The 144,179-nt window shown below is 36.4% G+C and overlaps 7 protein-coding genes and 1 long non-coding RNA gene across 10 annotated transcripts; 5 read left to right on the top strand and 3 right to left on the bottom strand.

The window, feature by feature from the left end:
* Positions 1-45,977: 45,977 nt before the first annotated feature.
* Positions 45,978-73,660, bottom strand: LOC127502835 (uncharacterized). Of its 2 annotated transcripts, none has more exons than XR_007926942.1 (4): positions 72,897-73,660; positions 70,768-70,816; positions 47,554-47,640; positions 45,978-46,514 (listed from the first exon to the last, which is right to left on the bottom strand). It is a non-coding gene; the product is annotated as an uncharacterized LOC127502835 (long non-coding RNA). The 2 variants fall into 2 exon arrangements; XR_007926943.1 differs by having other exon boundaries at positions 47,563-47,640.
* Positions 73,661-73,853: 193 nt separating this feature from the next.
* On the top strand, positions 73,854-84,289 carry hsf2 (heat shock transcription factor 2). Its single transcript, XM_051876231.1, has 12 exons — positions 73,854-74,092; positions 74,504-74,612; positions 74,716-74,843; positions 77,149-77,273; positions 77,529-77,604; positions 79,037-79,098; positions 80,171-80,249; positions 80,566-80,690; positions 80,784-81,032; positions 83,042-83,144; positions 83,323-83,386; positions 83,482-84,289. Exons 1-12 carry the CDS (start codon positions 74,000-74,002, stop codon positions 83,772-83,774), a joined length of 1,506 nt encoding a protein of 501 aa, XP_051732191.1. The 5' UTR covers positions 73,854-73,999; the 3' UTR covers positions 83,775-84,289.
* A 499-nt stretch (positions 84,290-84,788) lies between these two features.
* On the top strand, positions 84,789-88,975 carry LOC127502824 (uncharacterized). Its single transcript, XM_051876230.1, has 11 exons — positions 84,789-85,203; positions 85,323-85,437; positions 86,186-86,429; positions 86,523-86,790; positions 86,870-87,047; positions 87,187-87,263; positions 87,438-87,618; positions 87,734-87,879; positions 88,226-88,397; positions 88,484-88,632; positions 88,734-88,975. The coding sequence occupies exons 1-9, from the start codon at positions 84,916-84,918 to the stop codon at positions 88,274-88,276; spliced, it is 1,548 nt and encodes a 515-aa protein (XP_051732190.1). The 5' UTR covers positions 84,789-84,915; the 3' UTR covers positions 88,277-88,397; positions 88,484-88,632; positions 88,734-88,975.
* LOC127502632 (P2X purinoceptor 7) lies at positions 88,631-90,325 on the bottom strand. The gene is made up of 3 exons (XM_051875687.1): positions 90,312-90,325; positions 89,484-89,684; positions 88,631-89,091 (listed from the first exon to the last, which is right to left on the bottom strand). Exons 1-3 carry the CDS (start codon positions 90,323-90,325, stop codon positions 88,893-88,895), a joined length of 414 nt encoding a protein of 137 aa, XP_051731647.1. The 3' UTR covers positions 88,631-88,892.
* A 48-nt stretch (positions 90,326-90,373) lies between these two features.
* serinc1 (serine incorporator 1) lies at positions 90,374-98,020 on the bottom strand. Its single transcript, XM_051876232.1, has 10 exons — positions 97,877-98,020; positions 95,510-95,671; positions 95,188-95,381; positions 94,982-95,061; positions 94,541-94,678; positions 93,452-93,621; positions 92,840-92,930; positions 92,613-92,754; positions 92,296-92,520; positions 90,374-91,336 (listed from the first exon to the last, which is right to left on the bottom strand). The coding sequence occupies exons 1-10, from the start codon at positions 97,913-97,915 to the stop codon at positions 91,198-91,200; spliced, it is 1,380 nt and encodes a 459-aa protein (XP_051732192.1). The 5' UTR covers positions 97,916-98,020; the 3' UTR covers positions 90,374-91,197.
* Positions 98,021-102,823: 4,803 nt separating this feature from the next.
* pkib (protein kinase (cAMP-dependent, catalytic) inhibitor beta) lies at positions 102,824-134,241 on the top strand. Its single transcript, XM_051876238.1, has 3 exons — positions 102,824-102,989; positions 129,382-129,550; positions 133,180-134,241. Exons 2-3 carry the CDS (start codon positions 129,406-129,408, stop codon positions 133,263-133,265), a joined length of 231 nt encoding a protein of 76 aa, XP_051732198.1. The 5' UTR covers positions 102,824-102,989; positions 129,382-129,405; the 3' UTR covers positions 133,266-134,241.
* Positions 134,242-134,664: 423 nt separating this feature from the next.
* On the top strand, positions 134,665-135,910 carry fabp7b (fatty acid binding protein 7, brain, b). Its single transcript, XM_051876237.1, has 4 exons — positions 134,665-134,858; positions 135,269-135,441; positions 135,596-135,697; positions 135,817-135,910. Exons 1-4 carry the CDS (start codon positions 134,786-134,788, stop codon positions 135,865-135,867), a joined length of 399 nt encoding a protein of 132 aa, XP_051732197.1. The 5' UTR covers positions 134,665-134,785; the 3' UTR covers positions 135,868-135,910.
* Positions 135,911-136,126: 216 nt separating this feature from the next.
* On the top strand, positions 136,127-143,890 carry smpdl3a (sphingomyelin phosphodiesterase acid like 3A). 2 transcript variants are annotated; one of them, XM_051876233.1, is made up of 8 exons: positions 136,127-136,349; positions 138,130-138,343; positions 138,528-138,672; positions 140,204-140,300; positions 140,681-140,844; positions 141,030-141,210; positions 141,434-141,558; positions 142,762-143,890. In XM_051876233.1, the coding sequence occupies exons 1-8, from the start codon at positions 136,226-136,228 to the stop codon at positions 143,074-143,076; spliced, it is 1,365 nt and encodes a 454-aa protein (XP_051732193.1). In that variant the 5' UTR covers positions 136,127-136,225; the 3' UTR covers positions 143,077-143,890. The 2 variants fall into 2 exon arrangements, with proteins under 2 accessions (XP_051732193.1, XP_051732194.1); XM_051876234.1 differs by lacking the exon at positions 138,130-138,343 and having other exon boundaries at positions 136,128-136,349.
* Positions 143,891-144,179: the final 289 nt, after the last annotated feature.

Here is a 144,179-nt window from a genome sequence, read left to right as displayed (position 1 = left end):
AATCTTACATATTGTGCCTTTAAAAATGTCTAAATTTTACTGCATTAGATACATTTTTTAAATAAATACAATAGCTACCGTTCAAAAGTTTGGGGTCAGTAGTGTTTTTGAAAGTCAGTGTCACATGATCCTTCAGAAATCAACATTTCTTATTATTATCAATGTTGAAAACAGTTGTGTTGCTAAATATTTTTGCGGAAACCATGATTTATTTATTTTTTGATCATTTAATGCATCTAATTTTTGTCATTTTTGATCAATTTAATACATTCTTGCTGAATAAAAGTATTAATTTCTTTAAAAAAAAAAAAAATGTACTGACCTCTATACTGAATGGAATAATATAATATAACATGATATAATCTAATAATAACATTCCTACAGTATATTTTTAAGCATGAATTAAGTTTCCAAATACCTTTTGAGGCCAATGTAATCTCAATGTTAACAGGTTTCCTCTACCACTCATCAGATCTTAATTTAGACACAGTAGCGAGCCATGAAGTTGCACCGTCACTCTCGCCTGTAGAGTCCTATAATTATCACAGCATTATATTCCACATCCTATGCATATCTCACAGCTTATTTTGTGCTCAACACATGGGAATGGGACAGTGGCCAATGTGTTTTCAGTTCTTGGATCTGTAAATGGAGGTTTTATTTGACATGGAGCCCGGTTCACATATCAAAGGGTCTTAATACGTCCCGTCCCTGTTGTGTATTTGTTTATGTGTTGTTTACAATGAGTCATGAACTGGTTGTGTATGTTACAATGCTTCCCAGCAGTGGTACGAGTCAGACATTATATTCTAACTATAGCTGCTATGTAATATGTGGTCAGACAGTGCTGAATTCAGTGGTCTGTGTTAATAGCATGAGTAAATGTTTACAGAGCTGGCAGCCGTCGGATGGGTGGGCTATCAAACACAGGCCCGAATGTAGAGCAGAATGTCTCATCACGTGTCATGATTCAAACTTTTCAGTTATAAAACCACATTTTCTGTATGCTTGAATAATATGGTCATACAAGAAGTCTAGGTTATTTGGACATGTTTTAAAGGAATAGTTCAATTCTGCAATAATTTACCCACATGTTATAATTTACCTACCTTATAATGTATTATAAATACGGTAACAAATGTCTTGCTCAAATGCCTTGATGCTTGCCTTGCCTTTTTCACTGAAATATGCCTTTATTATTTAAAGCATATTACAAAGGCAGGATAAAATTAAACCACCACTATTAATATTAGAAAGAGGACTTAAAATATATAATATATACTTTTTGCTTACTCATAGATGAACTGTTGAGAAGTGCATTTCCCACAGATGTATCACGGGACTTTCCTGAAAAACATAAATTACTTGAATATGAAATATATGTGCAACCTGGACAATAATATTTTAATAATATCTCACATTGCCCCAGATTCTCAGTTCTCTCAGCATATGTTTTATATCATGCAGTGACACTAGACGTAAGAACAAACGCTTTGGGTGAGAAGAGGTGAGGAAAGGTGACGCAGAGGAAGGAACATAATAAATCTTTTTAATATTCTCAACTAATAGACTTTAAAAGCAGAGAGAGGCAGAGACGTTTGCACCATTTTTACTACATTAACAGGGAAATTACAATAAGGGAATTATTAAGTCTTTGCTATTTTGTATATTTTAAGAGATTAATTTCCCTATAGTTGATTTTAGGGACATTTACTGGTTGATTTGATGTAATATATCTTAAGAATCTGGAACAATCCACTCAGCACTGATGATTTAAAAAAATGACCACAGTTATATTTAAATTCACAAACTATTTAGTTTGTGAATATAAGGCTAAAGTACACTATACAAGGCTGAAGTACACTTGCAGGTCAGAGGGTACAGCCAGGTTTTTTTAATTATTATTATTAATATAATTTATTAATTTGCAAGTCAGACATGCATGCAAAATATACATACTACTGTACATACTGGAGGAATAGTATAGTAAGAGTAGTACAATAATACACTATTCCAAATGTAACCTCGCATAAGAGTAAGGATTCATTAATGTGGTTTAGAAGGAGATATACAGTAGTTTGTTCTCCCACTGTGCCTAGAAATTGCCTTGACTCTAAGGAGGATTAAATCTGCTAACAAGTCCTTGCTGTCACGATCACCTGCAGCACTACATCACCCAGAATCCACCCTGGTCTACCACCTGCACTCGTTCGTCAATCACCACCAGCTGTCTTCTATCACCTCATCACCCCAGCACCAGATATATGTTTCTCTGTTTCATTCTCTGTTTGTCGGGTATTGCCTATGTATATCGGTTGTGTTCCTACCAGTTCCTATCTGGATTCCCTGTGGATTATTAAAGACTGCTTTGAACTTTCATCTTCTTCGTCATTCGTATGTTTATCACAACCAAGTTGTGACAGAATACCCGACCAAAACAAGTGAGTTACTGTGGTGAATATTTTTTCTTTTCGTGTTTTTTGATCTTTTTTTTTTGGTTTTTGTCACCTTCACCATGGACATTCCTGCAGTCCGTTTGTTGTGCCTCAAGCAGGGAGATCGCTCCCTTGAGCAACATCTAAGTGAGTTTTTAGAGCTTGCCCATCTAACACACTTCCCGGACGAGGCCCAGTGTTCCTTCCTCTACCCAGGACTTAACACCATGACAAGGGCTAAATTGTCTGGGAAAGGACCTCGTGGGAGCTTCGCCGCATACGTAGAGTGGGTGCTGGATTCCTGCGGATCTGCCTTCTGCGGATATGACGACCCCAGCCCCACTCCTACCCCAGCGCCCAGCCAGAAACCATCCAGCAGCACGGAACGGTTGCCTGCACCCACCGCAGACAGAGGGCCGACTCTGCCGCGATGAGAGAGCCAGCGTCTACGTGAGTCTTGCGCGTCAGACCAGGTGTGTGAACCGTCAACACCATCTGTCGTTGTGGGAGTCCGAGTGGAGTACGAGGGTATGGAAGAGAGCCCCGCCCACACTCCTGCCACTGAGAGTGAGTTTCTGTTGACTTTAATGGACAGTTGTTTTGTATTTGGAGAGATTCCTTATATCCTTTGATTAATTCGAATCTTCGTCTTCAGCATCAGACCTGCTAACCCCTCCCAACCTCCCTCTCCCACCTCCTCTCCAATCGCCTAACCAAAACTTATTGTCCCTTGTCAGTCCCACTGTCCCTCCTCAGTCTATTTCCCAACCCTCAACCATTCTGGCTACCCAATCTCTGCTGTCTTCCATCAGCCCCTCTGTTTCTCCTCTGCCTACTCTCAGTGGCACGGATCCACCTTGGGCCTTCAGTGTGCCAGCTCCACCTGGAAGTGGGAACACCAAGGCTCCGATTCGGCCTCTGATCTCGTCACTCCACTTTGGCCCATCGCCCTGATTCCTTCGCTCCTTCCTCCCTCAGCTCCAGCAAGGACCGTCGAGCATTCGGCTCCACCGGGCTCCTTCAGTACATCAGCTGCACCTGGGTCAGACGCCGCCAGCACATCGCCACGGACTTGTGGGTTGTTCACTATGCTCCGACCTTCCACCCCTACGGCTCAGTTTGCTCCGCCTTCCCTCAGACTCCGCCGCTGCCCTCAGTCGCTCCAGTTCCTCCTCAGCCCTCCAGTACCCTGCTTCCACCTCGGGGGGTCAACGCTGCTGCTCAGTCACGGCTGCCTAAGCCTCTAGTGTCGTTCCGCTCCATCGGCTCTCTGTCTGCACGGTGGGTCCCACATCCATCGGCTTCCTTGCCTCCGCTTGTCTCCAGGTTGGCATTGAGACCCTCACCACCTTAGCTCCTCCCTCCATCAACGCCGCCGTGGGACGCCATCCTGGCTGTGGCCTGGGTAGTCATCTGGCTCTTCTCGCTCGTTGCCACTAACTGGATCATTCCTCCACCTAAACCACCCTGGACCTATTTGTTTGTGGTTTTTTTTTTTTTTTTTTTTTTTTTTTTCTCCTCTCCTGAACTCTCGTCCTTCACCAGAGCCGCTTGCCTCCTTCTGCCGGCGCGAGGGCGCGCCTTTCCAGGAGGGGGCGTAATGTCACGATCACCTGCAGCACTACATCACCCAGAATCCACCCTGGTCTACCACCTGCACAGTCGTTTATCAATCACCACCAGCTGTCTTCTATCACCTCATCACCCTGGCACCAGATATGTTTGTTTCATTCTGTTTGTCGGGTATTGTCTGTATATCGTGTTCCTATCTGGATTCCCTGTGGATTATTAAAGACTGCTTTGAACTTTCATCTTCGTCATTCGTATGTTTATCACAACCAAGTTGTGACACTTGCTAACTTCAGCTAGCAAAGTAAACTTTCTCAAGCAGGAGATAAATGCAGTAAAGCCATTTAAATCAATGTTTAATGATAATATAAACTTTCATGTCAAGTGTTACCCGTTTATATCAGATGTAGGTGATTCTTCAGTTAGGGGAATGTTGTCTACTTCTAATCTGGAGAAAGGAATTCATTTTTTTTTTTTTTACAATCAGAAAAGTTCCCTCAATTGAAGAATAAGCCAAGTATGTGTTTAAGCCATTTCAACATGTTACACAAAGGGGTTGGTTGTAGATGTGAAACTGATGCTAGATGATAATTAGTGCTAAGATCACAAAGAAACTGCTCTAATTTAAAAACACTTACATCTATACATCTGTTCTCCCTTTCAGTCTTTGTTTTACAGCACAAATGTTTGGCTTTTATTTTCTGTTTTTTAATAGTCTTGATCACAAATCCATCTGGCAATTACTTCAAACATACTTTAAATAGGCCCATGGAATTTACACTGCAGACTCAAGACATGCACTACATGCACAGTAGTCCATAAAATGCATATAATACAATATTCCCAATCCCAATATTTACGGTATTCTTGGTATTTCAAGGTGACATTTTTGCCTTTCTTGAAACTATCGTCCAGTGATAATGGTGTCTAGTTGCTGTAGCTGATTAATGTGATACTTTCTCATAATTTTCCTTCCATACTGATTCACATAAACACAGATTAAGACCACCCTAGCCTTGTTTCATGTCAGTGCAGTCACCCAGAACTCCACATGAGACTCTACATTGTGGTTTCAGTATAACGTAATTACCCAGAATTCAATGCTGCTTACTTTCTATAACTTTCAATTAAAGTATCTCTCTACTTTACTGTAGTTGATTCATTTGATTTTAATGCAAGATTTTACACAGCCAGACAGATAGATCATCTAACAGAAGCAGGGTTTCCATTACAGATTTGCGCAAAACTTTTGCGATATTTTCTAAATGTCGATTAAAAAAAAATAAAGTTTTCATTAACTGATGTTATCCGACTAAAACGTAATTTTTTTCCTCTCGCGATAAGTCATTTCCAAAATCAGTGCAACGGATTTTAGTAGGTTTAAGTATAATCACAGCCACTGCACAAGCCATTATTTTTTAATTTAGACATTTAGGCGTGTTATCCAAGAATTAATGGCAAAAAAAAAAAAAGCCCCTTATACTTGTATGAGGTGTTTCTGGGAGTTTCTCTCTCCTATCTGCTTCGAGGTCTTCATAAATTGTGGCATTTCATTAGAATCTAGTATTCCAGTAATTCCTTTCTCTTTTAAGAGTTTCATAAAGAAATCTGTCTTACAGAGTTCTGAACATTCCACGCCATCTTTAAAGAGTGATCAACTTTTACGTATGCCAGGTGACCTGTAAATGCGAAAAAACTGTTTCCATTGCAGTTTTGTGAAATATTCCTTTTTCAAATTGCCTGAAAAACCACCACATGCGAGCGTAAAAACTTTTTTCGATATATGGGAGTTTTTGCGAAATTGACTTGTTTCCAATGGCCGTATTTTGAATTCGCAATTTCAATTTGGGCAATTTGAAGGGTAATGGAAACGCAGCTAGAGAGAGAGAAAGGGAGACAGACAGAATGATAGATAGAACGATAGAAAAATAGAATGACAGATAGAATGATAGAACAATAGAACGATAGATACATAGATAGATGAAAATGAAAATGTTTAAATTTGAGATTTATACAAAATGTCACTTTTTTTACTAAAATTCTTAATTCATAATATGTAAAGGATTATTCAATTCAATTTGATGGAATTTTCCTATTAATTGAAATGCGTAAATCTTAAAAAAAGGCTTAAAAAAAATTGAGTGCAGACATAGACAGAGAGAGACATTGCAGCATTTCTTCTGCTCTCCATCTGTTAGCGATAAAAGTCTTCGTGCAGTCATGCAGGAGTCCGTTTCAACAGTGACAATCCAAAAGCTGACCGATATTCCGCAGTGTTATGGCTTTCGGCCACAGCTTTTCCACTGACATCATTAGTATGCCGTTTGCCGGCTTGATAACACGTAATTGTTTGTTGGTTGGAAATTTAAATAGCGGCCCAACTAGGAATATGATCAAATAATAACGCTAGACTGCCAAATTCTTTAAGCTTTTGGTCCAAACCTAAGAGACAATTGCATTAATGAGCATTTATATCATTCTGTTTGTTGGTTTATCAGTCAACAAACCTATTCTCGACAGCCTGAGATCCTATTTTGCCACTATAATTAAGAAATAATAAAGATAATCATGTACTGAAAATCTTTGTGAACAATTTGTAAAGTAGAGGAAGATGCAACTTGGAAGGAAGTAAATGTTTTGGTAAACTGCGTCCTGCAAGCTTCCGGAGAGGAGGTCTTTGTCTAATTGAGACAGCTCTGCTTGCAGGGTTGCCCTGGCTGTTTTCCTGGGATAGGGGAAGAGCCCTCCTCTGAGTCCCAGTTACAGATCATTAGTCTGGAGTGGCACCCAGCTCCATACCATGAGAGACTGACAGCTTAATCCTGTCCGAGCCTTTTGTTTTGTGCACCATGTTACTCTTTCATAGATGACTGAGTCACCCCTGCCTGGAGATTAAGTAATTTCTTTAACAACTTGAACAAGTGTCAGATTTACTACTGTCCTCAGCTTAGATATTGCTGGGCAGAGCATGAGAGGCCTAATGACTCTGTTTTAAGTTGACCTGCGAGGTGGCCTAATGATCACGTCAATGCAAATGAGTTCCAGTAAGAGATAAATTATCATTCGAGCTAACCTATAATCTTTCTCGACAAAACAGTAATTTACAAAAAACGGGAATGGTAGGACAGTGATGCAAAAGAAAGGTCATGCACTTCTAGTCACTTTTAAAAAAAAGTTCTCCCTTGTTTTCACTTGGTCACAAAAGCCATTTCTAAGCACAAAATACACACTGCTGAATTATGGATGAGCAAATTCATTTTTACCTCGATCAGGGACTTACTCAAGCTTACTTCCAAATCTGTGTCTGTTCATTGCCAGCCATTTTGAAGGACCAGAACATCTGCATGCTTAGAATGAGGTTTAAGAGATGCTGAATAAACTGGTCAAGATCACAATATATATTTTTTTTTTAAAGTCACAATAAAACAGAAGCAGTGACTGATCTTTATAGTAGGGGTGTGCAATACTGACAAAAAAAAGATATCTCGATATTTTCTGGGATTTTGTCGATAACAATGATCAGAAGATATTTTGATGAGTGTGTTATTGTGCTGCTGTTGACAGCTGACTCCTAAAGTTTTTGTTATTCACATTTTGTGCGGTGGTTAGTTCGCAGCAGTGACAGAAATTAAAATTTCCAATCATTTTAATAGATTTTTACCTTTTATCTGCATTTTTACCTTTATAAGGGCAATTTCTTCTTACCAATTGAATGTAGCCTATGTATAATTTATTATGTCAAATTATTACATTTAATCAGTAAATCAAATTACAATAATGAGACACTATTGGGCTGTTACCAATCAAATTAAATCATTATCAACAAAATCCTACACAGACTGTTTAATGCAGCTCAGAGGTGCATAAATAATGTTTTGATGTTTAAAAAAACCCCGCTGATGATACAGTCAAACCAAAAATTATTCAGACATGTTTTATATTTTTGATATACAGGTGCTGGTCATATAATTAGAATATCATCAAAAAGTTGATTTATTTCACTAATTCCATTCAAAAAGTGAAACTTGTATATTATATTCATTCATTACACACAGACTGATATATTTCAAATGTTCATTTCTTTTAATTTTGATGATTATAACTGACAACTAAGGAAAATCCCAAATTCAGTATCTCAGAAAATTAGAATATTACTAATGACCAATACAAAGAAAGTATTTTTAGAAATCTTGGCCAACTGAAAAGTATGAACATGAAAAGTATGAGCATGTACAGCACTCATTACTTAGTTGGGGCTCCTTTTGCCTGAATTACTGCAGCAATGCGGCGTGGCGTGGAGTCGATCAGTCTGTGGCACTGCTCAGGTGTTATAAGAGCCCAGGTTGCTCTGATAGTGGCTTTCAGCTCTTCTGCATTGTTGGGTCTGGCATATCGCATCTTCCTCTTCACAATACCCCATAGATTTTCTATGGAGTTAAGGTCAGGTGAGTTTGCTGGCCAATTAAGAACAGGGATACCATGGTCCTTAAACCAGGTACTGGTAGCTTTGGCACTGTGTGCAGGTGCCAAGTCCTGTTGGAAAATGAAATCTGCATCTCCATAAAGTTGGTCAGCAGCAGGAAGCATGAAGTGCTCTAAAACTTCCTGGTATACGGCTGCGTTGACCTTGGACCTCAGAAAACACAGTGGACCAACACCAGCAGATGACATGGCACCCCAAACCATCACTGACCGTGGAAACTTTACACTGGACCTCAAGCAATGTGGATTGTGTGCCTCTCCTCTCTTCCTCCAGACTCTGGGACCTTGATTTCCAAAGGAAATGCAAAATTTACTTTCATCAGAGAACATAACTTTGGACCACTCAGCAGCAGTCCAGTCCTTTTTGTCTTTAGCCCAGGCGAGACGCTTCTGACGCTGTCTGTTGTTCAAGAGTGGCTTGACACGACAGCTGAAACCCATGTCTTGCATACGTCTGTGCGTAGTGGTTCTTGAAGCACTGACTCCAGCTGCAGTCCACTCTTTGTGAATCTCCCCCACATTTTTGAATGGGTTTTGTTTCACAATCCTCTCCAGGGTGCGGTTATCCCTATTGCTTGTACACTTTTTTCTACCACATCTTTTCCTTCCCTTCGCCTCTCTATTAATGTGCTTGGACACAGAGCTCTGTGAACAGCCAGCCTCTTTTGCAATGACCTTTTGTGTCTTGCCCTCCTTGTGCAAGGTGTCAATGGTCGTCTTTTGGACAACTGTCAAGTCAGCAGTCTTCCCCATGATTGTGTAGCCTACAGAACTAGACTGAGAGACCATTTAAAGGCCTTTGCAGGTGTTTTGAGTTAATTAGCTGATTAGAGTGTGGCACCAGGTGTCTTCAAAGTTGAACCTTTTCACAATATTCTAATTTTCTGAGATACTGAATTTGGGATTTTCCTTAGTTGTCAGTTATAATCATCAAAATTAAAAGAAATAAACATTTGAAATATATCAGTCTGTGTGTAATGAATGAATATAATATACAAGTTTCACTTTTTGAATGGAATTAGTGATATAAATCAACTTTTTGATGATATTCTAATTATATGACCAGCACCTGTATTTTTACTAGTGGGTGCAGGACACTATAGTTCATTTATGTAAGTAAGAATAGCAAAATAAAGTAAACTGTGACATATTATACCCAAAATGTCTTCATACAGTGGACTACCAGCAAAACTGATAAAAATTTGGAAACAAAAATTATTCAGACACTTTGACCATCCCATGTTTTGCTTAAATGTTATCTGACATAATTAAGATTAATTTTTTCTGACACAGTTTAACTCTAAGATCTTGTCATATTTTATTACTATTTTTTTTTTAAACTATAGTGAATAAACTGTATTAATGAATGCAATGTTCAAGGTGTCTGAATAAATTTGGTTTGACTGTATATGAAGATACTTTAAATAGGAAACTAAAACCACCAGTAGTTGGCGGCAAGTAACTGTTAATGAGCGAATCACTGAGTCATAATTCAACCGGTTTGTTCAAATCGCTGACAGTTTCAGGAACGAAGCATTTGACTTTCTTAATGAGTAAGTCATTGAATCATTCATTCAATCGATTTGTTAAAATGGACTGATTCATTCGTTTGCAAAATAGAGCAAAACAGGCAACTTTCCGTCTAACGTATAAGTCACTTAATTGTTTATTAAACTATAAGATCAATATCACATTTGCAATCGTGCTGATATTTGGAAGAAAAAAAAACCTGCACTGATTGCTTAACTAAACTAAATCATATGATATAAATATAGCCTAAAAGACAAAATGCGCAGGCGCAGTAGTATGCACTTTCTAGGCATGTTTTTTTTTTTTTTTGCAAAGTGAGGGACATACTCGATAATTTAATTTAAATTATGATCAATAATGCATGACCTCTTAGGGCTTGCATAAAGCTACCTGCGTCCATTAGATTTTTGTTGGACTTTTAATCAGCTGCTTTCTATAATCTCCTTAAATGTGCATATGACAAACATCATAATTTTTCATGAGCTTACTTAGTTCTTTGCAAAAATAACTTGCATATAGTTGTATACGTATCACTGTTGAAGGTCAGTACACTATAGAAGTACAGAAGTGTCCAGTAAACAGGCTAACTCCCCTTAAGCCTGAAATTTTACCATCAAATTATTCATAATCTGATTTCTAGATTAATATATTCAGCATTAGCCTGACAAGCAAGATATTCAATATCACCGATGGTTTATTTTTTGCTGTTTGCAGTTGACAACAGATTACCGACATACATTATATAAACAGTCTCTGGCTACACAAGTTCACTACTCGGGTGAGATAAGACACATTAGCATCAAAAATAAACTCGGACAAAGGTTTTCAGGCCACTGTTAGAGTTTTCACTGATGAAAACAACTAACTAGTTTGTTGCCAGGGTTAATGACCTATAACATGAACATGAAAGAAGCACTGTTTGATTAAGCAATTTCCAAGTGATTTGGCCACGTTTCAGTTGCTTCAAATAATCTGGATCATTATGGTCAATCATGTGTGTTCTGTCATCAGCAATGAACACTGTATCCAGAGAGAACTTCGCTCTTCCTACCCGGGTTGTGCAAACGAATGGAACAAAAGTAGCACAGCATTTTTCGCCTGGGAAAATGTGAAGAGCTCACTGAGCACTTGGGCTTCTATATGAACTCTTTTGAGGGCCTCTATTGCTGTCTGTGCTGCCAAAAAAACTGGAATAAAAAGCTCATTCTGCCTCTCACAAACAACCATGGAAGGCCTCCTCTTTCCTCAGAGCTCCTTTAAAGCCTTGCAAATCAAAGTATTTTGCTTTATGAAAAGGCATCAGACTCCAAAGCGTGTTTGGCTCCGGGGATGATGGTTAAAGTTATTAACCAGGCTAATGTGCTGGTAAGTAAATTCTCTCAGAGAAGTGGTTGGGCATGAAAAAATGTGAGCAATTTAGCATGTATAATGCATCTGACACCATGCCATATCTTTTCTATCTTCTAAATTAAAATAAATAAATAGGCTTTTCAGTACTTCACAAAATTGTTCAGAAAGAATTGAATGACATTACAACAAACTATATTTCATTAAGTTGTAAAAGCTTATGGCAACTGATTCCACAGTAAATCAGCTCTGTTAAAGTGTCATTTATCTCCATGCTCAAATTTTTATATAATTTATCACAGTTGGACGCTGACCTTCTCTGGCTGTTTTCAATTCAGTTTATTTGCTCATTGTTCAGCGGAACTCAATCTATAGAATAAATAATCTGGATTTTAAAGGGGTATAATAAAGTGGTCTAATTGGTAATGAACTGTATGACCTGCATTATTTGTTCCTGGAATTCACTTCAGCAGAAGCGAGACGTCTGGCTTCGTAGAAGAGCTACAAAAACAAGACATATATTAGTCCAACATGGGTCTGTCAATTAACAAAAGCACACTCTAAACTCCCCCGAAAAAGCCTTGTTGTTTCTGCATACTGAGAAGGTCATATCTGTTTTTATATGTCCTAAATACATTCAATCAATCAATCAATCAATCTATCAATCTATCTATCTGATTGGATCATTAATGCAGTGATTATTATGTTTCTGGCATGTTATATGTTTGGCAACAGTTCTTCTAGCCCTAATTGATGGAGTGTGTAGCTTTTTATTTCTTAAACAGCCATGTAGGAAGACACATCATGACCATATTCCAGGATGACAATGTCAAGATTCATCAGGCTCAAAATGTGAAAGAATGGTTGGGAGGGAGCATGAAGAATCATTTTCACACATGAATTGGCACCTCTTTACAGAGTGCTTGACTCTTGCATTGTCAATACAAGATCTTGACCAAAAATGTATGCACCTCTTGGAAATAATGTCACAACATTTATTTCCATCAAGAGGTGCATCAATTTTGGTTGTTTAAGAAATGAAAAGCTACACACTCCATCAATTAGAAGAACTGTTGCCAAACATATAACATGCTAGAAACATAATAATCACTGTAATAATGATCCAGTCATAGACTCTTAAGCATTTGTCCATTTAAATCCAAACACCGACTTTTTTGGGGGCAGTGTATATTGTATAAGTGAACTTAACTTCTATGGAGTATGTAGGGAGCAGTGAACACTAATTAGGGACCTTGCGAATCTGAGCACAGCTACTGTCTCTTTTTCAGAACAGGTTGCAGGGGTACTGATAGAGGCCAGCACGCACGACTCCCATAGGCCCCTGTGTTTAGCCGCTTGTAAAGCCCTGTCAGCCGGACATGCCATTCAGACTGGCATGCTAATTGAAAACAGCACCATTCTCCAGTTCCTAGATTCTAGCCCCCTCCAGAAGTCCCACAGCACATGCTGTAATACGCTAACAGCCTGAGAATAGCATTCTTAGGTACTGTATGCAGTAAACTTGTTCTTTATACCCAATTTAGAATTAATATATAGAACCTTGGTGAATTCCCCCACCTCTCAGTATTCCATTAAAGTCTATTGCATGTGACAGGGAGAGGGAATGAATTCAGAATGTATTTGCCAGAATCCCATTTCTTTTAACAGTCTGATTATTTGGTGCTCTTACTTAAATGCCGTTGAGGTCTGCCAGCACATTGCACCTTTTTGCCTATCCAAACTGAAAAGTGACACTAGAATTCCATTTCCAAAAATAGCGATTACTCTTCATTCCAGCAATGCAGCACATATTACAAATGCAATTAAGACAACCTCCTCGGTGCCTGTGAAATTATGATGCTATATAAAAATCTTTGTAATTGCCCGAAGGGACTTTTCTGTGAACTTTAGCATTGTATTGTCATATGGCATCCACCCATTTCAGCAAATCCTCTCTGGTTTTTCATTTCATTTTTATGGCATGTTTTGTAACCACTTTGAGTTATGGACAATGGCATACACGTAGTTTAGACAATTGATATACATTTGTGAGCAAATGAATGAATTTTAAAGAGAAGACAGAGATATATCTTAAAGGGATAGTTCGTCCAAAAATGGTTTTATCACCATCATGTCATTATGACATTCTTTCTTCTGTGGAAGACAAAAAGAAGAGATTTTTTAATAATGTTTTGACCACAATGACTTTCATTGTGGAGTGGAGTCCAATGTTGTTTGACCTCAGTGTTCTTCAAATATCTTCTTTTGTGTTTTGCAGAAGAAAGAAAAGTCATAAAGGTTTGGAACACTTTTAAAAATAAATGACCTGAATCCATTCCATAGATTCTCTACTTTCTATATTTACAGTTGGATTGTGATGTTTTTGAGTGATGATTTTAACCAGTGGGATTCAAACTTCTCAAGTTTGTTTAATCCAAAAAGAGCGACTAATGTTTTTATCACTCTCAAACTGCACATGCACCGACAGTGGCAGGCCACATGATTCTACCAATTTTAAATACTTAACATATTTAACAATGTGTATTATTTACATGTCTAATTTCTGTTAATTTTTTTGCATCTCATAATTAAAGCCTAATGCAGCCCACTGCATCAGACATTGTACAAAATATTTGAGAACTACTGATCTAAACAACTCTGAGATTATCCAAAAGCATAAACAGGTAAACACTGAGCCACACGTGATTATTCAAATGTTCCGTTGCGCCGGTCCAAGTCTAATTCGGTTTTGTTTGCCTCTTTCAATGAACAAACTAATCCAATTTTCACTGGTTTATATAGGTAGCATTTTCACATTTACAATAAACATTTTTTCCTTTTGTCTGAGCACTGTAGTTTAAATCTCATCTCATCACACACAAACACATGCTGTCGTTCATCTGTTCAGTGTTTAAAACCATTGCATTCCTCAAACATCCCTCAGTGCATCCACACTGATGGTGCTGGGGAGTTGTAATGCTTTTCTTTACCCATTAATTCTATCATGTGACACATGGGAACCGGTTTTATAGGTGTGGAATAAATGTATTTCCTGTTAAAGGTTGTTGGGTTCAAAAATGTTCAAATCAGCACTCTTAGTTCAGGTGGAGAAAATTCTGTTGATGCTGGTGTTCACTAAGTGTTGATGACATAGTCATCCAAAAATGGGCTGTTGTTATTCAAATTATGTCACCCATGCTGGATCTACGCGAAAGATCCATATAGGGTTAAAAAACACAACCTTTATCAGGACCTTTGCAGAACTAAATGAGTCACATGCAAGCAAACATGTAGGAAAAAAATGCATTCTTTTGATTTGTCTGGTTAATGTTAAGACATTTTAGTCCACTTTTTTATTATTCAATCTAATGATTGAGCGGTTTAAACAGTACAATTATAAAAGTACAAGTCAAAGACAACACCAATAACTAATGCAATATCCATAGTTGTTCAACTACTTAACAAAATATCCCTTCAGACTGCCACATTCTCTTTTGCAACTACCCCAAAAATTGACATAAAACTGTAGCAATCTATCAAAAGAGGATTCACAGAGATAATTGTAGATAATGGTTCGTAGCACAGTCAAGTCCATCCTGTTCCCAGTATGGGGATTTATGCCACAAAAGATTATTGTGAGGTTTCTGAAAGTAGATTATTCTGACAGTCTGCACTAGAAAAAGACTGTTAGTCACATAAGCCAAAATCTTGACTGTATAAGCATTCATTCAGTTCATACTGTTGCTTAATCTGTCCAAGAACCTAAACACTATATATATATATATATATATATATATATATATATATATATATATATACACACACACACACACACACACACAGTATCTCACAGAAGTGAGTACACCCCTCACATTTTTGTAAATATTTTATTATATCTTTTCATGTGACATCACTGAAGAAATGACACTTTGCTACAATGTAAAGTAGTGAGTGTACAGCTTGTATAACAGTGTAAATTTGCTGTCCCCTCAAAATAACTCAACACACAGCCATTAATGTCTAAACCGCTGGCCACAAAAGTGAGTACACCCCTAAGTAAAAATGTCCAAATTGGGCCCAATTAGCCATTTTCTCTGCCCGGTGTCATGTGACTCGTTAGTGTTACAAGGTCTCAGGTGTGAATGGGGAGCAGGTGTGTTAAATTTGGTGTTATCGCTCTCACTCTCTCATACTGGTCACTGGAGGTGGAAGTTCAACATGGCACCTCATGGCAAAGAACTCTCTGAGGATCTGAAAAAAAGAATTGTTGCTCTACATAAAGATGGCGTAGGCTATAAAAAGATTGCCAAGACCCTGAAACTGAGCTGCAGCACTGTGGCCAAGACCATACAGCGGTTTAACAGGACAGGTTCCACTCAGAACAGGCCTCGCCATGGTCGACCAAAGAAGTTGAGTGCACGTTCTCAGCGTCATATCCAGAGGTTGTGTTTGGGAAATAGATGTATGAGTGCTGCCAGCATTGCTGCAGAGGTGAAAGGGGTGCTGGGTCATCCTGTCAGTGCTCAGACCATACGCCGCACACTACATCAAATTGGTCTGCATGGCTGTCATCCCAGAAGGAACCCTCTTCTAAAGATGATGCACAAGAAATGTGTGTGTATATATATATATATATATATATATATATATATATATATATATATATATATGTATAGGGTGTAACGGTACATGTATTCATCCTGAACCTTACGGTACAGATGTCACGGTTCGGTACATGCAATCAGACGACGAATACAGTCAATCACGGGCGATTCACACTCCAATCCAGAAGGGGGTGCGTGCGGTAATACAACATTGTTTGCTAACTACCACAACAGCAAAAAAGAGCAGAAGAGGAACAGTACATACGCGAATGACTTGAGCGCTTGAAAACAAAGTCCACTAGATAGTGGGCACGCGTCGAATCCATCTTTCTGCGCTCATGTACAAAGGAGAATACTTTGAAAGGCTTGCGCACTCAACTGCGCGAAACGAAGCGGAATGCAGAAAATTAAGTATAGGGTTGGGCTTAAGCTTAAATGTTTAAATTTAGTTTAAGTGGAGCAAATTATAACAATGCACAATGCAACCACAATGCAAAGTTATTTTTCATTATTCTATTTATTTTGTACTTTTATAACACAAGATGCTTTTCAGTTTTGTAGCTGATTGTGACCAAATACCTTTTGTTTTTTTATCAGCCCTGCAAAAAAAAAAAAAAAAAAAGTCCTATGCAAGAGTGCATTCTGTTTACTGCTTAGTGCTTAATAGGAGGCTGTACTGTACCAACTAGTGAGGACTAAATGCCGCTAGGTGGAACAAACTGTGATTTGCACTACTGTCTGTTCAAAATAAAATAAAAGAAACCTAGCATTGTGGATTTGTTCCTTTGTCCAGTAACACTTCAGTTTAGGGTCCATGCATGCATATTACTAAGATATTGGCTGTTTATTAGTACTTACAAAGCAGATATTAATGCCTTATTCTGCATGACCTTATTCTACATCCCTTAATCCTACTTGATACCTAAACTTAACTACCTTACTAACTATTAATAAGCAGTAATTAGGGGTTTATTGAGGCAAAAGTCATAGTTAATGGTTTGTAATAGTAAGAATTAGACCCTAATACTGATTTTTTCAAGCGCTGGTTCTTGCATATGCATTGAACAGTAACACAACATTGTTTTCTTCAAACTGACTGAACCGAGAGATCATCTTGGTCAACATAAGACAACTAAAGAGCTGACATAAAACATTTCAATGCAAACTGCAACCCTGCATTTAATGAAGGGTATCATTTTAGGTCAGGGTTTCCAACAAATCTGGTTAAAAGACATGCATGTAACCCAGATGATGCCGATTTACTTCGTGATTTGTGGTTGTTTGTGATTTGTAAATCAATGTTGTGGTTAGCGTTACAGGAAATGCTAGAAGCTCAAAACCTCCATTGGCTCATTTCTCAGGGGAAGTTTGAGCCCTCAGCCTTTTATTAAGGCATAAGCAATACCATCGAACCACAATACAAAAGACGCAACCATCTAAGACCACATACAATGTTAGATACTTCCATTTAATATTCCGTCCTTCAGCAAAAATCTACATGACTTCTTGAGTTTAACCAACCTTTGAGATACTGTTTCTCAAATTTCTTACATTTGTTCTGTATAGAGCACTCATTTGTTCTATTGTGTCAATGTACAACCTCTTTAAGTTGAGGACATGTTAGTACTGAGGGCTTGGAGCACACTCAAGTGTTATTCGCTCTCTGGCCCGAGTCGGACTTCCATTGTCATTGCAAACCCTCCACACCACTCGGGCCGTTGTGGCATGCTGACAAAGCACTTGTCGAAAGAAAAAAAAGCCCTCAGTCAAGCAGCTGCAACCCCGCACAGAGGAAGCACTCAGCTCAGTTCGCCTTTCATTCCTCTCCTGGGAGAACGTTCTCCAGGAGGCAAGAGCATGGCAGGAAATCCGCGCACACTGCCATTCTCTCCCACGCTAGCCATTTCCAGCCGCCTGGGCCTCGGAGTTGCCGAGCTGAAGTCAAATTAATCTGTCATCGGTTCCCTGAGCTGGAAGGCAGCAGCCAGGCTACAATCTCTAAAGAACATCTCCTAATTGCCTGCAGACCCTAGAAGGGCTTACGTACCAAGGCATCCCCGGGCAGTTAACGTTTAGCATACGTCTCACTAACTTTCAGAAAGTTCACAATTGCCCAATGCCTCTGAAAATACTGGTCGACTATAGTGGGAAGTGATTCATTCTGTTATGACGATCTTGGTTTTCAATCACCACGTAGATGGAGTTTTTCAGAGGGCAGTTGGCAGAGAATTTGTTCTTCCAACTACTGAATCACTAAGCTATTACAACAAGTGCGGCCAGTTTCACCATGATGAACAGGATGAGGTAGAATAAGTGGGAGTTTAAACAGGAAGGGCTTCCACAAACAATCATCTGAAGTGGGCATACTTTTAAAACCTTTCTTCTGGTCTATACAAATGCTTACAATCCAAAAAAAAAAAAAAAGATAAAAAAAGATATTCTCCCTCAGTAGTTTTGTCTTGTTTTTCAGTACAAATATGTAAAAATTCTTAAATACAAAATATATTTACTTGAGAAGCAAAATGGCTACAGTCTTGTTTTCTGAAAAATTGATCAAAATTGAGTTTAAGCTTAAAGCAAGAAAAAATATTTGCCAATGGGGTCAGAAAATAAACCTATTTCAAAGAGAAAACAAAAGTATTGTGTATAAGAGTTAAGAATTTTTAGATATTTGAACTAGAAAACAAGACAAAAATACTAAAAAAAAGAACATCATTTTGTGCAGTGTACACACACAATAGAGACTTACTCTGACACATTTCTGTTTTCTGGGCAGATAATTATGGATATCCTGTTAGCACGTTTTCCTGTTAGCCTAAAAATACATGGTCAGCAATTTTGAGAAAGGGTCTTTCAAACTGTTCAAACTTACTCTTTGCTTGGGGTGATGTGACATGTGGAAGCCATGGGGTCCCTTCACATTAACCTCAGTCAAAACTGGACCGGCCTCAGTTATCACACCTTTTATTTGGGCCAAAGGTCAGATGAGCTAGAAGAAAGCATTAGTTTAGTCTCACAGTTTTAACCCCCCGTCCTTTCTCATCCTCCCTTTCTTTAGACAGGAAGAAAAACGAGTGACTAAGGCACCATCAGACAGCAGAGGGACGGGAGGGGGTGTCTTCCTTTTTGTAAAGGCACGCGGCCGCTCCTCCCTTTCCTCTGCTCTATCAGGCGCAAGTTGCCAGGGAGTAGTCCGCATATTCTTACTCGGGTTATGCACACTCACTCCATCATCAAAATGTGGTTACAAAATAAGAGGAAATTATTCATTTCCCATGTTTAGAAGCTGGAATCACATAATAACTCAAAGGCTTTGTGCGTATCAATATTCATAATAAAATATTCTATAATAAATTAAATATAAATACATTCAAACAAATATAAAATTAAATAAAATTCTATAATTAAATACATTCAAATAAAAAAATTCTATAATAAAAAGAAAAGAAAAAATATATAAAATAATACAATCTAAAATTTTATAATAAATTACAAAATAAAATGATGAAAATATAATGACCAGTCTGACTTAATGAAAACTTATCATATTTCAAAATACAAGGTGGATATATTATTGGAGACTGGGTGTTTTAACTCAGCTGTCTGGAATGCAAAATCCCTTTAAATGCTCCATGAAATAACTAAATTACTTGTGTACATAACTGTTTGATTACAGTGGAGCCAGTGCAGTGTTTATTTTCTGATTCTGGTAAGTAAACAAAGAATGGGCAAATGTGTGGAGGGCCGGTTGCAATGGTTTACATGGGTACGCAGTGTTCAAAAGGTCAAGAAAAAAAAATCCCTTGAGACACTTGATTTTCATAGCTTTTCCTCCGTGCCCCTGGGGAACTGCACAACTGCCAGTACGAGGCATTAAAAAATGAGTTGGTTGTAAAATAGTGTTCCTAAAAAATAGCTGTAAATAGACTTAAGATTCTTACAAAGTAATGAAAGAAATATCCTATGAAAGTTTCTCTACTCCTAGGATGAACTGTGCAGATACTCCAGATTTTTCAGGGACTCAATCAAGAGCCAAGACTGAATTTGAAGGTGTCACGTCACACTGCCCTCTACTGGCCGTCAAAGGAATTGTAAGATGCAACTATAGCAAAAATCTGAGGCAATCACAAGGATACATTGCATACATGTGCTCTTATACTTAAAGAGGCCGACAGTGACTACAATTAGGTCAAAATGAAGCGCACAAAACATCTCATTAATGTCAACACTGCAGTTATACAAAAACAAGCATCAGATAATCCTCGAAATGTCAAGTCTAGTCTTTTTTGCAGCATCCCATACTTATTACAGTGAGCATGTGGTGTCTGAAATTGAATCTTGGCCAATGCTGTAAATTTTGGCCAGTGCATGTTATTGTGATAACTGAGTTGGGATGACTGCAATCAATGTTTAGATGCACGCAGGCCCAATAACACCCAGAATTCCTTCCATTATGTTCTAAATCACACATTTCAGATCAGGGTGTCCGTGAGGATAAGACAAACCCAATGTGACCTATAAATCTTGCACAGTTATTACCAGTTAAATTAGCACCCAAGTGATGTAACCAGATATAAGCAATTGTCTACTTTGTTTATGAACCTTGGTAGCCATTTTCTGACAAAGCACTTTATCTACAAAAACATCTTTCATTTGTTTTTCTAAAAAAATATCCTTGTTGTATGACATAATAAACTGTGAAATGATTAAATGTAATAATTTCATCTTTTACTAATAAAATAAGTGCACTGAGTTCTTGTGCACAGCAAACTTCAGAGGTAAACGCATTAAACGCTTGCCACTGACAATATCATCAGGGTAATGGCATCTAATCAGTGTCATGCTTTTGTTATTTGCTTAAAAAGGTCAGACGCAAAGCTGTCCCACCCTTGCAACGCTAATCATCAAACTGGCAAGGATTTCCAGGAACTGAGCTAAAGACTCTTTTTGTAAGACTACATCTAAGGCTAAATCTAACGTCTGTTGGCAGTTTACTCCGATTGTGTACCCTGATAGCAATTTTTTTTTTTGTGGGTTGCTAAGCATTTCAAACATATACAGTTACATCACACACAAGAAAAAAAACTTTTTTTACAACCTTGAAGTTGCATAAAGAATTGAACCTTAATTAATATAAAACCATATTTCTGTTTCAAAACGAAATATATCAAAACAGCAAAGAAAACCACACTCGTCAACAATTTCATAGGGAATTTTAAAGTATCCAAGTTAAATACAAGTGACACCGAGATGATTTTTATGTTAGGGAATGTAGGGATATAAAAATTCTTAAAATTTCTCTAAAAGAAACACTGTGGTTGACCACATTAAGCTGAATTATTAAAGAGCAATTTAAATGCTTGTTATGGAATCTTTTCCCATTTGCTTCATAATGTCAAATACTTTCACTAAACCAATGCTGGACTTGACAAATAGCAATCACAGGGTAACTCTAGTCATGAGGTACTTTTACAAAACAACACTGAATTTTAGTTGAGGTCAACTGGATACTGAAGTCACACTTCACAACCTCAAAAAGAGAGTTAAAGAGTTTGTTTGCTGTTACCACTTAAGGTGCGGTCACACTGCACTTTTCGTTCCATTGACTTCCATTCAAACGCATGCGAATGCGTCAGACCGGAAACGCAAGCTCGTGCAAAAAATGTCGCATTTCGCTGCGTTCCAAAGTTCAAGTTTGGTGAACTCTGACCTGCGAATTTGCATCACGTGAAGACGTGCGAACAGTAGAAGATCGATTCATCACGGCATGACCTCTTGGCTGAATTAAAAGAATTATATTTTTGCAGTAAAGTCGAGTAGGTTATATATTTTTACATTTTGAATGTATTACTTTAAGTTATTTGTTGAATTCATGTTTATAAAAAAGACGCTGTAGACCGTGACGTCATATCACAACCATTACAGCATCCGAAGAAATTTCGCTCGTTCAAAGTCTAGTGTGACCGCGGCTTTAGATAGATAGTTACTTTATTTATCCCAGTGGGGAAACTGGCTTGAAATTGGTCCAAACTTTGTACGATTTTTTAATGCAATGACATTCATACACTTAAATGATACTATAGTGTCCAAATACTTTTTTCAGCCACCATATGTGACCCTGGACCACAAAACCAATCATAAGGGTCAATTTTTTGAAATTGAGATTTATACATCATCTGAAAGCTGAATAACTTTTCCATTGATGTATGGTTTGTTAGGATAGGACAATATTTGGCTGAGATACAACTATACTGGAATCTGAGGCTGCAAAAAAAAAAAAAAAAAAAATCAAAATATTGAGAAAATCACCTTTAAACGTGTCCAAATGAAGTCCTTAGCAACGAATGTCCACTCACAAAAATACATTTTTTATATATTTACGGTAGGAAATTTACAAAATATCTTCATGGAACATGATCTTAACTTCATATCCTAATGATTTTTGACATAAAAGAAAAATCGATCATTTTGACCCATACAATGTATTGTTGGCAATTGCTACAAATATACCCGTGCGACTTATGACTGGTTTTGTGGTCCAGGGTCACATATGCATTCTGTCGACAACTAAATCAAGCAAAATAGTAAAAACTAATTTATTTTGCACAATAAAGTGATGTAAGAGTACACCTATTCTAAATCAGTCATATTACATTGACAGAAATAACAGTCATGGCTGATTTAGCCTATTTGGTCCATGTCTACCTCAGCCTAGATGTATTTCCAGTCAAGTCGAATTGCATGACAGTTCTCCGCCACATTAGTCTCCTAATGAGTTCCGTTTCATGTTGGGGTACACAACATGATGCAAATCAAACAAACACAGTGCATTCCTGACCCCCAATAACCAGACTGGGACGTCAGAGAGGCAAAGTGTGGTGTAGCTCTATCGGTGAGCAGCCAGACAAACCTCTTCAACCCAGATACAGCAGGCAAAAACATGAGAGTTATGTTTGTTTTCACTCAACATGAGAGGAAGAGAGAGAGTTCAGCGCCGCAGTTCACTGCCACGCCATAAGCCAGCTGCCCAGATGTTAACACTTCCTGTTCTACACTCTATGACTTTGTTGGGACCCACCACTAATAGACCCCTATTAGCCAAATTGTTTGGGGGGGAACTTGCTGCCCACATAACTAGTTGCATTTGCATGCGATATCAATGCAGCATGTGTGAACCTGATAACACTGAGGGGGCACTATGCAATAGAATAAAAATGATATCCATACAGATAAATAAAACAAATATTCAGGAGGGGGAACTGTTAAGAATGAATTGCTCCAACTTGAAGTGCTGTTTTTTCACTTTACTCTTGTCCATTTGATCATTATTTAATGAACCGTGACCAATGAAATAAGAGTAATAGAGTGATGTTAATTGCAGCAGCCAAAGAGCATTTACAAACACAGTGGGAAAAAAAAAAAAAAAAATCAATAAATACACAGAAAATTACTGTGCAAAATGCACTTTTGCAAAAAAAAGCGAAATCTAACTTACATAGAAAATCAGCCTAATTTACATACTGTAGAATGGAAGCATGTTTGCACTTTTTTCCACCAAATTTAAATACAGTGCATCTGTAGTGTAACGGTTAACTGTGGCAGCCAAATGCTGCATTCACGAACAAAAAGAAATCAGATTTACATAGAAAATTGGCCTGTTTTACATACTCTAAACCAGAAGTGTTTGCACTTTTTTCCCAAAATTTAAATACAGTGCAACTGTAGTGTAACTGTTACATTTCAACACCCACCCCACCACACACTTAACCTTGCTGCTGTTGTCCCTCAAGGACTGTTCATTTAAAAAAATGTTTACAATTCTTATGTGCAATTCGAATGTGCAATGCTATGTGAGCGAATAGGCTACTCATAGGTGAGTGAGTGGGCCTTACAAACAATCCACCTTCGGTAATAATCTTGTCTCGCCCTGTTGTGCACTGGACACTATAATTATTTTTCTCTCTTCTTGCACTGTCCCTGTTTGCAAGATTTTTTGCCCTTGATGTCTCTTTTTGTCTTCTGTACCACTGCACTACGTGTTGTTTCATGTGTAAATTCAAGTATATGTATAGTCAGATTTCTCTTTAAATAGGTTAAATATGTGTAGGTTATATGTTTACATAGGTTAAACAGGTATATGTAGGTTATATGTTTATATATTTCTTTATTATTTATATGTTTTTATGTCTATGCCTATATGTAGCACCGTGGTCCTGTAAGGCATGGCATTTCGTTCCCTTGTATGTCTCTACATGTAGCGGAATAACAATAAATCTCACTTGAACTTGAACTTAAAGGATTAGTTCACTTTGAAATGAAAATTAGCTTAAGCTTTATTCACCCTCAAGCCATCCTATGTGTATATGACTTTCTTCTTTCTGATGAACATAATCGCAGAAATATTAATAAATATCCTGACACATCCGAGCTTTATAATGGCAGTGATAGGGTTCAGTGAGTATGAGCTGAAGATATTGCTTCCATCCACATCCATCAATCATAAATATGTGCTCCACATGGCTCCGGAGGGTTAATAAAGGCCTTCTGAAGTGAAACGATGTGTTTGTGTAAAAAAAATATCCATATATAACAAGTTATGAAGTAAAATAGTTCGCTTCCGCGTGAGCCGCCTTCCGTATTCAGCATACGCAGAAAGTGTAAAACTCTTGCAGTTCGCAAAGCTTATGCTACGTCATGCGCCTTCCCTATTCAACATACGGAAAAGGTGTAAATGACGTGACGCCAGTTTACACTTTCTTCGTAACTTCAATACGGAAGGCGGCTCGTGCAGAAGTGAGATATTTTACTTTATAACTTGTTATATTGTTATATATAACTTGTACTGTAAGCGTCTAATTTAAATAGTGCATCTTTTGTGTAATCTTTAAAGGGACAGTTCACCCAAAAATTAAAATTCAGTCATCATTTACCCTCAAGTTGTTCCAAACCTGTATGAATTGATTTCTTCTGCTGAACACAAAAGAAGATATTTTGAAGAATGTCAGTAACCAAACAGTTGATGGGCCCCATTGACTTCCAATTATTTTTTCTATACAATGGAAGTCAATGGGGATGACAATGAAGCTCACTTGAACTTAATTGTGGCAGCCAAATACTGCTTTCGCGAACAAATTAAAAAAACTAATTTACTTAACTAAATAACATAAACACTGTTTAACGGAAGCGTGTTTGCACTTTTTTCACCAGATTCTTTTCACCTGTTTGGTTACCCATTCTATATATATATTATATTATATTTTTTGGGTGAACTATCCCTTTAATTGTGGTGGCCAAAATTTTGCTTTTGTGAACAAAGTGGAATCTAATTGATATAGGAAATTTGCCTAATGTACATACCGTAGAACATAAGTGTTTGCACTTTTTTTTAACCAAGTTTAAATACAGCAAATTTAATTTAAAAATCATGTTTCTCTCCTCGCGTCTGTTTGGATGTAACCGATTCCCCTCACACATGATCTGAATCGTGCTGCCGTGCAATGCGATCCCTGACCACCCCAAAAGCAGTTAGTCATCTGGAGAATGCAGATATTAAAAAACATGTTGTGAACAGGACAGCGCAGCAGCCAACAATCTGTCATTTCCACTCCAACTCACGTCACGCAGTTCCGACCTGTGCTCTTAACAAACAACACATCACTCGATCAATCTATCAGTGGAATAATTATCGCCTGAGAAGGACGGCCGGGCATTTGAGCTGAGTGTTTACATCCAGCCGTGCTAGATTCCGCTCCCCTCCTTCCTCGACCTCCAGTATCGAATAATTCGTCTCACAGACATGCGTTTTAAAGGGACAGATGTTTAATCATACACTCTAGCACATTGCCAGAAGCAGAGTTTTCATTGAAAAGTCTGTAGCCGGGAGGAAAACACCAGCGAACGATCCGTAAACATTAACGCTGGGAGCACAGAGTTGTTTGAAAAAGACTGATGCACGACATCGCTATTCAAATAGCCTGTCGTCGCCAGGCCAAAACCCATTATTTGCCCCATTGGTAATCTTGTGAGCGTTCAGGCATGCGGAATATGCAACACCTCTAGTCTGGAGCTCTGCAAAAGAGGCCGTCTTGCTTGTCACCACATTCGGGATTGGGCCGCAGCCTCTGTTTGTGTGTGTTCCATGGTGATGCTTCCTCAGGGACGAAATCTATGGGCGTAACAATGATTAAGAAAATGACAAATGGACCTGATCTATCGCTCTCAGGCGACGTCTCAGGAACATCTGTGCTTGAAACCAGGCAGAAAGGGCCCTGAGTTCATACAGTACCATCCAAATAGGAGGTGACCAACCCGAGGTCAGAGTTGAGGGGCTCGGCTCACTCGCCTCCCCAACCCCTACAGTCTTCTGCAAGTGTAAACATTTACATATCTGTCTGTGCAAAACACGGGCTAGGAAATAAACAAGACGATTGGCCTTTACAGAACATTGCACCTCGGCTCTGGTGTTGATTTGTCCCTGTTGGCTTCATGGTGAACTGCATCTTGTACTGGCTGCGCCCAGTCGACCATAGCGAAGCGTTCTATTTTCAGTGCTCTCTGCGCAAGTCCATGTCAGCACTATGTCCTAGCGGAAAGCATCTTATCCTCATTGTTTTGAACTTTTTCAGGTTTTATGGCTCAGAACCTACCCACATCATTGAAAACACACAGAAAAAAAATGGAACAAAGCAAAGGTGCGTGTGAGAAATTGTAAACTGTGCTAACACAAACTAATTCGGCCCACATCATCAATGAAAGCAGATAATATGCCGTTGAAAGTGATTACAGATGGACATCAATTCAGACTAAAAACTCTTACGGATATCTGTGTTATTATTCGAATGCTTGTCTCAACGGGGGGAAAAAGGTAGATGGGATAAATACATGTCAGCTTCAATTCCTTCTCTAGGCTGTGAGTTCTGTCTGCTTCACCCAACATCTGTACAACACATGACAATGCGAGGTATTTCAACACCTCCAAGACCACTTCTTTTAAAAGGCGAGAGAAAACACACTCCGAAAATTTATTCTGAGTCGAGTTTTGCCCCACATCCCAGAATATTTAGCAGTCTAGAGGGGTTGCAAAGTGCATTCCCTTCCCATTTTCTTTAACTTTTACCAGGATTTTCCTCTCACTAGAAGCCAAGCTTTGTAGGTGAGACCACAAAAAAGGTGGATTTTCATTCAGGCTTGATTTACAAAGACTGGATCTAAACTTAGCCCAGCTATGCTTAGCACGAGGGTGAGAGATGCTTGGCTCTTGGTGTAATGTGCAGTTATGTGCCATGGAGAAGTGAACAGCGGAGGAATGCACTCATTTGTGCATCAAGGGCTGAGAGATGTCTTGAAACAAACAGAATACAAAAGAGGTTCCAAACCTGTAAGATTTTCATTCAACCCAAAGGGAGAACTTCTGAAGAATACTTAGGGCTTTTCAAGCTGTGCTTAACCCCGGGTTATCGTTGTTCTAAACATAGCTTTTAACCCCGGGTAAAGGAACGTTTCACACATGTAATTTAGAGGCGGGGTTAGCAGTGCTTTTTACCCAGGGTTATGGAACCCTGCTCCAAAGCATTACAGTGCCAAACTTGTACAGTGTGAAACAATGTAGTGTTAAAATGTTACAGCTAGACGCTTAGCAACAGACAACCAATCGCGTACTCATATTTGCCTGCTTTAGACAGTCACGGAAATACTGCGCATTGTATATAAACAGTAAATTCCCCTCAAAAAAGTGTTTGAGGGGAAAAATGTCAAATGATGACAGAAAACGCAACAATTTGAGTAAAGAAGAGACCATTTCATTCTTACCTTTATAGTCTGAAATGTCCATTCAGTAACAACTCAATAGTACAGTTAGCAATACAAGAATGCACAATGCCAAAGCTATGTAAACAGGTCGCATGCTGCGTTTATCCAATCAATGACACTGACACCACAAATATGCAAATAAGAACGTTAACCCAGGGTTTAGGAATGTACAATGTAAAACGTCAGCTTTGAATACTCAGGATTAAAGCCCAAAGTATACTTCGGCCATCCACATGTTGTAATTTTCGTCATCCGGAGGGCTCGCAGATGTACGCGCACCCGTTCGTGTGCGGCCCAAATTTCGAGACCGCGCTGACGGTGCGCGTGCAACGTCGCATGCGCAAGCAAGACAGAAGAGTCCACTACGTGGCAATACGCACAGTACTCGAAGAAGAGTGTGGAAAGAGCGATTCAAAAACAAGACGAGTAAACTTAGAAGCCTTCTCCATCCTTCTCCATCGTTTTTGATTTTTGTTCTCTCGGTGTATCTTCTGAACTATGTTGCAATGGTGGATGCACTATTTTTCTTCTCCGATCCTGCCCAGCAAATGTCCCGTTGATGACACGATGTCTGGTGAGTATAGAAAAAAAAATTGTACTTCGCATGTGTCGAACTTGGTCATCTGCGATTGAGAATACTTTGAAAGATGCGCGGACCCGAAGGTGCGCGGAAAGTGAAGTATACCCGGGCCTTAATTGTTAACCCTGGGTAAATTATGAGCAAAGTGAAATGTGAAGCAAGATAACCCAGGATTCCGTTTACCCAGGGTTTAGAATGACCCAGGGTTAACTCTTTCAAGTGTGATAAGCCCTCTTATAGCTTATTTCCATGCAGTTACAAAGAATGGGGACAGAGGCTTTCAAGCTTCAAAAAGGACAGTAAAATTATGATTAAAATGCCATATTTTCTGTCTTCTAAAGTCATAAGATAGCTTTGTTTAAGACATTTATTCATTTATTCAACAACATTCAGTAATATTATCACTGCACTGACACTATCCGTTGAGAACAAATCTTGAACTGAATTGACTTCGATGATGACACTATTGTCTTCTGTAGAGCTGCTGTATAGCTGAATCGACTTAGTAGTCGATTCTATCTGAATTTCACTAATCTCATAATCCATAACTTTATACAGTTATTGAACTGAACTGAATCAACACTAAACTGACTTGAGCTGAATGATGCTATTGTCCTTTTTTAAAACTGTTTTATAGCAGAATTTGAATTTGTCTCATATTTGAAGTTTGCATAGATTCTGTTATTTTCCCATTACTGTGAAGCAGCTTTGAAACAATCTGTATTGTATAAAGCGCTATATAAATAAAGGAGACTTGACTTTGTGTGAGGAACAAATAAAAATGTGAGTCGTTCAATGTTAATCTTTCTTTCTAGTGAGCTGACTCAATGTTCCCAATTCAAGAACCAGATCACTTGCAAACGAATCATTAATTTGTGAACTGAATCAACATTTTCATTAAAATGATCTTACTCAATATAAGGATTTGTTCACAAATCAGACATCGCTAGTTTTCACATGAGCACACCTATTGTGCTACAACTTAAATTTTGGTCTGTTTTTCACACAAAACTGTTGTATGAGTTAAGAAGATTTATGATATAGTGCATAAGTTATATGCACTATTTTTATTTTACTTTTATTATGCTTCTGCATCTTTTTTTGAAGTTTGAAAGTCTCTGAGCCCACTCATTGTAACTGCATGGAAAATAGCAAACGTTCCTCAGAATTTCTCTTATTATGCTTCATGGAAAAAGGAAAGTAATGTGGGTTTGGAACGACATGGAGGTTAGTAAATAAAGTCAGAATTTTCATTTTCGGGTGAACGATTCTTTTAACGAACTAATCCACAAGAACTGATAAATAGTTTAAACAAAACACAAAATGTAAACTTGTTTTACCCAACTTATTTCAAGTTTGGAATATAATCTGCCAATGCATTTGAATGTGTTTGAATTTGCACCACTGAGAATATATACAATCAGAGCACTGATGCATATCACAATTTTTATGTTGATTCAGATTTTACTTAACTCACCCCTTAATTTGGGGGGGAAAAGAAATCTGTTCCCAATACAATTAACAACAGTACATTTTTCCTCAATACTTCAGTAACTTTATAGTAATGTACATCATTTAAATTATTTGCATTCAAGATCTCAGTGAGATTTGACGAAGCATGTTGATAGCAATATCCCAATTATAGTTCATGTAATGAAAAGCAGACCCCCCAAAAAACCCAAACCATGATTTCTAAAAATGCGGAAAGCTTTTGCACATGCACATCTGCAGAAGTCAGAGAAGTCTGAGAAAAGACAAGGCATTAAAGACCGGTTCATTATCTACTTATCCACTTACTAAACCTCATGTAATGAGCAAAGGGATGTGCTCTAAAATTAATGAGTGGCGTCTTGGGTTGCATCCCTCTACTAAGAATAAACCATCGTGCAAGGCGGCGTGGTGTGCAAAACCACGACGCGGGATACAGCAAAGGCCTGTGTTTGTGCACACAGACTGCATATTAAAAAGGAAGGACATGCCACACAGTCCAAATTATCTGATTAAAGGAGAGGTGGAACAAGGACAGATGGTCCACAGGCTCAGCTGTCTGGGAGAAATTACCATCAGAGTTCAGAACCACAGAGAACTTGAAAACAAGACTGTCCTCAGATACTTGTGTGGGGGACAAATATTAGCCTTGATGTCAGAACATTGAGGAATTCACAAACTGTCCCTGAACTTGTCCGAAAAGAAGCACTACGGTCATTTGTATGCGTGGAGCCTACGTCGACTCCAGCTCTCCTGCTGTTGCTAAGGCTCTTTCGGCTGGATGGGACAGGGACATTTATTGAAATGGATGTGAGAAGGAAACAAAACATGCCTGGACTGACAATAATGACTTTCTTCTCTCTTTCTACAATGCTGATGAAGTCCGTTTGAAAAGCAGAGGCTGAAATGCCAGCAAACTCCTAGCAAACAAGCTTTCTCTCTCTCCCTCTCGCTTTGCTGTGCTAGTATCAAAGTTATACCAACCCTGCTTGTCTGAAACTTTTTTCTATGGACTGCCACATTGGATCTAATCTGAATCATACTGGCTTACACAACATTTAAAAGCTACAACTGTAATGTTTAGAAACAGATGCATGACTTTCGAAGGCCTGTCAGTGTCCATGCAGTACTTATAGGTGAAGTGTCTATTTTTCAATGTTAAAATAATTCTCCAATTGCAGCTTAATATGGAATGACAACTACAAGTAAGCCATTCATAGGATGACTGCTAACAAAGTGTAAACACTTTCAACATTACTCTGTTTGTTTGAGGAATCCAACAATGGCGTGAGTTTGAGGCAGGACTACCTGTTTGACCTGACAGTAGAAGATGGGGCATGAAAGGGGCAGTACGATTGTTTGGGAAGCATACTATGCTAATCTTGCTATGGCTTATAATTGCTCATATTCTGTATCTTTTTATATATGCTCAAATCATGCAGCTTATCTGTGGAATCATTATTCTGACATGCAATACAACCAACAAACAAAATCCATAACCATATATCTTAGTGGTTAAACGGATTGTTGTTGATCCATATGGACCAGGCCCCTCGGTTCGGCACGCATGTGATTCGTGGATTAATTGCAAGTTTAACCACCATAGAGTGAAAGGTTATCATTTGCACATGTTTTGTCTTGCTAGTTTACACATTCAACATAGTGTTATTTTACATTTAATTACATTTCTGTACCTGAAATGAGTTAGACCTTACTTTATTTGTAACTTTGTTATCTTGCATTTATCTTTGATTGTAAGTAGTGTATTGGTTCTTTTTACTGACGGTTCACTTGCCTTTAATAATGTTTGAACTTTATTAGTTAGGCTAGTAGGATTGCTGTGGTATCAGAGTTCTTAAAGTGTGCTTTAAGTAGGGTTGCAAAGGGGCGGAAAGTTTCCGGTAAATTTCCGGAAACTTTCCACGGGAACTTAACCTGGGGAATTTTGGAAATATTCCAATTTGGAAACTTAACAGGAATTTACGGGAATTTATGGGAATTTACGGGAATTTATGAGAATTTATGGAATTAGAAATTTTGGGAAATTTATATAAATGTATAATATTTATTTAAAATGTATCATATACAAAACATAAATATAAACATTTTGTTTGGTCATAACATGAAATTTCTTTTTCACATTCAATTAATTCTAATTTAGTAAATATGTAAAAAAAATATTTTTATTGCAGCAATTGTTATGTGTTATTTATTTCAGTGTCACATGATCCTTCAGAAATCATTCTAATATGCTGAGTTGATACTCAGTTATTGTCAATTTTGGAAACAGTTGTGCTGCTTAATATATATATATATATATATATATATATATTTTTTTTTTTTTTTTTTTTTTTTTTTTTAACCTGTAATACTTTTTTCAGGATTCATTGATGAATAAAAAGTTAAAAAGAACAGCATTTATTCAAAATATAATTTTTTTCTAACAATATCACTTTAATATCACTTTTTATCAATTTCACACATCCTTGCTGAATAAAAGTATTAATTTCTTTCAAAAAAAAAAAAAATTACTGACCCCAACATTTTGACCGGTAGTGTATATTGTTACAAAAGATTTCTATTTTAAATAAATGCTGTTCTTTAAATTTTTATTCATCAAAGAATCCTGAAAAAAGTATCACAGGTTATAAAAAATATTAAGCAGCACAACTGTTTCCAACATTGATAATTGAGTATCAAATTAGCATATTAGAATGATTTCCGAAGGATCATGTGACAATGAAGACTTTGCATCACAGAAATAAATTATATTTTAATGTTTATTAAAATAGAAAACCATTATTTTAAATTGTGGTTATATTTCACAATATTACTGTTTTTTTCTGTATTTTTGATCAAATGTGTATGTTATGGACTGGGGGAATGCACAGTGCATGCAGGGGATGTGGCCTCAATATCCCTGCAGTAAGTAGTGTGCTGTGTGAATGTCAGGGTAAAAATAACTAAATATTGCATTAAATCTGGTTGTTTTAACCAAAATTATGCTGCAAGATGTTTTTTTTAACTACATTTAAGTACCCTGTTATAGGCTAACCTGCAATTTTGCAAATTCCCTGTTTATTCCCGTTAATTCCCATATATTCCCATTAATTCCCATGGAAAGTTTCCAGCTTTGAAAATTCCCGGAATTTTGCAACCCTAGCTTTAAGTAATTTAAGTTACCTCCCAGTTTTATTTTTTCTTTCTGATCCGAAAAATGATCCGATCTGTAACTCAAAAAGCGTAATATGATCCGAACCGTGAGTTTTGTGATCCGTTGAACCACTAATATGTCTGTGGATCAAAACATCTTTAAGACTTGAGGATTAGTTCTTTTGAATTGGGGTAGTAAGCAACAGCCTAACAATGGCCAATTGCAAGCGCCTAGAAATCACCTCGCAACCACTCAGAACACTTTATCAAATATTGGGAACGCTGTCAGGCTTTCCAGTAACTCACATCAGAAGATGAGTCAATGTTGTGGTGTAAGGGTGGTTGAGATGCTTAAGCAAACAAAGTTTTGATACTGCCACAGTGTGGACTAAACTACAAAAGCCTTACTTAAGTGTTGCCTCTGCATATTAAATGGATAGTTCACCCAAAAGTGAACATTCTGTCATCATTACTTGTTGTTCCAAACCTAAATGAACTTTTATATTATAGTGTACTTTCTCCACCCAAAAAATGAAAATTCTGTCATCATTTTTATAAGAAATTAATACTTCCATTCAGCAAGAATGCATTAAATTGGTCAGTGACAGTAAAGAGCACCAAAACATATTAGAATGATTTCTGAAGGATCACGTGACACTGAAGACTGGAGTAATGATGCTGAAAATTCAGCTTTGCCATCACTGCAATGAATTATATTTTAAAATATATTAAATTAAAAAAAAACATTTTTAAATTGTAACTGTACTTTTACTGTTTTTTGACCAAATAAATGCAGTCTCGGTGAGCATAAGAGACTTCTTTCAAAAACACTGGAAATTCGTACTGATCCCAAACTTTTGAACAGCAACGTATGTTAAAAAAAAATAAAAAATTACACATGCTTTAAGCACCAGAAGGTCTAGACGAAAAGAAATTAAGCGAGAGTGCTGCCATGCCACCTAACTGGCAGTTAAGACAAAATACTAATTTATCCCAGTTCACACTTTCCAGAGACCTTCATGCCCTTCATTTATCTTCTGAAACATGTGAGACTGCTTAACATTTTTCAAACCACAGACACATACCTCTGGAAATCCACCACATGATTAGTCACAAGAGGTAATGCGTGTTTTGTCGAACATTACTTTGATTAAATATATCCTATAAAAATAGCAATCTTGTTCCTAGTGATCCCATTTATTGGTCCCAAACCAGATTTATGTAAATCTTGTAACAGTACACAGGTGTGAGAAGAATTCATACCTAAACCACTCAATCCTATTATGGTCCAAAGCAGTGGTTCTCAACTGGTTTGACCTTGGGATCCACATTTCCCCATGGTCATTAGGCCATGACCCAATTTTTTGTTCCTAAAAAACAAAAAAAATTAATATAAAAACCAAGCAAATTTATTTAACAAAAATGGTTGACATACACACAAGTACTGTCCCACTTTACTTAACATACACATATTTTGTAAGAATATGACTAATACTGAAACAGCATAAGGTAAGGCCATTAAATAGCAGTCCCAGACTAGTTTTTGTTAATAAAGTTAGTAAGTTGGTGCCACCACAGTTATTTAAAATATACAAAATAACACAAAGTGAGAATTAAGTGGTATTATGGGGTTATGGAAATAATAAATACACAATACTAACACGAACTGTCAATGAAACACACTGATCCTGATGAACAGGAGCATCATACCTTCAGGCAAATCCTTCCCATCGAACACACGAAGTTACGAAGTTTATTGGTACTTTTTGGTAATTTCTGGACTTACTAATTGACGTAATTCATTTTGCTCTTTATAATGAATTGATATAGGCTACACTGCGTGCCTCCGCATTTGCGCGTGCAGTTGAAGAGCGCGCTAAGAGCACAGTAAAACGTCTGACAGGGCAGGAAAATTCGAGAAAAGTCTCGAGGTGAGACTCGAGACTTTTATTTTCGTAACTTGTTACGATATAAACGTTAGAGTAATGACACTAGCACATTATATATAGCCTGAAAACATCTCACCTGACAGCAAATATTGAATCAGTATAACGCGTTTTTCTCAAGCACTCTTTACTTCAACTGACCTGACAGAAAAGAGTCAACAGCGTTCACGTATGTTTTTTTCAAAATAAAAGTCTCGATTCAGAAAAGGAAAAAAACGCGTTGTTGTTCCATTAATTGCACTGCACACTCTGCGACCCAGCCATTTGAGAAACACAGGATCGTCCATATTATAGGCCCATCATGGTCTGCAAAAAAAGCCTAAAAATAGCTTTAGAACAAACAGATTTTTCTTTTTAAAATTAGCATAACTGTGTGCATGTGTGGCTTAAAATGTTTTATCCTCTGTTATGGAAAAACTTGGGGCTTATTTTATCCCTGTGTTTCAGGTTTTTGTTGTTATTTGAATGGAATTCATATGGCTGAAAAGGAGCATTTTTTTATTGCGTCTCTCAAAGCTATTTCTAGGAAAGGGTTAGGTTCACAAGTGGAACGCAGCAACCCCACCGAGTCGTTATAAAACGAGTAAGTGTCACCATAACAGTTTTTAGAGTCCCTTAGGCCTTTTCTGGATGATCCACAACACATAAACACACTGCCAAGGCTTGTAAACCATGGTCTCTATTCTCAAGGGATGGCATAAATGAACTCTATCACTGGCACACAAAAAAATAAAATAAAATAAAATAATAATAATAATAATAATAATAATAATTTTCTTAAAATATAAAACATCCATAAAAGAAGATGCATTTACTGTGTATCAGAAGCAAAATTAAAGGATCAGTTCAATTCTGAATGCAGTTGTGGTTAAAAACTATATAATTTATTTTTTTTTTTTTTAGAAAATGATCTATCATTTCGCTAGATAAGACCCTTATTCCTCCTCTGGGATCATGTAGAGCACTTTGAAGCTTTCCACCCACTGAAGTCCACTATATGGAGAAAAATTCTGGAATGTTTTCCTCAAAAATTTCTTTTCGACTGAAGAAAGAAAGACATGAACATCTTGGATGACATGGGGGTGAGTAAATTTTTAATTCTGAAGTGAACTAATCCTTCAAGATATTAAGAGAAATCTTACTATTTTAGTGCTTTTTCTTCTTTCAAGCACAAGCAAACAAACATAACTTAAGCAAAATTTGAATGAAAAATGAACCACATTAAAAATAAATAAATAAATGTGGATGGGGTACCAAAAAAATACCTTAACACAATATACATTTTTTGAAAATATTTCACAGAAATTTTGATTCATAAGTAAACTGGCCATGTTTGAAAGATATTTTGATATTTTTACTGGAAACAAGACAAAAACGGACTACAATTTTTCTTGCAGTGTAACAGGACGTTACCTGTTCTAACGAACTCTTTGATATATGAGCTTCCCTCTCCCACGAATGGCCGAGAGCAAGAGACCACCCGCTAAATAGCCTCCGGCTGCAACGTTTTCTCACCATGTGCTGAGGTCAAATGTGAGTGGTACACGGAGTAGAGTTTTACAGAGGTCACCAGGTTGACACATAGCTTTACATGGTGAATGTGCCACAATGAATCACTCAGTAATTTTTTTTTTTAAAGCCTGCCTCTTTGCAAAGAGCACAAACCCTCAGCTCTCTGCCGCACAGCTTCACCGGTGACCACATCAATTTTATAGTATTTCTTGGCTGACTCCAGAACACCAGTCATTTGGTGATGCAGTGCACTAAAGCTTCTCTCATGCTTTATCATCGGAAAGCATCTCCACTACGCTGCACAAACAGCAGCAGGCGGCCAAACCACAGAGGGCCTCTCAAATTAAACGCTTATTTAAATCAAAGTGAAAAGTGAGTGCTGAGCTTTGTTGTCTTAAAAATGAAAGAAGGGAACTTCAGAAATATGTGATGCTAAAGCATAAGATGATAAAGCACTGTGCAAACTTCAACATGTAATATAGTGCACCAATACACAAGTGACTCTTAAAGAGATAGTTCACCCAAAATTGAAAATTCTGTCATCATTTACTCACCCTCAAGTTGTTCCAAACCTGTATGAATTTGTTCTGCTAAATACAAAGAAAGATATTTGGAAGAATGTCAGTAACCAAACAGATCTTGCCCCCCATTTACTACCATAGTAGGAAAAATACTATATATATATACTATATAGTACTATATGGCATATACTATATATACTATAAATACTATGGCCAATGGGGGGCGAGATCTGTTTGGTTAATATGCTCAGACATTATTACTGGAAAAAACTGGAAAAGATACTAGGTAAGAAAAAATTATATATATAGTATGTATGTATGTATGTATTGCAGCGTAAAAAAAACCTGACAAAAAAAAAAAAAAAACTCAATAAATAAAAAACTCAATAAATAACTTTTTTAAACACAACATACAGAGCTTGCCATTACCTTCACATTATGTTTTGTTGTTTTTTGCTAGCCTGAAAAAATTGAACAGATGGTCTTTAATTGTCTCACTATTACTGTTAATCTGTTGTTGTATAATGCCTACAAGGTACCAAGGCATTTCTTTGAAACAACCGGAACAGTATCTCGGCTTTGCAATAAAACTTTGATTCGAGTAACTGCAAATACATCCAGACTCTGAGCTGTAAAAAGCAGTGGGCATAATAAAATTGATTCAATGATTAATTATTGAGCTATTCACAATTTTACAAGAGAACACCGGGTTCTTTTATTGAGCCCTTGCTTATTTCATGTAAGGCCAAAAAAAAAAAAAAAAAACACACATTTGCACTCTAAACAATACATAATTTCATATAAGTATTTTGTGCACATGATGGGAACTCGTAAAACTGTGCTATTCTTAGACTTACATTAAAATCAGTTTTGACAACTACCAACAACAACATTACAAGAAGAAAATCAAAAGAAAATGTGATGGGTACTACAATGTAAATGTTTAAATGAAGCAATATTGCCATGGATAGACAGAGAAACGGTAAAATGTAAAAAGGCTAATTACTCATTCTATATTCAAATGCCCCAAATACACTGTTGGCAGGGTTTTAAATTGGGTCTAAAAAAAAAAAAAATGCATTCGTTGGCAGTTTATATATCAATCCATTCCCTTTCCTTTATGCTCCAGTCCAGTTTGTGTTAATTCTACATTTAGCACATGCTCACAAAATCTTTAGTTCATTACAATTAGCATAAAGGCCCATTCATACCAAGAACGATAACTATAAAGATAACTATTTGCGTCCACACCATGCGGACAATTGTTCTGTTTATTCTAACCACGTGTTTGTCTGTCACTTTAAATGCTCGAGCTCGTTACAGCAGGATGGATTCTGATTGGCTGCAGTGTTGCCAGAATTGGGCTACTTTAACACTGTTGCTGTGGGTTGTTTATCATATCCGCGGGTTGAAGCGATCCCAAATAATGGATTTTACCCCCTCTGAAACATGATTGGGCTAGTTTTGAGAAGCAATTGGGCGGGTTTTGTTGTGAAAACCTGGCAACCCTGATTTGCTGTCAATGTTTTTATCGTTCATCAGCTGGATAAAATCATTCTGAAAGTGATTCCAACGATATCGTTTCTCGGTGCCGTTATCGTTATAGCTGTGGTGTGAACTCTGCTATTCTTTAATATTGAGAACGTTTTTTTAGAACTATATATTTATCGTTATCTTTATAGTTATCGTCCTTGGTGTAAACTGCCCTTAATACTTCCCTCTAGTCAGCGCCAGAAACTTGTCAAGGACACCAGAATTACCATCACCTGATTCCAAAGCGCCAAGTTAACCCCAAGATGTGGAAAAGAGTAAAATGATAAGACAGGAAAAAAACAGTACAACACTTTTATTTTATTTAAGCGCTGTCATAAACAGAGCAAGATTCCATGTCTGTTATAAAACAGTATTGGGATTTATCACCCATAAGCCCTTTCATTCCAACTCTCACCTGACGTACATGGTGTCATGAGGTTCAGTCAAGGATGGAATCATGTTGGAAACTTTGCTTTGTGTTCCCAGGATGAATTTTCCATTTCATACTGAATTTGTGTTGTTATTATTATTATTCAATTATATGCTGTATAAAATGTGAACCACCTGCCACAGAGCCTTCGGGGGGAGAAGGGAAACGTCTGTTCTCAGGGAGCGGACTGATTCCAGTTCCCTCCTCCAGCTCCCAACTAAACCCAGACCTCCTTCTTCAGTACTGCCCTGTTAATCATTTGGAATCCATATTAATAAATGCCTTATGTTTGCTTGGGTCTGTCCAAAGGCATTAAGCGCTCTGTTTGTGTGGCCTGATACAATTCCAATGATAGCCTAAATAAAAGGAGATAAACCTTCCTTTTCCCAAGAGTCGACGGCATCACTCTGCGGGAGGCACTTTGCTGCCGTTTCTTGCTGCATTTAAGTGGAATTTCCTAATCATAAACTTCCATTACTGAATAACTCAAGACCACTAAAATGAAAGCGCTGATAGACCACCTGAGTATTCAGACATATATTAGCCATCTTAAACAACTCTACCAGGTCTTAACCACATCCATTGTTTTCTCTTCCAGTTTTACTGGGATAAATGTGGGTCTTTGCTGAATATTGCTCTGGAAGCAATTTGCTGAACTCACACATGACTAATGCTATTATGCACCATCATTGTCCATCATCTCAGTAGGCTAAAAAAACAATTTTATAAGCAGATGAAAGAATCGGTTATACGCACTTACACATTATGTTACAGATTATGAATCAAAGCCGCAATATCTGATCATTGAGGTTTAGCTCATTGATTGAAACGAAAGCGGAAAACATTCAGATGCATTTAGGATTACGAAGACAGCTTTCCAAAAACACCTTGTCTACACCAAATAAACCAACTTTTAAAACAAACTTTCCTAATCTATGCTGGACTGGGAATCAGAATGTTAAAGCTGCAGTTTGTAAATTTTGCCTCTTTGTCGCCATCTCTGTTCGAAACCTGCAATTGCAGTTATTTGCGAAATTATCATCTTTACGTGGGTTGTGAATCGGCACAGTTCCTCAGCGCGGATGAATCTAATGTTTTGAGGAGAATGTGTGGCTGTCAGTCACCGCACCGGTGGATACTGTACAGGTACTTCAGAATCACAGATTGTAGTCTTGGAAGTATGACCAAAATAAGATTTTCACCAGAAAACATCATCTGAACATGTAAGTAACAAATCTGCTACTTAGGTTCTGACCAACTGAGAAAAAAAAAACATTACAAACCAAAGGTGATTAAATCTAGCAATCTCTTAGCTCAGAGATCACATCAAACCGTGCAAATTATTATTATTGTAATATTTTGTTCTCAAATTGTTAATGTTAACAACATCAGCATTGTGTGACTATGTGTATTTAGTGTGTTTTAGCGTTACCTGTCTATTTCAATTTCTGTACAGTCTAATCTCTATTTGTCCATTTGTCATACCATACAATCCGCCATCAAAATGATAAGTTTAATTATTCCAGCTGCTGTGAGAAAAGGCTATCCTATATCATCCTCACATGATATAGCCTACTAGCTGGGCCTCGTTCTTTATGTAAACAGACGTGACATAATGACACAAAGACGATCGGCTGCATGCTTGAATTTCCCGCGGAAACCTACCAGTACCAGTCGAATTATAAATCATGATTACAAGCTTACCGTTGTGAATCAGGCTAAGGTAAGGAGATAGTTTTGAACACTGGCTGGTTATGTACTTGCTCAAAAATTGATTTTGGATCATTTTTAACCAATATTATTTTTAAATAATTTTTAATTACGGACAGCAGCTTTAAATCTCAGATCTGATTTCTATGAAAGCAAAAAAAATTAAAAGCAGCAACTGCAAGAAAAAGTCACTATTGTGAAATATTAAGTTGCAATTAAGAGAAATAAAGTCAGGATTACAAGAAATATTCACAATTGTGTGATATAAAGTCACAATGTAAACTTTAAAGTCACGTTGTGAGTTATAAAGTCCCATTTGTGAGAAAAAGTTGCAATTGCGAGATATAAAATCGCAATCACAAGAAATGAGATATAAAATTACTTGTACTCTAAGGTCGAAATGGGCTTCAAATTCTCAACTGAACAAGCCAGGTTTTTTTTGTTTTGTTTTTTTGTTTATTAAGAAATTAGTACTTTTATTCAGAAAGTATGCATTAAATAGATCAAAAATGACAGTAAATACTTTAACATTGTTACAAAAATTCTATTTCAAATAAATGCTGTTCTTTTGATCAAAGAATCCTTTTTTTCAAAGGTTTCCAAAAAATATTAAGCAGCACAACTGTCAACATTAATAATAATAAAAAATGTCTCTTGAGCAGCAAATCAGCATATTAGAATGATTTCTAAAGGATCATGTGGAGTAATGATGTTGAAAATTCAGCTTTCCCATCATCAAATAAATTACATTTTAAAATATTTTAAATTGTATTAATAATTCACAAAATGACTGCTTTTATTGTAATTGTATCATATAAATTCAGCCTCGGAGAGCATAAGAGACTTCTTTCAAAAACATTTTTTAAAAATCTTATCGACCCCAAACTCTTGAACGGTAGTGTACATATACCTATTCATATCAAGTAATCATCTTTATCCCTATGGCAATACATTCCACCCGCCACTGCCAAAGTAAGCTAAGGTGTTATTGCCAACTATTGGGAAATTCAGAGACCCTTGGCCTGACTTCACAGGGATTGTTGTTGTCAGATTTTCACCAAAGTAACTGGATATCTTGCTTCACAAATGCACAAGACAAGAACAAATAACTTCAAAAAGCTCCTTAAAGACCTCTTCTGTTGTCAGACCAAGGGTGTGAAGCTGTTCCTGTACCTTTTACTCCTACAAGTTCACTACGTTCTGTTGTTAAAGATCTTTTCACATGACAAAACATAATAAACACAATGTTATCTGATCTTATTGTATCTGAACAAAGCAAAAAACAGGTCACCAAAGAGGTCACTGTCTTTAAACTGATGTAAAACAGCCCAACAATAACTTAATGTCTACATGATTTAGTAAGATTACTGATTATTAGAGGAGCAGTAATCAGTTTAGCAATGTTTACTTTAAATTAAAGTTTGATATTGTGTTGGTTTAGACTTGTTTATCATGCGCATTCTATCCTAATCAAGATTATTTTATGAAGTAACCAACTGTCTTCTTCAAGTAACATCATTACTTGATTTGTGTCCTGTGTGCTGCAGAGGTTTACACTTGATTACAGAACAAATACACACGTGTCTGATATTATCATCATTTAGTTCATTTAGACATTTGTATATGCCTCAAAGCACAATGAAGTCCTTAATTAGACATGCATCACCCACATTACTTTAACTAATGGTCAGATTTAATGCCCTGGGAGATGTTTAACACTATTCCTGTGGTTTTGCCTCAGTTCTCAGTAATCTCAATTCATCAGGTAAGATATTTCCACATGGCTCATGATGATCCACATTAGGTTCAGCAGATGAAGCCGAGGTGATGATGATTTGGGGAATTTTAAGTAGAATTTGTTTGAGAAAAGGCCTTTTGCTTCTGGCTTTATTTACACCTGAAATTAACATCCGTCTCAGGGTCTGTTTACATGACACAGTTTTAAACTAAAAACAAAACTTTTCATGCGTTTTGGCCGTTCATCTTCAAGACAACAGCTATTGGGGGCCTGAAAATGCAAAGTTTTTGAAAATTATATCGTCTCTGTGTAAACTACAAAAACGCGAATTTGTGAAAATGGTGATGTACACCTAATAGTAACCAAGGGGTCAAGGTTGGGCTGGTTATCCAGTTATCCCTTGCTATAAAATAAAAAGCATATACACTACTGTTCAAAAGTTTGCTGGTTGATACGATTATTTTTTAATGTTTTTATGAAATCTCTTACACTTATCCAAGGCTGCATTTATATCAAAACCACAGCAAAAAACGTAATATAGTGAAATATTATTATTATTTAATTTTTAAAAGAACTGTTTTCTATTTTAATATATTTTAAAATGGAATTTATTCCTGTGATTCAAAGCTGAATTTTCAGCATCATTACTCCAGTCTTCAGTGTCACATGATCCTTCAGATATGCTGATTTGGTGCTCAGAAACATTTCTTATTATTATTATTATCATCAATTATTATAATCAAACAGTTGTTTTGCTCAATATATTTTTGTGGAAACTGTGATGCATTTTTCATGGATGAATAGAAAGTTCAAAAGAACAGCATTTTTTGTAATATTATAAATGTCTTTACTGTCAGTTTTGATTGGTTTAATGCATCCTTGCTGAATAAAAGTATTAATTTCATACTGACCCCAAACTTTTGAACAATATCTATTTCATTATATTATAGTTTGGACTGATTCATATGAGACAAATGTTATACTTTTAATGTGATTTTGGTCGGAATAAATAGACGCAGGTAAAATGAACAGGTGTGTATTTGATTGCTTGCTTGCTTGTTTTACCATTCTTATGCCACCACAGAGAATTATGGGAAGTGTAGTTGTGTCATGCAAGCCTGTTAGCTTAAGCCAGCTTAATGGGTAATATTTCACTTATTTATCAATAAAATGCATGCAAATTGTGCCATCAGAATTCACGTGGTCAATACCTCTTAGGTTTTGTAATGAATCTTGAATTGGCACACCCCCAAATCAGGTGTAAGCTAGCATCATATGCTCACGGCTGCTTGAGAATGCTAACATTAAACACCATATGGCACTGTGCAAAACACGTGTGCTTGCCTGGGATAGAAGAGGGATCCTGTGAATGCTCCACTTTGATCCATTTGTGCCAACTCGGACCACCTTGATTGAAAAGAAGGGTCAAAACATGGTCACATGCTTGCTCCTCACAGAGTTTGGATCCAGCTCCCCTTTTCGGCTTCTTTATCCATGGTCTACGGAGGCTTTAGTCTTCACAACACATAATGATGGTTTTCTAGCAACAGGCCAAAACAGTGTTATAAAGCTGGGCATACTAGAGGTACGCTCTTGCATGTTGAGAGAGTCTCCAGTGGAGGGCTGGAGAACAGTTAGCGCATTTCTGTGTGGATGAAGGCCTGAGCTTAGCAACAGCTTTGTCCTCTGCAAAAAAAATCTACCAGTTAGAAACTTTTTCATGAATTAAACATGTGGAACACAAGGTGCTAGAAATGTCCAAACATTATTTACTAATGCTGTGTTATATAACCTGAGACAAAAAGGCACTCTAATGAAGTTGAAATCCTGCCAGGGGCTCTGGAAAACAATGACAGAAAGTAAAGATCTGTTTACCTATGTAATATCACATTGGCTGGATAAACAGGACACCACAGACACTAATATATTAGGTTACATACTGGTCAAAAGTTTGGAATAATTATTTTTTTTTATCAACATATGATTTCTGAAGGATCATGTGACTCAAAAGACTGGAGTAGTGGCTGCTGAAAAATCAGCTTTGTTATCACAGGAATAAATTATATTTTAAAATATATTAAAAGTTGTTGTAATATTTCACAATATTACTGTTTTTACTGTATATCACATAATTGCAGCCTTGGTTGGACCATATTTTTTGCCTTCAGAACTGCCTTAATTAATCGTGGTATAGATTCATCAAGGTGCTGGAAACAGTCCTCAGAGATTTTGGACCATATATTGATAGTATCACGCAGTTCCTGCAGATTTGTCGGCTGCACATCCATGATGCGAATCTCCCGTTTCACCACATCCCAAAGCTACTGGATTGAGATCTGGTGACTGTGGAGGTCATTAAGTATAGTGAACTCATTGTCATGTTCAAGAAACCAGTTTGAAATGATTTGAGCTTTGAGACATGGCACGTTATCCTGCTGGAAATAGATGGATACAATGTGGTCATAAAGAGATGGACATGGTCAGCAACAATACTCAGGTAGGCTGTGGCATTTAAACAATGCTCAATCTGTACTAAGGGGCCTCAAAGTGTGCCAAGAAAATATCCCTCACACCATTATACCACCACCAACCTGAACCATTGATACAAAGCAGGATCCATGCTTTCATTTTTTATACCAAATTCTGACCCGACCATCTGAATGTCGCAGCAGAAATCGAGACTCGTCAGACCAGGCAATCTTCTATTGTCCAATTTTGGAGAGACCAGTGCGAATTATAGCCTCAGTTTCCTGTGCTTAGCTGACAGGAGTGGCGCCAGTGTGGTCTTCTACTCCTGTATCCCATCTGCTTCAAGGTTGGATGTGTTGTGCGATCAAGAAATGCTCTTCTGCAGACCTCGGCTGTAACGAGTGATTATTTACTGTTGCCTTTCTATCAGCTCGAACCAGTCTGGCCATTCTCCTCTGACCTCTGGCATCAACACGGCATTTTCACCCACAGAACTGCCGCTCACTGGATATTTTCTCTTTTTCAGACCATTCTCTGCAAACCTTAGAGATTGTTGTGTGTGAAAATCCCAGTAGATCAGCAGTTTCTGAAATACTCAGACCAGCCCATATGGCACCAACAACCATGCCACGTTTAAAATCACTTAAATCACCTTTCTTCCTCATTCTGATGCTCTTCAGCAGATCATTCTGAACTTCAGCAGATCACCTTGACTGTGTCTACATGCCTAAACGCACTGAGTTGCTGCTATGTGATTGGTCTATTAGATATTTGCGTGAATGAGCTGTTGAAAAGGTGTAACTAATAGTGCTGTCAACGTTAACGTGTTAACACATGCGATTATTTTTTTCCAGTTTAACGCATTAAAAATATTAATGCAGCATCCGTTTTTTTTCTGTCATCCTTTGGCTAGCATTACAATATAATAATGATTCATCTATATTTAATTTAGGCTATAAATCATGCAGTGCAGACTGTTTGGTAACTTTATTCAGTTTCTGTATCTGTTAGACAGGTAGGAAGGGCACAGGTAAATATGACATTTATTATGGGTTTATGTGAGGATTCACTTAAATTAAAAGTTGTTATATTTTTGAAGCCTAATAAATGTAAAAAAAAATAAATAAATAAATATTACATTATAAAATATATTAAAAACATAAAAACGTAAGTGTTTTTAATTGCAATTAATCGCGATTAATCACAGAAAAAATGTGTGATTAATCTGTTTTTTTTTCTTTTTTTTAATCGATTGACAGCTCTAGTAACTAATAAAGTGGCCGGTGAGTATGTGTGTGTGTGTGTGTGTGTGTGTGTATATATATATATATATGAGAGAAAAACATCAATTGCAATTGCAGGTCATCTGTGCAACATTACTCAGTAGTGGAAGTTAATAATACTTACTACTATCTACTTCATATAATCAAACTGCACAACAAAAATGCTCTTTTCATTGTTGTTGAGGCATGCAAACCTACCCTGTGCTTTCATCATATGGTCCTTCCTTTTTAAATGTGGCAGCTTTGATGTTTATCACACAGGGTTATTTTGCTCTTATTGAATTTGTGAGGAATCCCAGCATGGTCCTTGACAGGAAATTAAAAAACAGGTACCCATCGGCTCAAAATCTTTGTAAAACATGGAAACTTGGAAGACCTGGAAGACATAGAAGAACATTAGAATGGATCATCCATTGATGAGTTTTTCTGTCATGGTTAAAGACAATAATACTGTTGTTTTGTCATGCAACAAGAAAAGACATAGAAGAACATTAGAATGGATCATCCATTGATGAGTTTTTCTGTCATGGTTAAAGACAATAATACTGTTGTTTTGTCATGCAACATAACTGACTTATTATGTTTGACTTGTTCAGGAAATCATTTATAAGTGAAAGAGGATTTAGAGGGGCCGCTAGCGAAAATGCCTTTTTTATTGCAAATATAATACAATAGACTTGTTATATTGCACTTGAAATGTAAGTTACACAATATAATATCTTGTTTGTAAATGTTTTGTATAAAAGCAGTATTATTCTCGCAATTGTGCTTTTGTGCTGAATAAAATATGCATTCCAGACAACATAAAACTAATTCCCTCACCTACTACTTAAAAATAATGACTGGAACAGAGCTTGAGGTCAGACATAAGAAAGCCAGGGCAGATCGATCTTCGGTGAGAAGTGTTTTCTGACGTCATTTGCAAGTCGGTGGCAACCAATGTGACCGGCATTGACACAATAATAAAGAAAAATAAAAAAAATAGTGTTAGAAAAAGCATTTGTTAAATAATAAAATAAAAATGATAAACTAAAAGACGTTAAACATGTTTACAGAAGAAAAATGTCTACTGAAAAGCACCACAAAGAAACAAAAAAAAGAGATTTACAATGGTAAATCATTATGTTACCTCAATTTTTCACCTTTCAGTGGTTGTTTTTAGACCAAATGTACTCATTTTGTGTTCCTAGTTTCTAAATAAGTTCAATTTCTGCTGTATTTGGTCTTGTTTTGCTGTCTTTTTCTGAAATGTGGCATAAAATACTGTATTGGCAAGTTTGCTGTTTTTGGCTACTGCATTATTTGTGTTATATTAGGACAGTTACTGATTTGTTAAATATTTGGCATAGCGCACTTGGTGGACACTGTTGAAACATACTTTACATTCATTATAAATAGCCATAAAGTCTCCAGACCTCACAAACCTCGTCTCCAAGCATACACCATTGGTCCTTTATGGTCAAAATGTGTCAGTGTCTTCTGTTAGTGTCATCTCTCATCTCCTGCAAGAAAAGCACACATTCATATAACACACAAAGATCTTATGAAGGGCAGATGTGTAGAATATGCGTTTGTGCCCTCTTATGTGATATAAAAGCGATGTGCCGAAGTCCACAATAAAGCACTGGAGCAGTTTGTCCCAACACATGGTAACCTGTCACAATAAAACTGATAAAAGAAGGACCTCTGCTGGAAGCTTCTCATTTTTGTCTGCATCTCGATGGACCTTTAAAACAAGGAAACAGGGAGTTGCTTCAGGACATTCTTGACTTGGACATCACAAACTAACGAGAGGACACCAAATAACGTGTGACAAATGGAAAACACGTGACAATGTCCACTGTGATGTTTGTGAGATCTGTACATTTTGCTTTGTACCAGATCTCACTTAACTGTTCTCATATGAGATCAGAAAGTTAGCCCACACGACAAGTTTTGGAAATCAAATCAGTGACTTTTCAGTAACAGCTTATTTTAATTTGAGAGCAGATGATATTTACCATATTGACGTTTATCATAGGAATATTAACACAAACTGTCCTCAACCCAAATGCTGTTTTAGGCCCCATTTGTCCCTCTGGCTATCACAGGGTGATGTTTTACTGTTGAAATTGTTCAAGACCTCCAAACTCTACAGAGGAGCCAGATGTTGGTGTCTCTGAGTGACAATCTTCTAACAGCACTGTTTTATTTTTCATTAATTTGTAGAGCTGTTTTGTTTTCTGCGCACAAGATATTTCGCTTTTGTCAGCAGTTCGGTTTATACAAGCGATGTGCGAGAGTGGTAGGAACGACTTTTAGAGACAAATATGGTCAAAGCTGTGACTGTATTTAAGCAAAATTACCTTGATTATAATCTCAAAGGATCTAAATTGCATAAGGAGACAATCCACTTTCTGAAAGCACTCTCTAAATTACACCTTTGTCAACAGGCACAACAGTGAGGAGGGCCAGCATCTTATGCCATTGTCCAAAACATCACTTTACAGTGTAGACATGTCATTGGATGCAATGAAAACGTGGAATTTAGTGTGGTCCCACACAACCATGTGTGGGGTTCCTCCGCCGTTCAAAATTGCGAGTTAAATATGTTTTGTCCTCTAAGGATGCAGCCAGTGCATAATTAACATTCCCTGGCTGTTTACAGTTGATTATTTAACTCAGTGGTTTTCCCTGGGAGCTGGTGATTATGCTGCTGCTTGACTACTAATAAAGAAATCCCTTTGAAAGTCAAGGCTCATATCAGGGAGATTTGGCGAAGAGGAACCAGTTATTAAGACGGAGACCAAAAGATCAGCACCATCCTCACAATCAGCTTAGTGAAGCAAAGCTAAACTAATAATTGGCGCAGTAAGACGACATAAAAAAGACTGCATCTCAAGATGTTTTTTGTGAGCTCTTCATAAGTTTAATATCAGTTTAATATCAATGTGAAAGAGGACAAACATGAAGCTATAAGATGATTTGACAGACAGAACCATAGAAAGAACGATAGATAGAATGACAGACAGATGACAGACAGAACGATAGAGCAATAGAAAGAACGTTAGATAGAACGATAGAATGATAGAGCAATAGATAGATAGAATGACAGACAGACAGACAGAAAGAAGGATATATAGATAGATATATTGACAGATAGCTAGCTAGACAGACATAACTAAAGGACGACAGACAGACAGATAGCTAGAACTAAAGAATGACAGATAGACAGTAAGAACAACAGACAGACAAAGAACTACAGATAGAACGAAAGAAAGACAGACAGAAAGAATGACAGACAGAACAAAAGAACGACAGACAGACAGAAAGAACGACAGACAGAACGAAAGAATGACAAAAAGAACAACAGAAAGAATGACAAACAGACAGAAAGAACGACAGATGGATAGAAAGAACAAAAAAACGAATGAAAGAACGCCAGACAGACAGAAAGAATGCCAGACAGAATGAAAGAACGACAGACAGAATGACAGACATACAGACAGAAAGAATGACAGACAGAACGAAAGAACCACAGACAGAACGAAAGCATGACAGACAGAAAGAACAACAAACAGACAGAATGAACGACAGACAAAGAACGTCAGACAGAACGAAAGAACGACAGACAGACAGACAGAATGACAGGCATACAGACAGACAGAAAGAACAACAGACCGAACGAAAGAACGACAGAAAGAATGACAAACAGACAGAAAGAATGACAGAAAGAAGATAGAAAGAACAAAAAACGAATGAAAGAACGCCAGACAGACAGAAAGAACTCCAGACAGAATGAAAGAACGACAGACAGACAGACAGAATGACAGACATACAGACAGACAGAAAGAACGACAGACAGACAGACAGAATGACAGACAGAACGAAAAAACCACAGACAGAACGAAAGAACAACAGACAGACAGAATGACAGACATACAGACAGACAGAAAGAACGACAGACAGACAGACAGAATGACAGACATACAGACAGACAGAAAGAACGACAGACAGACAGAAAGAATGACAGACAGAACGAAAGAACCACAGACAGAACGAAAGAACAACAGACAGACAGAATGAACGACAGACAGACAGAAATAACGACAGACAGAAAGAACGACAAACAGATAGAAAGAACGACAGACAAAGAACGTCAGACAGAACGAAAGAACGACAGACAGACAGAATGACAGGCATACAGACAGACAGAAAGAACAACAGACCGAACGAAAGAACGACAGACAGAAAGAACGACAGACAGAACGAAAGAACAACAGACAGACAGAATGAACGACAGACAGACAGAAATAACGACAGACAGAAAGAACGACAAACAGACAGAAAGAACGACAGACAGACAAAGAACGTCAGACAGAACGAAAGAACGACAGACAGACAGACAGAATGACAGGCATACAGACAGACAGAAAGAACAACAGACCGAACGAAAGAACGACAGACATACAGACAGACAGAAAGAATGACAGACAGAGCGAAGGAATGACAGACAGACAGAAAGAATAGACAGACAGACAGACAGAAAGAACGACAGACATACAGACAGAAGGAATGACAGACAGAGCGAAGGAATAACAGACAGACAGAAAGAACGACAGACAGAAAGAATGACAGAGACAGAAAGAACGACAGACAGAAAGACAGAAAGAACGACAGACAGACAGAAAGAACGACAGACAGAGTGAAGAAATGACAGACAGACAGAAAGAACGACAGACAGACACAGAAAGAAAGAACGACAAACAAACAGACACACAGAAAGAAAGACATACAGACAGAAAGAATGACAGACATATATAGCTAGAGAGATAGCAAGCTGACAGACAGACAGACAGACAGAAAGAACGACAGAAAGACAAACAAATAAAAAAAGCGGTATTTTGCACAGATAATATCCACAAATAGAGGTTGGATAGTACTGTGTGGACCACTGAGTTTATTAAAACAGACAAACAGAAGTGCTAATAATCAGCATTTTACTACTGTTTCACTATGGTTGAGCCATATTGGATTCTGAAGTAGGGGTTGTTGCGCTTCCCCAGAGTTTCCCAGTCGCAAATCCTACTTGAGGTTATTGCAGTTAAAAGTTCCTACTGGGGCCTAGGAATTTCTCAAGCTGGAGGAAAAATGGAATGCACCAATAGACAGAGAGACAGACAGACAGACAAAGCCCCATAACACTATCTGGCCTCACATAAACACTGTTTACAGTTTGGTCGAAGTGTCTATATGTCAAAACATTATCACATCCAGATACAGAAATCTGGAGCTGGACAGCTTGTAGTCTCATGTTTGCTCTCCCCACAGTCTTGCCACATGAATATACAGGCTTGCTTGCCAGTGTTTACAATTCGATAAGTGCATACAAGTTAAAGGCTTGTGTGCATATCTGCTCGTAGGTATAAAACAAGCAAACCACACACAAAACTAAACAGGCACATAGTGCTACTTTTTGCCAGGAACATGCAATTACTTGTAGTTTCAGATCCAAGCACTTCCTTTTTTTACACGTTTTCTTTTCCTCTTTGAGAATCCCATTCGGAGAAATAACCACATGTTGGACTGGAAGTGTCTCAAATGTGGTGATGGGAACACAGTGGATGAACCATTAAAATTCCTTTGGGATCATATGGTTGTTATACACGAAAGCCATAAGGATCAGTGTCAGTTTTCTTTAAGAGATACATGTTGTGTGGACTTCTGAACCCTGAGTGTTGAACACTTTAGGCAACATATATTACAGCAACCAGTGTAACAAAAAGCAATCCATCACTTTCTATTATTCCGACTCCTGTTATTTTAATTAGTCACTATTCCTATTATCACGGTATCTATTGCTCATACCTACCTTAAAAAGTTTTTATTTTTTGAAAGAAATTAATACTTTTATTCACCAAGGATACATTAAATTGATCAAAAGTGACAGTAAAGACTTTTTTACATTAATAAAATATATATTTAAAACAAATGCTGTTATTTTCAACTTTCTATTCATCAAAGTATCCTGGGCGGGGATCAGTTTCCACAAAATTATTAAGCAGCATAAATTACGTGTTTTTAACACTGATAATAATATTAAATGTTTCTTGAGCAGCAAATAAGCATATCAGAATGATTTCTGAAGGATCATGTGGGTCAATGATGCTGAAAATCTCAACCTAGCCATCACAGAAATAAAATTATATTAAAAAATAATATTTGTAATATTTGTAATAATATTTCATAATATTGCATTTTTTTTTACTGTATGTTTGATCAAATAAATGCAGCCTTGCTGAGACGTCTTTCATTTAAAAAACAAAATCTTACAGACCCAAAACTTTTGAACAGTATAATTTTAAACAAACTCATAGAACAGTAGGCAAGAACCCAATACACCCTAGCAACCCTATAGCAACGTGCTAAAACCTCTTAGAACACACCAACAACCCAGGCCTGGTTCCAGGATCAAAAAACTCCGCCGTTATGAGTGATGAGTGGATTCTGACTTAAAGGGTTAGTTCACCTCAAAATGAAAATGATGCCATAATTTACTCACCCTCAAGCCATAGGTGTATATGACCGTCTTCTTTCAGTCAAACACAATTGATGTTATATTTAAAAATATTCTGGCTCTTTCCAGCTTTATACAGTTGAGCTCAAAAGTTTACATACCCCTTGCAGAATCTAGAAAAATGTGAATCATTTTAACAAAATAAGAAGGATCATGAAAATTGCATGTTATTTTTTATTTAGTACTGTCCTGAATAAACTATTTCACATGACAGTTGTTTACATAAAGTCGACAAAACAAAAAAATAGCAGAATTTATAAAAATGACCCTGTTCAAAATACCCTTGATTCTTCATACTGTGTGGTTACCTGGATGATCCACGACTGTTTTTTTGTTTTGTGATGGTTGTTCATGAGTCCCTTGTTTGTTCTGAGCAGTTAAACTGAGCTCTGTTCTTCAGAAAAATCCTCCAGGTCCTGCAGATTCCTTGGTTTTCCAGCATCCTTTGCATATTTGAACCCTTTACAGCAGTGACTGTATGATTCTGAGATCCATCTTTTCACACTGAGGACAACTGAGGGACTCAAACACAACTATTACAAAAGCTGCAAACATTCACTGATGCTCCAGAAGGAAACACAATGCATTCAGAGTCAGGGGTGAAAACTTTTTGAATTGGATGAACAGAATAAATTGTACTTTTTTTGTCTTCTGGGAAACATGTAAGTATCTTTTGCAGCTTCCAAAGGGCAGAACTAAATGAAAAAATATGTTCTTTAAACAAAATAAAAAAAACTTGCACATCAACTTCTTGTTCAAAAGTTTTCACCCCTGACTCTTAACGCATTGTGTTTCCTTCTGGAGCATCAGTGAATGTTTGCAGCTTTTGTAATAGTTGTGTTTGAGTCCCTCAGTGTGAAAAGACGGATCTCAAAATCATAGAGTCACTACTGGAAAGGGTTCAAATATGCAAAAGATGCTGGAAAACTGAAGAATCTGCAGGACCTGAAGGATTTTTCTGAAGAACAGAGCTCAGTTTAACTGCTCAGAACAAACAAGAGACTCATGAACAACCATCACACAACAAAAAAACAGTCGTGGATCATCCAGGTAACCACACACAGTATTAAGAATCAAGGGTATGTAAACTTTTGAATGGGGTCATTTTTACAAATTCTGCTATTTTTTTGTCTTGTGGACTTTATGTAAACAACTGTTACGTGAAATAGTTTATTAAGGACAGTATTAAATAAAAAACAACATGCAATTTTCATGATTCTTCTTATTTTGTTAAAATGATTAATATTTTTGCAGATTGTGCAAGGGGTATGTAAACTTTTGAGCTTAACTGTAATGAGAGTGAATAGTAACCGAGATTTTGAAGCCCAAAAAATGCATCCATCCATCATAAAAGTAATCCATACAGCTCCAGGGAGTTAATAAAGGCCTTCTGAAGCGAGGTGATGCGTTTTTTGTAAGAAAAATATGCATTTTTATAACTTTATAAACTTGAATCACTGGCTTCTGTACATGCGCCATTCTGGCAGAAGATTGAACTTTGACCTGACGCATGACGTATTGACGAATACGAAAGCACAGAGGATAGAGCAAAACAAAACACCGGTCACAAATTAGAAGTCTAAAATAAGAATTTTTAAAGAGAAATGTCAGAGGAGCTTGAGTTTGTTGCCCAGCCGTATTACTTTGAACCGCGAGTGGCGTAAACTCTCACCTTACGCTACTCCTAAATCCATATGGCGAAACTCGACTCTCTCATGAACGCGCGGATGGACGTTACCGGAAGATGGTGATCATAGTCTGTAAAGTTATAAATATGGATATTTTTCTTACAAAAACACATCACTTTGCTTCAGAAGGCCTTTATTAACTCCCTGAAGCTGTATGGATTACTTTTATGATGGATGGATGTGCTTTTTTGGGATTCAAAATCGCGGTTACTATTCACTCCCATTATAAAGCTTGGAAGAGCCAGAATATTTTTTAATATAACTCTGATTGTGTTCGGCTGAAAGAAGAAAGTCATATACATCTAGGATAGCTTGAGGTTGAGTGAATTATGGGATCATTTTCATTTTTGGGTGAACTAATGCTGCCTTCACGTGCTCTCGGAATTATCGTAAATACGAGTTTCCTAGGTAAAAATTGCACATGAACGCCCTCCCATTTCTAAACCTGAATGCAATGAGCTCGTAATCACGACTTCAGAAGTGGGAATTATCAAATTTCCGATAGCACATGAAGGCAGCATAACCCTTTAAACACCTCTGATTGGTCACTGTGTTCAAGAGATCAACAGACATCAGTGATTGGCGTTTGCCACATCTGTTTCACCAAAATACTTTTATTACAGTTTCAAATGAGGGTGCTCTTGCTTACATTTGATGATGCTTTCTAGCACCCCCTGGAACTGGGCCTGCAGAAACCCCAGTGCAATGTGCTATAAGCTTTTCATGCTGGGTAAGCAAAAAGCAACAAGCGAACAAGCAATCCTGCAAGTTGATTCTCACCAAAAAAAGCTCAAAATAAACTACATCACACCAACGACTCTCACTTCCAATATCTACAAAAGATTTTGATTAGCCTTGACCCATTTTAATGATGTTTATAGAGCAAATCACAATTATTTGACGTGCATCAATGACATTTTAAAGCATCAACAAGTTCACAGAAGGTGGTTGTTATTAAAACAAGCTTGAGTTCTGATGCCATGGAATCAAAGCCATTTATGAGAAATCACACTTGACATGGTTTATTTTTGCCATCTGGCAAACACTGCACTTTTGATACAACCAACTAAGTTAAAAAAAAGCAGTGGGACTGATGGAAGCCATTATTCACATTGAGTTCATTATAAATTTCATTGAACCATTTCCCAACTTATGGTAGATAAAAGACTTGAGTGTGAATTAAAAAGCCTATTGTGCATGTGACAAATGTATAGGGCTTACTTCCTGTTTCTTAGATGCATTAATCTAACCTCTCCATCCATTTAATTAGATTCAGTTGTTCTTTAGTCTCTCATCTCTTGCCTGATCATGCATAAATTAATATTATCTTAAAGCTAGTAAAATACAATACAAAAAAATATTTAGGCCTAAATCTATGAATTTAAACTGCTTATAAAATTTCCATCCATGTGGATTACACAGTTTTAACATAAATTAATATTTGTCAGTCATACATAAACGGAACAGATAAAAAACATGTAATTTCTGTAAGAGTATTAATACACTAAATGTGTTTTAATTACACAACATCCAGGTTTATATATTTATCATAATTAATTCCAATTTGTTTTAATATGATACAAATGATAGAATATTGCTTATTCCACAACTAGCCATATTTTTTACCATCTTCATACATTTTAACTGAATAAATTATGCATTAAGTTTATTAGATTATGTGTAATCCAAATGAATGGAAAATTTATATGCAATTCAAATACATAAATCTTAAATTTAGGCCTAAAATGTTTGTATCTGCCCACTGGATGCCGAGATTAACCACTCAGAATCACTGAAGGGGACCATCAAAATAAAGTGTAACCTAACATTTTTATGGGATAACCAGTCAAACATATCACACCATGGTCACCTCACACTAATAAAGATAATAATGCAAGACAGTAAAGAAGAGGAATGAATGAGACTATTTCAGTTTCAGTACAATTGTGGCAGTAAACACTCACTACCTAAGACCACATGCTTTGAAATACTTGACACCCTGTGATTTGTATAAGTGGTTGGCTCCAAAGCACATATTTTTGAATTTGGGACCAATTTTCTTTTTGTTTTAAAAGAGCATTGTTTGACAATAGCAGGCTTTTCTGACAAATACCAGATAATCGTCAAGCATTTTTTAAATTTCTCCAAAAGGACAAAAACAAGTATCAAGTCAGGGTGAATCATGGCTATTGACTCATAACCTCCACTTCAGCATGATGTGAGCTTGAGGTTAAGTGTGTTGAATGATTAAATATCTCCACAGAAGGGGAACAAGGGAAAGAACATTGAGCGATTAGAGCACACAGTGCGTTCACTTCGTAAACCTAAGTGCACCTGGGATCGAGGTCATGGTCCCCAGAGAGACGTTCAGGATAAGCTGATAACACAGGGAGCAGCTATGTGGATAAGACCACCTGTGAGTTTATAGAGGATATCAGAAGGACAGGCTAATGTGCCGCTATGAGCAAACTTGTATAGACAATTGTTCATTTGCAATGAGGCAGATGAGGTGCTAAATTACTTTTATTACACAGATCTCTGTAATACTTGATTCTGATTGGTCAAAGGCATCATTCCTTTGCATTCCTTGGTCAGATATTTTTGCTAAACTGTATAATCATTATAGTTTCCTACTAGATTCATGTCTCTTGTATCACTCTGTGGCCTCTTTGTACTTAGATAATAAAATTATTTCAGCTAAAATCAGTATTTCATGTCCATTTCTTTTTTTTTTCTTTTTTCTTTTTTTTGCAAGTAGTAATGAAATAAGCAACTTATAGGAATAGTTTCATTTACTATTACTATTCATTGTTTTCATTTACTTCACCCTCATGCCATTCCAAAATGTTACTTTCTTGAAATACAAAAGGAGAAGTTTAGCAGAATGCTGACACCGCCCTTTTCCATGCCATGAAGGTGAAGGGTCATCATGGGCTTTCAAGCTGCAAAAAAGATAAAAAAAGCAGCATAAAAGTAGTCCATACATTATATTTCCAATACAAGTCTTCTGAAATGGAAGCTTGTTTCTGCCACTGAATAAAAAATAAAAAAGGTAATTTTAAAATTAAGAATTAAAATCAGAATTGTGAGATATAGGCTTAAGTCTTTTTTCCTCAGAATTGGACTTTATAACGAGTTTATATCTCACAATTCTGAGAAAAGAAATCAGAATTATGAGATATAAACTCGCAATTGCGAGAAAAAATGTCAGAATTGCAGGGTCTATATCTTGCAATTCTGACTTTATTTCTTGCGATTGTGAGTTTATATCCCACAATTGTGAGTTTATAACTCACAATTCTGACATTATAACTTGCAATTGCAAATTTTTATCTCGCAATTCTGAGAAAAGAAGTCAGAATTGGGAGATAAAGAGTTGCAATTACCTTTTTTTATTTTTTATTTAGTGGCGGAAACAAGCTTCCATATATAACAGCTTTAAGAGAGGAAAAAAAATAAATTTAAGTCATTGTTTACTGATAATCTTATATGAAAAGAGACACATTAACATTCTATTAAACTTTCTTTCTGTTTTATTCCATTAAGGGTGAGAAATGTTTAATTTTGGCAATAAGAGGATGTACTGAATTAAAAGGTGTCTTTAGGCCTCTAAACTGTAGTCCACTATTTCAAACAAACAAAGGGTTTCAGCAGTAATTTATCGCATTTGAAGAAAAACTGATGAGCTCAAGGCTAGTGTATGAAAAAGGCCTCTGTCAGTGTATCTGTAATCACACAAAGAAGCCATACAGAACGTCTTCAGCTGTATCCGTCTGTCACACTTTTTCAGAGATAATAGCAAGTAGCTACAAAGCAGATAACGGATGGACAAAGAACACTGTTATCGAAATATCCAAATCCAATATTCTTGCATGCTCACCTGCTCAGAACCAAAACAACTGAACAAATGTGAGAAAATAAAGGTAAACTGACAATGCCAACATCATTTGAAACATCATCTTTAAAAAAATATAATTCATTTGTTTTGGGCTTTTGTCTAATTTGTATCCAACTGTACAACATTGAAACACTTCTGATGACATTCATTCAAAAGTTCTATTGTGGCTGCAAGAAATCAGCACAGAACAAAAGCATGACTCAGATACTCAAAGCAGATGTACACCAAGCTGATTTGCAAGCTGATTTGTGTAAGAAATGTAACTCTATAATATGATACTATGAAGCAATGTCACTAAACATGACCTACAGTAATATCTTTTTTTTTTTTTTTTTTACCTACAGTAATATCTGAAAATCAGTTAAAGGGATAATTCACCCAAAAATGAAATTTTGAAAACTATCCTATTCTTCTCAGTGAAAATCTGTCATTATTGTTTATGGACACTCAGTTCTGTAGCTAGAAATACCATGAGAAGACCATGCTGAAAATGATATCATGAAAACACTGACTGTCTAATTGCACCATAAAACATGCACATCCCTAAACACTTCACTAGTGATAAACCTGAGCCCTATAAAAAAAAAAAAATCTACTAAAATATAATGAAACAACTTGTGATATTGCTTGCAACAAACAAAAATTGTCAGAATGCAATGTAGCTTTTGAATAGCTGTCCATGTTGAAATATGCATTTTGCTCCCAATGTTACTGCATTTACAATAATACACAGCAGGCCATGCAAACTAGCCTAACAATTGTTTAGACAAGATATACACTACCACTCAAAAGTTTGGGGTCAGAGAGAATTTTTTTTTTTTTTTAAAGAAATACATTTATAATTTTATTTCGCAATGACACATGAAATTGAAGATAGAATGTTAAAAGATTTCTATTTAAAGCAAAAAGTTGAAAATGATGTTCACTGGAATAGATCCTGTGTCTGAATGGGTTAACAAACCCAAAGGCCTGATGGTAAAAACTGGCTGGTTTTATACCTTCATGTTCAGCAGTGGCTGTATTTCTTCTAAACCTAGAGGACACCCAAGTCGATGCCTCTAAAATGGTCACACTCCGTATCATATGCCAAAACAAGTCGTGGACTACGGGGGATAGAGTTGGATATCAAATAGCCTGTATTAAAAACAGCTTTGCTTAGAAAGTAAATCCAGACAGTGGGTGGAGGACCAGACTTGCCCAGATCAAGTGGCTGGAGCTTAACAACTCATTCCTGAACGAAAAGCATAAAACCTTCAAAAACTTAAAAAACGCGTGTGGTTCTTTATGCTGGATATAGCAAGGTATGGTTAAGATGTTAGCGATGTGATTGTACACATTTGCACAACAATGTATAGTTCCAGCACCTGCGAGTTGAAATTATATCTAGTATCCAAAAATGCAATGTGAAGATCAAACAGGCAGCTGTTTAGTTTATTTCCATTTTTGCCACAGATTGTTTAATTCCATTCTCAGTGGAACTGTTGTTAGTTCATTTTAGCTATAACAAATATCATACAATGTAATTGTTAGATTAACAAAAGCCAAGCGATTCGTTTTAGTCTCCAAGGCAATTAAAAGTGAGGCAACATGGATGTGATCATTTGAGCAGTTTTGCAGTAACTTGCAAGAGCAATCACATTTTTTTTTTTTTTTAATGTTATCAATGTTTGGCACTACTTTCATACACTTGCAATATAGTCTGAATACTGTAACATATTGAGTCAAACTATAAGTCTGTCCTTACTTTTATTTTGCAGTAAGATGCAACCAAATGGTCAGGGTTTGGCTGTTTAGCACAGCCCATTTGGCCCCTTCTGGCAGATGCTGTAATTACACACTCTGCCAAGGAAAAACCATCTTTCTCCAATAATCATTCAGCTGTAATTTACTATATGCACGGAGTGTTCTTTAGTACTTCCGCAATAATATAAGCCAGCTGGAAAACTTCCGGTGAAATGTCACTTGCTTGTGTGTTGAACATCAATAGTGTAATACTTAGTTTGTAATCAGAATATAGTCACTTAAATAATCAGGCATAGCATTAATTTAGTTATTCAAACGTAAAACGACATAAAAATAAATAAATAAATAAACAAATAAAGACGTATCTCAGTGTTCCTCCTCAGTTAAATTCAATTCGACCATCTGTTTCACACTTTCGTGTGAAAAAAGCGTCAAAAATTAAGTATTTATTGTGCACTTTAGTTAGATTCATTGCATTCAGTTTTCACAAGTGTGCCAAAATCGTTGAGCTTGCGCTGCACTGACTGACAGCTTCTGTGGTTACAAAGGGAAAACGCGGTGCTTGCTTTCTATGTAGGCCTACTTCATTCACAAGAAAAGTTATTGTTTTTCATAAGATTTTGTGAGTACATACTTCACATTGACAAAATCTATTTTTAAACCTAGTCATTTTATAATGTTTAATATTTATTCAAAAGCGAAACTAAGTGAAAAACTATTACAGAAAATGGATAACATATACGCAAATAAATGCTACTCTGCTGCCACCTGCTGGTTATAGTGGTAATTCATGTCTTTTTTTATTTTTAAATAAGTGTTTTCTATCAAATGTTGGATTTCCTACATTTTGAATCGTTCAGTTTTACAAATAGGGACAATCTCAGAAGGATGAAGAAATAATGTTTGTGGTCATCACATTAAAAATAACATTTGAAGTGCTGGAAAAAAAAAATGCCTGTGCGTAATTACAGACACGGCATTTCTTAAATGGTCCCAATAGCTTGCAATCAATAAAACTGGTTTATTGGCAAATTAGGTAAATGTGATAACTGCATTAAAATATCAATACAACATTAAAAAGTCAACCACTGACGGTTTTGTGTCGATGTACGAGTACAGAATGATCAGCTAACAGTTCACCGGAAATGCCCAAGCTGGCTTAACGAAAACCAGGAAGTAACTGTGCATATAGTCAATTGCACTATTTAAAAATTATTTCTTATTATTTCATATTGTATTTTTAATGTTTACTGTTATAATGCCCCATGCACACAGAAAAAACTAAAATTTTTCTTAAAAATTTTTGCCTTGTTTTCCAGTACAAATGTCTAAACATTCTTAAATCAAGACATTTACTTGAGAAGCAAAATTATATCTTGTTTTCAAGAAAACTGTATAAAAATTATGTGAGTTCTTGCTTAAAACAAGAAAACTGCCAATGGGATGAAAAAAATATCTTAATTTATTAATTTAATTTGACTTTTTTTCCAGAAACAAGACTTAATATTTTAAGTAATTTTGCTTCTCAATTAAATGTACTTGATTTAAGAAGATTCAGATATTTGTACTGGAAAACAAGTCAAAAATACTAAATAAGAATATAACATTTTGCAGTGCAGGGGATTGATGAAGTACTATATCTTACAATACATATTATTATTAAACAGATTTTTTTAAAGACATGAGAACTTTGAACCCTCAGAAATCACACACTCTCAGGCAGATCATTTTAAATTGTAATTCCCATGTAAAGTCATTCTCAGCTCACACACCTCCTGGTTTGTGGTCTGCCAGGGATATTTTAGTGGTTACAACTTGTACACAGTTGGCTGTTCCTCTGTATTTACAGCCTCTGTGTTTATGGGGAAGTGCTGAATATGCATATGAGACACAACAGGAGTCTTAAACCTGGCATCATCAAATACCTCCCTCTGAATCCACTCTTTGTACCAGGTCTTTCAATGAAGAGGGATTCACATTTCTCCACTATAACCAAAATGAGAAACACCTGGCAAGGTAAAGCCTCACAACTTGCTCTCTTGAGGGTAGTTAGCACTCCATCTGTCCAACATTTAAGCCTAGGTGAGCTGATTCGCTGCCTATGTAGACAGCTGCTTTCTGGCAGCATCCAAAACACTGTGGAACCTCCTAAGTCATAAGAGACCTTTTTCAAAGACTGTGTGTATAGTATACATCTAGAAATTTTTCTTTTCTTTTTTTTAAATAATTATAATTTATAGCACTATACTTTGTGTTTTACTACCTTGGCATTAAATGAATGAAACTGGTTAACACTACGGATGGGTGTTTCTAATACATTTTTTTTTTTTTTTCCTCTTTTGGGAAGACAGAGAAATGGTATCATGGATTTTTTTTTTCTTTTCCAAATGGAAATGCAAAAAATTGACCCCCACCTGGGCCATGTGAAACTGCAGAATACGACCAATCACATCCCCGTGGCCTAATGACACAGCGCTAAGTGTTTTCTGAGCAATAAAGCACAAAAAATGTTAATACTGAAGCATATAAATGTACATGCCAGGTGGTTCTGAGAGCTTGGCTGCATTATTTATCTCTTTACTTTTATGACACTTGGCATGCTATGATGCAAACCCCCGATGGAGTGAAAACAGAATACATGCTGACTAAATTGCTTCATTGCTTCATTATCATGGAGGTGAATCAGGAAAGAAATTTCGAGAAAAGTCATTTAAATGGAAACCAGGATTGTCAGGCATACAAATTGTAAAAGCTTTGGGATTTCAAACAAAAGCCTGAAAGGCTTCAGGTTATGTAATAGGCCTACAAAAGTGAAGAAACAAAGGCCAGATGTGAACGTTTCCCCATCTTTGATAGTGACTAATGCGTTAATGAGGTGGCAGAAGAGCTGGGTGCATTGGAAAAAGGCTAACATCATATTTATCATGAGATATCAATCCTTTTGGTGATCATAGGCTATATATTGCTATACATTTTGCAGTGATTATTATGTTTCTAGCATGTTGTATGTTGGCAATGGTTCTTCTAACCTTAATTGATGGAGTGTGTAGCTTTTCGTTTCTTAAACAACCATGTAGGAAGATGTATCATGGCCATATTCCAGAATGACAAAGCCAAGATAAATGTTACATCAAAAGGTGCATCAATTGTTGGTCAAGATCTTGTATTGACAATACAAGAGTCAAACACTCTGTAAAGTCTCCTCTAGCACATCCCAAAGACTTTCAATGAATTTAAGGTCTGGACTCAGAGGTGCCAATTCATGTGTGAAAATGATTCTTCATGCTCCCTCCCAACCATTATTTCACATTTTAAGCCTGATGAATCTTGACATTGTCATCCTGGAATATGGCCATGATACATCTTCCTACATGGCTGTTTAAGAAATGAAAAGCTGCACACTTCATCACTTAGGGTTAAAAAAAATGTTGCCAAACATATAACATGCCAGAAACATAATAATCACTGCAATAATGATCCAATACAGACTTTTAAGCATTTCCCTATTTAAATCCAAACAGCGACTTTTTTTTTGTCTGGGTAGTGTGTGTATATATACAAGTATCTCACAGAAGTGAGTACACCCCTCACATTTTTGTAAATATTTTATTATATCTTTTCATGTGACAACACTGAAGAAATGACACTTTGCTACAATGTAAAGTAGTGAGTGTACAGCTTGTATAACGGTGTAAATTTGCTGTCCCCTCAAAATAGCTCAACACACAGCCATTAATGTCTAAACCGCTGGCCACAAAAGTGAGTACACCCCTAAGTAAAAATGTCCAAATTGGGCCCAATTAGCCATTTTCTCTCCCCGGTGTCACGTGACTCGTTAGTGTTACAAGATCTCAGGTGTGAATGGGGAGCAGGTGTGTTAAATTTGGTGTTATTGCTCTCACTCTCTCATACTGGTCACTGGAAGTTCAACATGGCACCTCATGGCAAAGAACTCTCTGAGGATCTGAAAAAAAGAATTGTTGCTCTACATAAAGATGGCGTAGGCTATAAGAAGATTGCCAAGACCCTGAAACTGAGCTGCAGCACGATGGCCAAGACCATACAGTGGTTTAACAGGACAGGTTCCATTCAGAACAGGCCTCGCCATGGTCGACCAAAGAAGTTGAGTGCACGTGCTCAGCGTCATATCCAGAGGTTGCGTTTGGGAAATAGACGTATGAGTGCTGCCAGCATTGCTGCAGAGGTTGAAGGGGTGGGGGATCAGCCTGTCAGTGCTCAGACCATAAGCCGCACACTACATCAAATTGGTCTGCATGCCTGTCGTCCCAGAAGGAACCCTCTTCTAAAGATGATGCACAAGTAAGCTTGCAAACAGTTTGCTGAAGACAAGCAGACTAAGGACATGGATTACTGGAACCATGTCCTGTGGTCTGATGAGACCAAGATTAACTTCTTTGGTTCAGATGGTGTCAAGCGTGTGTGGCAGCAACCAGGTGAGGAGTACAAAGACAAGTGTGTCTTGCCTACAGTCAAGCACGGTGGTGGGAGTGTCATGGTCTGGGGCTGCATGAGTGCTGTCGGCACTGGGGAGCTACAGTTCAGTGAGGGAACCATGAATGCCAACATGTACTGTGACATACTGAAGCAGAGCATGATCCCCTCCCTTCGGTGACTGGGCCGCAGGGCAGTATTCCAACATGATAACGACCCCAAACACACCTCCAAGACGACCACTGCCTTGCTAAAGAAGCTGAGGGTACCTAAACCCTATTGAGCATCTGTGGGGCATCCTCAAATGGAAGGTGGAAGAGCACAAGGTCTCTAACATCCACCAGCTCCGTGATGTCGTCATGGAGGAGTAGAAGAGGACTCCAGTGGGAACCTGTGAAGCTCTGGTGAACTCCATGCCCAAGAGGGTTAAGGCAGTGCTGGAAAATAATGGTGGCCACACAAAATATTGACACTTTGGGCCCAATTTGGACATTTTCACTTAGGGGTGTACTCGCTTTTGTGGCCAGCGGTTTAGACATTAATGGCTGTGTGTTAAGTTATTTTGAGAGGACAGCAAATTTACACTGTTATAGAAGCTGTACACTCACTATTTTACATTGTAGCAAAGTGTCATTTTGTTGTCACATGAAAAGATATAATAAAATATTTACAAAAATGTGAGGGGTGTACTCACTTCTGTACTACACTAACAAAATATCATAAATAAAGAAAAAGACATAATTATTTAAATTGACATTACAAAAAGTACCATTCAAGGTCAATATATTTCACTTCCATATTCCATTTTTACACCATTAAAAAGGTACATAGTCCTAGTTTTATCATTGTTTTTTTATCATTGTTCTTAATTATTGAGTTATTTGTAATGAAAATACTTGTGTCGTTGAAACAATAAAACCTCCCTTATTAGAAAAATAGAGAAAAATAATTTCTTCACCTAATTTAACCTTCGATTCTGAGCTTTGTGAGGTCATACGTGGCGACTCCTTGATGCTGAGGCTAAATGTGAAAACATACATTTTATTACCCCTGGCTAGCATATCGTCTATAACCATTTCCAAGTCTCACCGGGCTGAAAGAAACGAAATGGTTTTTATGTTCTCTTTAAAAAGAACTTCCTCAAAGTAAAGAAAAAAGTTTTTCTCCCTGACATCCAACTGGTAAGGTGTGTTTTATTGTTGCAGTTTAAAACATTGGCTCTAAAACAGGAACTAGTTGTATGATGAGATCATTTGATTTCAATTTGTGTGGTGGAATATGGAAATACTGCACCAATTAATACAGAGAGGCAAAACCATTCAGCTTCACTTAATCAAAGATGTTTCGAACAGCAATAAAAATGGTCTCCTTGGCAGCTCTGCGTGGCATAATCCAAACTTATCTATTCATTAGGTAAAAAATAAATCTGTTGAGCTCAGCACTAATATATTTTTCTCTGTTTCATTTTGGTTCTCTTAGACTTCAGGATTAATCAAATAATGAGAGGGAACAACAACTATAAAACAGAGGTCCAAGTTCTACATCCAATGGAAAATATCAATTCCTTCCAGGCTTTTTGGTCCAACTCTGTTGGAAAAAAAAAGAGGGAAAAAAAAGAAAAGAAAATGAAAGACAAAAAGAGAGGGCAAGGGAAAGTGAGTGTACCTACCTGAAAATGTCAAACCTGTCCAAGCAACTGGGTTCAATGATACAGTGTGTCAGTCCACCTCGTATGACTAGTAAGACGTAAGACGACATCTGTTTTTTGTTTATGATTGTTTGTTTGTTTACATTATGAGCATACCATCAACCTTGCGTTCGAGCAATTCGGCATAATTTTGCAATTGTGCATGGCATGTGTTTGCACCACTGACAAAATATCTAACATAAGTGTAAACAGTGTAGGGCACTGTTTTTTAAAGTGCCCCTATTATGCTTTTTTGAAAATTACCTTTCATGCACTGTGTAGTTTAGTTGTTTGTGAGTGTAAAAGGTCTGCAAAGTTTTGAAGATCAAAATGCACAACAAATTATATTACGGTCTCCTAAAAGAAAGAATCGATTCTGAACTGCTGAAACAAGTCATCAGCAATTCTGGTCTTACTTCCGGTTACACAACTACAAAACAACGTAACACATTTGCATAATGCCAGCCTATGGTCTTCATTGGCTGCCTGCAAATGACATCTACTTCAAACACTAGTTGTAGCTGAGGCCTATTTTCTGTGCTGTAGAAGCAAATTTACTTCACATGCACTTCCAAAGGGTGAGGACTCATGCTCGAATTGATATGATAAAACCAACGCCATTGTTACTGTTCGTATCACTGTGTATAAAGTGCTGAGGAAGCCTCCGCAGCTGAAATTCAGATCGTTTAGTTTCCAACATTTGCCACGATTGGTCAAATAATTTGTTAATTTCATTCATCATTACTGCAAATAGGTAATTCTGATACATGCAATGACTATCCATTATGACATTTAGGCATTATTATCTTTATGTACACAATAATAATCTTTTACATTGTAATATTTTTATTTTTAATATTTGGCACGTTTGTGTGCTGCTGCGTGTCCCTGTGTGTGTGTGTGTGTGTGTGTGTGTGTGTGTGTGTGTGTGTGTGTGTAACAAGCGTGTACGCGTGTTGTGTACCCGCCTATAGGCGCATATTACTAATGCACCCTTTAAATAACAAAAAAATAAATACTGCGCCATTGACTTTAGACCAGGTTTCGGTTGGTCAATGGTGCAGTCATTTTCAGTTGCCTTAAAATAGCAATACGCCAACAATGCACCTGAACACACCTCATTTTCAGACCAGCACACCCATGGGCGAACAGATGGGCGCGAGTGCATTTGCTATTTAAACAACGTGGGTACTGGACCTAAAAATGATAACCACGTCAGACTGAAACTAGCAAAAAACACTTGTGTCGCGCCTGCCGTCACATTACGTCGGGTGTATGATAGGGCACACTGAATCTTTGAACAAACCGTTTTCAGACTCTGAGAAATGAGGTGATGTGCAATGTATATTATGAGAAAATTAAAAGTGTTTTTGACCTTGGATGCATGTAAACCTATTGGTAGGAGACCTCCAAAACAAGATTAACAACCTTTAAAATAGCATAGGGGCACTTTAAAGGTTTCACTTTGAACACTATTTTCAAACACTATGAATAATATTTTCACCTATCACAACTTAATATTCAAATACAATTATAAGTAAAATATTGTGGAACTTTCAAAACTTTGCCCTGTTTGACATAATTTACAATTACATTAGTCTCCAAAAAGAACTATTTAAAAAAAAACCTATAATAATCATCATTTAAAATGTTATGTAATTATTTTTGCTAATCTGTTTGGTGATGCTATTATAGCTTCAGCATTAACGTGAATCGCACCAATCTACAGTAAAGTTGCTAAACAGTTATTATCTAGAATTGGTCATACTTCATATCAGATTAAATGCAAAATCTGCTTATCCAAACATTTACCTTTCCTTTGTTATGATAACAATGTGCTTCCTAAAGTCCAACCAAACACATCAGATAAGGTCATTATAATATAATCTGTTTGTCAAGAAAGAAAGAAAGAAAATTCAGGTGGTATATTGCAATTTTCTATATACTATGCAGTAGTGACTTTCCTATCACCTGTCTAACTATAATTCGCACTGATTCCCGCCATCTCCATAATCTCTCTTACCAAGAATCAAAGAATGTTGTAATTATGGCTATTAGAAAAGACTCTTTGATGTAATCTTTGATGTGATATTACTGTCTGCTCTCATTAGTCAGGCTTGTCAAGTTCATTCTCTTTTACGCTCACCTTAATGTTCGTCTCATAGTGTTGTTAGTCCACTTACAGTTACACTCTGTCCAACATCAGGTCTGGTTAATTAAATACAGCCTTTTCTCTCAGAAGGCAATTTGTTTTGCAGCTGGCTTAACAAATTAAATCAAGTGCTAAGCATTTAAAAAGCACAATAATCAGTTATTTATAACATCAGCTAAAACTGAAATTACTATCACATGTGTGTGTACGTGTGGGAGAGAGAGAGCTGGGCTTTGGAGGGCAGCATTTGAAGGCTTTTTTTGCAGCTGCATAGGTAAAATCCTCTTCAGAACAGACTAAAGGGCCTTGAGGAGGACAACAGTTTATTCTCAACATGCCCACAGGTGATTAGGTTTGTCGAAGAATGCTGCCCTTTTAACCCCTTAAATACAACGTCTTGCATTCTGCTCTATATTATCACATGTTTAGTGTGCATTTGCAATTTAATGTACTATACTTCAACAATCTGAATGTCCTCAACAAGTGTAATGACGCCAAATAATCAAGCTGTCATCTGTTTCTGAACTTTTCAGACAAAATTGGTTTCAGTACAACCAATGCTGTGTAATGCTGACCTCTAGTGTTAGAATATGGCACTGGCAATGAACAAGTGCCAACAGACTCTTTATACAGGTGCTGGTCATATAAATAGAATATCATCAAAAAGTTGATTTATTTCAGTAATTCCATTCAAAAAGTGAAACTTGTATATTATATTCATTCATTACACACAGACTGATATATTTCAAATATTTATTTCTTTTACTTTTGATGATTACAACTGACAACTAAGGAAAATCCCAAATTCAGTATCTCAGAAAATTAGAATATTGTGAAAAGGTTCAATATTGAAGACACCTGGTGCCACACTCTAATCAGCTAATTAATTCAAAACACCTGCAAAGGCATTTAAATGGTCTCTCAGTCTAGTTCTGTAGGCTACACAATCATGGGGAAGACTGCTGACTTGACAGTTGTCCAAAAAACGACCATTGACACCTTGCACAAGGAGGGCAAGACACAAAAGGTCATTGCAAAAGAGGCTGGCTGTTCACAGAGCTCTGTGTCCAAGCACATTAATAGAGAGGCGAAAGGGAAGGAAAAGATGTGGTAGAAAAAAGTGTACAAGCAATAGGGATAACCGCAACCTGGAGAGGATTGTGAAACAAAACCCATTCAAAAATGTGGGGGAGATTCACAAAGAGTGGACTGCAGCTGGAGTCAGTGCTTCAAGAATGACTACGCACAGACGTATGCAAGACACGGGTTTCAGCTCTCGCATTCCTTGTGTCAAGCCACTCTTGAACAACAGACAGCGTCAGAAGCGTCTCGCCTGGGCTAAAGACAAAAAGGACTGGACTGCTGCTGAGTGGTCCAAAGTTATGTTCCCTGTAAATTTTGCATTTCCTTTGGAAATCAGGGTCCCAGAGTCTGGAGGAAGAGAGGAGAGGCACACAATCCACGTTGCTTGAGGTTCAGTGTAAAGTTTCCACAGTCAGTGATGGTTTGGGGTGCCATGTCATCTGCTGGTGTTGGTCCACTGTGTTTTCTGAGGTCCAAGGTCAACGCAGCCTTATACCAGGAAGTTTTAGAGCACTTCATGCTTCCTGCTGCTGACCAACTTTATGGAGATGCAGATTTCATTTTCCAACAGGACTTGGCACCTGCACACAGTGTCAAAGCTACCAGTACCTGGTTTAAGGACCATGGTATCCCTGTTCTTAATTGGCCAGCAAACTCGCCTGACCTTAACCCCATAGAAAATCTATGGGGTATTGTGAAGAGGAAGATGCGATATGCCAGACCCAACAATGCAGAAGAGCTGAAGGCCACTATCAGAGCAACCTGGGCTCTTATAACACCTGAGCAGTGCCACAGACTGATCGACTCCAAGCCACGCCGCATTGCTGCAGTAATTCAGGCAAAAGGAGCCCCAACTAAGTATTGAGTGTTGTACATGCTCATACTTTTCATGTTCATACTTTTCAGTTGGCCAAGATTTCTAAAAATCCTTTCTTTGTATTGGTCTTAAGTAATGTTCTAATTTTCTGAGATACTGAATTTGGGATTTTCCTTAGTTGTCAGTTATAATCATCAAAATTAAAAGAAATAAACATTTGAAATATATCAGTCTGTGTGTAATGAATGAATATAATATACAAGTTTCACTTTTAGAATGGAATTAGTTAAATAAATCAACTTTTTGATGATATTCTAATTATATGACCAGCACCTGTACAATGTATCATAAATTTAACTCAATCCTCAGTTCCCTAATAGTCCTTCAAAAGACTTTTCCCATCTACTCCACTGTTACACATGTTGCTGAAAATTATTTTACATTGTTTACTTAACAGTTGATTTATAATGGCAAAATGTAACCAAATGCCAAATGGTTTACTGTAATAACTTAAAAGTGACATTTTAAAATACATAAGTTTAATAATACTCACATGCTGCAAACTGTATGATCTGCAACTGCAATATGTCAAACTGGATCTGCTGTTAAAATAAGACACTGGGGTTAGGTGTCACACTTTTCTCCAATAGACATTTCTCTGGGTACACGTAGGTTTATTTTAAGTAAACAAAAAAAGGTACACACCACTAGGATGCACTAAGTATTTTATTTATTTATTTTGTAAGCAATAAGGTACGAGAGGCTGTGCTGTATCATGAATAAGCTCCGCTTCGTGTCGTGCCTAACAACGCCCTTCAGCCGTGACTTATTCACGATACAGCACTAGCCTCGAGTACCTTATTGCTTTTATAAAATGGTTACCTCACAATACAAATATTAAAGCCAAAAAATATGTATCAATGCAACTTTCATGAAGTAAAATCACTAAAAGCCTTCCTTCCGCCAGAAAAAATAGTCCCTAACCGTGAACAGCAACAGAATTTACATTATTACACCATTAGATGGCGGCAAAGACTGTCTTTATGAGTGAGCCACTCAGTAGCGAAGACTTTTACATTGAAAAGACTGAATTGTTGTGAACACGGAACAAGACGCAACTGACAAATGCTTTGATTAGCGCTGTTAGTCACGGTAAAACCCCTTAACTGTTAAAAGGACAAGATATTGCAGCGGACATTTAAACAGATTTTTTATTATGAACATAGGACTGACCTAAAGGAAAATGCTAAATCTGAATGCAGGTAATAAACTCGTTCAATTGATCACTTTCTCACAATACTCTTCTACATAATACAGTAAGCTTCAATGAACATTATAAATAAAGAACAAACAGTTTACATTGCTAAGAGTGGTTGGTAAGGGTGTTGTGTAGCGATACACAGAACCGTTGGGTGAAGCGGTCATAGCCGTGTTTTATCATGAATAAAACAGCTATTGACCAATCAGAATCAAGGACAGGAACTCACCGTTTTATAAATATATATATTTTTTGTCCCGGTCAATATGATACTTGGACTTATTGACACCTAGCCACAGGGATTTAGTATCTTGCAAAAGCATTTAGTTTTATATATGCCATCGATGTTATTATTTATTGATGTAATTATTTATTGAACAAGCAAAAGTATCCAATGCCAGGGGGTTCGGCTGGTCATGTGATCTCAATATGTCTGCTCCCATGAGGGAACCCTCTCCATGGAAACTAAACTTTTATGCTACAAATATGACTGGACTTGTCATCTCATGTGATTGAACATAATTTCAAACATTTTGTAAAGCACTGTTCACTTCTTAATAAGGCAAAATTAATGAATGCACCTTTGAAGTTTTGACTAGTGGCTTCAAAGAAAAAGATATTAAAAATGTGCATCATTATTACCCTTGAAAAATAAAGCAAGATAGTTTATTGAAAATACACCGGCCATTAAATTGTCACAAACAGCCTATTTATTAAAGAATTAACAAAAATTATGAAAAACAACATGATTTATGTGGGGAAAAAATGTTAAAGTATCTATCACACAAGAAAAAGTGAATATCTGCACAGGTGTGATTCGGCTGTTGTCGTGAGGCCGCAAACCGAAATGTGTTCATGGAGCTGTGTATTTTTATTACAAGAGTACTAAAGTAAGTAAATAATAATAATAATAAAAAAAATGTGTTCATATGTTTCTTCTCCGTCAAAGAAATTAGTTCCAAAACAAGCCGAGGTATCAAGCTTTGAGCATCACTAAGCGAACCACAGACTAAAAGCCGTTATGGAGTATCGTAAACGAGTGGAACGGAGCGAGACTGATTTCCCTCACTGCGTTCTTTAATCACTCTTCTCTAGATGCACTCCGGATTTTCCATTTCCCGTTCCACGCAGACTCCGACCAATCATAGGCCACGTTCACGCAGCAGCAGAATACGGCTGTCAGTCCTGTATTTGAGTCCTTAATACGGTTACGTTCACACACAGTACGGTTATTTACGGGAGTTACAACTGCATACTATAACTGAACTCACACCCGTAAATTTTCAGGACTCACAACCGCATTCTCAGAATATTCGCGGTGTGTGAACGGACAACTGGACAACTAGTGGTCTGTCACGTAATACAGTGTGAGAGAGCCGCTCTGCTAAGGTGTTTTGTGTGTGGTTTCACTTTCTGTAACTTACTGCGACAAAGATGTGAGCTGTGTGTCATCTGAAGGTGCTGGATCCAGTCACTGTTCTCCACCGGAGCAGTTTTGTGTTTCTTTTCCAAATTCAAATGCCGTGTCATGCGCGAGACGTCGCAAAGAACATGACATGCGTGTGCAAAGACACGTGTGCTAGACTCTGGCCAGCGCGTTTACATGCTGCTGTTGGTTAATAAAGTTTAAATGGATGAACTCGCCGTTCAGTTAGTCTCCTGTCATGTCAAAAGTGATAATACTTTTCAGTTTTATGGACGTCGCCATCTTTAATATTACGTTGGTCACTGTCGTTATGGTTACTAGTAAGAGAATACGGGCTTGAGTCTCGTTGCACGTTCATACAGACAGTGTTCCAGACGTTACTGTAAGTTGCTGTGTGAACGAGACATTTCAAGACTCACACCTGTAAGTAAATGTGGTTGTCAATCCCAAAAACTGACAGTGTGAACGTGGCCATAGGATCTGCCTTCATTACATACTTGAATTTTGTCTGAATGTATGCTAGTGGTATGGAAAATGTCCATTTAAATACAGAAATACATTGCCATTTTACCACATTACATTTCAAATTAAATATTGCTACTCATATGCTTTCATACTACATACTAATGTGGTTTTATTGTGTTTACTTATCTGAGAAGACAGAATTCACCAAAAAACTATTCTAATTTAAGTTTTAAAACAGTTGTGCTTTTGTTTTAAAAAGCTATGTTTTCTGAGATTTAATAGGATTTGTGCAACACACAGCCATTCAAAACACGAACACTAGAACCACGCAATTCATTTTTCAGCGCTGGTGTTGTTTTATTTCTCTTGGGTGAAAAAGTAGCCAATCAGGCCCCTCTCCTCCCAGAGGAGCGTTTTCATTGGCTAACACCAACACACGGATGCCCAAACACGTGAGTGAACTTACGTAAGGCAGCAACGGACCAATCAGTGCTCTCAAATCCTAGAGGAAGTTGTGTAGTTGCGTCGCTATTTTCACTGGTGTACTCGTGTTTTGTCTAACGCTAACCCAACGAAAAAAATCTAACTGATTCATATTATTTATATTTCGCAACGTTTCATTTTTATTCCAGCAAAATGAAACACAACTCCAACGTCCCTGCATTTCTTACCAAGCTTTGGACCCTCGTCGAGGATTCGGATACAAATGAATTTATTTGCTGGAGCCAGGTAAATAAAAGAAGAAGACATAAATGTTAGCATTCTAGCTTAGCTTTCAGTGACACAGTTATTTGTAATCCGGGTCCTGTGTGATCATTTGTTTATTATGATGGATGTGTGTGTCAGTGCTGTGATATAAATGTTCAGATTCGCACCATTTATTGTTTTCATTCCATTTTTTCCTCTTATTGACCAATAAGCTAAATCAGTGTAGTTTTTTAGACGATTTGCATTTTACGTGCAATTAAATGAATCCTATTGAGCATTAATTTTATACATATATGTATAATATGTATAACATGAATGCACTATATATATGTGTGTAAAGGTCAAAGCCTTTATGTATTTTTTATTTTTATTTATTTAGTTACTTTTTTTATTATTTCTTTTATGAACAAGGTTCTTTATTTCTCTTAATAGGAAGGGAACAGTTTCCTTGTACTGGATGAACAAAGGTTTGCAAAAGAGATTCTGCCAAAGTTTTTTAAGCACAACAACATGGCCAGTTTTGTCCGACAGCTCAACATGTGTAAGTGGTTTCTCCACAAATTCTCCTCCTTCCTCATTGTTTCTCTGTAATCTGAGATCAGTGTTCATTTCTTTGTCTCCTTGTTCAATTCCCTTAAAAACAGATGGTTTTCGAAAAGTGATGCACATTGATGCAGGCATAGTGAAGCAAGAGCGAGATGGACCAGTTGAATTCCAGCATCCATACTTCAAACATGGGCAAGATGACCTGCTAGAGAACATCAAAAGAAAGGCAAGACATCTTCATGCTGAAAATTAAGGGGAAAAAAGAGTTGTTGTTTTTTTTTTGTTTTTTTGTTTTTTGAATGCATAAAATACCTGGGGGGGTATTCCAGAAAGCAAGGTTAAAGGTGCAATATGTAAGAACTTTGCAGTAAAATATCCAAAAACCACTAGGCCAGTGTTATATATTTTGTTCACTTGAGTACTTACAATATCCCAAATGTTTGCAACTATTTGTAAATCGTGAGAAAATTGCAATTTTAACCAAGGCTCCGGGATGCGTGAGGAGTCGCCTGTCAATTGTGTCATACCCGCGTTACCCTCGGTTTCCGGTTTTATTTTGTAGAAACCATTGAAACACCAAAGACGCTTTGATATTTACATGTTTTAATAGACAAGGGAACAACTGTTTTGATATATTTATAGACAGAAAACTTATTACTGTTATATAGCTCAACACATTTAGTCTTATTGTTTAAATCTAATTTTCTTGATTTATTTGCGAGTACCATGCCTCAGAGGAAAAAAACCTATTTTGTGAAGTAGCTAACATAGCATAATCAGATGCAGCTTTATTTTTAGTAACAGTAATACAGCATTTTCTCCATCATACAATACGTTTTAAAATGAATTGCATGCCATTTATCAACACAAGCCATCCAGCATTTAATATGATATTCTAAAATCGATCTATCTTACTGCAGTGTGCAACAAGTGTCTCACAGCAGCCACCGAGCGAACGCACAGAGTAACGTTATAACATTTTCAACACTCTCAAATGTATCTAATATGATAAACAGAGCTGCGTTACCTCATACTCATGACCGGAAAAGCGGAAGCGGCGCCGGCGACTGTGGAATAATAAAAGTTCCGCTGCTCACGGCGTGTGTTACGCAATCGCTCCAGCAGCCTCGTTCAGCTCCCACAACACTCGGCCCTGCTCTGCTTCATACTACAGTAACGTTAATAATCGCATCCATGAACGTGATTTCTTCCCGAATCCTATCCCAATTCTATTCCACCGTCCGTTGAGGTGAAGACAACATGTCCCAAGATTCCGCGCTCAAACTTGGCGTCATCAAGCTACGCCTTTGTTTTGAATAAGCATCTGGTGGACAGAAAATATTACATATTGCACCTTTAACTCTAGGTTGATTAACCCAAACCTTGCTTACTCGAGATATGCAGGTTCCAAAACCACAGTCTGGAGTAAGTTCAGTCAACCCGCAGTATGAAACTCAAGTTGCTAGCACTATACACTATGTACTTATGCACTAGGTACTCATCCATGTATGAAAGTTTATTTTGTCATTAAACATGGGAGTCTGATAGCCCCTCCCCCTCCGCAAAGTAATTAAAGCTGCGACAGTTGAGTGCATGAAGTGTCCAACATTCCACACTCGTTTTTTCCGTTAATTTAGTGCATCATCCGGGTATTTAAAGCGCATTTTTCTTTTTGGAATTTTCTGTGTGTATGCACTACTCGCACTATTTATATTAAAAAACGTCATGGAATAGTAGGGCATAAGTACGCGAATTGGGACGCACCTTCAGAGTTATGGTTGACCACATGGGCGAGTCACCATGGAAATGGATGCTAAGAAGAAATGTGCCATACTCTATTCTTCTTTTGTTTTAATGGTGATTTACATTCTTAGTGCATATCGCCACCTAGTGGGTGGTTTTGTAATCTTTTTTTTTAAGTCTTTCTTTATTGAGTTTTTTATTACTTTGAACAAGAATTTTGTTTGTTTGTTACTAAATATATACATTAAAAAAGAGAGGTGGATTGACCTAAAGGAAACAGTCTGTGCTTTCAAAGATAAGTAAACTTATACAGCCATATTATGTTTAGATATTTTACTTCCACATTTGTTGTGAGATGTATCACATATGCATTTTATTATAGAAATACATTATATAGAAAATATATAGTCCCATTTTCTTTCAAAAATCTTTTGAATGCACATCTACGATGTGTGAGAACAGAATTAAATAATATTAATATTGTGATAAATCTGTTCTGCGCTGAATACCTCTGAAACATACTAACCCTGGAACACCTGCTCTGGAGCAGGTTATGTTCAGAGAGTATGTTGCTACGAAAGTTACCTTCGTTTTTGGAACTGAAAGTTGAGGTTATCCGTTTACTCTGAGTAAACTTACATGGGTATGTCACACAATCTGCTTTCTGCAATACCCCCTGAAAATAAGTTGCAAATGTAAATATTTTAAGAAATTAGTTTGGCATGGTTTGATTTACAGTTGTGTTGTTGAATTTAAGATTAAGTTGATTATTGTTATTCTTGATATAGGTGTCCACTGCACGGCCTGATGAGGGCAAAATAAGACAAGAAGATCTTTCTAAAATTCTGACAAGTGTTCAGAATGTCCATGAGCAGCAAGAAAACATGGATGCCAGACTTGCCACCCTGAAAAGGTAAAGAAATACACTTTTAGAAGCATAATCTATGCTTGTGCCTTAAATTGTCCTGTATTATGTAATCTTATCTGTGTGCATTTATCCAGAAGTTAAGGGAACGGACAGATTAATCACTAGTTGTGCTTAATAACGCCCTGTTCACCAAGTATCAACATGTCAACATGCAACTGCAAAGAATAACACTCTGGCATTGTGGCATTTTCTTTTGAAAATGTAAAACTCTCATTCTCTTTTCTGTTGTCTTTTCCTCAGAGAGAACGAGGCTCTTTGGACGGAGCTGTCAGACCTTAGACAGAAACATGCACAGCAACAGCAGGTCATAAAGGAGGTACGTTCTACCTGTGCGCACCAGTTTTGCAACCATTGCAATAGACCCTTTTCACAAGACGTCACGCAACTTCCGTTTTGATGCGAATCGGTGTATTCTTACTTCCGTTGGCATAGTGAAATACTAGCAACACTCGAATGGAGTACACCCAGTATTTGTATAGCTGCCACAAATACAGTTTGAGGATGACTGCAGCCGCATACTTTCATCTACATTCAAGGCGAGGCGTTTGGCAGATCTCAAAGCAACTTACCGATCGGCGAGATTTGCCGCTTGAAGTTGGGGGAGAAGTTGAAAATGGAGCACTGAAGTCATACACTTTCTGCTTCCTGTAGTCACTCTTACACAGTGTTTTCTGTCTTTTATTGAAAATGAATTGATTATATGTATTTGTCAAATAAACGGCCGTTTCAGACATTTACATGTAGCAACAGAAAGACTTTTCTTTCAAATACTTTATGTACTGCTTAATTCAGTGCCTGTATGTACTAGAATAAAGGTCAACATGAGCTTATTCTGTTTAAATACCAATAAAGTCTATATTTTTTCAGTTTAAGTTTGATAAACATGACATAACATAATTAAAAAATGTTTAATATAATATATTTATACACTACTAGGACTTTTTAATGTTATAAAAATAGAATTGTGAGCTTTGGCGGAACTAAATAAGGTGAAATAAGTAAAACACGTCATCGCTTTTTTTCTAAAGATGCCATAGCACATAACAAGCATAAAATATGATCAGTCATGAAATAATCAACAATAATTCACAAATAAAGAAGGGTATACATGTATATTTAAATTAACTGGAGGGATTTAAGTAATTGTAGATGCCCATAGCTTTACGACTTGAAAGTCCTTGCAATGTTTCAAAATAAAGCTTTTTAGTCATCAAATGGATAATATTGGGTTTCCTTTCAAACCACTTGCATTATTGGAAATTTGCTATTTAACATGAGAATACTTCATATACATAAAATATGACTCCCATTTTTCCCATAGTAAAAAAAACACATTAGTCATCATTTGTCTTTTTTGCAGAACAAGAACGTCACGTCAACAGAAATATACAGAGGATTTACACACGTTTTCTATACTTTTGTTTTGTCTTTTCTATTTCTTAGATATTTTAGAATCTTAATAGATTGCATCAGTTCAGTTTTAAAGGGTTTGCAAAATAATCTAAAATCTTAAAGGAATAATTCACCCAAAAATGAAAATTCTGTTGTTCCAGACCTGTATGAATTTTTCTTCTGCTGAACACAAAAGATATTTTGAAGAATATGGGTAACCCATTTGGCCCCCACTGACTTCCATATAATGGAAAAATACTATGAAATGTCAACGGGGCTGAGCTTCATTGTGTATCAGCATGAAACTAATGTATAGGGTTGAATTCTAATGCCACTTTTTGCATTGACCTTTCCAGCTGGTGCAGTTCATCTTCACATTGGCTCAGAACAATCGTTTGTTAAATTTGAAACGCAAAAGGTAAGACCAAGAAGTATCTGCCTGCATCTAATAAGTACACGACCACTGTTCAAAAGTCATGGTTCAAAAGCCAGGGTTTTTTTGTTTGTTTATTTATCTTATTCGTTTGTGTGTGTGTGTGTGTGCGCGCGCGTGCATTTTTGTGACATATCAGGACACAAATGTGTATAATGACATGGGTATGACATAGGTATTACAAAAAGAGGTGACTTATGAGGACATTACCCCATGTCCCCACTTTTCAAAAGGCTTATAAATCATACAGAATGTGTTTTTGTGAGAAAGTAAAAATGTGCACAGTTTCCTGTGATGGTTAGGTTTAGGGGTAGGGGTAGTGTAGGGGGATAGAAAATACGGTTTATACAGTATAAAAACCATTATGCCTATGGAATGTCCCCACAATTCACAAAAACGTGTGTGTGCGTGTGTGTGCACGCGCGTCAAAATCCCTTTAAGACAAGTCATTTCACTCGGCAGCCATCTTTGAAACGCCTCTCGGGCATTCAAGTGCAGCTCCTATCTCTTTGAATGGGGAAACATCAAATTCTACAAAGCTGTTTGCCAAGCTTTCGATTAAATATATTTGAAATCACCAATGAAATCTGACAACAACTGTCTCATAAATTTTGTTTCTAAACGCTCGAATCATGACAAAAAAAAAAAAAACTATAGTCTTTGGTGTGCGCGCGTGTGTGTGAGAGAGAGAAAGAGAGAAATTAATACTTTTATTCAGCAAGGATGCAAGTATCCTGAAAAAAGCATATAATTAACAGTTTTCAACAATGATAATAATAAGATATCAGCATATTACAATGATTTCTGTAGGAACTTGTGACACTGAAGACTGGAGTAATGATGCTGAAAATTCAGCTTTTCCATCACAGGAATAAATTACATTTTAAATATATTTAAATAGAAAGCATTTATTTTAAATAGTAATGATACTTTATAATTGTACCATATTTTACTGTGTTTTGAGCAAATAAATGCAGCCATGATGAGTGTGAACTAACCCTTTTATTAACTTTTTACCTTATTATTAATATGCACTTTACTTGCTGTCTGATTACAGGCCGCTTGCACTAAACAGTAATGGAAAGAAGTCAAAATTCATCCACCAGTTCATTGAGGAACCCATGGACCACAGCAAAGTATGTGTAGAAACATCCAGGAGTGATTAGGTTCCATTCACTTTATGTCTCTTCTTGCTCGAAGGAAACGTGCTGTTTGTTACCGTAATGTTGCTATTCATTACCTTGCGTTTTTCTCTCTTGATGAGATTTAAGGCAGGGTTCACTTTGTGTGAAAGTGTCCTGCCCCTGGATATGAACCTTAAATTGTGAGAGTCACCGTCAGTTAAATTCACGTTGGTGGGGGACCGATTTATTTATATAAACATGATATTCCTCATTCATATTGAAACTTGAAGATCTGTTTGTCAGACTTATCCCATGCCTTCTCTGTTAGTCCGCAGTGAATGGACTCAATGGACTGAAGAACAATTCCGACATTTCTGATGACGTCATCATCTGTGACGTCACAGACGAAGATCCAGAATTTACAGATGGTGTATCTGTACCGGTTGACCAAGGGTAAACATTTAGGGGCTGATTCAGACAGTTGCACCTCTTTAGTCTTTTGCAGAAGGAAAATTAGAAATGAGTGTTGTTCTCAATTTCCTACAGGGATGCTGAAATCGTGGATGTCGCGCATGAAAGCTCAACTATAATAAACGACAGCACAAACGGCACTGTAACAAATTCAGCCACTCAGCAAGAAGCAGTACCCAAAAGCAGCTCTGACATTTCACTGACTAATAGCACCCTGCAACTGAACAAACCTTCAGGTCTAAGTTTAGAGGATCCAGTAAAGCTGATGGACTCCATTCTCAGTGAAAATGGTGCCATTTCACAAAACATCAACCTTCTTGGCAAGTAAGTCGGCTAAAGTTATGTTTTTTCGATATTTACCCTTCATGCAGTGTGTAATATAGCTGCTTGTGAATGTAAAAGGTCTGCAAAGTTTTAAAGATCAAAGTGCACGACAAATAAAGCTATAGTCTCCTAAAAGAAAGAATAGATTCTGAACTGTCATTTTCTGTTACATAACTACATAACAATTTAAGAATTTGCATAATGCCAGCCTATATGGTCTTCATTGGCTGCCCACAAACAACGTCTACTTTGACCCGCCCTCAAACACTATAGTTTTAGCTGAGGCCTGTAAGAGTTTGGTTCATGTTGTCAACATGTCGAGAAAATGCTGTTTTCAGCGCTGTGAATCCACTTTGCATGCACCTTAAAAGGATGACATGAGGACTCACTCTGGAATTGATACCTAAAAACCAATGCCAACGTCCGTATCACTGTGTATCAAGTGGTAAAGACGCATCCAGAGCTGAAATTCAGACATGGTAATAGGCTTTTTTTCTGACATACACTGTAAGCAGTAGACTAAGGGTTGTGATCTATGGCATGTGACAATAGCTAAAGAGGTGTATGTATTTAATTTAAACAAAGTCCCTCAAACTTGCATTTTGAGGGAATCATTCCTCATAGTCACACACAGCCTGTTTTATTAAAAGGGATAGTTCACCCAAAAATGAAAAATATCCCATGATCTACTCACCCTCAAGCCATCCTAGGTGTATATGACTATCTTATTTCAGACCAACACAATCAGAGATATATTAAAAAATATCCTGGCTCTTCCAAGCTTTATAATGGTAGTGGATGGGGGTCGAGATTTTGAAGCCCAAAAAATGCATCCATCCATCATGAAAATAATCCATACAGCTCCAGGGCATTAATAAAGGCCTTCTGAAATGAAGCAATGGGTTTTTGTAAGAAAAATATCCATATTTAAAACTTTATAAACTAAAATATCTAGCTTCTGGCAGACGACCGTACGCATACTGCGCATGTCGACTTGCGCCACAAGAGTAACCCCTGACGCGATGTATGACGTAGGATGTAGGTGTAGCGTAAGCTTCGATGCCTAAACAACAAACTCAAGCTCCACTTCTCTTATATCGAAATCCTCCAACGTATATAAAATTTCTCGTTTTAGACTTCTAATTCGTGACCGGTGTTTTGATAGGCTCTATCCTCTGCGCTTCCGCGTTCGTCATGCGTCGTGTCAGGGGTTACACTTCCACCGCAAATTGATGCGTACGGCCATCTGCTGGAAACTAGTTATTTTAGTTTATAACTTTTAAATATGGATATTTTCTTAGAAAAATCCCATTGCTTCACTTCAGAAGGCCTTTATTAACCCCCTGGAGCTGTATGGATAATTTTTTATGATGGATGGATGCATTTTTTCTTTAGGGCTTCAAAATCTCGCCCCCCCCATTTACTACCATTGTAAAGCTTGGAAGAGCCAGGATATTTTTAAATATTTCTCAGATTGTGTTCATTTGAAACAAGAGTCATATAGACCTAGAATGGCTTGAGGATCAGTAAATCTTTAAAAAAATTTCATTTTTGGGTGAACTATCCCTTTAAGTTAGGTGCTATAAATGCTAAAAATGTGAGATTTTAACCTATGCCAGCAAATTTATGGAAGCCTATTTCTGCCACCTAAGAAAAAAATAATGCTTTGGGAAGTCAAAATCTTAATGAACATTTTTGACTTTAAATCTTATAATTATTATTTAGCATCTGTAATAGTTATGATTTATTAAAGAACAATTTGTTTTCCCCTATGTGATGGAAATGTGATTCCTTTCAAATTAAACTACTAAATTGGTTCAACAAAAAATTCAAAAAATATCAAGCTTCACATTTGTTTATAAAGTGTCTCTCTCTCTCTCTCTCTCTCTCTCTCTCTCTCTCTCTCTCTCTCTCTCTCTCTAATTTTTTTTTTTTTATTATTATTATTTGACATGCTTCTGCTTTAAGCATATTTAAGTAATATTTCATTGTAAATTAAATCACTACAGAGTAGAGTTGATGGACTATCTGGACAGTATTGACTGTAGTCTGGAAGACTTCCAGGCCATGCTGTATGGAAAACAGTTCAGCATTGACACAGATATCTTGGAGGTATGTTTGTAGATTCCGTAATATTTCTGCCTTGTGTACTTTTATGGGGGGTAAAATGTCTAATAATTTTCAGTGATGCATCACTCAGCTGCTATAGTTTAACGTCATGATGAATTTTATTCTGCATTGTCATATTTTTGATAAAGCTTTGTTTGTTTTTTTCTTTTATTGTTGGCAGGAAACTGGAACAAAAGAGAACATCAACAAAGCCAACAAAGGGAAGTCTGAGCCTGAAAACACAGGTAATTGTTGCATTTTTCTCTGTAAATTAATATCCACTGTTATTTATATGCCATCGCTGTGCTGCATTTACTAGTGTGTTGGTTCTTTTATTCAGATAAGCAGCTGATCCAGTACACAACCTGCCCTCTGCTGGCTTTCCTGGATGGATGCACCCCTCTGGCCCCATCAGATTCTCCAACTGAAAACCTGAGCCAGCCTCTACTGCCCCAGAGCCCTGAAGAACCCACAGACCTTTTGGATGAGGCCCTGGAGACGGAGACGCCTCGCAGCTCTCTGATCCGTCTGGAACCCCTCACAGAGGCAGAGGCGAGCGAGACCACGCTGTTTTACCTGTGCGAACTGAACTCTGAGCTGCCAAGTGCCGACACTTCACAGCTTGATATCTGAAAGCGAATTAGCATGAAAAACAGGGACTCGATCTTTTCGTTTTTTGTCAATTTTCATCAAAATGATGATGATATTTATTTGCCAGAATGTTTTTGGTACCATCTGTCCATGAATTTGACATTCCTTTATTTCACAGATTTTTTTTTTTTTTTTTTTTTTTTTTTTAACTGTTCACTACCATATAGATACATATACTGTGTTCACTAGTTAGTGTCCTTTCCACCATCTCCATCAGGAGATGGGGCTGCAGTTATGTTGCTGGTTTACATTGCAGCTGTTTTGTGAAGCACGTGTTTTCCTGTGTTGTTATTGAGCAGTTCAGAAAATGTCTCAACTATCCTTTATGTATATGGTATAGAAGTGCCTGCCTGATATCTTAATGTCACTGTACATAGACGTGAAGATTTTGGCTTATGGTTAGTTCCATAATGTTGGGCAATACACAGTGATTTCTTGTTACCGTGAGCTTTTTCATCATTAGCTTTGCAGTAGCATTAAAGGAACTCAAACTTCAATCCTTGTGTGTTTTTGGTTTTCAAAATGAAAATATCATGATTTCAGCATACTAATTTGGTTTTATCCCTTAGTCTATGCTGTTCTCAGTTGATCCCTTATGAAAATTAACCATGGTTTTACTACAAAAACAAAAAACATGGTAACCACAAATGAACCATGGTTGTGCTACATTAACCATAGTTTAACCACGGTATACATGTAAAAATGTGGTTATACAAATGGTAATCAATCCACCAAAAAACCATGGTTACTACTTTTACAATATTAAAACCATGGTTAATTTTCGTAAGGGATGCGTGAATAACCAAGTTCTTTTTATTAAAGGGGTCATGACATGAGAAATCAAATAAGAGGTCATCATACTATAAGAATATCCTGTAAGTTTTAGAGCTGAAAACTTCCTTGTTTGTCCAATAAAAGCTTTAATTGACACCAGACCCAGAAAACGACAGGATTTACAACGTGGGGATCTATGACGTCAAAGGGCAGCAAGCACCGCCTCCAATCAACGCCTACTTCATCGCTGCCTGTTTAGCCCCGCCCACCGATTCGCACATGACATGTAATAGGTAAACAACATAGTCCTACGCGGTGCTAAACCGGATCGAGGTACCAAGCAATAAATATGCCTTTGAGGACTACAAAGTGTTGTGCAGTGCCTGGTTGTGGAAGAACACAGTCGCTGCATAAGCTTCCGTTGGATTCCAATATTAGAAATGCGTGGTTGAACTTTATTTTTAATGAAGTTCCAGCCGACGTGGGTAAGACATTGCGCGTTTGTTCGCTTCATTTCACCACGGATGGTTTTTTAAACAAAACACAGGTCGAGACTGGATTTGCAGACCGAGTGAGATTAAAAAACGATGCTGTGCCTTCTATATTGGATCCGTCAGGAATGGTGCAACACACTTACGTAAGTAAATATGTTTTTGTTTTGTTTGGGTTTTTTTGTTTTTTTATAAATATATCTGATAGTATTGCATTGTTACAGGTCGTTTGATATCTACTAATTTTGTGTACGTGTCTAAGCAGTCACAGAAGGGTCCAACTATGAAGGACGTAGCTTGTCAAACAGACTCACGGAATCTTACATCACAGGGCACACAGCTGGCTTTTAGAACCTTGGGACCTAAATTCAGAAGCAAAGGTTTGTGTACTGTAAATATGGTAGTATCTCTGTCAAAAAATGTCTTTATTGTTGGTAGTGGCCAGACATTGTAATGTATAATCTGACATTGTGCAGTACAATATATATATATATATATATATATATATATATAATTTTTTTTTTTTTTTTTTTTTTTTTTTTTTTTTTTGAGTGCGTGTTTCTGGTTGATTGGTTGTATTTTTAACTTAAAATATTACAAAGGCTTGTTTTTAAATCTTGAAGTTAATGTTTTTAGTACATAACAAATGTGTGTGTTTGTGTGTGTGTGCGCGCATGTATGTATGTATATATATATATGTATATATATATATATATGTATTATTTATACCTTGGTCTGTTTAAATATTCGATTATGATTGGCTGGAAGGTGTGCAGTAAAACCATTTAATGCACAGGTAGTTCCAGTCAGTTTGATTACAGATCGAAATTAATCCGCCACTATAAACATTGGTAATCATAGTAACACAGTTACGCTTGCAAACAGAGTGAGAGAAATATATGAAAACATTTATTTAGGTTACGTTAGGCTAAATGGATGATTTTTGCATATCGTTTAATTTGTATGGTGAATATGGCAATTTTGAGAAATGGGCCCAAGCACAAGACGAAATGGAGAAGATGTTGAATGACAAAAAGCGGCACAAAGAATTAACACCGGCAGAGCTATATATATATATATATGTGTGTGTGTGTGTTTTTTTTATTTATTTATTTATTTATTTTATAGGAACACAGACAGAGGTGTCATGTGAAAGTGTAGGTGCTCCATTCACAACATCTGGTGACACATTCACAACTTTGACTTCAACACCTTTGACTTCAACACCTTTGAAGGATTTTAGGCCAGCAAAAAAAGCTCGTCTAGAACTGGAGGAGGAGAAAAGTGTTTCCTTTGAAGTCTCTGATAGTCAGGACACAACATATGAGCCAGCTGAGTCTGTCACCACTGTAACAGAGTCATCACAACTTCTGTAAGTGGATTTTATCTTATTTATTATCTTGTAATAGCCTGTTTAAGAAATCACGTTGTTGGAATGTAATTCGTTTTTTTCTTTCATTTGAAGATGTACGTCGATAGAGCAGGATACAAAATACATTGTATTTGAAAAGTGCCTCCTGCAACTTTTTGAAACCTGCCCAGTGTGCATGAGATACTGTGATGTTCGGGCTCGAAGAAGAGGGTCTTTTGTTGCAATTGATCAATTGTGCCCACATTGTCAATACTTCAGAAAATGGCAAAGCCAACCTGTTGTTGGCAGCACACCTTTGGGCAACCTCCAGTTATCTGCTGCCATATACTTCACTGGCACATCCTTCTTCAAATTACAAAAGGTATTTGGAAAGGAAATGCTGAAATTCAGTAATATAGTCAATGGATTCATTGCAACAATGTTTTGTATATGGCTTTTAGGTATTCAACGCAATGCGTGTCAAGATGATTACACACAGAACTTTTCGAAGGCATGCCAGCATGTATCTGGAACCTGCAATAATCTATACGTGGAAGAAAGAGCAAGAAGAAGTGTTGCGGCAGCTAAGCCAGGGGGACAAAGTGATAGCGGGTGGTGATATGAGAGCGGACTCACCAGGTAAAAGAAGAATTGGGTTAGCTGTGTAGATTAATTAAATTTGTATCTACTGTTGTCAGGCTATACTTTTTTTTTTTTTAAATTGTATCATTTATTATGACCATATGTATATGTAATCACACATACAAATATCTTTTAGGCCACTCTGCAAAGTATGGTACCTATACCTTAATGGACCTTGAGAGCAACATCATATTGGACATACAGCTAGTGCAGGTGAGTACCAATACATCTATAAAATAAATTCAACTGCACTAACTACATATAACATCCTGTATGTACTTTTATTTATGAAGTTTTTTACTTGATCATACCCCCCCCCCCCCCCCCCCCCCCCCCGCCCTTTTTTTTTTTTTTTTTTTTTTTTTTTTTTCATATTTCTAAATCAAGAGCAATGAGGTAGCAGGAAGTTACCATATGGAAAAGGAGGGACTAAAAAGAAGTCTTGGACATCTGGAGGCACATGGTGTAAAGCTTGAATGCATTGTTACAGATCGCCATCCACAGATTAAAACATTTTTGAGGGAGCTAAACATACCACAGTTCTACGACATCTGGCATCTGGAGAAAGGTACCTTTTCCCCTTGAGTGTACATTTTTTAGATTTTATTTGTAATTCCCTTATTTGAATGATGATGTGATTATTTCCGGACTACCCATGATATTGTAATTATTATTTTATTCAGGCTTGTCTAAGAAGTTGGAAAAAATCAGCAAAGATAAGGACTGTGAAGTAGTGAAAAAGTGGCAGCAGAGCATAAAAAATCATGTCTACTGGACTGCAGCTACTTCAAAAACACCTGTGGAGCGAGTAGCAAAATGGAAGTCCATGGTAAACCATATTCAAGACATTCATGTACATGACAACCCATCATACCCCCAGTGCAACCATGAAATCCGTGAATCGACTGATCGCAGCAAATGGTTCCAACCAGGTGTCCACATTATATTATTTTTTTTCAAATTGACCAAATATAATGCTTAACATCTATAAATGTACAGAAAATTTTTACTTTCCAAAACATTTGTGACACTTTATTTTACAGTGTCCTTGTTACACATTACATGTACTTACCATAGTAATCACAGTAAATTATGCATAATTACATGCTAACTAACCCTAAACCAAACCCTATTGTAAGTACATGTAGTTACATTTTTTTGTTATTTGGTTACAGGAACCAAAGCACTGTATACTGTTGAAAAGATTCTTACAAACAAGAGAATGATGAAAGATATCAAGAAACTCAGCCCTCACTTTCAAACTTCATCTTTGGAATCTTTTCACAGTGTCATTTTACGCTTTGCACCAAAAAACGTGGTTTATCCTTACCTCGGAATGTTGTGCAGGTTTGTTTAAATTAATATGATGATTATAGCCTCTATGAAGATGTCTTTAATACCTTTGTTGATGTATTTTGTTGTTTTTATTTCAGACTTTATTTGGCAGGTATGCATTTCAACGAGAACTCCAATCGTCCTCAGGCTAAAACATCGACTGGAAAGCCAATGTATAGGCTTTTGTTTCCCAAAGCCAAAAAAGGAATATACTCCATGAGGCCATTAAAGTCACAGGCAACATATTGTAAGTTAAACAAATTTATTGATGTTCACAATAAAATAACTAAAAATTCAAAAACAATAAATAACCTGCATAATGTCTATTGTGCAATTATATTTTTACAGGCTATGTCATCAATCTGATGGCATTTCTTTTTGAGAAGGTAATCCCAGACCCTCTTTCCTACATGGAGGAGATCCACAAAATCAAGGTCCCTGAAACACTGTCCGCCCAGTATGACAGACCCTCCATGGAAGAAGCCATCGCAAGGCATGTATCACTGTTCAGTCAAGGGGAGGTCTAAATCCTACGCAGCTGCCTCCAGCGTCAGGAAATTCTTGGCATATGCGCAGGACAACACAAGACGGGATAACAACCCTGATCTTCCTGCCCAGATAGCCCCAGCACCAGCTCACAAAGCTCCTGTATGCTAAGTGCCTGTAACACCTAATGTGAAAGACATTGATAAAGTCAGACAAATTGCTTTATCTGCTATTATTGTCAATTGAGGACAAATGTTGTAATTATATATATATATATATATATTTCATTGATTTGTAATAAAAAAAAACATTAAAAAAACATTCCACCTGTTCTTGTGTTAAAATAGTGTTTTCATTGAAACATAATATTGTATGAAATTTACTTAAATTCAATTCTAATGCAATGACTGCTTTACAAAATAGTTATTATATTACAAACTGAATTATATAGACTTTAGTTACGTTACATAAATCATACTGTTCTATTCCTCTGAGTCTCAAAGGGCCATGATCCGCTCTGTAAACATTAAGTGCGTTCTGCAGAGAATACACATTAAGGCACACTGGTTCAAAGCCTGGGTGATGTGTCATGCATGTAAGTGTGTCTTGTACCTGGTTAATCCTTCTAACAATCTACAAAACAAGAACACTGTAATTCTCTCTATATATTTAACATTCACATTAATATAAGTAGACAAAAACATGTGCCTTGTACTTACCTGAGGAATCTCCATGCAGCATATATTTTCTCGTTCAGTTGGCATAACAGCACAGTTTGCACAGTTACACCTACAATAACGTAAACGTTTTACACTTCACTGAACATGTTGAATGAAAAATTAAGGTACAACATTTGACAAACTGGTTCATTCATTCATAATTCATTAACATGAAACAGTAATTTAACCTTTATTTCTTATATATCTGTGTTAAGTACAAGTACATAGACCTGACTTGTCACAACCAAAACGTATAAGGCATATGTAGTACGCATAATTGTTTCACATTATTGATAATTTGAATTTTGACTAAAAACTTTGTCTAACGTCTTTGGTTACACTATAATATAAAATTATACAAACCTCAAAGACACATTAGAAGTAAACAATTAACGATGACTTACCACGCTGTCACAGTTATTTCAAAAATTCTTTTGACATTTTTGTCATGAAATTCAAATATTAAATACATTTTTAACGCTCCTGATTGTGGCATGACAGATTTTTGTAGCCACCTCAGTTCCAGCGAAGCGGCGACACAGAGCGCACTTAAACTGATCTTATTATTATTTACTACTAGCTATTGCGCGAAATAAACATGAATGAACATCAGAAGGTATGTTTAAAGATACTGAACAACTTACTGAAATGTCTCATCTCATTTAATCGTAGTTTAAAGACCTCTTGTAAACAGTGTCACGTAACGCTAAATTAACGTTACCTCAGGAAAGACATTCATAGCTCGCTACTTAGCAATTTTCAAACTCCACTCAGGACATAATCTGGGTTTTAAACCTTTAATAAGATGAAATTGGGTGATTACAATGCATCTCAAAAGGCAAAAAATAAAAAGTAAAAAAAAAGTTGCGCAAGTACTGTCATCAATAAAATCACCATTGTGCCTAATACAATGGAGGGTAAAGTCATCTATTAAGGTTTTATCAGCAAAGATAAATTCAGTGCAAAACATTGTTTAACACACACATTGGCTACAAGCATAAAATTAATACTGTGCCAAACAACTAACACGTGCAAGTTGCAAAAGGTTAGCACAGTTAAAGTCAATATTAGAGTCATATGTTCATGGTGCAAATCATTGAGAAGCGAAACAAAATCTACAATTTTAAGTTGCCTGTTAATTTTTTACATGCTAATGCAACACTGTATAGGTTTGTGCGTTCTATAGGAAACTATGAATGTCATGACTTATGGGAAAACATGACCTGCATTTTCACTACTCTCCACGAATAACTTAAAATACATTTGATTTACTTTTAAACCATACAGAGATTATTAATCAAGGTTACATTATCCTTAGTATTGAAGAACACACGTTCTTGAAGGAAATATTAACATCACATCACAGGCAACCCAAGTCATGTTCTTTTTTTTTTTTTTTTTTTGTCTCTTACATGAAACCAATAAACACATCTACATAAAAGCATGCAAGATTTAAAAAAAAAAAAAAAAAAAAAAACACACACATGTAGGGTTAGCTGAATGAACAAAACACACAGTATTTACATTTAGACCCTCCTATCCCTATACATGTGGATATTCACAAAAGTAATGGCGGATTATAATCACAAGGTTTTATTTCCATCTTTTCAGTCGAAGTCACGGTTGGTGAGGACCAGCGGAGCCACCAGGGTCCACACGTACAGAGAGATGCAGATCCAGCTAGAGGTGATCTTCACCCACACAGACGGCCATTTGCTGGTCATGGTCTCATAGCTTGAGTCAGGGCTACAAAATTGACAGAAAAAAAAATTATAAATCAGAGTTTAAGGATAATTCTATAAACTATGCCAACCATAAGCATTTTTATATAAATATAACAAACTAACCATTATTGTTATGGCATTTACAAATGGTTTTCACAAACAGCTTTCATTCAAGTTATTCATTTAAGTCTTAAATAAAATAAAATTAAAATGTACTTAAATATACATACACTACCGTTTAAACATCCGGGGTCGGAAACATTATTATTTTTATCAATGTTGAAAACAGTTGTGCTGCTTGAAATTATAATTTTTTTCCAGGATTTTTTGATGAATAGGAAGTTCAAAAGAATAGCATTTATTTGAAATAGAAATCATTTGTAACATTTTTAAATGTCTTTACTGAACTTTTGAGCCGTAGTGTATATTTAAATATAAATAAAATTATACAATTATAGAGTCATTATGAAAATGACTATAGACAATAGTAGACTATAGACAATATGTTATCTATCTATCTATATCTATATATCTATATCTATATATCTATATATATATATATATATATATATATATATTTATTTATTTATTTATTTATTTATGATGGCAAAAAAAAAGTAAATCCACTGTGGTAAACCAAAAAAATCCTGTTTATTATCCATTATTAATTATTCAAGGTTGTCAGTAATGTCAGTCTTTTAACAGTCAATATTATATTTCACTACAGTTCAATACACCTATATTTTTATGTATAGAATTTTACATGTGAAATCAGACAAAAATGTTGGAATATACAATAAGATAGAAAAATGCACTTTTGGAACTTGTCAGAGAAATGCCTTTTGAATTTTTTTAAAATAAGCCCTTGATCTGCTTCTAATATTTGCCTAATCAAACAAAGACAGATAATTTACAGGTACCAAATGGTCACCAATATAATTTGTGAAATGAAACTGATAAAAACATCCTATGGGCACATACCTGTACCAGTTTGTCAATGTCATCATGATGTACAGGGAAGCCAAGAAGAGCATGAAGTGGAAGAAAGAATAGCTGTAGGTGACCCCATCCTTCTCGTTGTCAATGGCACGGTTGGTGCCATCGCTCACTTCAAAGTTCTCTGGAGCGGGACCATCCTCGATTAGAGCGGACTCGTCGCTGGTGAGGGTCAGTTTGTTTACCTGAGCATTGCTGGAGTTGCGGATGCTGAGGAAATAAAAAGACAAATTTGACTGCAGTGTTGAAAAGTAGCCGCAAAAATAGGACATATCTTTTAACAAAATGTCAAATTTTCTTACCTGGAGTACAGAACACACAACAGGAACAAGATCAACCCCACAATGCCCTGGGCATCCCACCATTGAACAACACGGTCCTGACCAGCAGGGCTGGTGCTGTTGAGGCCAATAATTCCAAGCAAGCTAGGGTTGCATCTGCGTTCTTTGGGAAAATAAAATCATTATTGTAGACTGATTTTATGAAAAACAGAATATCTTCTTTTAGAGAAATCTTTCCCAATGCTTACCAGGTTCATTGGTCATGGCAGACCAGGTCAGATACATGGTGTACAGGGTAACAATGGAGGACTGTAAGAGACCAGACCTGGGCTGGGACTCCTGGAGGAGAGGAAAGAAAAGGACATGAAGAAATTAAATTAATTTAAGATTTGATGCTCACCTGAAGAATGTATCCAAAACTTTGAGCAATATTAAAGGGATAGTGCGAAATTAAAATTTGCTGTTAATTCCAAGATGCAGGTGACTATCTCTTCAGGATTACAGGTAATAATGTTGTAAATAATGTTCAGTTTCTTGCACAGACCGAACGTTTCGCTTCATAAGACCTCAATGTACCATCAGGAGCCACAGGGTATTAATTTGTTTTGCCTGTATATGTTTTTTTGACTCTCAAAGTGACAGGTAGCCATTGACTTGAACTATATGAATCACCAAGGACCACGGTTTCAGCTAAAAATCTTCGTTTCTGTTCTACTGAAGAATAAAAAAAGTCACCTACATCCTTAAGTTGAGTAAATTAACAGCAAATTTTCGGGTGAACTATCCCTTTAAAGCATAGGAGACCATCACAGTTCCAATACTAGTCATACAAACTCCCTCAGATGTGTTATATTCATTACCTGAATCTTAGGCAAGATGGACATGACAGATGCACCAACGCACAGCAGCATGTTGATGCTGATGAAGACTTTGTTCTCAGTGCAGCCATCAGAGTGAGTGTAATACACATAGAACAAGACCAGAGACATCAGGGACAAAGCATAGTTGATGGCTGTGGCAGACAGAAGAGCTATGGAAAATAGAAAAAATGTGTTAGAACAATGCAATCAATTTTCATTATGACTCCATATACACCGGCACCGCAAGAAATATCTAAACATAAATTAAGCAATATCTTTATAAATATAATATGGTCACACTTTAGCTTAGGGTCCAATTTTGACTATTAACTACGACTTTTGCCTCAATAAACTCCTAATCACTGCTTATTAATAGTTAATAAGGTAGTTGTTAAGTTTAGGTATTGGGTAGGATTAAGGGGTGTAGAATATCGTCATGCAAAATAAGACATTAATATGTGCTTTATAAGTACTAATAAACAGCCAATATCCTAGTAATATGCATAAGCAATTAGTTAATAGTGAGATTTGGACCCTAAACTAAAGTGTTACCTATAATATTATTATATAAATATGATGTGGTTTATTTATTTAAGTATTTTCTGTAAAAGATACACTACCATTTAAAAGTTTGGGGTCATTAACTTAAATTATTATACTTTAATAATAATAAAAAAAAATTTATTCCACAAGGATACATTAAATTGATCAGAAGTGACAGTAAAGACATTTATAATGTTACAAAAGATTTCCATTTCAAATAAATGCTGTTCTTTTGTGCTTTCTATTAAAAAAATGAAAAAAAAAATGCATCAAGTTTTCCAAACATATTAAGCAGCACAACTGTTTTCAACATTAATAATAAATAACAAGAAGAAATGTTTCTTGAGCACCAGCATTTTAAAATATTTCTGAAGGATCATGTGACACTGAAGACTGGAGTAATGATGCTGAAAATTCAGCTTTACCATCACAGTTATTTTAAATTGTAATGATTTCACAATATTACTGTTTTACTGAATTTTGAACAGCCTTGGTGAGCATTTTTTTTTTTAAACATTGAACAAATCAAGTTCACTTAAGTCATACCTGCATACCAGCAGCGGGAGTTTCCCTCCTCCATTTTTTCCACCCAGGACTCGTTCCAAGAGTGAGCGAAGTCGATCAAGAGCACCAGCTGGATGAGGATAAAACAGAATGCTCCAGCCATGCCTACGTAAAACCAGACTGGAAGAGGCCCAACAGAAGATCATCATTAGATCCTCCTCACAAATAAATTCAGGGAACAACTTGAATCTGCATGATCTCCCTCTCTCATCACTTAAGATGGCTTTACGATAAAGTCCACAGCAGATTGTCTAATAATGTATATGTACATTTAATGTACAACTATATCACACATGTGATTTAGCATTTAGTTTTTAATTTGGTCACTCCTGACAATATTGACTGGATTTTTAAAGTCACATACATTGTATTTATGTAATTACAAGTATATTTTATATTTAAGGTGATAAAGTAAGAGTTTACCAGTAGTAAAAGGGCCTTCAGGAATAAAGAACGCTCCGACTGTAATAGCAGTGGCAGCTGCAAACTTGAAGAACCAAAACCTGGTGAAGATCAGTATATTTAAAAGAATTAATAAACATTTCTAAAAATTTGTTTGGTTTTGCTTGGTTTCAAATCTTCAATCTTTCAGTTACAGCTCAAGACTTTAACCACTAGGTCACACTAACCCGTTATGCACAGCGGCTCTTGGGTCCTGGCTGCTCTTGACCTTTACCATGATGAGAGAGAAGAGCAGGAAGAACATGGCCATTCCAAAGCACACACGATACACAGCCTTATACCCAACCAGCACATCACAGTTCACGTGACCTTCAACTCCTGGGATGGACGACCCCGTTCCTCCTTCACAAAAGCCTGGAATCTGCAGTCACATTAAAAAAACAACAATGCTTCAGTCGCAACCCTGTATATCAAATAAGACTATATATATATATATATATGAACAGCGAATTTAAACTTGTTTAGAATTAAAAAAGCACTCAATATCACCTTCTTCAGATGCCCCTCCATGCCTGGCATGAGCATGATGCAAGCAATGCCCACACCCATCAGCATGAAGAAGGCATAGATCAGCCGAGTGACAGTAGAGTTGTTTCCACTTGGGCAGCATCCGCACAGCAGGCAAGGAGCGCTGCCACAAAGACAAGGAATCTAGAGAGGAGATAAACACACATTAAAGGTGATGTAAGCCATTTCAGATGTTTTGCTAACTTCAACCACACACTCTCGATCCAGACCCCCGCCCCCATCCCCCAACAAAAAAGCAGGGCATTTCGTTGTTTTTGTAATTTTATTGACAAAAAGAAAAAAATATATATCCTGAAAATTAATTTAGGCATTACAATAATTTAAAGATAGGTAAATAGTCTTCTGAAACATGCAATTAAAAATATAGTAAAGATAAATGTTGCAGTAGCCGATAAGCAATATAATGTCGATATATCATCCCTAGCTATAAACGGCTTCATTCTGCAAAATGAGAAGGGCTTTGTGACGCATAAACATGTTTACTTCAAAGTGACTCATATCAGTGCTTAAAAAAAATTGACTAATTAAAGAGGCCTCATCTCTAGCTTGTACACAAGGTACAAAACAGACAAAGCTTGTGCCTAAATTTGTCTGGCTTTACATAACAAACACAGTGTTTAGATGTGATTAGTTCAAACAGGACATTAAATCCTTCCCAAAATAAATGTCCGGATAAAAACACCTTATAAAAATGTTTACACTACTAAACTTGGAGTAGTTAAGAACATTAAGACTTTTTAATATTTTTGTAATGTTCTTATGCTCATCAAGGCTGCATTTATTAAGTAATAAATACAATAAAACAGCAATACTGTAAAATATTATTATTACAATTTAATATTAGTTCTTTTTTAAATATATTTTGAAATGTAATTTATTCTTGTGATGACAAAGCTGAATTTGCAGCATCATTACTCCAGTCTTCAGTGTCACATGATCCTTCAGAAATCATTATAATATGCTGCAATATATAAGATATTTGCTGCTCAAGAAACATTTATTATTATTATCAATGTCGAAAACAGTTGTGCTGAATATTTTTGTAGAAATGTGATATATTTTTTCAGGATTGTTTAAGGGTAGCATTTATTTAAAATAGTTTTTTTTTATAACAATGTAAAAGTCTTTACTGTCACCTTTGACCAGTTTAATGCATTATTGCTGAATAAAAGTATTAATTTCTTTATTATTGTTTTTTAATCTTATCTTAAATCTTATATCTGACCCCAAACTTTTTAATTATAATTCATAATTCATACATGACATACACATACCTACATACATATGTGTCTCATCAAGCTATTATTATGAAGTGTTACTGAACAGTAAATAGTGCAACATAGCTTCAGATCCCATGTTTTCAGTCTCTCCTGTGTATATGTGTGTGTGTGTGTGTGTGTGTGTGGTTTATGAGGTCACTGTGGTCACAAATGTGTATGATATGGGTATTACAACGTAAACGTGGTTCCTGTGTCATCGTAAATACATGTAAATATATCGTAAACCAAATGGCTTAAAAAAAAAAAAACATACTTCACGGCGTTTTTTTTTTTAAATTCAAAAAATGCCTCAAGTTTTCGGTGATGGGTAGGTTTAGGGTAAGGGGACAAAAAAATTGATTAGCTTACTATAAAAAAACATTACGCCTATGGAGAATCCCCGTCTATACACATACAAGTATGTGTGTGTGTGTGTGTGTTATGAGCTGCCATTTGATCGGTGTTTTGATGTCGCAACACCTGAAATCCTAACAAACATGTGACCTGTTTCGAAAACCTCATGTTATGTTGTTGTGTATTTAAACCCCCAAATCACACGTGTGGGGGACATTATGTCAAAAATTCATATCAAACAACGAGCAGCTGTCATGATCACAAGAGCCTAGTACAAAATATTTTCATCTAACGTTACATTTATTTGCCTGTAATTACGAGAAAATAGTAATATATACGTTTGGTGATCCAAATTACCCAAAAAGCAAAACATAACACACACACAAACATTTTCTGCTTCATCACAACAAGGGCGCCACCCAATATGACATTGTAGATTTAGCAAAGCAGAAACAACTGATTTGAATCACACTTAAAACATAATAAAATTAATTAATATGATGTTACGTGTCATTCTTGGTAATTATTCTACAGATGCAGTGGGTTTTGTGAATGTAGGGAATAGCGAAAGGCCCAGACACCATTTTCTTCTTGCCGATGCGGATATCATCAGCATCACAGGATAAACTCGCTGAAAACCCAATATTTTTTTTTACCTTCGCACATCCATAAGATTATATTTAGATTTCAGTAGTATATGATTATGTGAACTCACCCAACTGGCCATGGAACAAAGCCCAAGTACAGCCCCCATGTTCAGCGGTGATGTGCGACGTTTCTAATAACTGGTTTGAAAATGGACGCGGTGTGTTTACAATGTAGCTCCGCTGTCTGATGAAGCCGGAAACCACAGGTTAGTTTCACATTGAACATTTCAAAATAAAACGTCGGTCTTTCACGCTGACAAAATAAAGGAAAAAATGCAAAATATAGTAATGAAAATGTATTTTTGAGAAGTCAGTAGCATAATTATAGATACATAAATATATAAATAGATGATGTGAAATTGCAAAGTTATTCTTATTATTTATCATTTTGCAAAACACTCAAGTTTTTAAAAGTTACATGTAAACAAAACAAATGAAATTCTCTTCAAATAATGTTAACCACAGAGCTCATTTTATTCATAAATATTCACTCTCTTCAAAACCTCTTTTCTTTAAGGACTACAAACTCAACAGCTCCCCCCACTGACCAAATCTTGTTTGTATGGCCCTTTAAGAATGGAAACTTCCAGCTTGTTTTTCACAGCATTATTGTTTCTTGCTTCATATTCATTGTTTATGTTATTCTGTGTTTTGTGGGCTGCATTAATCTGGGATTATATAGTTTTTAATTGTGTTATGTTTATTTAAAAATATTATATTTAAAAAGATCATTACACATTCATATAAAAAGACCACTTTTGTTGTCTTCATGGAAACGGGATTACATGGAATAGAATAGAATAGAATAGAATTAGTTGAAGCTATTACATTTTTTTTTAAATAGAACTGATTAAGTATAAGCTTACTTTTGATTTTAACAATCTCTTATATTACTTCTTGAGAGGTAGTCATTTTATTTGTCAATAAGAGGCTTTAAATGCAATATAACAAATGCTCCAAAATTATTTCCAAATCAGTTGTACCTTGTAAATACAGAATGAAAATTAATTAAAGAACAATCACCTTTAAAATCAGTGCTAATTTAAAACAACAACAACAACAACAACAAAACTACATCCTTAAACAGTAAAAGATGTGTTATTTTGTAACATCTGTTCATTTCACGTTTAATAATGTAAATGGTGATCAGAAATTGTGCAACTACAGCCATAAATACACTTGGTCACTTTCCTCTTTTATGTTCTTATGGTGAAATCAAACATCTACATCATTAATGCATGAAAAATTATTCAGTAATGAAATAGGAACCAAGAAAATCTGGAGTCAGGAAACAGCTGTACAGTCATTGAAGTCAAGCTGTTGGTGAGTCAGGTAATTGGCACTGAGGCAAATGATTAAATAAAAGGGAGGTCTAGAATATCTGTGTTCTGAGAAATTTGTTCAGGGAAATGTTATTGGTCATGATGTGAGTGTCAGATTTGCATGCACTATTATTAGGAACAGCACATGATTTTTAATAGCAATAAAAAAATTTCCACCAAGATCATGTTCCTCAGCATTAAGTCAACATAATCTTGCTCTTTAGTAGCTAGTAATTTGTAAAGGATTAAACATTTTCATTTTCCATTTTCATGCAGCCAGTAAAAAAATGATTTCTATCTCTAGGCTTATTTGTGAGATGAAGCAGAAGTGATGCTTTACATAAGAGCTGTGATTGGCCCAGTATGTCTTATGAAAGGGCCGCCGTTCTCTGTGATACACTTGGTCAGTCATTACCACATCCCAGGGAAAGTGACAAGTGACAAATGTGTACTTCTGGAATCTGATCATTTCCATTTTAAAGCTTATATGTATTACATACAAAGTTTCATGCTGTCCGTGTCTCCTTGTATTCCAAGTAGATAATACTAATTATATTAGTGGATCTCAAGAAAGATTAAGGACACTGTATTCTAATTCTATCAAGCCACTGTTTGTCACCATCACATCAGAACCCATAAGTGATAGTTTAAACTGAGTACTAGTGTTAAACAGAGAACAAAATAGAACAGCAAAACAAGCATCAGTACTTAGTTCTTCAAAATGAATTCTAATTAATACTAATTTTGATCAGACCATTCTGGTCATTTGTTTGAACAAATTTGGCCCACAAATTTCATCCTGTTGTTTGCATGACAACAGGTAAAATTACCATATCATTATGCAAAGCAATGTGTCCACAGTTTCACAGACAAGGCTTAAAGGGTTAGTTCACACAAAAATGAAAATTCTGTCGTTAATTACTCACCCTCATGCCGTTCCACACCCGTAAGACCTTCGTTAATCTTCGGAACGCAAATTGAGATATTTTTGTTGAAATCCGATGGCTCCGTGAGGCCTACATAGGGAGCAATGACATTTCCTCTCTCAAGATCCATAAAGGTACTAAAAACATTTTTAAATCAGTTCATGTGAGTACAGTGGTTCAATATTAATATTATAAAGCGATGAGAATATTTTTGGTGCGCCAAAAAAAACAAAATAACGACTTATATAGTGATGGCTGATTTCAAAACACTGCTTCAGGAAGCTTCGGAGCGTAATGAATCAGCGTGTCGAATCAGCGGTTCGGAGCGCCAAAGTCACATGATTTCAGCAGTTTGGCGGTTTGACATGCGATCCGAATCATGATTCGATACGCTGATTCATAACGCTTCCATAGGAGCAGTGTTTTGAAATCAGCCATCAATATATAAGTCGTTATTTTTTTTTTTTTTAGTACATTAATGGATCTTGAGAGAGGAAATGTTATTGCTGGCCATGGAGGCCTCACTGAGTCATCGGATTTCAACAAAAATATCTTAATTTGTGTTCCGAAGATTAACGAAGTTCTTACGGGTGTGGAACAGCATGAGGGTGAGTAATTAATGACATTATTTTCATTTTTGGGTGAACTAACCCTTTAAGCCTAGCCCCAGACTAAAATGCATGTTTGAGTTGCATCTTGCACTGACATATCTTAAAGGGGACATATCATGAAAATCTGACTTTTTCCATGTTTAAGTGGTATAATCGGGTCCTCGGTGCATCTACCAACCCAGAAAACTTGAAAAAGGACAACCCAGTAACTTTGTTATGGCAAGCCTTCCTCTGCAAGCATGTGAAAAAACGACCCGCTCAGATTTCGCTCCCCTAGTGACGTAGGAAGGGGATATTATTATAATATTACCGCCCCTTAATCTGCACGTTTCCACCCACGGCACCATCATTTTGTTTTTGCAAGCGAAAACAGTGTACGAGTTCTAACACCATGGCAAAAGTTCAGCAAAGCATGCTAACTGTTCTGTCGTTGGCTGCACAGTTGAGCACAGAACACTATTTAGAGTCTCGTTAGCTTGGAAAGCCTGCAAGCTGACCCTGGCAAGCTCAATTGCTAAAAAAGGAGTGTTTCTGTCCGAGCGATATTTTGAAAAAAAAAATGTTAGACCATTCACAGCATTTGTTAGCAATCATAAACGTTAGCCTGGTGTGTATGGATCTGTTTGGCAAACAGGTACGCTATGTATAGAGGGCGTTCATACTAGTTTTGCACAAAAGATTAACATGACGGCACATGAGTTGAATCAACTCCACAGCAACTACATAAATTTATCCACTAACCATTCAGAAACGTCCATATGCATTCTAAAAGTTGTAACTTCTTCCTGAGTCTCTCCATCAGTGTCTGACTCCGGTTTGAACAATGTAAGGCTGAACACAGTTACTGACAATCATAATTTTGGCTGCGTGAGATTCTCCAGCTTTGTTGTTGAGCAACCGAAGCATGAGCTGTTAAAGCTCCACCCTCTTTTGGGAAGTGCCAGGGGCAGCAGCTCATTTGCATTTAAAGGGACACACACGCAAAATGGCATGTTTTTGCTCACACCCAAATAAGGGCAAATTTGACAAGCTATAATAAATGATCTGTGGGGTATTTTGAGCTGAAACTTCACAGACACATTCTGGGGACACCAGAGACTTATATTACATCTTGTGAAAAGGGGCATAATAGGTCCCCTTTAAAATATGTCACTGCCATTGTTTTGTCTCAAGATGCACACTGCAATGTTTTTTTGTTGTTGTTTTTCCCAAGGCATGTTTATAAAAGCTACTTAAATGTTTTAATAGTACTAAGGCGTAATCCTGGCTTAATCTAAGCCCTGTCTGTAAAACCAGGCCCTTATAAGTCATATTGCTTTAATATTCAAATTTACATTGGTAACTGCAATTTCTCCCTCTAGTTCCTCTACCATCTGCCTTTTCTCAAGAGAGCTGGGTTGCCTTTTTCATAGTTAATCACCCCTTCATAAATTTTTCAGAGAAAAACTCTTTTTTTTGTCACTCTTTTAGATCAATACTCTTTTGGACTACAGACATCCTCTATCACTTCATAATTAAACACATGCCTTTGGGACACCAGAGTTCATTTTATTTTTGGAATTGACAAATGGGATGAAGTCGCTGCCATGTGGCCGTGTGGAGCAGAATAGTACAGAGGTGATTATCCTCAGCCAGTTCGGAGGGTTACCGTTTTGTTTGTTAAAGAGGTTGATTGTGATTGCATAAGGTGTTTAAGGTAGTAGTAAGAGACAGATTAAAGTTTGACCCGCAAAGCGGAGGGTCACCCAGTTAGTGTAGTAAAAATAGAGTATGAAGTGTCAAGTTTGATTATGAAAGAACTATAAATGAAAGCCATGTGCGAAGGGGTATATGTAAATATTGCCATTCACATATTAAATAGGCCTATATAATTATGTAAGTGTGCACAAATTATAGACTTAAATTGGGACACTTTTGCCATTGAGACCAATTATCCTAAATGAACCCTCTCTCTCTATCTCTCTATACACACACACACACACACACACACACACACACACACACACACACATATATATAAATATATATATATATATATATATGCAAAATACACAATTCATAGATAAATAAACATATAGTTAACGGACAAATAAACACTTTTCTGTGTCTGACAGGCAGCGTTTGGCTATGCGCGCTCTCGCGTGATGTCAGCGGCGCGCGGGGTAGTTGTGCTCGCTCGCGCTGGACTCAGTGTCAGAGAAGGAGAATCACGACGAAGATGGTCTCAATATGCGGAGTTCCCCCCGCGGATAGCCTCTGTTGGTACTGATTCGGAGTGTTCTCCCGGATAACTCCGCTTCGAGGAGTTGCTTCGTATTCGGAGTGAGTAAAAGCTCTGTTGCAGGACTGTCATAAGACGGACAGAGAGGGTTAGAGATGTGTCAGAATCGAATGTGGAGAGCATCACTGCGCGCTTTGAAGTTCTTTATGTGCACTGGTCTGTCCAGATGCTCACTGATGCATTACAGCTGTCCGTTCATTTAAATGATAGGACAGTAAGAAAATGAATGAACCACGTGTTATAAATGCGTATGGATGGTAGTTAAACAATCCCAGTTGTCGTAGGGAAAATCTATTGTTCCTGTTCGAATTTCATCTGCCAGTTTATATTCACTGTGACCATGCAATATACGCGCCAGAGTCAGACACATGAAGGAACGGACTATATTAAGAGAATTTTTATTTATTTATATCTATTTATTCAACGAATGCAACTGAATGAATGCATTTATGGAAGGTTTTCATGATGAAAAGACAAAGATAAAAGGTTATGCTAGAAGAACTGAACTATAGGCTTTATTTTCTTTTTCATTTGACTTCATTTTTGTGTGGTGTCGGCTATAGGTGTCTGAAATCACACTGACCTTGGATTTGATGTAGTCTTGTAAACCAGATTAAATGTATTCTCTTATAGCTGGTTTCTAACTGATCTTAGATGCTCCATGCTGATAGACTATATTGGACCATGCAGCAACAAACTGGTCTTTCCAGGTTAAGTCAGTCAAATTGTTTTTTAGAACATGATTGCTGGTCAACCAGCTAATGTGGACCAGCTAGAAACATGTTTCAAAACAGCTTAAACTGGATTTTCCAGCAGGATTATTACAGTTGTAATATATGAATGTGTAAATGATTAATCTCCATCTCCAGTAATGCTTCATGGTTGTAAATTAACAAAAAGCCAATATAAAGTTAGTGTCTGGGCTAAGCAGTACATTCCTTCTAAAGTTGTTTCAAAACACAAACAGACTACACTTATTAAATTTCTTTTTTTCTGTTTTATGTCTGTTAATTGAATTAATTAGTTTTCCTGTTTAAAAGCCCTGGAGAGTATGAGCAGAACTGATATTGTGACATTTGTGATCATTTAGTTGCTAAGTTAAAGGTGGTTAAAGTTGCCTAGGAGACACAGCAGTTTCATTATCTTCTCATCTAGAGGCATTTACTCAAACGGGCACCGTGTCCTTTCCACTATAACGAGTTTTGCATTTACATTCTGGCATAAGGGCCCTTTGTTCGTTGCTATGGATGCTGTCTTTTTTTGTATACTACTGTATATTGGTGTTGTTGGTAACAAAAGATTGTCATGTTGCTGCACTGTGATAATGGATGAGCCTCCGGCAGAGTTAAATCACACATGAAATTACACATTGATAAGTCCTATCTTTCCCCAGAACAGCTCAATGACCCCCACAAGATTTACTGATAGAGGGCAGGATCTGGTTTTCAAAGGCTGTCATTACACAGCACACTTAATTATATAATAATAACAACCTGTATGCTAAGAATTAAGGCTATCTTCTGTTTTCTATATTTAACCAGTGGATAAATTTCTAATTGCTTGAGCAAGTTTGTCCGAGTCATGCCGAAAACAGATTTCCATACATCAAATCTCATAATAAATTGCTGCGATCTAGAAGCCACCCTTCTACATCAATCAGTCTCGACTGCAGAATGTGTCTCGGTCACAAAGAGGTGTGTGAATGTTGTGTCATGGTACAGTAGAGCATCTCCTGCTGGGTGCCGCCCATGGAGAATCTATTTTTAATTGGCCTTGTTGATGATAACAGAAACTTTGCAGTAGCGTTTGCCTGTTCGTAAAGTTAATTGTGCTCACGGGACTAGACAGTATCGTTTGGCACAGTTTATTTTCTCCATTACCGCTGGTGCTGCACATTCACACTTGCTCGTCTGCTTTCACACATATGACAGAAGACGGGCAATTAGACAAAAAAAGCAGATTTGATGCCCAGACTTGTTGTTTTAGTTCTTTAGGCTATTTTAACATGTATTGTTTTGACAAAATGCCTAGAAAATCACAAGCCAGAAATAGTTCAATTACATGAAAGGATCGTGACGGTGATACGTTGTTCATATCAAAAGCATTTTGAATGTGAAATATCTTGAAAATCATAGTACTGTAAGAAACTGAGCCGTGATGCAATTACAGTAAAATGCAGCTCCAATGTTTTTTTTGTTTTGTTTTTTAATATTAAAATAATCTTATAGAGATTATGGTCCAATTCTCACTATTAACTAGCTATTGACTATAACTTTTGCCTCAGTAAACTCCTAATTACTGCTTATTAATAGTTAGAAAGGTAGCTGTTAAGTTTAGGTATTGAGTATTGGAATTGGGTAGAATATGGTCATGCAGAATAAGGCATTGATATGTGCTTTATAAGTACTAATAAACAGCCAATATCCTAGTAATATGCATGCTAATAAGCGACTAGTTAATAATGAGAATTGGACCCTAAACTAAAGTGTTACTGCATTTTTAAAGCTAATCTTAGGTTGATTCCCCCTAGAAGTTTTTCAAAACATTGCTCTGTTCTCATCCAGCCATGGCAACAAAACCTCAACCAATGGTGCGAGTTTGGAGGCAAGTCTGTCTGTTTATTGACCAATGGCAGGCAGGGGGAGTGTTCTGGAAAAATGTTTGATAACAGTCAAGATTACACACTTCAACTTTACATTTGTCGGTTATTTCACATTTACCTCAGGAGTTTGAGGAGGATTATAAAACAAACTCAATGAGTAAATTGAAACATATTATTACGACAAAGCATTGGGAGCTTCAGGTGCCTATTTGTAACACAGTCTTTTATAGTCTTTTAGAGCAGGCATTTAGAAAGATTAAACTGATTTAAACCGACAGTATGCAACAGATCAAAATTTGGCCTTGAAGAAGCGCAGCCTCTCTTTTCTCTTTTAACAGCTGATATTCATTCTGTTTCAGCCTCCCTCAGAGTATCATCAAGGCTCTAGTGAAAGGCATGACAGCTTCTGTTCAAGTGTTTCACTGGCGAGATCCCAAGAGAGCTCAACTCTCCATTCATTCCACCAATTGGCCCAGGCATTACATAAATATTCTCCTGTAAACAAACAATAGAAAGCATCGCAGCATGCAACACAATCACAGATAGTTATTACCAGTAACTTTTGTACACAGTGCAACTTACAGTACAACTACTATACATTTCCCCGGCATTTACTGAATTATAGACGTGTAATACTTAAACAACTTATCATGTTTTTTTCTTATAGACATTTTTGACCATATTTAATTTAATTTAATTTAAAGAATTGGGTAATTAATTTGTGGCACCAAACTAAGTATTTGTGAAACATAAATTCATTAATAAAACCTTTTAACCATAACCCTGTCATTCGAGTATTATTTAATAAATAAGGTTCAAATGGGCTTCTTATAAAAATTATGGGTAACACTTTAGTATGGGGAACAATTCTCACTTTTAACTAGTTGCTTATTAGCTTGCATATTGGCCATAATATTTATAAAGCACAAATTAATACCTTATTCTGCATGACCATATTCCACATCCCTTAATCCTACCCCGTTCCTAAACTTAAATGCTACAACAACTACCTTACTAAATATAAATAAGCAGTAAATAAGGAGTTTATTGAGGCATAAGTCGTAGTTAGTGAATATGTGTTCCCCATACTAAAGTGTTACCAAATTATGATTAAAAAAAAAAAACATTTGGTAACACTTTCTATGAAGACCATGCTTATAATGATTTATAGGCCCATTTATACTTATTTATAAGTAAGTATCTATTCTATAAATGTATTTATAAAGCCTCATTAAGACCTATACCGCATTATAAGAACAGTTATAGATACATTTATATTATTTTTATAATTACTTGTAAGCCATGCATTTTCTTTGTGCATGCTCATAATCCATTATACAGTGATTTATAAATGATCATATGTAAAATAGTTCCAGAGACATTTGTTTGCTGTACCAATTAGTTATTAATTATGTCTTTAATGGCTAATGTTTGCATTAGAGGTCATGAAAGGTAATTTTGATGTGTTAATATCTATATCTCCTCAGCCATATGCAAGGTATTGCTTATAGAAGTTTGGAATTATACTTTAAATATTGTTAAGTATTGTATACTTAAATATTCTTGCAGTGTTTTGCAAGTATCAATGGATTATGAGCATGAGCATTGAAAAAGCAAATGCATGACTTATAATTAATTATATAAATAATATAAATGTAACTATAACTGTTCTTATAATGCGGTATAGGTCCTAATAAGTCTTTATAAATATGTTTATAAAATAGTAATACTTGCTTATAAATAAGTATAAATGGAGCTATAGTTCATTATAAGCATGGTCTTCATAGAAAGTGTTACCAAACATTTTAATGTATTAGAGTACATCACTATTTTAAATTACTTCTGAAATACGCAAAATCTTTGAAAATGTTTTGGTAGCAAAATTACATGAAGATTTATTTCAGTTTTTCACCGTATATAGTAAGGGAACTTACTGTTAACCAATTAACAGGTATTTACCATAGTTTTTTACAGTCTTTTACCATTAAAAAGTATGATAATCTTTGGTCTCGGCCAAAGTAAGAATTTATATATAACATAAATATTTTTTTGTATACCCTTTTTTATGACTGCAGGTGTATTGTGGCGGTGACACTGATGGATCAGCGGTAGTTCGCAGAGGTGCACATTACTAATGACGTGTGGGCTTTTATGCATCTCACCATATGGGGTACATCATGTGGTGTTCCTCGTTCAGTAAGGTGTTAAAGACCACACAGTGTTCTAGTGATACGGCCTAATCCTAGGCTCTATATAGCAGGGCTTGTTGTATAAAATCTAGCACCGGAGGGTTATAAAGTGTCAGAGGTTTCACTGTTATCTGTTATCTGTTATCTTAAATCACCGGATTTGAGGTCATCATCATATTGAACCTAAAAATACACCGCAACAATCTAGGGACCAAGATATCCCGGCTTTGAGTTTGATCTTCCCCTGCTAACTGTCAAAACGCCTTGCACCAAGACAACAGCTTATTTTATTGTCTGCACTGAACTGTATGTACCGTATGTCAAGTAAATAAAACAGATTGTTGCATGTTGTGAAGCTTTACAACTCTCACTTTCTGTCAAATAAAGCCTGTGTCTGTGTTTGCGCTGGATAAATTGTCTGTGGCGGGAGAATAAAGGGTCACATTCACAAGGAGCTCATATCGATCTTACACTGGAACCCTAGCAGATGTGAATTATTTATGAAAGCAGTGTCTTCATGCATGGCACACTATGTGTGTCATAAGCCTAGACTGTAGGTGTACGGAGAAGTGTTGTAAAATACGATCAATGCTGTTTTAAAAGACCTGTCTTGCATACATTTCATGTTTGGCTAAATGCAACATAGTGAAAGTTTTATAAACCCGATGATGTCTGTGTTAAGCCCCACTCACATTCTGACAGCGATTTTTTTGCTGTCACTCATGTCACCAAAAATCATTGCTCATGTCGCTAGAAATCGGCATCTCTTACTAAATAAATAAATAAAGAGAGATAGGAATATAATGGAGCGTGCCATTAATGATTCTAGTCAGGGCTTGACATTAACTTTTTTGCTCACCAGCCACTGTGGCTAATGGTTATTAGCCAAAGTTACTAGCCACTCAGCATTTTTACTAGCAATACAATTTTGACATCGATACCGTGGGGGGGGGTAAACACAGTCACATAACTGACTGTGTTTACATGAATGCCCGCCAAGACCAGCATTTTGACATTATTTTGTGTGTATCTGACTGCTTAAATGCAATAAGCATCCAAAAAGAACTCAATTTAGTACTGAGAGGAGGCTTAATGTGCGAGAACTGTGGGCTCAATCTGCAGGGAATGAGAAAATTATGTGCAATTCTCGCATACCACGCCAACATTCAAGCCCTGTAACACCAACAATATTCATTCAGAGCAAATGAAACAAGTGAGTGAGGGGAGGCGGGTTTGTGTGTCAGCTTGCTGTTGGAGAGATGAGAGAGTGAGAAAGCGCAGCTGGTATCGTGTATCTATTCTGTGGAAAATGAGTATTGGAAGCATTTCTGATATTTCAGTATATGTATCGAAAAATCAATATTTTTGACACTACATTGCACAATTTATTATTTCAGATGCCTTTTTAAAAGGCTACATCTGAAAAAAATGTATATATTATATATAAAATTCAGCACGATAAAAGTGGCTAGAAGGAGTGACTGCGTTACACGCCACTGCTTAAATTCATCCGCATTTGGCAGGTTGGTGGGTGTTAATGTCAAGCCCTGTTTCTAGTAGTAGGCATACATACTTAAAAAAAAAAAAAAAAAAAATTCTACACAGACTTTTCAGTCTTTGCTTTTGATTAGCTAAAAAGGACTGGTTCGTGAGAATAATTTGTTCATTGGTTGCACTGTATGATTTTAAATCATTAGAAAGAACTGACTCATAATAGTCATATAGTTTGAGAGTCGGACTGTACTGGTTGCGTTGATTCACTGAAAAGTAATTATACTCTTAAAAATAAAGGTTCCGAAAGGGAGTTTTTGCAGTAATGCTATAGAAGACCCATGTTGGCTTTTAGTGAACCATTCTCAAAAGAACCTTCTTTTTTATTAGTGTGAAGAACATTTTAATACATTATTTCCACTATAAAGAAACTTTTGTGCAATGAAATGTTAAAGGTTCTTCATGGAAGGTTCTTCAAGCCAACATTTTATTTTATTTTATTTTTTTGTCAATGGAAAGCATAAGCATCAGTCAGTTCTCTTTTCCCAATCATAATAATGAATGATTTCTAGTCGTTTTGTTGTGTCAGTGTGAACAGAACTTTTGTGTTGCTAACAGTATGTGGCTCTCAAAGTTTAGGATTTAGGAGCTATCATAGCCTAGCCAAGCAAAAAATGAGCAATTTTGCGCATTTAGGTGTAAGGTTACCTGATAATATTTCCCCTCTAATGGAACAATTTTAGGGCTCTAGATTGAAGGTCATGTTTCTATGGGTGCAAGTTCCTTATGACTGCATTTCTATTGATCAGTGTTAGTTTGCCTCCCTCTCCTTTCTTGCCATTTTCTATACAGCTGGTCATAAATCTTTTAAAGGTGTTTTTATACTGTATAGTGGTAGCAGCATCAAAATCTGTGCCAAGCAACAGCGAAGAGCCAACTAACTCTCAGGCTGATGAATTTTTTTTTTTTTTAAAAGCTAGCATGGACATTTAATGATTAGAAGCATTTAAGTGTAGCATATATTGATTTGCAAAATAAAGCTTCAGATAAATGAACCAGATTGATTTAATGTTGTAATAGGCTGCCTTTTGTGAAATCTCTCCCATGCAGTTTCACTTAGATGTTCTGTGAAATAAAGAAAGTCCATTTACTTGCTCTGCCTGTCTTGTCGTTTGTTACTGCACATAGAAAACATTGCACACTTTGGAGTCAGCAAAATGGTTGGTTGAAGCCGGTTAAAAGAAGCTATAGCAAACCTTTAAGATGCATGGAAATTGTTCTACGAAATAGATTTGTTTTTCACAGTGGAATATCCCTGTGAGACTGTTCTAATGCTTTATAATACTGCAATGTTTTGTACAACTAGATTTGAACTATTTTGTGAAGAAAATGTGAGTGATGCTTATAGTCTCAGTTCTGTTTTCTATTTGTTGTTGGGTCAAGGTGGTTTGCCAAATGTCTCATCAAATCAATCTTCTATAAAATGTTCTGATTTCTAGATCCTTCCATTGAGATTTTTGTCCCAATTTATCATCTGTCCAATGAAAAATTGTAAGTTATAGATTGATTATCAAAGTAATAGCACACATCTTTACAACAAGCTGCACTATTTAAGATAGCATTCATGTTTAGTTCAATGAAATATTAGTGATGCTTGCCTTGGCAAATAATCAAAACAATCAACACTGCAATCAGTCCTTATTGAAATATAGTTGCAAAAATCATGCCATTTCTGATATACTTGATTGTTACAATTTTACAGATGAAATGATTCTGTTGCAACTGGCTTGTAAAAGCCTAGAAATAATATGGGATGATATAGTTAAATGCTTGATGTTCTGTATCATCAGTCCAAATCTAGTTTTGGATAATGTCAAATCTGATTGATGCCACTTTGCCTTTCTTTGGTATTTCAGCAGCGTCCGGTGCACATTGATGTTGCGTCATTGAGCACGATCTTTGTTTGGGGAGGCAGATAGCCAATGGGAAAATCATTCCCTGGGGATGCACTGTGCAGGGAACCAAGGTCTGCTTTTGAAACGTGAGAAGATGAATCACATGTAATCTGCGCTTTGTACTTCTAGCCCACACGTATGGGCTTTGCCCTCAAGCGCCTGGCATCTGCTATTAATAGGCAAAGATTAAAACCTTTGTTGTCCAGCTAACCTACAGTTCATCTTCAATTTGCTGCTGCTAAGTATGTATCTGATCCTCTGTAGATGATTGGATGTGACTTGGCTTGTGTTATTTATGGCCGTACATGTGATGTGATGCAGTAAACAGCTTTGATAGCTATGGGTATGGCTGGAGACGTCGCTGTAGTGCAGCGCTAATTGGCTTTGTTCGCCATGCACAGATGTGTCGGAAGTAGTCGGATTATTCGAATGAGTGACCAGTAGTTGAATTGATTCAATCAGACCTCATTTAGACCTTGAAAATTAAATCTGTTACAATGTAAGGAAATTTTGATGCATTTGAGGTTTAAGGATGCTGCAGTCAGAACATTATTTTCAAAGGTCTGAGGTGGAATAAAGACCGGCAGATCAAAAATGTGTGACAAGGGAATGCTTGGAGCCATTTCATCTGACACAGCTGGAGCTCTTTGATAGTTGTAGTGTGGTGGCTGTTCCTTCAAGCATTAATGGCATAAATCCTCCTCAATTCCTTCTGTACTAGAAATGTTTGTTATGAGTAACTTAAACCAGTCTTCCTACACAAACTAGTTTAGCTGGCTCCCAGACTGTTGTTTTCATAATTGTTGGGCAGACATGTCTCTTTCCCCTTTGAAGCACATGAAAGAATCTGTAAAAAGTACTGACGACCATAATTAAACTCATCAAATTTATTTAGGCTATAGCTTGATTGAAGTCATGCTCAACCTACACTGTAAAAAATGATTGTGATTTTACAGGTAAAAGACTGTAAAATCATGAAAGTAAAAACCTGTTAATTGGTTAACAATACGGTGAATCACTGTAATACATCTAACTTTACATAAATTTACAGTTTTTGGAAGTGAAAAAGAACAAGTCATTGTATAATTTACAGTGAAAAACCATAAATTCCCCCACTTCACATTTCATGTATTTTCATTCTACGTTTTTTCTTAGTTTTTTCTAATCATTTATGTACATTACAGTTTTATGTTACATCTAATGTTGTTAAATGAATGTTTATTGCATTACTTTAGTGTCATTTGTGTTACCATGATGGTGTTTAGTATTTGTGTCAATGACATTATGCACATTTAATATATTAGTATTTACCTTCTCAGTTTGTGGAAAAGCTGCTTGTGATGATCTTTGATTCATCATGTTTCTGTCATCACCATCTGTTTTTGGTGGATGTCAGTATATTACAAAGGTACAAAACAGATATTAGTATAGGTTGGTATATTAACATTTTATCAGTTAATGAAATATGTTTTTTTGACAGTAAATATAAGTTAAATCTGTAAAACCTAAAATGTTGCTACAGTAAATTTCTGGCAACCACAGCTGCCAGTTTCTTTTCAGCTTTACAGTGAATGGATGAAAAGAATGATTTGCTTTGCTGTCATTTCTGGGCAAACGCATATGATGTTTATCGCAACAGAGTCTCTTAGATTTGTAGACATGCTCTCAGATTCAGTACTATTCAGTAACATAAACGCACAAATTGATAATCCCTTATCGTCACATACTGACGTAACCATATATCTAGGTCCTTTAAAACCTGTAGAAAGAATCGACCCAAAAAGAATGAAAAAGAATCGAGTCACTGAATCTGAAGCCCTACCATTTGTTGCGCGCTACAAATAGTGAAGTCAAGCATATTTCTCACTAGTGAAGCTGAGTTAGTAGGGTTACTAGTTTTTTCAGTCATGCAGCTTTTCATTTATAGCTATCGCTTAGTGAATCAGCTGGAATCATTTGAACAGTTCGCGATAGCGCTGAATCGTCTAGAGCGGATTATCACTCATGAACTGTTTAGAACACAGAGAACAAAGACAGCGCTGAATGAAATCAAGTTTTTAGGCTACAAGTACCTGCGTTCTATAATTTGTCAGCGCCTCAGCAGTGAAGACTTTCAATCAAGTCACTGCGTCTGCTGCTGCTTGTGGACGGTTTGTACTGCAGGTAAAGACAAAATACTGCCAACAAAGGATTACCATGTTATTACCTTGTTTTTTTTGGATATGTGCCGTGGTAATACCATGGTATTCTTTGAAGTACCTTGGAATACCATGTAAATATAATAATGGAAAAAGTTGAATCGTTCCCCACAGGTGAATATTAGGCCACATGGGATAAGAGAGGTGTCCAGATTAACTTAAGTAGCAAGAAACCATTGTTTGATGTGCTTAAAAATCTATCTAAGTTAAAAGATGTGGCCTTAAAATAGTCCTGCTGTTGGATATGATGATTTAATTGGTGTTTTGAACCTCAGGCTTTTATAAATATTCAGATATTCAGTGTAAAATCTAACATTTTAATTAATCATGACGATGACCAGTAGCTCCAAAACCGTGTTATTTGACTGTGTGTGAATCATGTATATTTTTACGGCCACTCCGCTGGTATGTCTACAGATGTACAATTTCAGTTGTTGCATTTGTTGATTATAAATATATTTCATGTGATTCTAAAAATTATATATAATTAAGAGTTCAGTCTTATTAAAAATTGATTGTTTTTCTATTGCTACTAATATTTGCGTATCCTATATATTTCTATGCTTATTAGACTACCACATTTTACAACATGCTAATTACAGCAACATGCAAAGGTAGCTGCTTATGTATGCGGGGAAGCTCGCATATTTTAGAACAGAGCTGATGTCTTTTGACCTGGGAAAGACTAGTTTAATGGCTCAGATTCTGCTCAGGGAATAGCTGTCAAAAGCTTTATCATATCTGTTATTGAAACTGCACAACAGAGCAGTCAAAACAGTGGCGCTCGCTTTGTGCACTTAGAATCAATCAAAAAGATACCAGGACTGAGAACAACTCGAATATAGAAAATAGTTTTTGTGTTTTCATATTAATTTTGAAGATCCTGAGAGTCAATATTTTGACAACATTGTCAGCAAACAAGAATTACTTCATATGCTTTCAAAGATGGATTTGTCTGTTATTTGCACACAGTATTGATATTTTCGCAGCTGTGTGACAGTTATGGGAATGACAAGTGAAGGTACAGTATGTTCAGCTGGATTTATTATGTACACCCACCACGAAGTTATGAGGTCTTGACCTACACTCCCTCAAGAATCAAAGAGCAAATCCCATAGATTATTTATGTTGCAGCCACATAGCATCATCAAAAGATTAAGAGTGGGTGGTATGACCAAAAGCTTTTGTAATGGTATGAGTAATTTCCGGAGAGATATTATTTTTGCTGGAACTCGAAAAAAGAAAGAAAAAAGTGGTATATACACCACCATTTAAAAGTTGGGGACCACTAAGATTTTAAAAATGTTTCTGATTTTAAAAAGCAGTTCTGAAATATTGACAGTTGTAAAATGTAATTTATTCCTGCGATGGCAAAGCTGAATTTTCAGCATCATTACTCCGGTCTTCAATGTCACATGATCCTTCAGAAATCATTCTAATACTGATTTGCTGCTCAGGAAACATTTCTTCTTGAACAATAGTGTATATATTAAATAACCAAGTATTTTTAGATAATCTAGTGAAATAAAAACCTCACAAATAAAAGGATAATGCTTGATCATTTTATCATTTTATTTGGACTTAATGCAAACCAAAAGATACGATTTCAAAGACAAAAGATTCAAAACAGTGAAACTAATATAAAATGGATAGCTGTGACTCATAAGGAGATATTTTCCATACAATTAAAAGTGAATGTCAAGCTCCAAAAATGACATAAAGCAATTAAAAGAAGTGCATACAACTAATGCTCTATATCCCAAGTCTTGTGAATAGCTTTGTGTTAGAAACAAATCAAAATTTAATCTGTGACACGTTTTGAAATGCCATATTTGAATATGCACAAATATGACATTTCAGTCTGTTCCTCACACAAAGCTAACATATGGCTCTAGAAATCTTGGAATATAGCACTCAATTCATATGGATTACCTTAAAGTCACCATGAAATCAAAATATACAATTCTTGTTTTGTTTTGTTTTTTTATGTAATTTTGCAGTATTTATCATAAATGATTCATACGTGCACATCATTATTTTTTTTAATTTCATGTGCTCTTATAATCTTTGATCAAAATAGCTTTCCCTCCCTCTTGCAGCAACATCTCTTCTCCGATGACGTTTTAACTGGCGCGAGGGTGGGACAACCTGTCACTCACACGACATCACAGCAATAGCGAACCACAACCATCCAATCAATTTCAGACTAACAAAATCAACCTACATTTCTTTTTCTTTTCTTTTTTTTTTTTTTGAGAAGCCGTTTCACTCAGATGTATGGCACAATAGGGAAGAAAAGATTATCGCAACTTCCGTTTCATGCCGACTTTTTAATTCTAATGGTGACCTTATTGTCAATTTTGGAGTTTGACACCCCATTTACGTTCATCGTACTGAAAAGATGAAACACCCATTTACTATCATACCCTCCAGCTCTAGTGAAGACCAGCAGTGCGTGATGTATATGTGGCATTTATCATCAGGGTGGAAATAGGATAGTGAGGTTTCTGGAGTGACCGTGGTGTTGCAGACTTACTATTCACTGCTCATCCACTTATCTGTGTCAATGTAAGCCTCCTGAGAACGGAAACGCACAGTCATGACAGTCCCGCAGTAAGCTCGTTCGGAGGTCAGGCAGCTTTTTTAAGGATTGGTGGTTCTGAGGTTGCTTGGATTTATCTGGGTTTGACATTGATGCCCTAATCAATGTCCTATTAGCTGTTCTAGGTTGTATGAGTGATGGTTATGTTCAGGGCTGTCATCAGGAGTAGCACAACCACAAACCTCATCCTGGGTCCTGTGATAAGGGAGGAACAAAAATGAGTGTATATTGGCTGGGATCCACCCTTATTTTACCCTGGGCCAGTGAATTGAAAACATGGACCTGGTAAACCCTTCTTCTTCTTTTTTTCTTGTGTCAGAACTATACTGTTCAAAAGTTGTTGTTTTTTTAAAGAAATGAACACCTTTATTCAGTAAGGATACATTAAATTGCTCAAAAGTGACAGACATGTATAATGTTACAAAAACATTCTATTTCATATAAATGCTGTTCTTATTCATCAAAAATGTATCACGGTTTCCACAAAAATATTAAGCAGCACGTCTGATTTCAACATTGATGATAATCAAAAATATTTCTTGAGCAGCAAATCAGCGTATTAGAATGATTTCTGAAGGATCATGTGACAGCTATGTTTCCATCCAACTATTTTTATGCGCATTTTGGGATATTGCATAAAAAAATGCTGAATTGAAACGCCAAGATGTGCATAAATTCTAAAATTGCACATAAAAAACTTATGCGCTGAACTGAGTCAGATACATTTTTATCCAATAAGAAAACATGCGCATAAACTATGATGGAAACGCATTTACCGAATAAATTCCTCGATGCGCATCAAAAAAGACATGTGACTTTGCAATGGGACGGCATAACTGGACAAACCAGCAGACCGATCTCGTTGCACAGCATCTGAATGATACTGTGTAAGATACTTCTTTTAAAAACATTAAAACCTCTTACCGACCCCAAACTTTTGAACAGTGGTGTTTAAATATATAATTAAGATGGAACGCAATATATTCACTCCTGCTTCATGCTTTGCTGATTCGTTAATTAGAATAAATGATGACTGCATTTGTTTAAAAGCTGTTTGACATATATTGATGTTTCATTTGCAGTTGAACAGCTTTTGAACATGTTTCAGCTTTATTGAAAAAATTCTCATTATGGGATGTGCATATAGTCTTTCTTTTTTTGGTGCTTCAGTACTTTAAAACATCTAGGTCAGTGATTTTCAACAAAAATAGGTCGCATAATCATGCATAGTTGTGATTGCAAATAAATAGGCTTATAGTTAGGGCTGGGCGATATGGCCAAAAAAATTATCACAATAATTTTTTTTTCATTTCGGTCTGTATCGATAATTATCACGATAAATGTCAAATCTTTATTTCATTCAAGTGAAATGTTGTGAAACGCAGGTTCAGGTTATGTCCTGATTTTATTCTCTCTCTCTCACTTCTACTTTCTTGTCTCCAGTTTACTATTTAAAATAAAGGCAAAAAAACAAACAAACAAACAAACAAACAAAAAAAAACAGATTCCAACATAAATAGGTTGACATTGCCTCTTTGAAAACAAAGAACAAAATTACACAAGGCAAAATAAAATGTGGATGTATGATGTTTTTTGCGCAGTGAATTATTGGCTGCAGACGGCATGAAATCATCAAACGTTTTTTTTTAAACAAATTATTATAAATATTAGTGTGTCAGGGTTGGATTTTAAGAATATTTTTGTTTACTTTTGTGAACTGAAACAATTTGTTGAGTGTTGAATTGTCACTTGATGCCAAAAAGTGATACTCAAATATATATTTAGGGCTAGATTTAAGATTTATGTATTTTAATTGCATAAAATTTCCATCCATGTGGATTACACAGTTTAAACATACAAACTAATAAACTTAATGTGATGCATATTTGTCAATCATCCATTTTAACTTTCACAGCTAGCCATATTTTAACCATGTTCATACTTTTTAACTGAATAAAACATTTATAATTTACATTTACATTTACATATTTAAAAAAAAAATGATTTAATGATTTAAATACAAAAAAAACAGAACAGAAACTGTTCTCTTACCTCTTTCATACATACATGTTTCATGTACGACTGACAAATATACATCACATTAAGTTTATTAGTTTGTTTGTGTTAAAACTGTGTAATCCAAATGGATGGAAATTTTATTTGCAATTCAAATATAAATCTTAAATTTAGGCCTAAATATGTAACCACATGTTCAGGATTTTTTAATACATTACATTTTACCATAGATTATTCCAACTTTATGACTTTATGAGTGATGCATTTGTGTTCCTCATGCAAATGTCAACAGTCCTCCCAGCCCCAGCAAGTCAACACCTTTACGCTAGCGTTAGCCTCAGGTCATTGCTCTCGATAAATTGCTAGCTGTCCTGCCATCGCTTGACCTTACAAAATCCCAGAAAGGGGAAATGCACTAAAATAAACACCTCTGCACAACTGCAGAACCATCAAATCAGACAAGCTGCTTTCTCGCCGGCTTATCACACTAGCCCATGCTGTTGTAGGTCATATGCCACATTGTTCTCATTCTTATTGATTGGCAGTTAGTGTGCTATTATCATTAGCCAGGCTGAACAGATGAGTGAGTAAATAGGCAAGACCTTTAAATGCTAGGTGTTGGGAGACTTGCATGACGTCTCTCCTCCTCAAACAGTTCCTCTGACTCAGTTTCTGTTGTTTCAGACCTCAAAAGCAATGGTTTTGTTACATAACCATGTGCGAACAAGCTATTTATTTTCCACTGCCGTCATCGCAACAAAGTCACTGAGAGCTACTCTTGTTTCTTGTCAAGTCATGCTCTACAAGGTTGTGTGTTATCTTGTCGCAAGGCCGTGAAGAAGCCGTGTGGAAGATGAGATCAGGCCCTTGTCCTTGTCCCAGAGTGGAGATTATTTGGAAAAACCCAGCTCTATTTTCCCCCTCTTATATTGTTCACCTGGACAAAGGCCCACAGGGGCCCTTGGTATTTGGTCCAATAAATTTGTTTGTGTGATTTTTTTTTTTTTTTTCTGTGCTTATATTCAATAGCTGATATGAGTTTAATCTGTTTCATTTTAATTATTATTTATATTCATAATTGTCCTTTATTCCAGAGACCCTCTAAATGTGAACTAAATGCACTTTTGATAAGCAATCATACTATTAAGTGCTTCATTAGACAAAGCAAGATGTTGAATACTTATTTGCCATTGAGTGCTCTTGATTTAAATGCAATGATCTACTCATACTTCAATAAAGTAATCGCTTACTGTAGTATGAATGAAATTCGGATGTACTGCTGTACATCCACCATGTTGTTATGTGGCAGCAGTGTCAGTTGCGTCATTTCACTGCCATTCATAAATCCTCTCCCGTGGCTTCAAAGGATAGTAAAGTCGAATGCACACTTCAGAATCTCAGTGGAAGTAGGTCATCCGGGGACTTTTAGCCTACTGTTTTTCGAATACTATGTATTCGGACATACTACTCTGTTGCCATTATGTTTTTCACATACTATAAGTAGAAAAGTAGTACTCACCCTCATGTCGTTCCAAACCTGTAAGACTTTGGTTCAACTTCGGAACACAAATGAAGATTTTTTTAACGAAATCTGAGAGATTTCTGTCCCTCCATAGACAGCTACGCAGCTGACACTTTGACGCTTCAAAACGTTCATAAAGAAATCGTAAAACTAATCCATATGAATCTGAAGAGACTCGATTGCTTTATATAATGAACAGATTTAATTTAGGCTTTTATTCACATATAAACATTGATCAGAGAACATAAGCTCAACCGAACCTGCTTGACACGCCAGAACAAACCTCTTGCGGAAGCTCAAACGTGCTGTGTAACACAGGAGAATGAACATCATTGGTTCTCGCATGTCAAGCAAACATGCTTGAGCTTCTGTTTACCACAACTGATGTGTGAGTTGTTTACATGTGAATAAAAGCCTAAATTCAATCTGTTCATCATATAAAGCGATCGAGTCTCTTAAGAAAATTTGGACTAAACCACTCAATTCATATGGATTAGTTTTACGATCTCTTTATGAACGTTTTGAAGCATCAAAGTGTCAGTTGCGTAGCTGTCTATGGAGGGACAGAAATCTCTCAGATTTCATCAAAAAGATCCCATTTGTACAGAGCCACCGGACATGACATGCAGGAAAAAAATAGTAGTCTAAATCATGCGTACGATTTATTAATTCGTTCCCTCAATTTACTAAAACGTGTGCACAATTTATATTTCGTTCCCTCGATTTACTAAAACGTGCGCACGATTTACTATTTCATACTATTTCATTTCATGTGCATGATTTATAAATCGAGGGAACAAATTAGTAAATCGTGCGCACGATTTAATTTTTTTTCTTGTATGTCATTTGCAGGGCTCCGTACATTTGTGTTCTGAAGATGAACGTAAGTCTTAGGGTTTTGAACGACATGAGGGTGAGTAATTAATGAGAGAGTTTTCATTTTTGGGTGAACTAAAGGATTTTGTTAAAGGATTCTAAAATGATTTCTTTTTCTGAACATAAATTCATGCAAATAATGATGGTGGACTGAAGCTTTCATGAATTGTTTGTGAGTCAGTGAGTAGAACTCAGGAAGCAGATGAGTTTGATTTGTGAACAAATCATTTAGACTGGTTTTGTGAACTGGATCAACTGTTTCACTGAAATGATTCAGAAAAGATTCATTCATGAACCCAACGTCGCTAAAAAGGTCTAGAGTAAATGACAAGATTTTCCGTGAATAATTTCTTAAATATCAGTCACACAAAGCTATTGTATGATTTTGGAAGACTCAGAAAATAGTGCATGAGTCATATATAGACTACTTTTATGATACTTATGAAGCTTTTTTTGTGATTTTGAAGCTTTGCGGCCTGGATTATCTTTACAAATTCACCTTTCGTTTTCCTCAAAAGAGAGAAAGTAATTTGAGTTTGAAATGACATGGGGGTGTTTATTTTATGAGTGAACTATTCCTATAAAAAAGCAAATCATCACCACAAATTTTTTTCCCTTATTATGTATAATCCTTCGCGTTCATGCTTGTGAAAGCATCCCACCTTAGCCATGCTTAAAATCGGCCTTATAATACAAGGAGATTTAAATTGACTGTTTAACATTTTCACTTTTTATTTCAGTCACGTTTTTTTTTCATTTCCTTCATGCTCTTTGCAGTGTTGTCCATGAAAGGGAATGTCATTATATTTTTTTGAATTGAAGTGCAGATTGAACATCTAAAGCAGAAAATTAGCTGTAAGTGTGCCGAAAGGAAAGTGGCAAACGCCTCATCCTATCTGTTTGTGCTATTTTAAAGCTTGTTACTGGGCTGTACATGGATTAAGACCGGATTAACCTTGTTTGTTCTGACATTTAAAGTAATGTCTGTTTATATTTAACACATTTTTGTGCATGAACTTCACATCTGGGGTACATTCTGAATCGCCTTTTTGCATAGTGCTGTATTTTTAATATATATATGTGTGTATATATATATATATATATATATATATACACACATATATATAGAGATAGAGAGAGAGAGAGAGAGTTTTTACCACTCGTTGCCCGTACATGAATAAACAGACAGATTGTTTTGGACTTTTTGACCAGACACAGACGTCTCTGTGGGCCCATTCTGTGACTGGTAAACATGGTAAATGCACAGGTGTGTGCAGTAGCAGCTGCTCTGCTTTTGGTGCAAATCTCTGTTGCGGGGTTCACAAGAGGGCTTGACCTGGCAGAGCAAGCTGCTGCCCTTGTTGCTCAGTTCTGGTGCTGGTTGCTACGTGTTCTGGCTCAGGTGGCAGAGCTCTTCTCAGCCGAGAGAATTGTCCTGAAGCAGAACCACTTTGGCTAATTGTGAGATATCTTGTTTTTTGCCATTTTATTGGATGCAGAAGAGTCTGGATAGAGGTTTAATTGAAGAACTGATTTATTTAGGATAATTTGCTCACTCAAATGCAATATATATATTTCAGTCATGGCAATTCTTGGAGTGGATTAAATTCAACCAGCATTTATTGGCATGGGGCATGAAGTATACATGGCTTGATTTTGGCGTACGAGATCTGCTACACTACTGCTGCCGCTGCTCCTGAGCAAATACAATAATTTGTTCAGTTTAGTCAAATATAACAAACAAAGAAAAGGCTGCTGCAAGAATGGTAGAACCCCTGTAGCAGATCTCTACAGGTGGCGCTGGGGAGGAGGAGGGATAACAGAGCTTTCACATTCGCAGGCTAGGGTACGATATATATGGTTGCGTGGATTTGGAAATACTTCTGATTGGCTGAACTCTGTATATATATAGGCATTTTGATAGGAATCCACTAACACAGATACCTATTGAAATGACTAACTGACTGAACAAGTGATTTTGCCGAGCAACAATTCAGAGTAACTTCTAAACAGTATTTAAAGGGATAGTTCACCCAAAAATGAAAATCTGTCATCATTTACTTACCCTCAAGTTGTTTTAAACCTGTATTAATTTCTATCTTGTGCTGAACACAAAAGAAGATATTTTGAAGAATGTGGGTAACCAAACAGTTTCTTGCCCCCTTTGACGTCCAACGACAATATTTTTCTTCTTCTTCAGACTATGGAAGTCACTGGGGACCAGCAACTATTTGGTTACCAACATTCTTCAAAATATCTTTATGTTCAACAGAAGAAAGAACAATGACATAATTTTCATTTTTGGGTGAACTATCCCTTTAATAATTCAGTTTTATCATTATGCTATTATTTCATCTCAGGTTTGTATTGTTTTTAATTTTTATTGCTATTAATGTTGATAAATCCTTTAAAAACATGTTTTATATGTTAGTAAATGTTACATTTTTACATATATTTTTGCATGGTTTGCAGACTGATCTATTTTTGTCATTTTGAGGACTTAAATTGTATGCCAGTTTGGACAATATGACTAAAATGACATGACAAAATATTTAAAGGACATATTTGTTGAAACAAACACTGTGATTAAAAAATGCTGTTGATAGGTTTTGGGCAAGAAAAATTAACACATTTTTTCTTGACCAAAACCCATCAACAGCATGCCAAGATGTTATCTTCTGGTGGGGGGTGGCTGGACCAGCAGCTGGCATCATTTGTCAGGAACCAGATCAATTATCATTGCTGTGGCCTGTTGATGAGGGGTGTCGTTTTCAGCCTGAGGATCTCTGATAGTGCCTCATCACTGAGCATCGGGCACAGAGCTAAAGGCCCAGGTATACTTCATTTTCTGTGTTCTGCTCCATCTTGCGCACAGCCTCGAGTGCACAAGCCTTTCAGATAATACTGCTTAGGCTGTGTGCGTGGAAAGATGCGTTCAAAGTCTAGTGGACTCTGTTTTTAAGTGCTCAAGTCACTCGCACATGCGCTGTTGTACGTGCACCATCTGCACGGGCACACAAATTGTGCACGGACATCCGCAGACCCTCCAGATGATGATAATTACGTCACACGGACAGTGCGCGGACTGTCGTGGAACGCAGACGGCTGAAGTATACTTTGGGCTTAAGTCACAGTATGCATTGATTTTAGTGTCTTCTGATACCGGGATTGAGTGAGGCAGAGCAGAGTTAAGTGGCACAGGTGATAACAAGGTGAGGCTATAAATAGCTTTGGAAAAGCACTCTGAAAAAGTACAGCACACCAGTGGTGTTTGATTCATTTCTTAATTCAGCTGCTGAGCATTTGCCCCTCCTCATGAGCACCCAGTGTACTAATGATGGGACACCATCTGTTAAGTCATTTATGTCTTAGTAGAACAGAAACCAAAAAAAAATTCTTTAATTTATTTATTTATTCATTTTTGCATTTGTGCATCTACTGCTCTTACAACATAAAGCTGTTATTGTGCATGATTTTGAAAACTTAAAGAATGAAACTATGTTTAATGCGGATTGTTTTATTTATATTTTAAGTGATTTTTTAAACATGTAAATTGCTTTAAATGAGAAAAGTCAGGTTGTTGGAGGGGAGGCATGGCATGTTTTTTTCCTCCTTTGGAATAACATTTCTTATTTTTGTCCTTTTTTCCAGTAAAAAAATATCTGAACATCCTTAAAACAACATAGATAAACTATGATAAGTTACCACAATTTGTATATAGACATACTTTTTATATAGTTTTATTTTTAGATAACAAAATTTTTGCTAATAGAATAAGAAAAATAAACTTAAACTAAAAATATATTATCTAAAAATGTTAGTCTTTATGAAATCATATGCAGTTTTGCTTCTCAAGTAAATCTTGTTTTAAGGATGTTTGTACTAGATAAGATAAAAAATACTGATTTAAAAAGAGGATTTTTTTAGACCAGGACATTTTTTTAAATGAAAGTATAGGGTTAAGGCTCATTTACACCAAGAGATATAACTATAAAGATAACAATAACTATGTCCACACCAGCGCACAATATCTTTTATTCTAACCTTGCACTGCAGTTTTGTCGTCTGCCGCTTTAAATGCTCAAGCTCTGAAAGCAGATGAATTCTGATTGACCCTTATTCTGTGCCGTTATCGTTGTAGTTGTGGTGTGGACTCTGCTATTCTTTTATATTTAGAACGATTTTTAGAATTGTATATTTATCGTTATTGTTGTAGTTATCCTTGGTGTGAATGGGACTTAAATCTGAATTTCATGTTGATGTCAATTTTAATCAATTTCTTTTAATTTAGCACTATTTTTATATTTGTTTTGTTGTGCTGTTCAGTAACATTATGCTGAAGCAGTGGCAGCAGATGTCTCTGATGATTTGGTGTCCCACATATCTCTCTGTATCAAGATCTGACCAAACAATTTGCACTAAAGCCATGCAAGTCTGTCACATTTCCAAGGAACATTTTCTTCATTATCAGGCCTCCAGCAAAGGCTTTTACTACTACTGACCCAGAAGCATAAGAACCATTCATTTACCATTTCAAAAGTCATTCTTAATATTTCAATCTTACTTTTGTTAACGGATAAAAATTAGCTAACAAAAAACACAAGAAATAGAGTCAGCCTCTGTTTAAGGAGCTGTGTTCAGGTTTAAAGAGAAAGAGAGTAGAATAAGAAGTGTGTATATAGTTTTGCAGAATTTATTCTCGCTAATCCTCCTGGATCTTCACACTCAGAGACAGAACAGATGAAAAACTGAAGAAGCTGAAAAGATACAGTTTGATTGATGTTACATTTATTTCTCATGGCAGCATGCAGAGATGTCATGCACATATTTATTTTTGAGAGGGCAACAGTGCAGTCCTGGCACACATGTTGCCCTTGGCAAGACAAGACATGACTAAAGGAGAAAACAGTTTTAACGTCATATCTATGCAGAAGTGTGAGATGTGTTGGTCTAGATGTTTCATTAAAGTGCAAGATGCCTCAGGTTCCAATCCTAAATGATATATATATATTAATAAATCAAACAAGATTGCAGTAGAGCATGATTGTGAGTGATCCATGCAAGAGCAGCTTTGACATTTTGAAAATCCATGCTGTTCCCCACAGGAAAAGGTGACATGACACTCAATTCAGCTGACCAAATTTAGACATGAATGTGTGATTTCTGCCACACAGGGGTTTTTTTTAACCTAAAATAATTGTGCAACTTAATTCAGTGTTGTTATCGTTAACTAAAACCATTAAAAATAATAATAATATTTATAAAGTAATAAAATAAAGCTTAAAAACTAAACTAAAATGAATTGCCTTGAATGACTAAAACTAAAATAAAAATTAATTTAAGCTAAATAAAATATAAAAAAAAAAAAAACTAATAAAAATGACAAAAAGAAAATAAATACATATTAAAATAAAAGCCAATTTAAAATATCAATAAATATAATAATACTATTAATGCAAAAATAACATTGATTGATTAAAAAATGCAATTTTCTTTTTTGAAGAAAAATCTGGAGGGAATTTGCAAAGGCATTACACTTTAAGGGTGAAAGAAAAGCCATGATAGTCCATCACTAATTTTATAAAATATCTTTGCATCTATACAGTAAAACAAAATGCATTTTTGGCCTCCTAAATGTGAAATCTCGGTTTGCATGGATGCAATGCATGCCCTCTGCTGGTCAGATTGAATTTGTAAATAAAATCAGGCTTAAATCCAGCTAAATGGCTCTCATTAGCAAAAGTGATGTTTTGATTCTATTATATTTAGCACCAGTGAAGCAGGGATGGAAATCGATTGGAAATTTTTATGATTAAGCTGCAGTGGCGCCATCTAATTTGTAATAATGGTTTCAACCGGGCAGGATATCGATTTTTCTGGGAAGAGAAGAATACTGTCAGTTGTGGAGAAATTATTTTTTAATTTATAAAGATATTGATTAGTTATCAGGATGTTGCTCACAGAATCAAGATATTGGCGCAATATTAGACTGCAGAGAAACTGACCCAGATATTATCACAGTTTTTTTAATCTTATAACTTATCTTAAAAGCAAAGCCATCTGTTTTTTTTAGGATGAGAATAAAAGGTTATTTGGTTAGGCTGACGGTGCAATTTATCAGTCAGTCTGTTCCCACATTCCCATCTGCCCTTTTTAGTAGTGAATTTTCCCCGCAGGCTACATGTACAGTCAGGTCTGATTTAACGATGCTCAGACTAAACAATAACTTAACTAAAGGACAATCAAGTGTGTCTGCAGATTGAAGCCATTGCCAAACGGTTTGGAAACTCTGTCTTGTACTGCCAGGACAATGAATGTTATTTGCAATCCTCCTTGACACAGTGTATATCCCAGGAGGGATTCTGGCCAAATTCCTCAAAGCCACTCCATCTTGCACAGTGTGGTCGACTGAATGAGGCATAAAGAAAGGTAAATGTGAAACACAATACCGCAATAGGGCTTTTAGTGACAATACAATGAGGAAATTATGAGGGATGTTGTCATGCAGCTGAAGGTACTGTAGACAGTGTGTGGGGAGATAAGGAGTAGTCATGTCTCGGTTCAGTCACTCCCTGGAGAGCAGAACAGTCTCATTAGAGATGCAGTGGAGAGCAAGCTCCACTTATTTTGACGCTGCTGCTCCTTTTGTACTCTTGACTGATCACTGATGAAAGAGAACAGGTATCATCAATTTCTCTTAGGGCTATTGTCATTGCCCAAAATTATGCGGATTCACACCTACATGCCTTACTACCACTATACGGATATCAATTTGTTTATATATGAATATTAATTTGTGATGTTTGGTTCGGGATTTTTCAAAGCTTAAAAGGGTTAGTTTACCCAAAAAATAGAAATGATCCCATAATTTACTTACACTCAAGCCATCCTAGCTGTATATGACCTTCTTCTTTCAGCCAAACACAATTGTAGTTATTTACAAAAATATCCTAGCTCTTCCCAGCTTTGTAATGACATTGAATAGTGTCCGAGTTTTTGAAGCTTCAAAAAGCGCATCCATCCATTATAAAAGTAATCCATATGACTCCAGAGGGTTAATAAATGCCTTCTGAAGTGAGTTTTTGTAAGAAAAATATCCATATCTAAAACTTTATAAACTGTAATCACTGGCTTCTGGCAGTGGCCGTATGCGCATTCATGAGAGAGTCGAGTTCCAGCAGAAGGGTGACCTCTGACCCGACATATGACGTAGGCATAGTGTAAGCTTAGGCCTTGTCCACACTAAAGGCTGATTTATACTTCTGCATCGAGTGTACGACGTAGCCTGACGTGCACCTCTTCAAAAATGTAACAACGCGTCAATTCTACGTGGACCGCAAGCGCTGTGAGTGGTCTGCTAGAACTCCTCCCTCAGGTTAAAAAACTAGCGCGGAGCAAACGGAGAAGAGCGAGAGTTTTCAACTTCAATAGGAATGAAAAACACTGTTTCAGGGGACACATGCAGTCATACTGCAACAAAAGTTGTTACCTATTTGCCGCTTCTATTTGTAAGTGTCTCTGACAATGTACATGACAAGCTGCTTCTTCTTCGGCTTTTGCCTTGATACTCAACATGACCGCGGACACTGCCTACTAGTGGTCTGCATGCATATCGACACGGACAACGACGCATAGCCTACGGTGTAGGTCCGACGCAGAAGTATAAATCAGCCTTAATACAGTATGTTTTCGTTTGAAAATGCATCTTTTTCTCTCCGTTTTGGCCTTCTGTCCACACTGAGATGCCGTTTTTGTCAGGGAAAACAGAATGCTGTTCAAAACTCCTCCCTGCCTCCAATGCCTACCGCCCGTACCTGCGGTTAGCATTCGCCGTTACGCTTTTTTGGCTAAAGGTTGCAGGCTTGCCTTCCAGTAGCTTTGGTAGCCAGACCTTCAGACTAACGGCAGGTCTGGACTCAATCGCAGCATTCATTGGCCAAAGACCGCCCAAGAGGATGTTTGACTGACATGTAACGCAACCAATCACAGTTCGTTTTGTTCCGTGTCATGTTTTGGGGCGTGAAAATGTAATGTCGATGTCCCTGCAATAACAGATTAGCATGCATCTATAAATGAATAATTCAAGGATGTTGTGCAAGTTTACTGGAACAATGGAGCCACGAATGTCACACTTTTGAAAATCCAGCGTTTAGTTGATCCTGGTAAGAACTTGTAAACACGACCGCGTTGTTCTTCCATGAGGGGTGTTAGCGTCTTAGCATTTGTTTCCAGGCGGACCGTTAAAGAACGCGACGCACGCGTCTCCCGGACATCCTGTATAATTCAACCAACCAGATGACGACTTCGAAACTTCTGAAGTGTTTCCAGATAAGCGTGCCATATGCATCAGACATTCAGCCAACGGTCCGTGGGCGTGACGTCTGAGGCTGAGACTATAGTTATACCGGCATTGTTGTGCTTGCTATTTACATTAGCAGTATTGCTCAAGATAAATGCTCCTTTGTAGAATCTTCATATTACAGTCCTGCAAAGATGACAGAGAATTTACTTACATTTGCTGTCCTGCGTGGCAAAATATGATGACAGTTGCATTTTAAACCCGGTTTTGAGCGTGACCTGGATGCAATAGTGAGTGATGCAATATCATACTAATAAAATGATCATGCCAGAAGAATAGTGTGAGAACTTTATTATATCTGCTCACTTTGCATCATCTCGTGAGTTTTTGGTATGTTTTACGCATGCTCAGTAAGGCGATTTAAGCGTTTTCAGATGTTTCAGTGTGGATGAGCAACTTTTGGATAACACTTGAAAATGCTAGTGTGGATGAGGAGCGTTTTTAAATGAAAACTCCGTTTTCAAATGTCTCTGGATTAATGTAGGTGAGAATAGACACTCTCAGAAAAACCATTTAACTCTCTCGTGAACGCTTATACGGCTGTTGCCGGAAGCTTATGATTATTGTTTATAAAGTTTTCAATATGGATATTTTTATATATATAATATTTTCATTTGTTTCAGATGATGCTATGAAGACCACCAGAGATGACTGATGTGGAACCTGTTGTCACTGACTTTGCAGCCACGGGCAGGACTGGCCGGCGGAATGCATTGCCAGATATTCTAGGTTCCACAGCTGGTCCTGGAGCTGCCGACCTACCTGATAAACTAGCCGAGCTTTCAGTAGGAGGTACTGTATGTTGTCCTGCATTGTTTCTTCTGTTCAACTGGGTTTGTTATTGTAACGATGTTCAGGGAAGAAGGAGGCGGCAAACGATGAACATACAGTTTAATCACAAAATAAACAAACACAACAAAACGAAAGTAAGCAACAGCCCCTCATGGACAACTGTTGCATATAGACATAAACCAACAACAACAACATAAATGTCCCAGGCCTGGTCCTCTCGTCTTCCACTGTCGTCACTCCTTTTATCCTTCCGGAGCTCCTCCGTGGGACTCGAGACCAGTGTGTCACGCAGGTGTCACTCATTAACATTCGCTCGCTCGGCTTCCACGACTTGGCTTCCCTTCTTCACGCCACAGTCCATTATGCTGCATTCACGTTGTTTTAACAGTGTAATTAAATGGCAAACTTATGCAAGGAGGTTAAGATTAACAGGGCTGGAAACTAGTTCAGTGCATAAGTTAACTGGGCTAATTTAATCCACACAGTGTGCCTCAGATGTATAAAATGGGCCATGATGTTGGCAGAGTCTAGCTAAGTCCCTGTGATTGACAAAATCACCTCTCTTTAAAAGGTGCTTTTCTACAGAGAAAGGAGCACTCTGTCATCACAAATACACTTAAGTGCTTTTGAGTGATCGAGCTGTCATCACGGGGCTGGCCGAATGCCACCAGATGCTGTCAGAAAATCATTCCTTAGTCTTGGTTTATGTGGTTGCTGGTGAAAACCTGTAATTTTCAAAAAACAAAAAAAACAAGAGTAATATCAACAATTTAATGCTGTATTTGGCAATGACCTTGAGTCAAAGCACACATTTCTGATAAATATGAATTCAAAATGCCTTCTTGGAGGATTAGATGATGACTGAACCTGCATCAATAATTGCCTGCAGTCAAACACGTTTGATCTGTTCTGTGTTACCCATAAGCCTCAAAGGCATCACACATGATCCTTGCAAATGATGTTCCACGAGTGGTTTGTGATGACGGTGGAGATTCTCAGCAGAAGAGTGATGAATATACTGCCTATTCCACATCATATATTATTTATCCTGTTTTATATAATAAACAGAATACTGTTTCTGAGACAGTGTCTTAAAGGGATAGTTCGCCCAAAAAAGGAAATCCTGTCATTATTTACTCACCCTCATGCTTTTACCTAACCTGTATGACTTTCTTTCTGTGCCATGATAGCAATGTGCTGTAACTGGGTGCTGTTAAAAAATAAAGTAAACTACCTCTTCTGCCATCTAGTGGTGATTCTTATGATTGCTCTACAAAATAGAATTGTCTTTTAGTACAAAGAACATTAGATCTGACATTTTCAGCCGAGGTCTTCCTCTCATTTATTTGAAATTAAACTGGATGGTGATTAATACTGTCAAGCTCCAAAAAAACCCCCCAAAAATCCTCATAAAAGTAGTTTATTCCAGTAGTATATATTAAAATTGTATTCAAAAAATGCTAGGGGTTTAAAAAAAAAAATCGAAAAAATAAATAACAATAAAATGTTTTTTTAATAATTTTAAAAAAAGTTTTTAAAATACTGACATTACTGTTCTTTCTAAAGAGTGGTCTGAAATCATGAGAATTATTTTATTCTGCAGTTAACATTTTATGTTTCTCTTCAGAGGTAAAGATTCAATTATTGAAAATGAATGTTCTCCAAGTAATATTGTACACATTTATAATATTTTTATTTTTCATTGTATAGAAGGGTCTTTAAACTTGACTTTGACAAGGGGACCGGGGCATCAAAACATTTGAAAAGCCCTGGTTTATATGACTTGTGCAGAATGTGCATTATATTCCAAGTCTTCTAAAGCCAAATGGTAGCTTTGTGTAAGGAACAGACTGAAATTTCCCTCTTTTCTTCTCTAAAGTTCTCAAATCTCATTCACGCTTGTGTTAAATTTAAAAAATGGTGCTATTAGATGTGTAATCACAGGTTTGATGACACTAATGCCAAATGCCATTGGTTCTGGCATGTCATGTGATCAGTTGACATAGACAGAAATGGGGATTTGGGTGCTATAGTACAGGGAAGATTATCAGTGGAAAAACTACATAAAGGGATAGTTCACCCAAAAATGAAAATTACCCCATGATTTACTCACCCTCAAGCCAAACAAGATGTGTATGACTATCTTCTTTCAGACGAACACAATTGGAGATATATTTAAAAATATCCTCGCTCTTCCTAGCTTTAAAATGGTAGTGAATGGGGGGGTGATTTTGAAGCAAAAAAAAGTGCATCCATCCATCGTGAAAGTACTCCACGCGGCTCCGGGGGGTTAATTGCGTAAGCCCTGAACTGCATGGTGAAAAAAAAAAAAAGAAAACCTATGGTGGGGAGGGGGAAAAAAGAAAACTTATCTCGTTATTTCGACACAAGTCGTTATTAAGAGATATTAAGATATATTTGAGATATTAAGTCGTTATTTTGACATAATATCTCGTTATTTCGACATAATATCTTGCTATTTTCTACATAATATCTCGTTATTTTGACACAAGTCTTTATTTCAAAATAATATTGTATATCAAGTTTAATAAAAGACATCTAAAATTCAACGTCTTCAGTGGCGCAGCAGTAGCGAGTCCTGGCTTTTACCGCAATAACCGCGGGTTCGAATCCGCCTTTTGCCGAGCTCTCTCTTTTCTATTTTCCCATCATATATCACATCAGAAAGGCATTTATTTTCAATAAAAATGAAAGTAATGTTCTAAAAGTGGGAATAAACTGCCTAACGAGTGTTTAATAATATTAAAAACATTTATTGGGTGGGTTTTTATTTTCCCACTAAGACAGCATACATTTAATAATTTTAATAAATATAATCATTTACAGTGCAAATAGCTAAGTTCACACTAAGTGAAAATGGCGATACATTCGATTTACGCTAAGTGACGATAGCAGCATTTTCTCTTTCGATATTAGCCACTAGAGGGCAGAATAAGACAGTGCTTTTACATGGTGTAAATAGAATATATCACTATTTTCACCTAGTGTAAATAGCACATTGTTAAGTAAATGCTGCTATCGTCACTTAGTGTAAATAGAATGTATCGCTATTGCATCTACAGCTATGTCGAAATAACGACTTAATATCTCAAAATAACGACTTATTATGTCGAAATAACAAGTTATTATGTCAAAATGACGAGACAAGTTTTCTCTTTTTTTCCACCATGCGGTTCAGGGCTTCTGTAGTTAATAAAGGCCTTCTGAAGTGAGGCGATGAGTTTTTGTAAAAAAGTCACAGTGAAATCAAAATTTTTTTAATGGAATATTGCAGTATTTATCATAAATGATTTATCCGTGCACATCATTTTTTTAATTCATGTGCCCTCGTAATCTTTAATCAAAATTCCTTCCCATGAGGTAATTTTATGTGAGAAAAAGAGCAAAATTTACTAAATCAGTTCTATAAACTACTTTTATATAGTATTTAGTGTTTTTTTTTTTTTCTGCAGCTTGACAGTATAAATCACCATCCACTTTCCTTGTATGAATTTGCTTAATGTGGCACTGCTAATGTTGCTCCTTATGTTTGAATTATTGGATGAACATGTCTGCTTAAAAAACTAATTCATCGCATTTAATAAAGATTATTTATGGCCTTTGCGCAGATGATGGCGAACAGGGCGGAGAGAGCTCATCCTCGGCCGACCCACCTAAAGAAACCACAGGGGAGACAAAGACAGAGGGCTCATAACTCGACACCAACACCGCAGTGAACTGACCTCACGAGAGACTCACACATGACCTGCCTCTACTCTTTGCCCATTGACCAAACAACTGTTACACTCTGTGCTATGCAACATCAAGACCACCTATGATTGGCATTCAGGCGTGGGTCAGCAGGAAACAGCTCATTCCTGTTAGAGGAATTCATCATCTGAAGTCATGTTTTTCAAATAGCTATGATTGTTTATCTCATTTCTCAATGACTTTGACTTTTTTCCCAAAGACTTACTGTCATGATTTTCCTAATGACCGGCTGTTTTGTGTGTCTTATGAAAACAGATGTGACCTGCTTTCCCATTTTAAAGGAACATCTTGTTTAGTTTTAAGACTTTCCATAATGGCATTTTCTCTGAATGTTGACATGTAGTGGCAAAAATGTCTCTTTTTGCACAAAAAAGTAAATACATTCCATTTGGTGATGTAAGTAAAGTTTTTTATCTTACAATAATTGTCTGTCCTTGTACAACACCACATCTTCTGTGTTTTGTATTGTAAAGATATGCATTGTTAACATTCTAGCCGGAGGATAAGAAACAGTGCTGAATAACACGGAATATGATATTTTCTTCTTGTAAATACAGAATTGTACATTATATTTGCTAGTTTTGTTTTAAAGCCTTCCTTTGTGTGCTGTCAGTGTTGAGCCGGAATTGGATTGTTAGCTGTCTGATGTATCGCTGCAAACATGTCATTCGGACGTCATCTTAAGTGCTTGTCTCAGATATTTCTTTACAGTTGTCAATGGCAATGGAAAAATATGATTGTGGAGACGTGCTTTTCTTCCTCTTTTTCATCTTTGCATCGTGCTTCTGTCAGAGAATTACATTTCATTTAATTTTTTTTTACCTGCCCATAAATCTTGTGTTATTTTGTCTGTTGTAAGCTACATATAAAATGCCATTATGCTATGTTTAAAAATTACAATAAACCCCGTGCTTAGTTTTGGTAGTTTTAATTTTTTTGGAACCAGAGGTGGTGATTCATGTAACCAGCAGAGGACACCAAAGGTAACTTTAATAATGTGTAGGCAGAAAAAATGTCACCATATCCCATTAGAAAAAAAACAAAAACAAAACATAATATCATTACAAAACAAAATAAGTTTAAAAATAGCATAAATATCTAATATATGTGCAATATGTACATTTCTGTTGCTGTTAACTTAACAAATCATTTGATTTTATCTATTAACTTGCATTGTAGATGTAAAATTTAGAGAATAAATATCAATATACGTAGAATATAGTGCATATGTATTTATATAGTTTATAAAAACTTTTACAAACTCAACAGTCAATCAAATGTTTCACTTTTGACTAACAGCCAATAGGAATGCTGACTCCTCCCACTGCTGTTTAATCATTTTCATGGTTGAAAAAAAAAACTATTTAAGATCCTTTGCAAAGAGAAAATGCAGCTACATTTTCTACTGAGCATTAATATAAAGTTTAGTGTTTGCTTATTGGTCAGAAAAGCTTAGTTTTGAAAATGGTAGATGCTTTCTGTGGCACATGGAAACTGGTCAACAGTGAGAACTTTGATGAGTATATGAAAGCTCTAGGTAAGTTTTATGATTATGATAATAATATCATTAATAATATAGCTTATTATTTCTTTTTTATTTGTATTTATTATAGTGGTAACACTTTATAATTAGGTCTCATTTGTTAACATTAGTTAATGCAACTTACTAACATGAACTAACAATGAGCAATATATTTTTTACAGCATTTATTAACCTTTGTTAATGTTAGCTAATAAAATGTTCATGTTCACAATGCATTAATGTCAGCAGATACAACTTTTGATCTTAAAAATGTAAATGTTGAGATTAATAAATGATGTAGAAGTATTTTTCTCATGTTAACTAATGTAATGTTAACAAATGAAACCTTACTGTAAGGTGTTACCATGATGGTTTTAATTACAGACATTAGTGAGCAGATTTCAATGAATGTGATTCTTTCCAAGGTGTTGGGTTTGCAGTTAGACAAGTTGGAAATGTGACTAAGCCGACCCTCATCATCTCGAAAGAGGGGGATAAAGTGGTACTAAAAACACAGAGTACTTTCAAGAACACTGAAATCTCATTCAAACTGGGCGAGGAGTTTGATGAGACCACCGCAGATGACCGACACTGTAAAGTAGGTTTAGAAAAAAAAAAATGTTTCATAACATGGTTTAATGGGAACTATTTCAAGTGGGAACAATGCATTCCCATTTCAGAGGAGATGTGTACTGTCTGAAGCTTTCTGTCTGAGATGAAAAACGGTAGCCTAATGTGTTATTTTTTACCAGTCCACGGTGGTAATGGATGGAGACCAGCTTGTTCATGTGCAGAAGTGGGATGGAAAAGAGACCACCTTTGTCCGGGAGATCAAGGACGGGGAGATGCTGATGGTAAGGCTATTTAGTATATTCATACATAACTTAACTTGAGCTATTTACTATATACATAAACTGATATTTGACATTATTAACTTGCATTATCTTGTTTGCTGATTTCAATTTTGTTTTAGAAACTCACCTTTGGGGACGTAGTGGCTGTTCGCACCTATGAAAAGGCATAAATGTGATTTAATTTTCATTTAATAAATAACCAGTCAAAAATGATGACTTGTGTGTTCATTCATGAGATTAATGTACGTGTACCCTACCTATATTAAGATGGCTGACAAAAACTGAGTTAAGTAGCCTACTAATGTTAGGTTCGGGAACATTGTTTTGTAATTTTACAATGTACCGTTTCTGTTGACCAAAACAATTAGCTGTTTTTATAAGCTAACTTTTACGTTTATCCAAATATATAGGTAAGGTGATGTCCAATCAGTGATGACCAATCAGTGCACGTGACTGCAGAAGGTTGCGCAAACAAATCGTCGAGTGAGAGCTGTTGTTTTTCCTGTTTTGGTTTATACAAGAAGGATAATGTATAAACAGGCACGCGCAGGGATGACTTTACTCGCTCTATTATGCGTGTTTAGTCATGTTTTTTACCTGCAGGTTTCTTCTGCGCCGGTTAATAATGTCTTCAAACACCTGCAGAATCCATGTAAGTGTTTCAGAAGCTGATCAGCTGTTAAAGGTGCTTCATGTCTCCTCCTGAAGTTGGCTTTAAGCATAAGTTTGCTCTGTCGCGCATTTGCTGGTCTCTTTTTGGCGGTTTTAACAGACATGCCTTGTCATTTCTTCTGTAGAATCTGAACTTCTTGTACAAGTAGTTTTTGCGTGTTGTTGTCCATGTTTGCAGTTAGTTAGCACTTTGCAGTATGTTGTCTGGGAGTTTGATGCCCGGTTTCACGGTCTCTTAAAGGGATAGTTCACCCAAAAATGAAAATTCTGTCATAATTTACTCACCCTCAAGTTGTCCCAAACCTGTATAAATTTCTTTTTTTCTGCTGTACACAAAGAAAGATATTTGGAAGAATGTTTGTAACCAAACAGATCTCGCCCTCCATTGACTACCATAGTATTTTGTCCCTACTAAGGTAGTCAATGGGGGGTGAGATCTGCTGGGTTCATTTTTTGGGTTAACTATCCCTAAATGTATGCTTGAGCTGTTTTAACTGAAAGCAACTTAAAAATATGTCAGTGCCATTGTTTTATCTCAAGACTTTTTTCTAAGGCATTTATATACAAGCTACTTGAATGTCCTAATTTAACAAAGGCCTACTCCTTGCTTAATCCAAGTCCAAGACTCTCTGCTTGGTTCATAAAACACAAAGAAAATATGCGTCTCATAACATCAAGGTGCATGTATTCATAAATTTTAACATTTTAATAAGAGTATGTACACCACAATGATGATGCATACAATGATATTATAAGTGCAAATAAATGGAAACATCTTCTAATATAGTTGGTACAGCACTAAACAAAAAATATTATGTGAAGATCAATAAAGTGTCATCAATATACTGTAACATCAAACAGTCTTTTTAAAATTACTCTTTTAATCAGGCTACTTCATTCAAAGTAAATAAATTATAATGACAGTCAAGGAAATCAGTCAAGTTTCATCTGAAAGATAAATGTATTACTTAAATTACATTAAGAAGAGCATATAGCTGTGCTGTTGTGCTGAAATGAGATTTAGTGAAATGAGATTTTCTGTGGTTAAAAGAAAAATTAAAGGTTATTTGATATTTAACTTGGATATTGAATTAGGCTGATACGTAATGGTTTTTCACAATTTTATGAGCAATTACTGTAAACAAGATTCATGGTGACATGTTTCAAATGTCCGCTGTGAATAATGCTGTTTAAAGCGGTAAAAAGTGTGTGTGTGTGTGTGTATATATATATATATATATATGTGTGTATATATTGTTATTTTTTTAATATTTATTAAATATGTGTGTACAAAGACATAATATACAAAAAATTTTTAGTTGCAAAGATTATTAAAAACAGTGTATTACATTTATATGATTTGACTATTTAACGAGTTGACTTTCCTTTTTTTTTTTTTTTTTTTTTAAATTAATGTTATTATTTTCAATATTTTGTGGTCTTGTTGGGACGCCTGCTATTAAACGTCCCCGTGTGTATCTGTTTAAGTGCTCGGTGAAGAGTGTCAAATATGTGTATTTACAACATGTTTTTGAAGCGTTGATCATTGTAGCCAATCACAGACATATATGTTGAGCGCGTGAACACAATGGCCAATCAGAAGTGTTTAAGAATCTGCTCAACAGCACTCAAAATGCTAGGTGGGAAATGCTGGTATCGTCACATTTTTAAAATTTCAGTACCGAAGTCGGTACTTTTGACAACCCAAATATTTTGCATATTTGTCAAATGGCTTTTAACTTAAGCATTTTAAATTCCAGCTAAATTCTGGCATATCTCAGACCTGCACTTGGATCCAACCTACCATGTCACAGAAGACCACACCAAAGTGTGTTTTTCCTCCAAGGGAGTTCCTGCATTGGACCCAGGAGTGTTTGGAGATTTCCTGTGTGATTCCCCATACCAGCTCATTCTCTCAGCGTTTAGTTACATGAAACAAGTGGACCTGCAGCCTGAGTTCATTATATGGACAGGGTATAGAGCAAACCAAATTTTTGTCTTGCAGCTATTCTATGTAATCACATATTGGGTTACACATTGGGTATCATTTTCCTACTTGAAAGTGGGAGATTATTGAATTTGTGAGCTAATGAGCTTTAGTTTTAGTCTTCAATATTTCTCATTAACTGTTATTTAAATGTTGTGCCCCTCACTGCAGAGACAGCCCTCCACATGTTCCTAAAGAAGAGCTGTCTACTGATGTAGTGATCAACGTTATTGCCAATATGACTCAAACCATACGTCAGTTCTTCCCACAGTTGCCGGTTTACCCTGCCCTGGGCAACCATGACTACTGGCCACAGGTATTTCAAATTCCAGGGCAACTAGAGTTCTAGGAGTTAAATCCAAGACAACGGTTCTGGGGTTAAATAAAGGGCAGACATTTTTAGGTTGTTTGAATGGAATATTTGCATACTGCTTGCTGCAAAGCAATATATATATATATATATATATATATAATATATATATAATAATGTATATGTGTTTATATTTTATGTAGTTTTATATAATTCTTTTTTTTTTTTTTAATATATATGCATAAAAACAAATAGTGGGGGGAAAAAAACATTTAAACATTGTCATTAGCATTTTTAATTACATTTTACGTAAAAACCTCTTATTATTGGGCAATTTGATCATAACGTAAATCTAGAAAAAGATGTTAAAATTCATTACTGATATTACCTGTGGTTCATTTTTGAAAATGGAAATGGTGAGTGCATTGCATTGTGGGATGCAGTATTTGGCAATTTGGCACAGTATGCTTGCTGGATACTGCTGAAATATTAAGACTATAAAGGTTCAATGGTGTTCTTGACTCAATTTTAAAAAACCCTTTATGCCAAAACTGTTCTATATAAGGAGAAATGTCTTAAATGATTGCATATTAATTTCATTTATTATTAACTAAAAATGAATTAAAATTATTTCATTAAAACTAAGGGCCCTATTTAACGATCTAAGCGCAATGTCTAAAGCACACAGCGCAAGTGCACTTAGGGTGTGTCTGAATCCACTTTTGCTAGTTTAACGACAGGAAAAATGTTCGGCGCGCCCGGTGCATGATCTAAAAGGGTTTTCCCTATTCTTTTAATGAGTAATGGGTGTTTTGGGCATTACGTGCAATAAACCAATCAGTCTCGTCTCCCATTCCTTTTAAAAGCCAGTTGCGCTCGCGCCATGGCGGATTCGCTATTTACATGGTGAAATTTGCAAGCGGAAAAACTGAACGCTTCTCTAGTGAGGAAATGGATCTGCTCGTGCGTGAGGTTAAAGCGCGCGAGCAGACCGTCTATGGGACAAGTCGGATTCCACCAAAGCATTTTTATCTTTATGTACACAATAATAATCTTTTACATTGTAATCCTTTTATTTTTAATATGTGTGCTGCTGTGCATCCCTGTGTGTGTAATAAGTATAGTGTACTCGCGTTGTGCACCCGCATATTACTAACTCGTTTTCAGACAGCACACCCATGGGCGAACAGATGGGCGCAAATGCATTTGCTATTTAAACAACGTGGTGCAAGACGTGAAAATGATAACTGCGTCGGGCTGAAACTAGCAAAAAACACTTGCGTCATGCCTGGCGCCACATTGCGCCGACTGTTTGATAGGGCCCTAAATCCATAAAATGATCCCATGCATGATGGGTGGAAAATGGGAATTCTTAAAAGGTTCTATATGAAGCACCTGACAGAAGCTTTTAAGGTTCTATATAGAACCTTTTCTTCTAAGAGAGCAGTATAGGATGCTGTTTTGAATATTCAAAATATTTTATGCTGTTTTGTGTGTGTGTGTGTGTGTGTGCCAATCTTGTTTTAAATCATCTTAGGATCAGTTGCCAACGTCTGCGAATGCAATTTACGATGCTGTAGCAAAACTCTGGTCTCCGTGGTTGAACCCAGCAGCTGTAGCTACTTTGCAAAAAGGTAACTGCTGATAAGGAAGACATAAATGAGAACATATGGGAACATTTAAATTAGTGCATTATTTGGAGATAATGGATGCTGATTGGTCAATATAAAGTTTTAGCCTTGTTAAAATACTTGGATTCAAATTACAGTATGATGCAAAATCCCTGTTCATACAGCCACTGTTTTTGTCACTGTGACTGTTATGTCATGGGACTATTTTTTCAAGGACGATGTAAATGCGGATATGTGGAAATGCTTGTATACCATTGTTATTACAATGTTTTTACCATTGTTATTTTTTCACTAGTACTTTGATGCATTGCGCCTAACAGTGGCCTTTAGCTGTGACAATATAGTGAGTTAATGCTCTTTGTATGTCACTTGTTTGCATGAAGGTGGCTTTTACTCTCTTGTGATCAAACCTGGCCTCCGTCTGGTGAGTCTCAACACAAACCTGTATTACAGTCCTAATGAAGTGACTGTAAATATGTCTGATCCTGCCGGGCAGTTCCAGTGGCTGCAGGAAACACTTGAGCTCTCAAGACAAAACATGGAGAAGGTAAGTTTATTCTGCTTTTTACAAGGCATTTTAATTTTAGAAAGAGCCAGCTGCACTGATCATAAGAGGCCATTTTGTTAGAAGGCTGTAAATTAAGAGTTGCATAGTGGTATGTCCATGTAAGTGATGTCAGGAGTGTGTGAGTGACTGCTGACCTTAATTTCACTGTCATCTGTTCCTCTGAGGTCTATGTTATTGCTCACGTCCCCATCGGTTACCTACCCTATGCTATAAATACAACAGCCATCCGAGAAAGCTACAATGAACAACTGGTCAAAATATTTCGCAACTACAGTGACGTTGTTCAGGGTCAATTCTACGGTCACACTCATCGAGACAGCATAATGGTAATGCTGGATCACCAAGGTATCAAAACTCACCTCAGTACATTAATATTTTTAAGAAATTCAAATTATTTTTTGTTTTAAACCTCATTACTAATATTATGACTGGTTAATTTGTGAAAATAGAAATGGTCAATGAATGATTTGTGGGATTCAGTATTTGAAACTGTGTGCTCTGCTGTATATAGCTCAGTTACAGAACATTGATCATACTGATTTATGTACCATTAATGCATTTGTTCAAGGGAAACCTGTGAACTCTATATTTGTTACACCTGCTGTTACACCTATCAAAAGTCTATTGGAGCCATTTTCAAACAATCCTGGCCTCCGTGCGTATCTGTACCACCCTGAGAATTATGGTTTACTGGTAAGTCTCCACCTACTAGCACTGATTTATTTATAAAGTTCATAAAGGCCCGTTCACACCAAGAAAGATAACTAACTGCCACTTTAAATGCTCAAGCTCTATAAAGCAGGATGGATCCTGATTGGTTGTCAATGTTTTTATCGTTCATCAGCTGGAAAAATAAAAAAAGTGGTCTGAAAGTAATTCCAACGATATAGTTTCTTGGTGGCATTATCGTTATAGTTGTGGTGTGGACTCTACTATTCTTTTGTTTTTAGAAACATAACTTTATGGTTATAGTTCTTGGTTGGCGTCCTTGCTATTCTGACTTTTTTAACTCAGAATTGTGAGAAAAAAGTCAGTTGTGAGATATAAACTCACAAGTCTGTCTTTATTTCTCGCAATTTCAAGTTTATATCTAGCAATTCTGACTTTTTTTTTTCTCAGAATTGAGATAAACTCGCAATTGCATGAAAAAAAAGTCAGATTTGTGAGATAAAAAGTCGCAATTACCTTTTTTATATTTTATGCCGAGGCTCAAACAAGCTTCCATATATTAGTGCCTTGTGTTAAAATGTCTTTTAATTCTGATACTAAAGCAAATAATTGCACAACTGCGACTTTTTATCTCACAATTCTGACTTTTTTTCTTGCAGTTTCAAGTTTATATCTAACAATTCAGCCGTTTTCCCAGAATTGCGAGTATACATGAGACAAAAGTCAGAACTGCGAGATATAAACTTGCAATTCTGACTTTTTTCTCACAATAGCTAGTTTATAGCTAGCAATTATGACTTTTTTTCTCAGAATTGAGATATGAACTTGCGATTGCGAGTTATAAAGTCCAAATTGTGAAGGGAAAAAAAGTCAGATTTGTGAGATAATAGGCGCAGTTACCTTTTTTATATTTTATTCCAAGGTGGAAACAAGATTCCATAAATTAGTGCCCTGCCTTGTGTTAAAATGTCTTTTAATTCAGATATTTTGAGTTGTTTGAAGCTAAATGTTTGGCTTAATTCTAATAAATGAGAAAGTGTTTTTTTGTGTGAGGTCATTCCTGCGCCACCAATGTTTCTGTTCCTAGAGCAATTCCTGTTTCTGAATGATTAATGGTTGTGTCAGTTTTAATTACATGCTGTGTTTTAATCAAGGTGTCAGCTCAAACCGTGGCTCTTCAGTTGCATCCCTTGTAATAATCACTCTCTCACTTTTTTTCCACCAAAGGATATTTGGCAGTTCTATTTAAATCTCACAGAAGCAAACCTGGAACAAAAGTCAGAGTGGAAGTTGGAATACATTATGACTGAGGCTTTTAATATCGAAGACATTCAGCCCCACAACTTGCATGAACTTGCTCTTAGGTTCAAGCAGCCAAAGAGCAAAGCCTTTGAGAAGTATTTTAACCATTTTATGGTGAGCTACAACTTAACCATCACATGCGATGATATCTGCAAAACGCTTCAAGTGTGTGCTGTGCACTTTTTGGATCGCGAGACCTACTTGCAGTGCATTGCGAGTGCCGGGAGACAGAAAGATTGAGCTGATGTTACAGTTCTGGAGTAGATACTTCATTTTACTCACTTTAAATGGTTTTAATCTTTTTAGATTAAAAGAAATCAGGGAACTTTTTTTATTTAAAGAATAATAATAATAATAATAATAAAACAGTGAAACCTCAGTAAAACGTGTCTTACTTCACCCCAACACCAAAAGGGGGGAAAAAGCAATTCAAAATTTATGTAAATAAAATTAAGCTTAATTTAAGACCATTAAGATTTTTTATTTTCATTATATTCATGACCATTTAACCACGTTTCCCCTTAGAAATTCTCAGTATCATGATGCGTCCAGGCATTTAACATTTGATTATTATTATTATTATTATTATTATTATTGGTAAATGCCACTATTTTTAATGGTGTTTTTTACTGTAATATTAATACTAATATAAACAACAACAAAAAAAGGCTGTACAACAAATACTACGGTGATTAAATACTTAATTTTAAGCAAAATATAATGTATTAATTCTTATTCATTTTGTGGTGAAGCATTTCATGTTTTTTGAGATTTACTGTGAAAACTGATACTGATTCTAAGGCACTTTTTTAAATTTCTTTTAAAATGATTGTAATGCATTTTATACTTTGAATCAAAAGTACTTAAAATATATATATATATATATATATATATATATATATATAATAATATATATATATTTTTTTTTTATCAGCTGCTAAAAATTAAGGAGAAAAACTTTTTATTTGATTGGACCACTCTTCTGTGTGGCTGAATGTAGCCACAGTCTTCCTTGCACAAACAAATATTAAAATTTGACAGATTTTACAAGCTATTTATTGTTTCTGTGCTTCATTAAGTCTTTCTAATGCTGGAAGCATCAACAAGAATTTAGTTTGCTTTCATTATTTTGAAATTTTGTTGTGTTGTACCTGTTATAACTAGTCAATCTTTACTACACCACACTAGCTGTAAGCGTGGTCACCTGTTAATCTTTTTAAAAAAAAAAAAAAAACCCTGCATAAAATCCAGTCCGAGCCTCCAGCCCTGTGCCCCACTCAGAGGCCCCATACACACTGAGACCCCTCGCAGGGCTACTGTCTGCTCACTGCCTCCACTGAGGG

This window comes from Ctenopharyngodon idella, chromosome 20, assembly GCF_019924925.1.
Source record: "Ctenopharyngodon idella isolate HZGC_01 chromosome 20, HZGC01, whole genome shotgun sequence".
NCBI classification, from domain to species: domain Eukaryota; kingdom Metazoa; phylum Chordata; class Actinopteri; order Cypriniformes; family Xenocyprididae; genus Ctenopharyngodon; species Ctenopharyngodon idella.
The sequence above is the reverse complement of the archived record's forward strand: the minus strand, read 5'-3'. Positions and strand labels throughout refer to the sequence as shown.

What these genes read in the sequence shown, in the direction of transcription:
- hsf2 (XM_051876231.1), top strand. Translation starts at nt 74,000, where the DNA reads ATGAAACACAACTCCAACGTCCCTGCATTTCTTACCAAGCTTTGGACC. An exon ending in AGACTTGCCACCCTGAAAAG is followed by an intron (nt 77,274 to 77,528) that starts GTAAAGAAATAC and finishes TCTTTTCCTCAG; the next exon opens with AGAGAACGAGGCTCTTTGGA. An exon ending in TTAAATTTGAAACGCAAAAG is followed by an intron (nt 79,099 to 80,170) that starts GTAAGACCAAGA and finishes GTCTGATTACAG; the next exon opens with GCCGCTTGCACTAAACAGTA.
- LOC127502824 (XM_051876230.1), top strand. Translation starts at nt 84,916, where the DNA reads ATGCCTTTGAGGACTACAAAGTGTTGTGCAGTGCCTGGTTGTGGAAGA. An exon ending in TATGAGAGCGGACTCACCAG is followed by an intron (nt 87,048 to 87,186) that starts GTAAAAGAAGAA and finishes AATATCTTTTAG; the next exon opens with GCCACTCTGCAAAGTATGGT. An exon ending in CATCTGGCATCTGGAGAAAG is followed by an intron (nt 87,619 to 87,733) that starts GTACCTTTTCCC and finishes TATTTTATTCAG; the next exon opens with GCTTGTCTAAGAAGTTGGAA.
- LOC127502632 (XM_051875687.1), bottom strand. An exon ending in TTGTTAGAAGGATTAACCAG is followed by an intron (nt 89,092 to 89,483) that starts GTACAAGACACA and finishes TAGCAGATAAAG; the next exon opens with CAATTTGTCTGACTTTATCA.
- serinc1 (XM_051876232.1), bottom strand. Translation starts at nt 97,915, where the DNA reads ATGGGGGCTGTACTTGGGCTTTGTTCCATGGCCAGTTGG. An exon ending in AGAGCCGCTGTGCATAACGG is followed by an intron (nt 95,062 to 95,187) that starts GTTAGTGTGACC and finishes GATCTTCACCAG; the next exon opens with GTTTTGGTTCTTCAAGTTTG. An exon ending in CCATCTTGCCTAAGATTCAG is followed by an intron (nt 92,931 to 93,451) that starts GTAATGAATATA and finishes CCTCTCCTCCAG; the next exon opens with GAGTCCCAGCCCAGGTCTGG.
- pkib (XM_051876238.1), top strand. Translation starts at nt 129,406, where the DNA reads ATGACTGATGTGGAACCTGTTGTCACTGACTTTGCAGCCACGGGCAGG. An exon ending in AGCCGAGCTTTCAGTAGGAG is followed by an intron (nt 129,551 to 133,179) that starts GTACTGTATGTT and finishes GCCTTTGCGCAG; the next exon opens with ATGATGGCGAACAGGGCGGA.
- fabp7b (XM_051876237.1), top strand. Translation starts at nt 134,786, where the DNA reads ATGGTAGATGCTTTCTGTGGCACATGGAAACTGGTCAACAGTGAGAAC. An exon ending in TGAGTATATGAAAGCTCTAG is followed by an intron (nt 134,859 to 135,268) that starts GTAAGTTTTATG and finishes ATTCTTTCCAAG; the next exon opens with GTGTTGGGTTTGCAGTTAGA. An exon ending in AGGACGGGGAGATGCTGATG is followed by an intron (nt 135,698 to 135,816) that starts GTAAGGCTATTT and finishes ATTTTGTTTTAG; the next exon opens with AAACTCACCTTTGGGGACGT.
- smpdl3a (XM_051876233.1), top strand. Translation starts at nt 136,226, where the DNA reads ATGTATAAACAGGCACGCGCAGGGATGACTTTACTCGCTCTATTATGC. An exon ending in ACCATGACTACTGGCCACAG is followed by an intron (nt 138,673 to 140,203) that starts GTATTTCAAATT and finishes AAATCATCTTAG; the next exon opens with GATCAGTTGCCAACGTCTGC. An exon ending in GGTAATGCTGGATCACCAAG is followed by an intron (nt 141,211 to 141,433) that starts GTATCAAAACTC and finishes CATTTGTTCAAG; the next exon opens with GGAAACCTGTGAACTCTATA.